The sequence below is a fragment of the Rhineura floridana genome, chromosome 11, assembly GCF_030035675.1.
Source record: "Rhineura floridana isolate rRhiFlo1 chromosome 11, rRhiFlo1.hap2, whole genome shotgun sequence".
NCBI lineage: Eukaryota > Metazoa > Chordata > Lepidosauria > Squamata > Rhineuridae > Rhineura > Rhineura floridana.
This window is the reverse complement of record NC_084490.1, coordinates 57,870,003-57,974,955: the sequence shown is the minus strand read 5'-3', so window position 1 is coordinate 57,974,955 and position 104,953 is coordinate 57,870,003. Positions and strand designations below refer to the sequence as shown.

Genomic DNA, 104,953 nt, shown 5'->3' with positions numbered 1-104,953 from the left:
GAAAAGGTTCAGAAGAGGGCAACCAGAATGATCAAGGGGATGCAGCGACTCCCTTACGAGGAAAGGTTGCAGCATTTGGGGCTTTTTAGTTTAGAGAAAAGGCGGGTCAGAGGAGACATCATAGAAGTGTATAAAATTATGCATGGCATTGAGAAAGTGGAGAGAGAAAAGTTCTTCCCCCTCTCTCATAATACTAGAACTCGTGGACATTCAAAGAAGCTGAATGTTGGAAGATTCAGGAAAGACAAAAGGAAGTACTTCTCTACTCAGCGCATAGTTAAACTATGGAATTTGCTCCCACAAGATGCAGTAATGGCCACCAGCTTGGATGGCTTTAAAAGAAGATTAGACAAATTCATGGAGGACAGGGCTATCAATGGCTACTAGCCGTGATGGCTGTGCTCTGCCACCCTAGTCAGAGGCAGCATGCTTCTGAAAACCAGTTGCCGGAAGCCACAGGAGGGGAGAGTGTTCTTGCACTCAGGTCCTGCTTGCGGGCTTCCCCCAGGCACCTGGTTGGCCACTGTGAGAACAGGATGCTGGACTAGATGGGCCACTGGCCTGATCCAGCAGGCTCTTCTTATGTTCTTATGTTCTTACATGCGAGTTCTCTGCCTTGCTCCCAACATGCTATCTTGTCCCTGACTGCCCGACTTCTTCTGCACTCCTTGTCTGCAACTCAGAAGCAAAAAAAGAAAAGCCACACCTACCCTGACAATGGGATTGTCTGGTCTACAGAGGGCTGGAAACAACTCCTTGTACTTTTCTTTTTCTGTTTTTGGTTTAACCGCATCTAGAGAAATGGGGGGGGGAAATACAGTGGTTAAAAATGTTCTTGTTATGACACTAGAAACATTTTGATACTAGCTAGTCTTGGTGTCATTTTACTTTGGAGAATTTTTTATTTTTAAAAAAAGGTATTCTGTAGCTAGAACACTGTCAAGCTGCGAGGGAGAGAGCCGGATAAAAATCTGATTAAAATATTCAGGAGGTGATCTGTGCATACAGCGATTTCCAAAATCCCACAGCTATTAAGGTACCGGGCAACCCTCTATAATCCACCCTTTCCTAACCCGGAGGCCTCCAGACGTTGTTTGCCTACAGCTTCCGTCACGCCAGACCATCAGTCATGCAGGCTGGAGCTGATGGCAGTTGTAGTTCAAAACCTCTGGAGAGCATCAGGTTAGGGAAGGCTGATCTAGTCTAATGCCCTGCTATAAGGAAAACCCACCAGACATCTATCCACCTGGTTTCCACAGAGAATCTTAACCTATATATTCTATACCAGGATGGGCAACTCACAACTACAGGTTAAATTTGGCCTCAGACAAATGTATCCAGCCCCCACAGACCCTATTAAATTGGAATCAAGTTGTGGTGGGGAAAGTATTTGTTTGTTGTTTCATGTGTAAGGAAAAAAATCGGTATTTTTTCATCTAAGTGTTATTGGATATGCTGTCTGGAAAGACAAAAGATGATTGACAAGTCTTTTGGGGAGCTCTTTCTCTGGGAGGCAGACTGATGCTGGGAATAGTTCTGACAAGTCAAACACTGGGGATGGCATGGTGTCCACTGAAATCCTGTTACTAATGGTGTGAAATCCTGGCAGCAATCCTGAGACCTTTGCAGGGCTATTTAAAGGAGGCTCACAGTGTGTAGAACCACGAAAAGAGAGACTGCAGCTGTGCTGTTCCAGAATCTGGCTTGTACCAACCCATACTGGCATCTGCTTTGAACCCAGGTTTGTACACCTACTCCAGAACTTTGAAACTTTAATGGTTGATTTCTAACCCAAACTTGTAAGTGCTGGGCCTCCTCCATTCCCATTTAGCAATTCTGTCCATGTGCTTGTGAGGGTCCACTTACCTTTGCTCGTAGAAGGCTTTGCAGGGGGCCTCATTGTCTGTATAAGACGCAGCAGGTTGCTGATGAGGGAATCCTGAAATACAGGGTTTGGGAGATTTTTTTTAAAAAAAGAAACAGTATTTCTTGATCTAGCAATCCTTTTTTCCCTACCAGCTCAACCACCAACACCACCCATTGCACCAGGTGCCTTCACAAGATTTCACAGTACTTACTGTAAATTCGGCACCATTCTTCACCAAGGCTGCCTTGAAAATATCAAAGGCTGTGTTTCTCTCTGCGAGGTTTATCACAAATTCCGCTGTGAACAATGGGAGGATTAAAAAAAAAGGATTAGGTTAAAAAGACTAACTCTGTTTTGGAGTAGGCAAGATCCTGGATTCTAAAATATCTGCATTTGGAGGAAGTCAAAGACTACCCTGTGAGATGCACTCCCCAACTAAGTATGGCTAGGCAGAACCACTGTGCTAGCTATGCAGGTCATAGGGTGCTGACATAGATGTAATGAAGAACAACAGATCAAAACACACCAGATTTTACTAGCAAGCCAGCCAAGCAGCATATTGTGGGTGGGAGCTCAGTATGCAGGGTTGGAGGGAGAATGATTTTAATAAGCTTAAAAGAACTTTTAAAAGATATTACATCAGTGATACCCAACTCCCTTATAAACACCCAACTCACACAATAACTGCAGGTTTTCTGGCTAACCACATGACAATTACAACCGCGTATTTTGAAAATGTTAAGTCTTCATCACTGCATATTGCAGTTGAGTTGTGAATGATCACTGGAACTTCACTGATTTGTTTTAAAAGCTATATAGCCAAAAGCAATACCACAATTTATTATTTTATTTATTTATTTAGTGTACTTGTATGCCGCTTTTCATAGCAACAATTTATTTATTTATTGTATTTATATACCACCCCATAGCCGAAGCTCTCTGGGCGGTTTACAGTAACTAAAAACATTAAAACAAATATACAAATTTAAAACACATCTTTTAAAAACAATTTAAGACACAATTTAAATATTTAAAAATTTAAAAACACATGCTAAAATGTCTGGGAGAAGAGGAAAGTCTTGACCTGGCGCCGAAAACAGTGTTGGCGTCAGGTGCACCTCATCAGGAAAATCATATTTGGGGGCCACCACTGAGAAGGCCCTCTTCCTTGTTTCCAGACTCCCAGCTTCCCTCACAGTAGGCACCCGGAGGAGGGCCTTGGATGTTGAGCGTAGTGTACAGGTGGGTTCGTATCGGGAGAGGCATTCCATCAGGTATTGCGGTCCCAAGCCGTGTAAGGCTTTATAGGTTAAAACCAGCACCTTGAATCAAGCCCAGAAACCATACAGGCAGCCAATGCAAGTGGGCCAGAATCGGTTTTATATGTTCGGACCGTCTGGTCCCTGTTACCAATCTGGCAGCTGCATTTTGCACAAGCTGCATTTTCCGAACCGTCTTCAAAGGCAGCCCCATGTAGAGCACATTGCAGTAATCTAACTTGGAGGTTACCAGAGCATGGACAGCTGAAGCGAGGTTATCCCTGTCCAGATAGGAGCGTAGCTGGGCCACCAACCAAAGTTGGTAGAAAGCACTCCGTGCCACTGAGGCTACCTGAGCCTCAAGTGACAGAGATGGTTCTAGGAGAACCCCCAAGCTATGAACCTGCTCCTTCAGGGGGAGTGCAACCCCATCCAGGACAGGTTGGACATCCACCATCTGGTCAGAAAAAACACCCACTAGCAGCATCTCAGTCTTGTCTGGATTGAGCCTCAGTTTATTAGCCCTCATCCAGTCCATTGTCGCAGCCAGGCACCGGTTCAGCACATTGACAGCCTCACCTGAAGAAGATGAAAAGGAGAAATAGAGTTATCTGTCATCAGCATACTGATGGCAACACACTCCAAAGCTCCGGATGACCGCACCCAACCATTTCATGTAGATGTTGAACAGCATGGGGGACAGAACTGACCCCTGCGGAACCCCATGCTGGAGAGTCCAGGGTGCCGAGCAATGTTCCCCAAGCACCACCTTCTGGAGCCGACCCGCCAAGTAGGAGTGGAACCACCGCCATGCAGTCCCTCCCACTCCCAACTCAGCCAGTCTTCCCAGAAGGATACCATGGTTGATGGTATCGAAAGCTGCTGAGAGATCAAGAAGAATCAACAATGTCACACTCCCCCTGTCTCTCTCCCAACAAAGGTCATCATACAGGGCGACCAAGGCTGTTTCTGTGCCAAAACCAGGCCTGAAACCCGACTGAAATGGATCCAGATAATCGGTCTCATCCAAGAGTGTCTGGAGCTGGCCTGCCACCACTCGTTCAAGGACCTTGCCCAGGAATGGAACATTTGCTACCGGCCTACAGTTATTAAGATTTTCTGGGTCCAGGGAGGGTCTCTTCAGGAGTGGTCTCACTACCGCCTCTTTCAGGCAGCCAGGGACCACCCTCTCTCGCAGAGAAGCATTAATCACTTCCCTGGCCCAGCCGGCTGTTCCATCCCTGCTAGCTTTTATTAGCCAAGAAACGCAAGGATCCAGCACAGAAGTGGTTGCATGAACCTGCCCAATAATACAATAGCATAAGAACAATTCAGAACATCATCATAATAAAAAATCTTCAACTATCAATAAATAGCACCATAAAAAAGGCTCAAATCACAAATCAATCTAAACATAACCTAGTCTCCAAAAGCTAGAGAAAACAAGTATGTTTTTATCACACAGTAGAGCCCCATCATTGATATGACTGTCCATGTCTCCAAGAGAAGAAATTTCAACCACTGGGACACCACTGTAGACAATTATTAAGCTTGTCACTGCTGTGAAAAAAATCTAGTTTCACACTGAAAAAAGAAATATATACCCCTTATTCACTTGGTTTCATACAATATAAGACATGGAAGCTTACATATTATACACAAGCAAGACAATACAATAGGCACAATAAAAGGTTTGTCAAAAATGGATGCCCTTACTATGATTTAGACTGAATTATAAGTTCCATATTGGATGTATAGCTCTTTCTCCATTTACAATGATCTGAGCATATTAATTTATGAATGCAAAGGATATGTGAACATTTTTCTTTTTCCATTTATTATTTCTATACTGTATTCTTTTAGCATATCTGTATAAAACAAAAACAAACATACTAAAATTAACCACTTTAGGGCAGTGGAAAGTTTTCCAGTGCAAGATTTCCCAGAAATTCACATCACTGGTAATCAAACTGGGGGGGGGGACCCTCTGTCTGCCGAAGTCATAGGAGAACTTCTTGCAAATGAGTTAGATAAGTTCAGTAGCCTGACTCTGCAAGGTCGTTCATATGTTCATATGTTCTCCAGATCTCCTCCAAAAACGGAAACGAAACACACCTGACTCTGCAACAAATTCACCCTAAAGAGTGGTCAGATCTTCAGTACTTTTGAAACCTAACGTCGCATCTGGGATATGCAGGCAGCCTCTCTACCACGCTAGGAGACCCCAGTCAAAGGCAATCTGCAAAGATCAGCAGGTGGGAACATCAGAAGTTCAGTAGCTTTACTAGAGGACATATCTGTACAGGAGAGATCAGGGATGGGGAATCTGTGGCCCTCCAGATGCTGCTGGACTCCAACTCCCAGGGTAGTAAAACGATGGGTGTTGGAGTCCAACAACATCTGGAGGACCACGGGTTCCCCATCTCTAGAATAGATGGAAGTCACGGAAGAGAGACGGGACCAGTAAGAGAGGCAGGAGAAGAGCTTCGCTAGCCTTCAGAGAACACGCCACAGCCCAACGATGTGGGCTATTCTTTCGCTTCTCTCCTTCGGCAGACAAAATGGAGACTCTCTACCCTCATCGCCCCCGCGCCAAGCCACCTACCCAGGTCTTTGTCGTTGATGCCCAGGTGGTTGTCGAGCTCGGTACAGACTTTGGAAACCAGGGAGAGGTACTCAAGCTTTGCGAGTTCCTCCGTAGGATCCGCCATGGCCCCTCAGCCGGGCTCTGCGCCTTTACACATCAAATAACAAAACACTTCCGGGCGCCCCTGTTCATCATAAGATCATAGAGAGAAGGGAAACAAACCAATAACGCTCACTTCCGGTTTCCTTTTCAACGCCGCTATTCACAGACTTGTGAAATGTAGACTGAAGCACTCGGAGGGGTTTCGGTTTCAATAGAACTTTCCCCCCCCCAGTAGCAGATATGGGGAGAGAGTGGCCCATAGGAATCAAGTGAAAGATCTTAAGATTTTAATGTAGCTGTGACTGGTCAGCAGGTGTGTTTCCCCCTTTTTAAAATAAAGTACAGGAAAGAGAGATGTTTCTGCTGCTCTTTCTTTGTGACAATTTGTATTTGTTTTGAGTTTTCAGCATCTAAAATTGCTATCCGTCTGCATGCAAGCCAGTGGAGACCAGGCTTCTGTTTGAAACTGAGCTCTAGATTGTGCAGAGGAAGGGGTCTGACGGAGGCTAAGTTCATATAAAGTTTGCCGCAAGCTGAGTGATGTTTTGACTGGAAAATCAAACCAGCTTTAACCTGCAATATTTACAATATCCTGCAGGTTTGCTGTACGCTATTCTCAGTCCCATCCCCATTCTGCACCATGGGAGCAATAATACTGGGCAACAATGCAGAGTTACTATAAGCTACTCTTTCAGTCTCGGCCCAACCTCCAATACGGGTATAAAACGACTGTCCTACTCTGCAGGGTTTTTGAAATTAATCCCTTGCCATACTAGTCGACTCTCTTCCTGGAAATGCCCTCCCACAGCCCTGATTGGCCAGCGTCGGAATGACACGTGACTGTGTACCGTACTGTGGAAAAGATGGCGGATCCACCGAGTGTCTCTCCGGAGACTTCCTGGCGAGGAAAAGTGAGTGAAACTGGGAGGATAGAGGCGAGACAAGGGACGGAATCAAGGGCCAAATTGTGTGGCAGGCCTGGGGAGGGATTCAAGCACCCTATTCAGCTCAGACCATGTGAAGTACTGAAGACAGGGTCTCTGACCATGTGAGGAATGCCATTCTCTCCTTACTGAGTAGATCTAGGAAGTCGTCTTCCAGGCAGGCCTGAGTCCCGGCACTTTTCAGTTTATCCTGTTAACTCCTAGGCCAGTGAACAGAGAGAGGTTGAAAGAAAGATGCGTACTGTAATCTACTCTGAGGCAGATTTGCCTGTAACGAAACCAGTTATATCCGGGTTTAGTTAAAGGTACCGTAATCGAACTTATAAACAATCACTCTAATTGCACTAAAGCTGCTAAGGCAGCATTCGGTGCCCCTGGGATTGGCAGTCTTTGTTGTTAAGATTTATACTTTTTTGACAGTCTAATTTAACAGATAAAGCTGCTGCTGCTTCTGTCATGGCGATGGAGTAAGGCACCTGTGTTGTACTAGCCAGATAATATTAGTATCCCTTCTCCGTTTTCTACTTCATTGCAAATGGCCTAGAACAAAAGAGAAATGAAGAAAGCTCACCATTCAACACTCCCACCCCATAAAGCCTGATCTGTAAGGCTCCTTTTTCAGAGTGTCTGGAACCCTGGAGCATCTAAAACAAGTGGGGAACCTTTGGACCTCAGATGCTGTTGGCCCCAGCCAGTATGGCCTATGGTCAGGGATGATATGTGTTGTAGTTCAGCAACATCTAGACAGCCAAAGGTTCTTCACACCTGATCTAAAACATCAGTGCTGCAAAAGAGACTGACCTTGATTTTTGTCAACTGTACTGCAGGCCTAAGAATATATGACACTGCCTTAGCCCGCGGAGCCACCCCCCCCGAACTGTTTACTCTGATTGGCAGCAGCTCTCCAAGTTCTCAAGCAGAGGCCTTTCCCAAGCCCTGCTATTGGAGATTCTGGGATCAATTCTCAAAGCCATCCCTCTGCCCCTAAAGTAGGGAGGAGTATTATTTGTCTTGTATCCAGAGGCTGAACTTTATAATAACTTTCAGTGCTGTGACATTCTGTTGCTTTCTTTCTTGTTCCTTTAGTGCAGTAAATTGTATGATGGCTGAAGTCAACCTTTTCAGGAGGCTGACCTCCTTGCATTGTCACTTGACTCTTTCTACAGAGAGATTGTTTTTTTAAAAAAAGATTATGACAGGAGCTAGTTTACTATTTTAATGGGGAACTAATGGATTGCCAATGCTGCTTTTACTGTTTTATTCCATGTGAAATATAGCATATTTGTTGAACATTCCTCATTGTGCACTCAGCACAGAGGTATCACTCTTAGAGATGCTTAGGAAAGCCTGTTCAGAACCAGCCACAAAACCACCAGCATGCATCTACAGAGAAAGTTGACTTATTCTCTCTCTCTCTCTCTCTCTCTCTCTCTCTTCTTGTGGCACAACAAATCAGGTTGACTCAACTTTTAATGACAACGGGCTAGATCCTGGTAAGTGTTTGGTAGCCCCTCTTTCTCACGACATTGCTTACTCACTAAACGACTTAGCTGTTCCCCTGCTTTTCTCCCTGACCCATGTGTTTTAGCAGGCACTATTCCTTCCATGGTGGATTCATGTTTTGGGTGTACATCTTTCAGCTGGCCTTTGAATCTATGAATTTTGGCTAGCCATAGTTTGTGGCTGCCACCAATTCTTCCACTCCTCTAACGTGCAGAGGATTTGAGAAGGACAAGACCCCTGATATCATCCCTTCAGAGCATTCAAGTTGAATCTGAAGTGCTGTGTGAATCCACGTGACCCTGCCTCTCATCCATATTCTTCGTGCGGGAGAGGGATAACATCTCATCTTTGAGGTGCCAACAAGAAGTCAAATGACAGAAATGATAATTGCAGTGCACAGGATTATGGGGACCTTATTTGTGGGCACTCTGTGCTATTCACCAGTGTGCAAAGAACATTTGCTATATATATGAGACTGATCCACTTCAAGCATTCTGCATTCATTTAATGTGGATTAGCTCCTGGTTGCACAACTGCAATCAGTAATTCTGATTAGAACCCCTGCTTTACATATAACTGTGCCATGAAGAGTGGGAGGGGACCCTTTTAATCACCCTAACTGCGAATACAAACAGGTGGTTAATGGGTATGAAGGAGTAACTAAATTATTTTACATAAGCACTCTGTCAGATATACTTTGATGGTGTTTATCTTCCAGCACTCTTTGTGGAAAGCAGGAGAAAAGGGAGCATTGTATCAAGAGCTAACAGCATCGGCTCTACCAGTGCCTCTTCAGTACCCAATACAGGTATGGCCTACTGGCTTCTCTTTCAGTCAAACTGGCACTTTTCTCCCAACTGTGAAGTGAACAGAGCACCCACTCTGTACCCTTGACATCGTTTAGGGGCAGCTGTGGGGACAGAGGACACTGTTTTAAGTATTTCTCTTGGAGAGAGTTCCATGAAAGGTGGGGGGGGATAAGAGAGATATTAAAGGATTACCAAATGCAAAGTCAGGCTCAACAACATGCCTGTAGCCAGAGCTTGGAAAAGTTACTTTTTTAAACTACAACTCCCATCAGCCCCAGCCAGCATGCCCACTGGATTGGACTGATTGGAATTGTAGTTCAAAAAAGTAACTTTTCCAAGCTCTGCTTGTAGCTGACTAGTAGTAACTCTTGGAAGCTACATTCCTAGTTTTACATGACTGAGGTGAAATTCTCAGCTAGTACCCAATTTCTGCAAGCTGGCAGCAGCAGGGGTCCTTCTGACTTTCCATCCCTCTATCCCTGTGGTCCATGAAAGTACAAAAATACCAAGGAAAATAGACTCATAAAAGGGGTGCAATTCCCTTTTATCTCAGAAATCTGTTCCTTGTGCTGTCAGCCCTCAAACGGTAGTTCTTCGATATACCATGCAGTCTTCTCTCAGTAACTTGAGCCTTATGAAATCTTGTGGTAACGAAGCTGCTGGGGGCCCCCACCAAGACTTCCTTTAGGCCCTTCCTGCTGTCTTAGCTGACAAGGGCTGTTCTGCCACAGATGATGAAGACTCCGACTACCAGCAGGAAACCTACAAAGAAACCTACAAAGACCGCCGCCGCCGTGCCCACACCCAGGCTGAACAGAAGCGGAGGGATGCTATCAAGGTGAGAATGGGGGATGACCTACAGGTCTGTGCTTGATACCCCTCTCTGTCCCTGCATCCAGTACACAGCAGGCTTGTCCTGCTCCTGCACTGGAGCGACAGGAAAAGGGAAGCAGGCACGGTGGCTGGAGTTTCACTGATTTGTTCGATCATTTTGCCATACGGGGGCAGCCTTGCTCTGCGAGTTTTAATGCCGCTTTTCCTCTCCCACAGAAAGGCTATGATGATTTGCAGTCGATTGTACCCACGTGCCAGCAGCAGGATTTCTCCATAGGCTCGGGGAAGTTAAGCAAGGCGATTGTGTTGCAGAAGAGTGAGTTGGGGGACTAATTTGTGTGTTTGGCTTTTGAGCTTCCCTCCATTCATATCTGTCTTATTTCCTACCCAGCTCCCAGTAGTCTTGAAGCTAGTTTCATTCTCTGCTCTCTCCCCCTCTCCGATTCTGAAACTGAACAGGGGTATCTAACTGGCATTAGTGTCTGAAGGAAGCTTAGCTCCTAGGGAGAGAGACAACAACTTCAATGCAACTTTCCTGAGTGACATGGCAGAATACCCAGCAAGTGGTGGTTGCTGCTGTCTTGATATGCCTATCTGTGGTTCTGTTCTAAACTGTTGCCATCTTTGCTCCCCAGCTATTGACTATATTCAGTTCTTGCACAAGGAAAAGAAGAAGCAGGAGGAGGAAGTCTCCACGCTCCGGAAAGATGTCATGGCCTTGAAAATCATGAAAATGTAAGACCCTCTGTGTGTACATATGCATATAGACAACATGCTTCAACAGCCGCCATTCCTACAACAGCCATTCATATGGGAGAATCTGGCCTCAACTGTGAATCCCATCTTGTCTTTTGAGGTTTAGTCTTCCCCCCCCACAACAATTGCTATAAAACATCCCAAGTTAGAATAAACTCCTCTCTTTCTCTCCCCAGACCCAGCCATTATGCTGTTTCTCCTTAACCCACCAGCCACATTTATGCGTTTCAGAAACTACGAACAGATTGTCAAAGCTCACCAGGACAATCCCAATGAAGGGAAGAACCAGGTCTCTGACCATGTAAAGTTCAACGTTTTCCAGGGTATCATGGATTCCTTGTTCCAGTCCTTCAATGCCTCCATCTCTGTGACAAGCTTTCAGGAGCTCTCAGCATGTGTCTTCAGCTGGATAGAGGAACACTGCAAGCCACAGGTAATTCCACAGTTTAAGAGTGTGTGGGTAGCAGTTACATGCAGTAAAGATGTGCCTGCTTTGCTCATGCTAGCCTTCCTGGTTTTAGTGGTGTCTTCTGTCAGAGGCAAATAGGTGGGAATTGAATTAAGGGGTCTTGAGGCAGATTTTCCTATCTTGCTGTTGTCAGATATTGCATAGTAACCTATGACATTCATCTCTTTGTACAGCTAGAACTGGCTGGACTGAACTGATACGATAGGAATAGTTTCCTTACATTCCACAGTATCTTAGTCACGCAAATATTTTCCTCCTAATTCTGAGTCAGCAGTGCAGTAGAGCAGTCAGCAAAGGATGAACTTCTTTTCCAGCAAAAGGGAAGGCCAAAATAATTTTTTTTAAAAAGCCTTGTGGAAAAGAATTGCCCTTTCAGCCTTATGGCTTTTCTTTCTGTCAAAGTGCACTGTTGCTCTGCTACTCCTACTTGGGAGCTGGTTGACCTTATGCCTTTAAACAATAAGCTTTCTCTCTCTGCCTTTCCATTCTCCCTTCTGATTCTAGCTAGGGGCCATGAGAGCTAGGATTCTGTCCTGAAGGACACACGGTGTTGCAACTGGGTGTTCAACAGGCCAATGCTCCATGAGCCCTTTGAGGCATCATTGGATCTAGAAAGGGGGGAGCCACTGGCCAGTCTACAGCATGCTCTGCTCTAAGGGTTCGTGCTCCCGTTCTGACTCAGGAGACCAAGGGTTTCTGATCTCATGGACCTCAGTAGCCCCAACTATGATAGATCCCAGCCCATCTGCCTCTCCCCTCCCAAGGTCTGACAATCCATTTAGACCCCATGTGCTTTCCACTGTGCATCTGAAAACTGAACAGCTGCAGCTCTAAGACTTGAGACAGTCAGAACGGCTCATAGTAGCCTGGCCCCCCATTGATCCTGTAGCAATGAGATGGCATAGTGTTGCAGAGGTGGTGCAGTTGTCTCCTGATGGACCTTCTGACCTTCCTCTTGTGTAGGTTAGCTCCTCTCAAAAGGCAGGTTATGCTCTGGGTAGTGTGTTATGAGGGAGGGATGGCCTTCCAGTCTTCTACTGCTCCCACATAAAACTGCTTGTGAAGAGTTTCACTCTTCTTCTTCCTCCTCCTCCCCCTTCAGACTATCCAGCTTCAGGTGCTTCATGATGCTTCAGGTTCCATGCCCCTTCCTTATGAACTTATCAATTCCATTCCTCTGAAAACATTTACCTGGAAGATTACATTCCTGATTCTGCCTACCCCAGCCAGGTGATTTGGGGCCCTCTTCAGCAAGAAAGCTGGCGGGCCAAATCATTATCTCCTCCTGTCTCTGTAGGCCAAGTTTGATAGGTGTGCAGGGCCACCTGCCTATCACCTGACATCAGGTGACTCATTTTTGCCTGCAAGGCTTGAAATGAAACCATGCAGGCAAAAGGATAGCCTATGCAAAGTGCTCTGTAAGCCTGGCAATCAGCAGATCTTTTGGAATGCTGTGCATGGGGCTTTGCAAGGCCTGGAAAAAAAAACCTTTCGGCTCAGCTGATCCTTACCAGCCTCACACATGGCATTGGCTGTGGGCTAGATGGGTGTGGCTTGGCTGAATGGCCTGATGTTCCCCATCCCTGCTGTCTACAAAGCAAACCACCTCCTCCCATGTTAATTGTTTTCTGCAGAACCCAGATGTCATTCTGGCCAACTTCTGCCATAAACCTTCCCGCCCTACAGAGAAATGGTGCATGGTCAATGTTCATTGTACCCTTAGGGTTTATCCGCATCATTCTATGAAGCCAGATGCTCTTGCTGTTTGTTTGTAACAGGTAACAGAGGGAAAAGTCACACAGGTGCACCATTTGTATATAGGTCCAGGAGTGCTTTATTTACCAATCCCCCCGAGATCACTGCCTACTCCATGCATGGTTGACAGGTTTGCATCCTCTTGGCGTAATTTTTCAGTAGATGCTGCTGTATGCAGGGTCTTCTCCTGTCCCGTCTTGGCCTGCAGACTAGGCTTGGGCATTCTTTGGTTGCTTGCTCTATTGCCCAATCATGGAAAGCTGAGACATGACATGTGTTGGTCAACAGGCAGGGGACCAAGCCCCTTAATAAATCTTTATGGGGGTGGGTTGCATTATATGAATGTGTGAGGGTCCCCATGGGAATCCCTCTTTCTTGTTGCCATATTTTTTCTCTCTTTATATTTGTTTTTGTCTCTGTTAGAACATTGAAATACCATGTGCAATTAGTTTTTCCATGCTAAAGTCCAAGTCCTGCAACGGAGTGTTTAAATTGTGTAACTTTTTAGAAGGGAGTTGAGATGTGCAAGACAGAATGTAATAACAGGTGTCCCCTCCCATCACTAGCAGTCCTGTCCATATTTGCTCAATGTGAACACCCTTTTCAGCTTTTTCATAGAAAACATCTTAGCAGTGTACAGCACAGATAAAATCACAAGGCACTGGCCAATCTCATAAATTTTACCCAATTGAAAAGGCCTTTTAACCCAGGCAAGTCTTCAAAAGACTTCTAAAAATAAACAGGCGAAGATTCTTGGTGGATTTCCATTGGGAGGACATTCCGCACTTCTTGGGACCAGCCCCAGTAAATGCTTAATTTCTTATAGATACCAACCAAACATTCACACAGAGACAGTTACCATTCCTCCAGAAGATCTCAGTGACAGAGTTGGGATACAAGTAGTATTCCAAGCTCAAGCAGTCCTTACTGTAAGGGGAAATCTTTGAGGTTTCCTTGTTAAGAAGAGCCTGGAATCTAAATATCCTTGGTTTAATCCCATCCAGGGTGTGTTTTCCTGCCTTTACAGTCTACAAGCCAATATTGTTACTTTGAAGCAGTCTATAATGAGCTCCTATGGGCTTTTTCCCCCTCACAGACCCTACAGGACATTGTGATTGGTGTCCTGCAACAACTGAAGAGCCAGCTTTACTGACCACGCTTGGGCAGCCTAGAAGAGGCATACTCTGGCTTGGCGCTATGTAGCCAAGAGGCTGTTCCTGCCAGTACATCCTCTTTAAGCTTTTTGGGGGGGGGGGTATTGATTGTGTTTACCTCTACAAACCTCCCCTTGGTCTGTGCTACCAAGCTCCTCATGTGTGCAGGGAAGCAAATAGCTGTCTGTCCATGAGGATCAATTGTTGCAGTATCCCTCTTTCAAGCCTTGGCCCTGACATGTTCCGCATGTTGACCTAGTTTGTCTGATAAAAATCCATTTACTGTGCACCATTCCTGGTGTTTTACAGTGAACCAGGTTCCTCTCCTAAGGGTACAGAAATACTGGACTTAAGCATCCTCCAGCCTTCCCTTGTCCTCAAATTAGTAGCCGAGCCTCTTAAATTCTGAGTATACTGCAACATTATGCATAAGGCTTGGTTTAAGTGTCATTAGCTAGGCTTGATCACTTTAAAACAGAGCTCTCTTTGTTTTCTTCAGACACCCAATTTACTCACCAAGATGTCTCTGCCTAGCATTTGATTTGGGCCTAAGGGCTGTGATCTGAACAAGTTATGCAATAAATTGGTGCATTTTGCATACACTGTGTATTCTGCTTACCTTGCAAAAGGGCAATAAGCCATGCCAACACTGAAGCCTTGCCCTCAAATTCCAGCTTTTGTCATTGCTTGACCTGCTCACAAGTACCGTTTGCCTTCCAACTGGGAGACTGGTGAGGCCTATAGAACATGGCAGGGGAGGTATTTTCAGCCTGTCAGATCCCCGCAGTTTCTAATAATGCAGCAAAAGTGAGCCTAAGCCAACCCTCCTGTGCAGCGTTTGCTTTTTGTTCTTTAGCTACAAAGAAGGTGGGTCCCCTGTCCTTTTATAGACACCACTTTCTAGATCTGCTGCTGGTTGGTGGATAAGGACTCTAGCTTAGACAGACCTCACTCGTGAAAATGAAAACTATTTTTTATATCATGACAAGCAATTCTAATAAATTTTGCTAAGTGTTTGAATGACTTGGGTGTATTTGTCTGGTTTGTTTTCAGCTGCTACATTTCAGAAATCAGCCTCTCCTACACTAACATATGCAGCCCCGAATACCACTGAATTCTAGCACATACGTCACTCCAGCATTTCTTCCTCCTCAATAAATCATAAAAAGGGTACATTAATCATCTGGACCAGCAGCAAAACTGTCCAGGTTTTAAATCTCAAGGTCCCTACTCTGTGGTATCTCACCCACATAAATCTGAGGCTTTGCCAATTTATTCCATTTTATTCTCTTTCCTTCCCATTCTGGGCCCAAATTACATAATCGGGGGGGGGGAACAGAGTTCCCCAACAGGACAAATAAGACATAGTGAGAAGGAAACAGTTTGCATTCTATTTCTCCAAGTCCTGGGGAAATCATCTGAACCCAGCCTTGCTGTCTTCAGAACAAGCCAATGAGACTCCTTGGTTTTCATATTGTGCACCCCCTGGCCTGGGTATACAGAAAAAGTATTAAAGCAGAACACAAAGGAGCAAGGTAGATTTAATGTGCACAATATACCACCTATACAGTATGCAAGCTAGTTACAAACAGAAAATGATACAGCCATCAGAGATAATTCAAGTATTTATTTTACTTTGTGTCCCCCACCCCACCCCTGGACAAGTGCTTATCAGCAATCCTGTGTAGTGAGACTAACATCTTTAAGAACAAAATGGCAATTAGCCTGATGTGCCAGGGGAGAGATGCTGGAACTAAGAAATAATAGTGCAGTAGGCAGGGTCTGCTTATCCCTTATTGAATGTGGAGTAGTTTCAAAAATATACAGCAATATGGAATATGTAGGACTAAAACGAGTGCTAAGTAGGTGACTGTTTCCTAAAACAGGAAAGGCCTTGGTTCAGACGGTGGGTAAAGTAACATTGAAATCTTCATCTGTCTCAATGCCAACTTCCTCCTGCACAAAGGACAACACATACCCCTTAAGATGCAGGGAAAGAAAATAGAATCATCCTACATCCCATCTCTGTGCAGTAGCTGGACTAATGCATTATGAAAGCTGAACAAGAAAAGCCTGTTTCACCCACTGTATGTGGCCATGTCATTCAATGCCAGATGAGGTGCGTTTGTACTCACAAAGAATTGCTTCTTGCTTTTGGGGTAGCCTTCCAGGATTGCATCGAGTAGCTCTGTTGCCTGATGAGAGAGTCAAAACACACATTTAGCTGCCTACAGCCAAGATAGAGTACCAAATAAATTACACAGTGTCGGTAGACAAAAACTACATGGAACAGAGGAAACAATGCCACAAAAACAGGGTAACCCTAGGAGCTAGGGTTGAGTTTACAAATTGTGGCTGGAAGGAACAATGGCAGTATCCTACACCCCATTTCTCAACCTCTTGAAAAGCACCCTCAGAATACTTAATGGTGCAGAACACAATGGCTTGACTTGTGCTTGGCTTATCACTCCTGGCTTGTTTGGAGTGATACAAACTGCAAGACTGGATTCAGAAGTAAAGCTATTCACTCCTGGTAGTGTGGCAGGAGCTGGGACAGGAGTGAAGTGGCTGTAGTTTTCTGAAGTGCATCAGTATTGTTGCTTGTTCATGATAAACCATGGTTTGGCTTGGCTCGATATGCAAACTTAGCTAATGAGAAATACAGAAGCTCTAAACCTCATATCCAGGTTGAAATAACTTTCCAGGATATTACTTTTCTCATAAAAGTAAACCTGTTGTTTTGCCCTACAGAAACAGTAGCTAAAACCTGAATTAAGATTTAGCTCAAAATACAAAAGGGATCCATTTGGACTGTGTCTGCCACAGGGCTCGTCTATAAGGCCTGCAAGCCACAAAAGGATTTACAAGGAAATAAAAGATATAGATAAGAAACTGTTCACATGTGGGGGCAAGATCCTTAGCCAGGAAAAGATGGGAGCAAAATGAACACAGCCCCCCCCTCAATAATTCCCACCACAGGTTAGCAAGGGTTCACCAGAGAGCGTAATCCCAGGCACAGAAAATACAATGAGCTAGAATCCTGAGGAGATTCAAGCTACAAATCAAATAGAATTGCTCTGTTAAACTTATAAAGGGGAAATTGAAAAAGGTTCTGAAGTGAGAAACATCTCATTACTTCTGGGGTTCTGCTATCTGGAAATAAATGGACTATGTTTCAAGGGGCATCTGGAAACCTGTCATGGCCAAGCCACTGCCAGTTATGTGGGGATCAACTGCTTCCTAAGTGGTTCAACACATAGTCACCAAGGAACCCAGACTGTTGTGCTTAAAACCCTCCAGAACTGCAACCAGATTAAATTTGTACACTGTAAACCACTGGTAGGGCCTTGGGATTTTTTGAGACTTGTGTAGCACCCATCACAACATTAGGCATTGCGTAAATAATCATGTTATGTTTAGAGTGTATTCTGTTAAGAACATAAGAACAGCCTGCTGGATCAGGCCAGTGGCCCATCTAGTCCAGCATCCTGTTCTCACAGTGGCCAACCAGGTGCCTGGGGGAAGCCCGCAAGCAGGACCCGAGTGCAAGAACACTCTCCCCTCCTGAGGCTTCCGGCAACTGGTTTTCAGAAGCATGCTGCCTCTGACTAGGGTGGCAGAGCACAGCCATCACGGCTAGTAGCCATTGATAGCCCTGTCCTCCATGAATTTGTCTAATCTTCTTCTAAAGCCACCCAAGCTGGTGGCCATTACTGCATCTTGTGGGAGCAAGTTCCATAGTTTAACTATGTGCTGAGTAAAGAAGTACTTCCTTTTGTCTGTCCTGAATCTTCCAACATTCAGCTTCTTTGAATGTCCACGAGTTCTAGTATTATGAGAGGGGGGAGAACTTTTCTCTATCCACTTTCTCAATGCCATGCATAATTTTATACACTTCTATCATGTCTCCTCTGACCCGCCTTTTCTCTAAACTAAAAAGCCCCAAATGCTGCAACCTTTCCTCGTAAGGGAGTCGCTCCATCCCCTTGATCATTCTGGTTGCCCTCTTCTGAACCTTTTCCAACTCTATAATATCCTTGTTGACTTTGTTGCTGGCATTTTCTATACACAGAATGTTACAGATCTAAACAATGGTATTAAAACAAATCACCCTTCTTTCCATTCTTATATGGATGATTTTTACCATTCTCTTCCGGCGACGCCATTCCCTGCAATACAGCTTCTTCTCATTGTACACCTGCAACAAGCAAAAGCAAGCAATTCTTGCACTCTCAGTCCCCCAAAGAATGGCCAGCAACGCAGCCAGCTACAATGTAGAGACCAAAACCACAGCCATGTATTAGACAGAGTATGCACAAGCTGTCTGTGTGTGAAAACACCTCAGAAATGGAAAGCAGTCATGCTTTTATACAGGGGACTGTTCACAAGGTAGGGACATCCATATTACAGAAATTGCTTTGGTGCCATTTTAAACAAGTCCCACAGCTAAAAGGCTCCCAAGAACGTATCAACAAACACAGGTTGCCTTGAATAAAATGCCAGACAACTCCAGACAAACCAGCATTTATCCTCACTTTGATGTAATCAATTATAATGAGAGTAACACAGACCTTGAATGCTCTTAGTACAGATTGAGTGTGGGGATTGTCCAGATCCCATGAAGAGTAATTTTTAAAAATGACTGTGTGTTTTGGAGCCTCAAGTCTCTACCATCCTTTGGTGCTTGAGGTTAGCTTTGGAACTTTCAGCAGCACTAGGGCCCTCACACAGAGTTGGTAGAGATTGAGAAGGCACTCAGAAGGGGTGAGCTATACGTGTCTAGACTATGTCAGTCTCTGCCACTGGACCTTCCCTTGGCAGCTTCATTACCTTTTCTTTCTCCTCAGGCGTCACATGATTGGCAGCAGATTTAATTCGCTCCAGTTTCTCTGTGTAATTGGCACAGTCTTTTTTTAACTCTTCAATCTCCTTAACCATCTCTGGGGTTGTCATAGAGCCCTTCAGTTCTTTCAGTTCTGGAATGGAATTGCTAGTTACAACATCTGAGATGGCACCCGTCGTCAGTGGGAAGGACTGTAGGCAGTCTGTGTAATACTGCTCAGATACAAACATTTCACAAAGGTTCCATACTGTTTCAAGTGTTCAATTGCGCATGCACTCACTCAGCACAAGGCTAGCTCAGCAGACTGACTGAACCTGCCTGAACACACCTGACTCCATATGACGACAGTTCTGTTGGAGGGTCTGTACTTTGCACGACAGTTCCGAAATCTCATTGTCCAGGCCTTTGAGCTCTGACTCACTCACACTACCAAAGCGATCCTGCATGACCAAAGATGTGAGGTTTAAAAGACCAATGGGATACAAGGTAAAATTGCTGCTACCATGTCACAAACTCTACTCCCCTGGCCAGCAACTACATTTCACCCATAGAAGTTGGGTGTGCTATACAATTGTGTTAGAAATATTGTTATGGATAATTTGCTCACGTCAGTAATTGAAGAAAACCTTCACTTCCCACAGAAACTGAAAGACATTTCCCTTACCTGGTCTGGAAAATAGATTTTTTGCTTCCCATACACCTTCTCTTTGATCTTCCCTTGTTGAGCCAACTGCTCTAGTGCCTTCACGACAGCCTAATGCAAAGAAAAACAAGAAAAGGAGCAGGTTGAGGCAAATTAATATTCCTGAGACCATTGTGAAGGGAAAAAGACATACTGAACATCTAAATATCTGTCAGGAACAAAAACTGAAAATCAAAACTTTGAGGGGCCCCCCAGATACTTGTACATTGAAGGAGACTCACTAACATGAACTCTAAAGTCTACTGTGCTATAGCCCTTGACAACTCATCTTGCTATCTACTAGTACCAGGGAAAAATCAGCTAGTTGTGAGAGTGGGGAGAACTGCAGAGTCCAATATCTGAGGCGGCACCATGTAAGCTCTGCTACAGCCTGTCTGCTATGATGCAACCTCACTGCATCATATGTCACAGGAAATTGCTGCTGTAAACAGACAGAGTTTAGCTGAATTCATGCAGCCCTTATTTTAGTTATTTTTAGTTACTAATAATGCTGTTCTGTGAAGTTTGTTGTAGTTTTATATTTAATTTTTACTAATGTTTATGTTTAAGACAATTCTTTCTTTTTCTGTTAATTATACTATTTTGAATGTTTCTTTTATATTTGACCTGTATCTGTAATGTTTTCTTTTAATATTTTATTATGTTTTGTTTGATATTTTAATCTAGATGGTAAACTGCTTTGAGATTTCCCAAAAAAATATAAAGCAGTATAGAAATGACTTTAAAAAATAATTTGTGTAGAGAAACAAATATATATCTGAGTTAGTCAGTTATGTTAGAGATGGTTCACACCACTGAGTGTCCAGCATTGTGAAGTGCACAATATTTACTGGGGTTTATTGAAATCAGGATTAGGTCGAACTAGGAATGTCCAATATAACTGGGGCATTTCAGAGGCATACAGAATGTGTTTAGCTTTTGAAAGGTGTACATGTCTATTTTCTCTCTCTCTCAGAATTCCTTGGGGTAACTGTGCCCTTTCTATTAATATGGGCTGATATGGACCCTACACCTTCATTACTGAGATCTTCTCTCACCGTCTTGCCCAGGCCATGCTCTCGTTGTAAGTTGCCAAAGGCATCCTGAGCACTGTGTGGCCGGTTTTGCTCCTGAAGGTAACGGAGCAGGATGGCAGCTGCACCTTCTCCAGCTCCTTTGGAAAGAAAAAGAAATTATGTGAATCATAAAGAGGAGGGGAAAATGGCATTTGAGGCAGTCCTAGCACGGGTGCAGAAACTAGGGCCTTCTACTGTAGATGATAGCAACTCTGGAAGAACTGCAGAAGGAAAGAATAAAGGGGATTCTCAATGTATGAGCACATACATATAAGAAGAAAAGTGGGTGCTGGGGAGCAAATATACAGAACTAGACTTGAAGCAGAGGCCCAAGGCTTACATTCTTGGCTAGCCTTTTGCTCACTTTAAGGCCTGTCTAGTGCCACATTATCTCCACGCAGCCTCAATGACCTTCTACAACACAGCAAGGGCTATTGGATCTGACGCCTGCAACGGGCAAGAACAGAAAAGTTGCACACGCCGCTTTCAATGTAAGCCCCCCGCCCCCCGCTCTGGACAAGCCACTGGCAAAGATTCCCTCAAAGAGGAAGCCTCAAGGTTTTCATCTCCCTTTATTAGCATTGTCCTCTGCACTGTAAACAAACAGCGATGAGGGGCGTACGTTGCTTAGCAACGGAAAAGTAGGGAGGGAGAGGGAAGGCCCGGCCTGTGCCCTAACGACGGCATTCCGCGCTGTCCTTTCCCTCGATTCTCCCTGCCTTACCCGCAGCTCCCTCCCGGGTTTTTCCTCCTCCGCTCATCCTAACCACAGCGGAGAACGCTACCGGAAAAACCCGGAAGCGGAAACTTGCTGCTAAAGCGACGCGTGGGGAGAAGAGAGTATTTCAAAACATAGAGTTATGCTAATAGATTAGCCAACCATTGTCCAGCTTCCGGGTATATATTTGGTGTGTGCGCGTCCCCGGAAGAGAGAACAGTCCGCAAAAAACAATTGGAGAAATTCAGAATTTTAGTGTAGATGTGACTGGGAAGCAGCGCCATCTCCCCTCCCCTGTCACTCTTTATGTGGTCATTGCACTACTACTCCAATGATTTCCCCGCCCCCTTTTCCAACCCCTTTCTAGTCCTCCTGGAATAGCCCCTTAGACCTTGGGGTCCTGAAGATATTCACTCATTGAGTGGCAACTGTGAAAAAGGTGAGTTTCATATTGAGGACCATTAGGAAAGGGGTTGAAAATAAAACTGCCAATATCATAATGTCTCCCTCTATAAGTATATGGTGGCATCGCCCTTCGAATACTGTGTAAAGTTCCAGTTGCTGCGCCTTAAACAGGATATTCCAAAGCAGGAAAATGTTCGGACTAGAGCAACCAAAATGATCAGGGGTTTGGAGCCAGTCCCGTAGGAGGAAAAGTTACATTTGGTTTAGTTCAGACGAGGTGGGGAACCTGTGGCCGTCCAGATGTTGCTGGACTACAACTCCCATCATCCTTGACCGTTAGCCATGCTGCCAAAAGCTGATGGCAGTTGAGTCCCGCAACCTCTGGAGACCATAGGCTTCTCATTCTTGGTTTAGACTAGAAATAAGAAGGCTCAGGAAAAAAACAGAAAATTTCGGGGGCGGGGGGGGAACAGAAAAACATGGTTTTTTTCAGAATTTTTCCGATTTTTTCCCAGGCCTTCACAACTCTAGTTTAGAACCACCGTTTGAGCAGCTCATTCATTCCGGAGGGTGCAGTGGATAAACACACCCATAGCTGCCAAATGACATATTTCCTGGAACGGTGGTTGATCCAGATCTCTTCCAGCCTTTCCATCTTCAACTACACCCACCCAAACCATCGTAATCTAATATGACAACGAAGAACATAAGGAAGGACAAATGCAAAATTGGAACAAACTTTGTTTATAATATAAAAAAAGGTTGCGTGTGTGTGTGTGTGTGTATACACACACACACAGACGGGGCTTTGTCCCTGCGTGCTTCATGCGCCAACCGCCCCGCCCCCCGGGACTCCGAAACACACACGCCTGGACTCTTAAACAGGTTGCCCCCGCCAAATGAGTTGGCAAGTGTCCTCTTCCTCCCCCCATGGGTCACCATGCTTCCTCTTCTCCTCCCCCTTAGACCTTCTCCTGTGAGAAGGAGGGAGGTGGCCAGCTGGGGCGAGCAACACAGGAACAGTGGGAAGTGTCGGGGCACTGCCTTAGTAAGCGTCCTGCTCTCCCACAGCTTCCCTCCTCCTTGCCTCCCATCACTGAGGCTGTCAGTGAGGAGGTGGGCAGCAACAGCAGAGCAGGGCGGCTGATGAGGAGCTATCCCAGGATGTCCAGACTGCTCCTCTGTGGCTTGCCTGGACTGCTCTCCCACCTTGCTTGCTCGGTCGCCCATCAGCCAGCCATGTTCGCTTGCTCGGTGGAATGTGTGCCATCCGCACTTGCTCAGATGGCTGCCTGCCCACTATCTTTTCTGGCCTCACCTGTCCGCCATTCTCACTTGCCTCGTGCCCTTGCCACATTGGTCTCATGCCCAGTGCCTCCCCCCCACAAATGCTGCTGTCACTCTGCATGATGGCTTACAAAAATATTATATGCATAGATATAGATATATATGTGTGTGTGGGTTGAAATGGAAATGGACTGTCTTTAAGTCAATCCCGACTTATGGCAACCCTATGAATAGGGTTTTCATGGTAAGCGGTATTCAGAGGGGGTTTATCATTGCCTTCCTCTGAGGCTGAGAGGCAGTGACTGGCCCAAGGTCACCCAGTGAGCTTCACGACTGTGTGGGGATTTGAACCCTGATCTCCCAGGTCATAGTTCAACACTCTAACCACTACACCACACTGGCTCTTTGTGTGTGTGTTGTGCCTTCAATTACAACTTATGGTGACCCTATGAATCAGCGACCTCCAATAGAATTTGTTCTAAACCACCCAGTTCAGATCTTGGTAAGTTCAGGTCTGTGGCTTCCTTTATGAAATCATTCCATCTCTTTTTGGCATTTCTCTTTTTCTACTCTCTTCTGTTTTTCCCAGCATTATTGTCTTTTCTAGTGAATCATGTCTTCTTATTATGTGTCCAAAGTATGATAACCTCAGTTTCATCATTTTAGCTTCTAGTGATAGTTCTGTTTTAATTTATTCTAACACCCAATTATTTGTCTTTTAAAAATTTAATCAAAAGAACACAACAATAAACCACTTAGAACAATATCAACAACAAACAAACAATAGTCCCTCCTTCATTGCTGCTGCAGGATAGTTGGACTCTTTCAGTTATCATAATTAATCTTCTAAGCTAATACATAAAATTAAATATTTTACAGAGCACCCAGACTTGTGGAGCTCCTGGGTTCAATAGATCTGGGGCTACCTCCACTATCACCTCCAGCAATAGCTGCCGGCCTTGGCCATTTGGGGCTGGCAAGAGCACAGCCGCTTGCAGTCACTCCATGCCCCCCAAAACTGCTCATGTGTCCTCAGTGCTACTTTCAGGTGGAAGGCAGAAAGCTGAGCTGGGCAGCCACTGTCTATGGGGGCTTCCACAGAGAAAGGAAGAGCCATATTTGCTCTTTGGCAGGGCTGGGATTTCATAGCCCTGTTAACTTGGGAGGTCTGTCTCAGGCATGCACATTACTGCTAAGAGGTGGGCCCTCCTCAGACCCCAGGTAATGCTGCAGATAATGGTTTTATTGTGAAAAGTGGGTCACATCAACTCACTCTGTGCTTCCAGGGTGTGGATATTACTTTCTTGTTTCTTGTGCACAGATCAGAGGAACAATGGCCTGCTGTAGAGAAAAGGAAACGCTGGCTCAGATGCCTTTTGTGATACTAACCCCCCCCCCATATAATGGATACAAGAAAACACAGAAGTTGAAGCAAGCCAGAGTCAGGATGTGGAGGAAAGACGTGCCCCCATCATCCAGCTCCTTGGCCCCAATCTTTTGCCCCAGAGGACCTCAATGCGCCCTGCAGCCTGGTAAGTAGAGGGTGAAGGGCAACAAGGAAGAGACAGGAAATGCCATCTGAATAACCCTGGCACCATAGGGACAAATGACATGATTTGTCTTCCTGATACCAGACTTGAATGGGATTATTACACTGAGAATCATTTGTAAGCCACTTTGAAAGCCTCTTGGTGCTATAAAGTAGGATGTAAGTATTCCAAAGAAATAAAGGTAAGACACTGTCCTTCAGGTTGGGGAGTCTTGATGCACACACCAGCAGGGAACTGATGCTGGTGGCCACCAGCTTTCTTTCATCCTCACTATTGCTGCCCATGTAACATCCCAGGTCCTGGCGGGAGGAAAAGCACCTCAGAATCAGGCGGCTGGTCTGGGCCAAAGAGGCAGACTGCCACCGCCATGTATTCCACTAACAGAGAGAGACCCCTTGCTTGTCATAGAATCATACAATAGCAGAGTTGGAAGGAAGGGCCCTACAAGGCCATCGAGTCCAACCCCTGTTCAACACAGGAATCCAATGTAAAGCATACCCAACAGATGGCTGCCCAGCTGTCTCTTGAATGCCTCCAGTGTTGAGAAGAGCCCACTACCCCCCTAGGTAATTGGTTCCACTCTCATACTGCTCTCTTAGGATGTTTTTCCTGATGTTCAGCCGAAATCTGGCTTCTTATAACTTGAACCTCAGCTGTTCTAAAAGAATCATGTCCTCACAGGTGATCTAGCCCCAAATCTAAGGTCTGCATCGGAGTCTCTCCTTTGGTTGCTGCACCAGGGAGGCCTTTGTAATGCTGGCTCCTTATGTTAGATGATGATATTCAGTGTGTCCTGCTTGCCAGAGGGAAAGGGCCTGATGGTGATTCTTCTGTCAGATTGTGGCTCCTCCCTGCAAGACTATCCTTAGATAAAACAAATGCTGGCAACACACTTCCATTCATGAGCAGAGAAAAGGTCCTGGCGGTCAGAGCCTCGTAGTGGTGGCCCCTAAGCATCAGGTTAAACAGTTCTAGGCCCTGATGGTGAAGACAATTTTCATCCAAGCGGACCCATGGATGCACGACAGGAGAGGATGTGCCAAAAAGGGGAAAGAGAGAACAGATTTTTCGCAGTTGACAAAATGCTTAAAGTGTCTGAAGAAACAGCCATATAAATACAAGTCAAAACTCAAGGCTAACCATTTGCCTCTTTGCCATCCTCAGACTTTCTTGCACACTGACAGAAAAGCCACATGCAGGATGGTAGATTTGCTCTCCATTTTAAACTCTGGCTTCAGAAAGCTGGAGAAATGGAGGAGAAAGGGTAAGATTCTGCCCCCTTGGAATCTTACCCCATTGTGCCCTCTGGGCTACTTGTCAAGCTCAAGAGCAGACCCTCTGTCCCTTTTTCCTGTTTTGTATGCTCCAGTGGATTTCCTGTCAGTCTACTTTCTAGGCACTGACTGCCCCTTTCTTATACAATTGTGTTCCCTCAGTGCTAATTGTAGATTACTGTGAATAAATATCCCAACACCATGCACCATCTCAGCGGCGTCACTAGCAGGAGTGCGGGGGGGTGCGGCCCTCCGGCGCGCACCCTCCCAGGTGCATGGATGGGGGTGGCTGGTGTTGCGCGCACGTGCGCACACGCACACACCACATGCGCCAGGCTGGTGGTGGAAGGCCCGTCCCAGCTTCACCACCAGCGAGCGGGCGCCTGCTGTCGGTCTCGCCCGCCCGCCTCTGAGGAGTTGGCTGCGCCGACCTGGAGCGCTTCTTGGCTCCTTTGCCAGCCAACGGCGCGGAGCGGGGCGGCTCTGGGTGTCACCCCCCTCAGGGTGTCACCCGGGTGCGGTCCGCACCCTCCACACCCTGGTAGTGACGCCCCTGCACCATCTGCTGAAAAAGCAGTATACCTCAGTTTGAAGATGGCTTCAGTTGCAAGGATCTTCTTCAGCTCTGCAAAACTGGCCCAATTTCCCATGATGTTCTAAGACAGACCAAAGAGCAGAAGAGAAAAGTCAGTTCCCCATGGACATCGGGAGGACTGCTCCAGTCCCAAACTCTAGGCTCAGGGTTTGATTTCAGCTGGAACTGGCAATTCCATTCCAAATGCCTGCACAGTCCTCCTTTCAGCCAGACCCACAGGCCCAGAGAACATTCCCCAAATCCCATCCCCAGGCCTCCCACCCCGACTCCCAGCTGTATTCCTCAGGCAGCATCTCACCACAATCCCCTGAGCAGCAAGTTATTTTGAATGTGCCATGGATTCATTGCCCCCGAGGGAAGCCTGGGTGCAGGTCTCCAAGATGCATTACAACAAGAATTTGTCTCATGCAAGTTTCCAGAAATGGCTGTAGTCATGCTGTGAATTAAGGGAAAGGCTGCTCTGTGTCTGACACTGCAGAAGTGAGAGAACTATGAGAGTTACGAGGCTCTCTGGGATCCTGGGGGCAAACACCACAAGTGGACATTGCCGTGGGCTGGGGAGGGGAGCTCATATGCTGATGGGTGTAACACTTGCTCTTCTATTTTCCCAAATACTAACCTCAGGTGATGGGGAAACTTCATCAGTCTGCTGTGAAACTGCAATGGGAGAAGCAAGGATGGACATAGAGACAGTCTCTTAGTATTTGCCACAAGTATTATAACATTCTTCTTCTTGAACTTCCTGCCTCTACTCTTTTCTGAGCCCTAATACAGGAGTAGGGAACTTCAAGTCCAGGGTCCAAACACAGCCCTCCAGGCCTCCCTTTTTGGCCCTTGGGACTATCCCCAGGCCATACCTCCTTTTCCTAGGGCAACTTATCATTGGCGCTCCTCTTCACTTTCCTTTTGCTTCCTCTGCTTTTGCCTGGCTGGTATAGCACAGTGGGGAGGAGTGCCTGGCTGGGAGTCCAGAGTCTGTGAGTTCAAATCCTCGCTCGTGTCTCCTGGGGGTAAAGGGCCAGCTAAACATCACCCCCACAGTGGGTAGCTTAGGTGTTACGTGCCCTGCCACCTGTGCAGCCATGGGCAAGCTGCATAGTCCCAAGGACCCCAGTTGCCCCTCAGCTGGCAGTTGCGGATAAGGAAGGGTCTGGCTTGTGCAGCTGTGGCAAGCTGAGCAGGCCCTAGCCAGCTGGGGAGGACTAGCCTCAGAGGGAGGCAATGGTCCACCCCCTCTGAATACCGCTTGCAATGAAATCCCTATTCATAGGGTCGCCATAAGTTAAGATTGACTTGAAGGCAGTTCATCCATCCATTTTGCCTGGCTGGTGTGTTGTAATGACCATTGGCTACTAACAATAAAACTTGACTGACTGGCCTGGGTGGAATGTGTATTTCAACTGTGATAATACTTGCTTGCTGGGACAGGCGGATGGATGGACGGACATGTGTGTGTGTGTGTGAGTGAGTGAGTGAGTGATTTTTGCATGCCTGGAATGTAACCAATGGCGGCTGGTGGCTGTATGTCAGTGGGGCAGCAGAATCTGCTCTGGGTATTAGTCCAAACTTTCAAGGAGCTATCCAAGGTGCTTCAGAACCTTGGACAACTCCTTGAAAGTTTGGACTAAAAACCTGGAGCAGATTCCACTGTCCCACTGACATGGAGCCACCAGCCACCTTGGAATGTAACCTAGTGTAGAAAGGCAAGAGTCACATTCATTGCTGTCCTGCCCAGAGCACGAGTCACAAGACGGAGGCGAAGCTGGAATTAATTCTTGCTTTATTAGAGTAACAGTTACATCAGAAGCAGTGCGCTTCATAGACCTGTCTATGCTAACTCCCTACTAACTCTGCCTGAGCTACCTAAGCATGCTCTGCAATGTGTGGAGTAAGTTGACTCAGCACTCCAATCAGGGGGGTGCCACCTTAAATAGGAAAGGTCTTCGCTCGTAATCTGACTCCTCTGAAGTATCACCTTCTGACTGTTTCGCTTCTCGTGCCATCTCTTGCGGGGCGAGGGGGGATGATCCTCCAGCTGTACATCTGACAGCACAGGCGCGCTAGGTGCCAACTTGACCTCAGAGGGGTGTTGGCGTGTGCGTGTATAGATCATACAAGGATGGAATCCAAGAGTCGCATAGAACAGGAATAAGCCAGGCCAGGCAAGTTTCTTGTAAGAGTCTTTACTAGGCAAAGACATTAGACACAGTTCTCTTCACAGACAGCTTTTCCCCCACACTGAGCTTTTCCAAGCATCCCACCTTATCAGGCTTCCCAGCCAGCTACTGACCTTGGCAAACCTGGCGCTCTGTTCTCACAGCTTAACCCTTCTGCTTCAGGTTTCACTCTCTTTGCTAAAAACCCTGTCTGTGAGTCTCACAGCCTGCTTCACTGACCAACAGCCCCCACCTGAGACTCACAGATTACAAAACTTCATTGTTCATTATTACATTTCTACAATATTAACTTTTCATTACAATACATATCAGTACATGGTTTGTTTTCTTACAGTTTCTATTTACATTTTTCAATTCAGTTCTTGTTTCTTTATTTCTTTATTCACACAGGTTTTACAGAGTCATTTTTGTTCACTTTTATTTGATAATACATTTATATTTCATTCCTCAACACAAAACTTCCACATGAGATCCATTGTTTCTTTATCTATTGGTCCTTCTTTTTCCCATTCTACTGGATATTCATCTGTCTCATCATTCTGTTGTGTTACATTAAATGTGAATCTCTGAGGTGGTTGACCTTTCGTTTTTCTTTCTGATCTCCTAACATTATCTATTTCCATTTCTTCCTCACTTTCAATTTTACTTGGACCTGCACCTGTGTCTGCACTTGTACTTGGCACTTCTGTATCTTGCATTGCCATATCTTCACTTCTCAGCCTTTTTACAGTACGTTTGCCACCGTGTATTAGATCAGTCAATGCAGTTCTTAATGGAATTTGCTGCCCAAAAGGAACATCTGCTGCTTCCTGCTTGCTTGCACTATCTAGGATAACTGTTTGACTGTCTCTCCAAGGTTTATCTATCACCTTTATGCTTCTGCTTAACACTACTTGTTGTTTCTCAGGCAACCAAACTCTATAATATGAATTCTGAAATCCCAAAATGCGTCCTGCCTGAGCTCTTGAGCCTAATTTACCATGCCTTTTCTGTTTTGCAATATGTACCCAGCATTTTGCCCCAAAACGTTCTATGTGTTTCACCCTGGGCTTTCTTCCAGTCAGTTTCTCATAGGGAGACATGCCTATTGTTCTGTGCATGAGACGGTTCTGAATATAAACAGTGTACAGAATACATTCACCCCAATAAGTGTTATTCATATCTGCATCTGCTAGCATGGCTCTCATTGAATCCTGCAATGACCGGTTCCTCCTCTCTGCAGTTCCGTTGGAGGATGGGCTGAAGGGAGCAGTGAGACTCTGTATTATTCCCTTCTTTTCCAAATATGTTTTAAATGAATTACTGGTAAATTCCCCACCTTGATCTGATTTGATATTTTTGATAACAACCCCATATTGTGTCTCTGTCCTCTGTATAAATGCCTTTAATTTCTCTTCTGCTTCACTTTTCTTTTTCAATAAGAATACATGTGTAAATCTGGAGAAATCATCCACAATCACTAAATAAAACCTTGCTCCACCTTTTGAGCACTGGAAAGGTCCAGCCAAATCCACATGTATGAGCTGATAGGGTTCAGTGGTCGTGCTTTCACAGCTCTTATTTACCGGAGTCACAGTCATTTTTGTTTTATAGCATACTTCACACTCATCCACATGCTCACAATGTGTTAATTTCAAATCTTGACTATGCTTTGGGGTGTTTTGTACCTTTTCGAAATGTGCGTGTGCTAATTTTCTGTGCCATTCATGTAAACAATTATCATGTTTATCTTTATTAACTCTTATCCAAGCACACGTGGGTTTATCAAGATTGCACTCAACCATAAACATTTGGTTCTGTAATTTCCCTTGCATGCATATTTCACCATCCTTTCTCACAAAACATCTATCCCCTTCAAATGTAACTTTACAACCTATTTGAGCCAATTTTCTTACTGATAGAATGTTATATTTTAAACCAGAAACCAATAACACATCTGTTAATATAGTTCCCAAATTACTCAACCTGAGCGTGCCTTTTGCAATCGCTTCCTGAGTCGATCCGTCAGCCAGATAAATCTTCTCCTGCGCCGGCTTTGAAGTGTAAAATAAACTAGAGTCTGTGGTTAGGCAATTAGACGCTCCACTGTCGAGAAGCCACTTAGAGTTAATGAGTTTATTGTCCTCCTTAGTAACAAAGTTCACGCTTGTTCTCTGACTTCCAAAGTCCCTGTTATTTTTCTTCTTTAAACAATGTCTCTGTATATGTCCACTGGACCCACAAAAGTAACATATTTTATTCTCTTGCCTGCTTCTCTGATTTTGTTGTTGTTGTACAGCCACAGTCTCTTTTAACTCTGTTTTCTTATTCTCTTGTCTTCTATTCCACTCTTGTTGAAGTTTCTGTTCTACAAAGTCCAAATTCAGATGTCCGTCGGGTAAAGTTTCCAGACTAGAGACCATGACATCCCATTTTTGATCAAATGAAGATAACAGTATATAGACCATCTGAATGTCACTATGATGCACTCCTCTATCTTGCAGCTCAGCATTTAATCTACGAAATTCAGCCAGATGCTCTGTCATAGTCACTTCATCTGTAAAACGCATCTGATAAAGTTTCCGTGCTAAACACAGCCTGCTCCCCGCAGTTTGCTGCACATGAGCGGCTCTTAGCTTCTCCCACATCTGATTAGCTGTCGGCTCATTACTCACCAGCAACAGTTGAGAATCAGACAGCCCCAGAGTAATAAAAGCCTTCGCTTTCTCGTCTTTCTTCAACCACGCTGCTGAAGGAGCTGCCGGAGGGGGGTTTTCTACAACATCATTCAAATCTTCTTTAATCAGAACTGCTCTCATTCTCCATTTCCAGCTGGAGTAGTTTACAGCATTCAGCCTCTCCATCGGCATCCCGGATGACAGGTTTACAGCCATGTTGTCCACTCTTACTTGCCTCTTACTTGCACTTTGTTTCTCTCTGCACCAACGTCACGTCAACGGCTCTCGAACCCGCTACCTTGTATGATAAGCTGGGCCCATAACCCCTGTTGGCGTGTGCGTGTATAGATCATACAAGGATGGAATCCAAGAGTCGCATAGAACAGGAATAAGCCAGGCCAGGCAAGTTTCTTGTAAGAGTCTTTACTAGGCAAAGACATTAGACACAGTTCTCTTCACAGACAGCTTTTCCCCCACACTGAGCTTTTCCAAGCATCCCACCTTATCAGGCTTCCCAGCCAGCTACTGACCTTGGCAAACCTGGCGCTCTGTTCTCACAGCTTAACCCTTCTGCTTCAGGTTTCACTCTCTTTGCTAAAAACCCTGTCTGTGAGTCTCACAGCCTGCTTCACTGACCAACAAGGGGTGGGGTGCAGGTTAGCGGGGAAGCATTTGAAGTGCCAGGCGGGGAATGCCGGGGGTGAGTTGGCACTTGCGCGAGGTCACTTTCCAACGACTCTGTTGGTGCGCTTGTAGATGGAGCGGGATCCACGTCAACAGGAGGGCTGTCCGTGGGAACTTGTGGGCTGTTGGCATCTCCTCCTCCCTCAACACCCTCAAAAGTCTCATCCTCCTCCAACCCCTCTTTCTAGTCTACCTGGGGGAGCTGGGGCTCAACAATTGCTCTACTGAACTCTCTCTCTGGTCCCAACCACTGGCCTGCAACCCCTGGGATGTTGTGCACAAGGCAATGCAGCCCTCTGGCTCAAAAGCGTCCTCCACCCCTGTCCTATCAGCCACCTCCATGGCCTGTTTCCTCCAGAAATGCCTTCTCTTCTTTCTCAGTCAATATGATCCTCATTGGACCCCACACAGTTGTGGAGGATGGGTAATTGCCATTAGCTACATACTGTTCTCAGTAAGCCTCTAAATAATACCAATTTGGGGGGGGGATCATAAGCACAAGAGAGAAGTGCTGGGCTCTCCTCTCCTCCCCTGAGACATCTGGTCGGCCATTGTGAGTTTCAGGATGTTGAACTAGATAAACCTTTGGTGTGACTCAGCAGCCTGGCTCTTCTGATTTTCTTACAGCTGTGGGTTATGTGAGCACTAGTTGCCAACCATCCTGTACCCCAAGCTGCCCAGAAAAGGGCACCTGCTCACCAGCAGCCTCAGTTCCTCTAAGGGGGGCACTTTATTGTTCCTTATCCTTATGAACCCCTGTAGTCGCTTGAACTTAGAATGGATTTGGGGAGAAGATAAGACAGAGGCCAGTAACCAGAAATACCAGAAATGTTGCTACTGGGGGGGGGGAGGAGTCTGGAGAAGACAGGGAATCACTGTAGAACAGTCAGAAGATAAATGTGGGTGGACTAATATATTTCAAGCAATATGTTTAATTGCAGACATGACCCTGCAATATAATGTACTACCTGCTGTTAATTGACTTGTAGGTCATCATAACAGCTGGGAAAGGAGCAGGAAAGAGACAGCCAAAATGATAAAGGGCTTGGAGAGAAAGTGGACACGGGGAGTTTGTTTCACCTAATACCAGAGCTTTGGGTCATCCAGTATCATTGATGGGGAAGATTCAGCACAGATGTGGGCACGGAAAGTTCTTCATATAACATTTAGGGAATTCACAGGCACAAGATGTGATGAGGACTACTAGCTTGGAGGGCTGGAAAGAGGATTACACAAATTAATGGAGGCAAGGAGAAGAATATCTATGTCTGTTACCAATGATAGCTATGTAGATCTTCTAGGTTCAGCCTACCACTCAATTCCACCTGCTGGAGGGCAAGCAACAGGAGTGGGCTATTGCTTATAGGCTTCCTGAAGACATCTGGTGGGCCATGGGACTAGACAGGTCTTTCCTCTGATCCAGCAAAAGAACTCTTTTTATATATATATTTATGCAGATGCAGACACAGACACCAACCAGTTCTCCACAGGGACATTTAACGGGTGTATCACTTATGAGTGCATGCATGTATGCAAAGCCCCTTTCATTGCTATGACAAACTGCATGGATTCCAACATTTCACCCCAAAGGAAAGGGAAGAATGTAAAGTCATCCTCCACACAATCTTTTTAGGGTAACCCTTCCCTCCATGGAGAGGGAGGAGGCCCCTGAAAATGTCCTGGAAGCATCAAGGTGCAAATGAATATGAGTAGAAGAATGCTGGGCAGCTGAGGAGTGTGATGGAGTCTTGCTCAGAGCCAAAGTGATTGACAGGCAGATGGAGAGGGTCTGGTGAGATTGACAGTTGGAGAGATGAAGAAAGGAGGAGAGGGAATGAGATGGGAGGGAGAATGGAAACCCAGAGAAAGAGTTTGGAGGAGTAAAGGTCTTCAGGAGGGGAGTCAGGTACTTAAGTTAGGATAGAACACTTATTTTAGTATTCCATGTGAAAGAACAACTAGTTCTGGATATTTTGCATAATTAAATATATGTTTCACTGTTTGAACTAGTTGTGCCCTGGTCTGGGTATATTGTAAAGGTGGTATCTCTCATGCCATGCAACTTGTGGAGATAACCCCCCAAAAGATGATAGTCCTATTGGTCTCTGCAGCTCGGTAGATGGTGGAGGCAGGCATCATGTGGACCATGAAGGGAAATCTGGACTCATTAGAGCAGCAGAGTGACTGGCTTAGTGACCTCCAAGGGACATAGGGGACCCTGGGTCCTCACCCCACAATATAAATAGAAACAAAAGAAATTCTGCTTCAATTTTAACATTATGAAGCTTGTCTCTGGAAAAACCCAGAGCTTTAAAAACTCTTAAAAAAAACACCTTACTCTACCTACGTAAATGCCCACCTAAGCTAACCTAATCGCTATCTAAAACAAATATACAAAATATGAAATATGAATAAACAAACTATAAACAAAAATTTAAAAATCTAAACAAAATATAACAAAATAAAAAATAAATCTTCCTTTCCTGTCCTCATGTACAGACACTCTGTCGCTTATTCTCCTGACTCCTGCACTGGGCACATCTAGTTGGTGACTTTAAAGCCAGCAGCAAGAGATGTAACAAAGGAGGGAGTGTCACTGTTACCTTGACAACCCACTTACCTTAATGCTGGGCATTGATCTTCAGTTGATGTTTCTTCCGAACTTTGAGACAACTGCTGTTCTGTCTGCTAGCTTGCTGAAACATCTCCAGGTTCATATCTCAATTTCTCTCTTAAATCAGACTATTCTTCATTAAGTAGTATTTCTAAAGGAGACCATCCCAGCTCCCTTTTAAGTACAGCAGGAAACTCATAACTCCCAAGTTTAGGGATGCTAACAGACAGTATGGAGACCCAGTGTGGTGTAGTGGTTAGAGTGTTGGACTACGACCTGGGAGACCAGGGTTCGAATCCCCACACAGCCATGAAGCTCACTGGGTGATCTTGGGCCAGTCACTGCCTCTCAGCCTCAGAGGAAGGCAACGGTAAACCCCCTCTGAATATCGCTTACTATGAAAACCCTATTCATAGGGTCGCCATAAGTCGGGATCGACTGGAATGCAGTCCATTTCCATTTTAATAGACAGTATTAGATATCTGCTTTGTGTGCAGAAGGTCCTAGGTTCAAAGCTTGGCATCTCCAAGTAGGGATAGGAATCCTTCCTGTCTGAAACACTGGACAGCCATTGCCAGTCAGTGTAGGTAATGCTGAGCTAGATGGACCACTGCTTTAACTCAGTATCTTCTAGATATATTCCTATTTTGTCAAGCAACCTTCTCCATAAGACATGAGGATTCATTCCTTTCTTTGCTATAGACAAAGTCCTTTTTTATGGCAATGCAAATACAAAAATTCTTAGTATAAAAGGAAAGAAATTTCCTAGCTGTGTCAGGAATCTCCAGGTCCCTCAGCCTCACTCTCAAACCCCTTTTAATGCAACCCTGTAATAACGCCCAGATTACTCAGGATCTAACATTGCTAGAGCATTTGTTTAGGTGTATCACCCCTTGAATGAAAGGTTTCCACTCAAAAGTATACAAAAAAAGGCTTTGAAATTAATAAAAATAAATTTGACACAGATTTCTAGGATGAATAATGAGAGAAATATAATTTTCTAAGTTAGATTCTCTGTAGAAACAGGAGTAACACAGAAAAGAAGCAAAGTAAGAAGAACACCAACAAAGATACAAAAATGTAATTCTTCATCTTTGGGGACAGCACGTGTTGCCACCACTCACCATATGCTCAGAGGCACATGTTCCTAAATTCTTCCAAGCTACATAGGAAGTGGATTGGACTGTGAAAGACCAACCCAAATTGTGTTTGCATTTACAAATTTGTAGAGCAATATAATATCTCAGAGAGGAGGTCCAGTCTCCTGTTCCCCTGGTGCATTCACTATAGCTTACAGTTGTGCCAGATGTCCCTGAGGCTTCCCCTGGCCATTTTTCTATGGATACGTTTCAGCTTGCAAAGCCTGAGGATGTAGACAGGATTCTGGGAGAATTGAGGGCCACTACTTGTTCCCTTGACCCTTGCCCATCCTGGTTAATCAAATCTACCAGAGTGGGAGTGGTTGACTGGTTGGCATATTTAATTAACACCTCCCTAAGGGCAGGTTCTATGCCAATGTTGTTGAAGGAGACTGTGATAAGACCTTTGTTAAAAAAGCCTTCGTTAGACCCTGCGGATCTTAACAACTTCCGCCCAGTCTCTAATCTCCCCTTTTTGGGCAAGGTGATTGAGAGGGTAGTGGCTGATCAGCTCCAAGTTTTCCTGGATGAATCGGACTATCTAGACCCTTTTCAATTGGGCTTCAGGCCTGGTAATGGGCAGAGACTGCCTTGGTCGCCCTGCTTGATGACCTACGCCGGGCATCTGACAGGGGGAGTGCATTCCTGTTGGTGCTGCTGGACCTCTCAGTGCCCTTCGATATGATCAACCATGGTATCCTTTTGGGCTGTCTAGCTGGGATGAGATTGGGATGCACTGTTTTACGGTGGCTCCAGTCCTACCTGATGGACAGGACCCAGAAAGTGTTGCTGGGAGACTACTGCTCGTCCTCCTGGCCATTGGCCTACGGGGTACCGCAGGGTTCAATTCTGTCTCCCATGCTCTTTAACATTTATATGAACTGCTGGGAGAGATCATCCAGAGATTTGGAATACAATGTCATCAATATGCTGATGACACTCAGCTCTCTCTCTACCACCTGATTGCAGGGAGGGAGTGCTCATCTTAACCCAGTGCCTGGAGGCTGTGAAGGGCTGGATGTGGGCTAACAAACTGAAACTTAATCCAGACAAGATGGAAGTGTTGCTGGTCAAGGGGAAAACTGTGCCAGGGATAGGGTTGCAACCTATTCTGGATGGGGTTGCACTCACCTTGAAGGAGCAGGTTCGCAGTTTGGGAGTCCTCCTGGATCCTACCCTGCTGCTTGAATATCAGGTGGCTGCAGTAGCCAGGAGTGCTTTTGGCCAACTCAAACTGGTCTACCAGCTGCATCCATTCCTGGAAGCAGTTGACTTGGCCAGTGATACATGCAGTGGTGACATCGAGGCTTACTATAACACACACTATGTGGGGCTGCCTTTGAAAACGGTTAGGAAATTACAGTTGATTCAAAATGCAGCAGCCAGAATGTTAACTGGAGCACGGCGCAGGGAGCATATCACCCCTGTGCTTTATCAACTCCACTGGCTCCCAATTTGTTTCCGGGCCCAATTCAAAGTGCTGGTTCTGACCTTTAAAACCTCTGCGTGGCTCTCCTCTGTGTGCTTGAAGTGAAAGATGTTAGACTGACTGGCACGCAAGTCTTTTCAGCTGTGGCCCCCAAGCTTTGGAATACCCTACCCCAAGAAGCCCACTTTGCTCCCTCCCTGATGGTTTTCTGGAGATTTCTGAAAACGATCTTGTTCCAAAGAGCCTTTGGGAGGGACTGAAGGTAGAGCATGACACTGATTTTATGCCATCTATGTTAATTTTTATCTCAGTAGTCCCTTCAGTACCACTCCCTATATATGCATATATATGTATATATATTATGTTATGTATTTTAATTGCGTTTTATGTATTTTAATTTTTTTAAATGTTTTTGTGGTTTTTATTGTGTTCAATTTTATTATGTACAGGGTCGATTTTATTGTAAGCTTCCCTGAGTGCCCTATTATAGGGTAGAAGGGCGGGATAGAAATATTTTAAATAAATAAATACATACATACACAACATAAATAAAATAGCTGCCCAATTTCCCTGCTTTTTAAAGTTTGATAGAAGTATCTGTTGGCTATAGGTACGTTCTTAAACTGAAAGGGTTTTTTTTTTGCCCGTTAGTGAATTTCTCTGCTTTTTAATCTGGGAGGTAAGAAATGGGATCCTGTGTACGTTTGCTGAGAATGGATTATTTGCATGCTTGAGTTCAGTGGGATTTATTCCCTTTGCAATTATGCTTAGGATAGGTGAAACTGATCACAGGGGATGGGGAGGGGAGGAAGGGCAGGTGTAGGGGAGGAGGAGGGAGGGGAGGAAGGGCAGAGGGGAGGAGGGGGAGGGGAGCAGGCAGTAGGGGTAGGGGAGAAGGATTTGATCATTTGCTGGCATTTCTCGTTCCATATATGGTTATACATGCTTAGAATCTATAGTATTATATATGTGGGTTTATGCTTAGGATAGGTAAAACTGACCGAGGGAGAAGGGAAAGAGGAAGCCTGAGAGAATACTAAAGAGTTAAGCCCCAGCTGATAGCCATCAGCCTCAAGTAACACATCACTGGCTGGCAGCAGTAGCTGGGAGGAACCAGCCACACATATAAAGTCAGAGCACCCTAGCGAGGGAGCCTGCTCCACAAGCTAGAGGGAGCCCCAGCTGACGAGGAGTCAAGGCCCCAGCTGACAAAGTGTCAAGGCGAGTTAAGCAGCAGAGCGAGTTCGGCAGCAGGACGAGGAGGCCAGGGCCCCCCACTCTGCCCGTCTGTTCCCTGACCTCAACTAAACTGCAGTCTCCAACCCATTGACGTAATAAACCTTAAACAAAACTATGCAGGTAAGAAGCCAGCAGGGGTGTGGGGGCTTTCCAGTGTTTTGCACCGCCTGCAGCATGTACGACTATCTGCCTGTTGGACAGAAGTCGTGGGTGTGCTCTCGGTGCAATGAGCTCCTGGCTCTCCGGGAACGACTTCATTTCCTTGAGGCCAAGGTGGTGGACCTGGAAAAGCTGAGAGAGGGGGAGGAGGCCTTCAGGGACTTTATAGCTGTGTCCCACTCCAACGATAGCTCTCCTGCTATCATGGACAACGATGGTCTCGGGGAAGGAGAGCATCCAGCTGAGGAAGAGGGAAACGATCCCTTAGAAGGGACCCATTCCTTGGGGGATGAGCAGCTATCCTCTCGTGCCGAGGATATCTCTCCAGGGGGTGGAGGGATCCTTGTAGTGGGTGATTCGATCATTAAGAACATAGACAGTGGGGTGTGTGATGGGCGTGTAGACCGCAAGGTGGTTTGCCTGCCTGGTGCGAAGGTTGCGGATATCGCCCGTCGTTTAGATAGTTTGGTAGACAGTGCTGGGAAGGAGTCAGTGGTCGTGGTGCACGTTGGCACCAACGACATGGGGAAATGCAGCCGTGAGGTCCTGGAAGCAAAATTTAGGTTGCTAGGTAGGATGCTGAAAGCCAGGACCTCCAAGGTGGCTTTCTCTGAAATGCTACCGGTTCCACGCGCAGGACCAGCCAGACAGGCCCAGCTTCGCAGTCTCAATGCATGGATGAGACGATGGTGTCGGGTGGAAGGGTTTGGATTTGTTAGGCACTGGGGAACATTTTGGGACAAGCCGGGCCTGTACAAAAGGGACGGGCTCCACTTGAACCAGAATGGAACCAGACTGCTGGCACTTAAAATTAAAAAGGTGGCAGAGCAGCTTTTAAACTGACTGAGGGGGGAAACCCGACAGGAGCTGAGAAAGGTCCGGTTCGGAATAAACCTCCCCCCTGGGATAAAAACGAAAGAAATGATGAAATTTTAAAAGGGGTAGGCCTAGAAGTAGGCATTGTGAGAGCAGGGGCACAGGATATAAATTCAGAAGAGCAAAATTACCACAGGCCTAACCACAAGTGCCAAAGACACTTGAAGAGAGACACTGCTTACAAGTGCCTGTACGCTTATGCTAGGAGCCTCCGAACCAAGATGGGAGAACTGGAGTGCTTGGTCTTAGAGGAGAGCATTGATATAGTGAGCATAACGGAGACCTGGTGGAATGGAGAAAACCAGTGGGATACGGTTATCCCTGGATATAAACTATATCGGAAGGACAGGGAAGGACGTATTGGTGGCGGAGTCGCTCTATACGTGAAAGAAGGCATTGAATCCAGCAAGCTCGAAACCCCAAAAGAGGCAGACTCCTCCACAGAATCGTTGTGGGTGGTGATACCATGCCCCAGGAGGGACTTAATACTGGGAACGATCTATCGTCCCCCTGATCAAAATGCTCAGGGAGACCTGGAGATGAGATATGAAATTGAGGAAGCATCCAAACTAGGAAATGTGGTAGTAATGGGTGACTTCAACTACCCGGACATAGACTGGCTGCATATGTGTTCCAGTCATGACAAAGAAGCAAAGTTTCTAGATATTCTAAATGACTATGCCCTAGACCAGTTGGTCATGGAACCGACCAGAGGGACGGCAACCCTGGACTTAATCCTCAGTGGGGACCGGGACCTGGTGCGAGATGTAAGTGTTGTTGAACTGATTGGGAGCAGTGACCACAGTGCTATTAAATTAAACATACATGTAACTGGACAATTGCCAAGAAAATCCAACACGGTCACATTTAACTTCAAAAGAGGAAACTTCACAAAAATGAGGGGATTGGTAAAAAGAAAGCTGAAAAACAAAGTCCATAGGGTCACATCACTCGAAAATGCTTGGAAGTTGTTTAAAAACACTATATTAGAAGCTCAACTGGAGTGCATACCGCAGATCAGAAAAGGTACCGCCAGGACCAAGAAGATGCCAGCATGGTTAACGAGCAAAGTCAAGGAAGCTCTCAGAGGCAAAAAGTCTTCCTTCAAAAAATGGTTGTCCAAGTGAAGAAAATAAAAAAGAACACAAACTCTGGCAAAAGAAATGCAAGAAGGGTTGCTAAAAAAGAATTTGAGGAGCACATTGCTAAGAACATAAAAACCAACAACAAAAAATTCTATAAATACATTCAAAGCAGGAGACCATCTAGGGAGACAATTGGACCCTTGGATGATAAGGGAGTCAAAGGTGTACTAAAGAACGATAAGGAGATTGCAGAGAAGCTAAATGAATTCTTTGCATCTGTCTTCACAGTGGAAGATATAGGGCAGATCCCTGAACCTGAACTAACATTTGCAGGAAGGGATTCTGAGGAACTGAGACAAATAGTGATAACGAGAGAGGAAGTTCTAAGCTTAATGGACAATATAAAAACTGACAAATCACCAGGCCCGGATGGCATCCACCTGAGAGTTCTCAAAGAACTCAAATGTGAAATTGCTGATCTGCTAACTAAAATATGTAACTTGTCCCTCAGGTCCTCCTCCGTGCCTGAGGACTGGAAAGTGGCAAATGTAACGCCAATCTTCAAAAAGGGATCCAGAGAGGATCCCGGAAATTACAGGCCAGTTAGCTTAACTTCTGTCCCTGGAAAACTGGTAGAAAGTATTATTAAAGCTAGATTAACTTGCTGAAGCAGAGCCAGCATGGCTTCTGCAAAGGAAAGTCCTGTCTCAGTAACCTATTAGAATTCTTTGAGAGTGTCAACAAGCATATAGATAGAGGAGATCCAGTGGACATAGTGTACTTAAGACTTTCAAAAAGCGTTTTACAAGGTACCTCACCAAAGGCTTCTGAGGAAGCTTAGCAGTCATGGAATAAGAGGAGAGGTCCTCTTGTGGATAAGAAATTGGTTAAGAAGCAGAAAGAGAGTAGGAATAAACGGACAGTTCTCCCAATGGAGGGCTGTAGAAAGTGGAGTCCCTCAAGGATCGGTATTGGGACCTGTACTTTTCAACTTGTTCATTAATGACCTAGAATTAGGAGTGAGCAGTGAAGTGGCCAAGTTTGCTGATGACACTAAATTGTTCAGGGTTGTTAAAACAAAAAGGGATTGCGAAGAGCTCCAAAAAGACCTCTCCAAACTGAGTGAATGGGCAGAAAAATGGCAAATGCAATTCAATATAAACAAGTGTAAAATTATGCATATTGGAGCAAAAAATCTGAATTTCACATATACGCTCATGGGGTCTGAACTGGCGGTGACCGACCAGGAGAGAGACCTCGGGGTTGCAGTGGACAGCACGATGAAAATGTCGACCCAGTGTGCGGCAGCTGTGAAAAAGGTAAATTCCATGCTAGCGATAATTAGGAAAGGTATTGAAAATAAAACAGCCGATATAATGCCGTTGTATAAATCTATGGTGCGGCCGCATTTGGAATACTGTGTACAGTTCTGGTCGCCTCATCTCAAAAAGGCTATTATAGAGTTGGAAAAGGTTCAGAAGAGGGCAACCAGAATGATCAAGGGGATGGAGCGACTCCCTTACGAGGAAAGGTTGCAGCATTTGGGGCTTTTTAGTTTAGAGAAAAGGCGGGTCAGAGGAGACATGATAGAAGTGTATAAAATTATGCATGGCATTGAGAAAGTGGATAGAGAAAAGTTCTTCTCCCTCTCTCATAATACTAGAACTCGTGGACATTCAAAGAAGCTGAATGTTGGAAGATTCAGGACAGACAAAAGGAAGTACTTCTTTACTCAGCGCATAGTTAAACTATGGAATTTGCTCCCACAAGATGCAGTAATGGCCACCAGCTTGGATGGCTTTAAAAGATTAGACAAATTCATGGAGGACAGGGCTATCAATGGCTACTAGCCGTGATGGCTGTGCTCTGCCACCCTAGTCAGAGGCAGCATGCTTCTGAAAACCAGTTGCCGGAAGCCTCAGGAGGGGAGAGTGTTCTTGCACTCGGGTCCTGCTTGCGGGCTTCCCCCAGGCACCTGGTTGGCCACTGTGAGAACAGGATGCTGGACTAGATGGGCCACTGGCCTGATCCAGCAGGCTCTTCTTATGTTCTTATGGAAAGAGGGCTGGAGGGAGTAGGAGAGGAGGAAGAATGAAGAGGGGAGGGGAGGATGAAGGGAGGGGAGTGGAAGGAGGGAATTGGAAGAGGAGGGAAGGGGCAAAAGGGAGGTGATGGGAGGGAGGAAAGGGTGTGTTTGATCATTTGCATGCTTATTGAATTCAGTGGGATTTACTCCCCTGCAATCATGCTTAAATTAGGTAAAACTGACCATGGAGGAGGAGGAGGGGAAAATAGTAGCGGTGCAAGCATGGAAATAAAATAGTAGTGGTGCAAGCATGGAAACTAAGCTAAGCAAGCTATTCTATTATGGCAATGTTCATACATTTGTCTAAACATACAAGTTCTTAAAACACCTAGCTGGGGGCAGGGGTGCATGCACAAACACTGGCCCCAATGCCCCCAGGCTCCTCTATGGACTTTTACACATTTAGCTTGAAGGTCTGCAAAGGGTTTCTAAGCACATTGAACCAAGGTTCCCAATCACCAGAAGATTCCAAGCATAAGCAGCCCTCTGCAGACTGTTGTGCACTTAAAGAGGAGTCCACCCTGGGCATTTGGGGCAGGGTTAACACACATATCTGAACCCCTTGAAGACCTTGCATGCCTTGAGCAAACTAATGCGGATCAATAACAAAATTCTTAAAAGAATTATCTTGGCATTATAAGTGCAGCAATGAGGAAACAAAGAAACTGGGCTTGTCTCAAATTCTTTATTTTGTACCACTTAGGGCAGAAACAAACATTCAACCAAAACAAAAAAGTATCATCCCACTACTGATACAGTGGAGAAGGTGTGGTGGTTTTATTGCACTAAACTCTTGTTCTAATCCACATATCACAAAATCTAATGAAGTAAAGTTAAGTTTTCCACCTCAAAAGTTATCAGCATCTTATTTAAAAAACTTCTGCAAAATGACAAATTACTTTATAAACTTCCACAATGTTGGCTGATTTGTAAACACTAAAAAGGCAGTTAAATACCATGATATTGCCGCACAAATGCTACCAAACCAAGCAGTTTCAAATTTACAAAGCACCACCCTCTTGAATCTCTTCTGCAAGAATGTGCTAATAGGCATACAGCATCTACATCACATTACTGCTTGGCCAAGAAAATAATAGGCAGCACAGCACACAGAGGTTTTCAAATGTGAAGTCAGAAAATTATGTAAACATCTAAACTACTGAGCCTGGAAGAGGATGCAATTTTGAGTTAGAATGAAAGGAACCGAGAACAAGGCTAGCTGGGCATGCAGTATTCAAGATGGAGTTCAGCAGATTCACAAGTTGTGAAAAGATGATGGAAACTATTTAAAAAAAGCTTTAAAAGTAAAAGCACAGCATTTTTTCAAGTCTTTCTTCAGTCCACAGAGGGTTATCAGGATGGCTTTGCACCAAGAATTACTTCTAAAGTACAGTCTTCCAACCATTTTGCATATAAACCTAAAAAGTTTGGATATGGTATTCTGTCAGGAAAGATATGGAGCACCAGGATCATCAACTTGATAGCTGTAGCACATAACTCCACACAGTGTGTCCTGTCCTGTGAAGGGTCTTTGCAGGTCTGAGATGCTGGTTAAGATCATCACACCACAGTTGATATCTTATGCTGGTTTTACTCAAACAAGGAGAAACAGATGTCAGTAGTACTGTGAACAGGCCTGTGTCAAGACATTAGTAATACCCAGATGCCATTTGTAAATGGTTTATTCTTGTGGAAGAACACCATCTAACCAGCAATGCAGGAAGTGCAACTACAAGAATAGCTATCCCCAAATTTGCCATTGAGCCTTTCTGAATTTGGTCATGCATTAGTCAAAACACTGCCATACTAAGATTACAGAGATCCTCAAAATGATGATTCTCTTGCTTTGTATTCCCAGAGGCTTTTCCTAATGGAATATTTCTTAAGCAATGAACCCCTTTTACTGCCCTACTTGGAAAACTGCCCGTATCTTGGGAGAAAGGCCCTAGGACTCTGCCTTTGGTACCAGCTTTCATCTGTGATTCTAGGTTACAAGCTTTTTATAGTAGGTGTACTGTTTTCTTCAACAAAAGAGGGGCCATCTGAGAACACTGAACATCTATGGAATCATAAGTGACAAATAACCAGTAGCTGGACAGGTCAGACTGCCAGGTGGTAGTTAGGAATCCCAAAGGACCATCCATTATACTTTGGAGACCCAGTGCTGTTTACTGAGGAAGCTTATTCATGGCTCCCACATAGGTGTGGGCTTTGGTGACTGTTAAGAGGGGAACCAGGGGCCAATTCTTTTATGTTGCTTCTGCCTGAACCTTTATGGGACTGGAGGGCATTTTTCCAGTGCTCTATGCTTCTTGCAAATAATTAATCGGGGGGGTGTCCAACCCCCCCCCAAATATTATTGCCATTATCATGTGCAAATGAAGAGCCAGATTAGAGCTCCAGACTTTGAAAACATATGAATTTGGGGTCATCCCGTGCAAGTGCTTACTGAGGACAGAGGTAGCTTCCAATACCTCATAGATGTCAGGGTCCAAAACATAACAGAGATACGCTTGATTGTATATGAGGATTTCAATCTTAAATCAGCAGCTGGGTTTAAGTCACTTTCATTGCTCAAGAGATTTTAGAACTTATTCATTATCTGGCTTTTAAATATAAGACAATTCCTGCTGCCTGACTTCTGTTGCATTAAAACTGTTGCATTAAAAAAGAGCGGACATCTGCCTTCAAGGCCTATTTAACAAGGTCAACCACAGCAGCAGAACATTTTGGCTTTGAACAAGAGTGTAACACACAGCAAGCTATAAAGGTACAGGGCATGGCAACTAATCTTTTCCGATTCTGCCCCAGGAGGATTTAGTTCTAAAATTCACACTGTCTTCCAAATTTGCTGTATCAGGCTATACAAAAGAATGGGATACTATCCTACTTCTGCACAAAGCTCTCCATCCCTGCTCAATGAGACAGAACAGCCACAGCAGGGAAGGGAAGACAATTGTTTATTGGCCACGGGAACTGGATGGATCCATCTGATTCAGCTCTGACTGATCCAACAGCTCGAAGTCATCTCCTTCAGCATCTGTGTCGAGCTCTGAGCTGGAGGTCCGGAGGAAGGCCTTGGTATTTTGTTGCCGTCTGTTGCCAGGCATAGAGCCTGACTGGGAGGCTCCTGACAAAGCCAGCTGGATCATCCCCCTGGTCACAAAGCCAGCTAAGTCATCTGGGAGGTTGTGCATCAATGGCAACTCACCCAGGATATTCGAGGTCACTTCCTCCTGGTCATGAGAAAGTTGCAGATCTTCCTGGCCTTGTGTACGGGAGGCAAGGCTTGGGATGCCTAGACTTGTATCATCCTCATCGTCTATGCCCGTCACCTCAGGGTTGATGGAAGGGAAATCTGGAAGATCTCGGGCAAATGATTCCTCAGGGTCACTGTGACCATCAAAGTCTAAGGAGAGAAAATTAGTATGGCAGTTAAAGCCATGACATGGTTTCGCCTGCCGCCAAGCAATCTAACTGCACTTTGTAAATTATTTCTTTTAAACTATATTGTCCACAAGAATCCATGACCTGGGGAGTCAAATTTACAACCAAGAAACCTACCTCCAAATACTTGACTGAGGTGACTCCTCTGCACAAGAGAAAAAAACTTATCAAGCTTCTGTACTGCAGCAGATCCTAGAATTGAATTTTAGGGGCTAAGAACTATCTCTGCCTAGGTTCTGGCAATGTTAACTGGCAAATTGATCTCACAGGCAGAAGCCTTTATCACTCCTACCACAAGAATGCCCTCAAGGTGCTGAGGACTGAAAACCCCCAGTTCAAAAAGTAAAGGTCTAAGCTCTGTCACTCAGCTGATAGCAGTAACCAACTTCCCCACACACTAATCCTTGTCTACTTCATTTAATGTAAGCTGCAAACCTTTTAGAGGACCATGACAATATTTCCATGTTGTACAGCACCTAGCTGGTTTCATTTTATCAAAGTATTTATATCTTGCCCTTTTATCTCAACAATGGACTTCCAAGATGGCTAACAACAGTTCAATTAAAATGTTATTTGGTAGCAACTATATTCTGTCCCCTTATTTGATCATCCCAATAATTTATTAATTACTTAATTATTATTTGATTTATATCCTGCCCTTCCTCCCAGCAGGAGCCCAGGGCGGCAACTGCTGCCCTCACCTTCAGATAATTGCTGCCCTCACCTTCAGATCCCTCTGTCATGGGGGTTTGTCCTCGTGATAGATTAAATGTTCCATTCTCAGTATAGGATACTTCTGCATCAGAGTGCTCCGAATCAGAGATGGCCAACTCTTTTGCAACTACTGCATCATCCAACTTGGAAAAAAGCAAATGACGAGGAACACTCTTAACAAAGTTATTTTGGCTTACTGGACAGCACAGACACACACACACAGTAGTCATTTTATTGGGGGGGGGAGAAACACTGCAAGAAAAATAATGTTTTTTCATACTTGGAAGAGGTATCCCAATCAATATATCAAAAGTTTAACAAGTGGGCAAAAGCTACCATGGTTAATATATGTCTGATAAATGCAGACAACTGGAACATTGTTAGTCTGATTTGCTTAAATCCTAAATCAAATTGTTGTTATGTGCCTCCAAGTCGACTGCAACCCATGGCGACCCTATGAATCAGTGACCTCCAAGAGCATCTGTCATGAACCACCCTGTTCAGATCTTGTAAGTTCAGGTCTGTGGCTTCCTTTATGGAATCAATCCATCTCTTGTTTGGTCTTCCTCTTTTTCTACTCCCTTCTGTTTTTCCCAGCATTATTATCTTTTCTAATGAATCATGTCTTCTCATGATGTGTCCAAAGTATGATAACCTCAGTTTCATCATTTTAGCTTCTAGTGATAGTTCTGGTTTAATTTGTTCTAACACCCAATTATTGGTCTTTTTCGCAGTCCATGGTATGCGCAAAGTTCTCCTCCAACACATTTCAAATAAGTTGATTTTTCTCTTATCCACTTTTTTCACTGTCCAACTTTCACATCCATACATAGAGATCGGAAATACCATGGTCTGAATGATCCTGACTTTAGTGTTCAGTGATACATCTTTGCATTTGAAGACCTTCTCTAGTTATCTCACAGCTGCCCTCCCCAGTCCTAGCCTTCTTCTGATTTCTTGACCATTGTCTCCATTTTGGTTAATGGCTGTGCCGAGGTATTGATAATCCTTGACAAATTCAATGTCCTCATTGTCAACTTTAAAGTTACATAAATCTTCTGTTGTCATTACTTTAGTCTTTTTGATGTTCAGCTGTAGTCCTGCTTTTGTGCTTTCCTCTTTAACTTTCATCAGTATTCGTTTCAAATCATTACTGGTTTCTGCTAGTAGTATGGTATCGTCTGCATATCTTAAATTATTGATATTTCTCCCTCCAATTTTCACACCTCCTTCATCTTGGTCCAATCCTGCTTTCTGTATATGTTCTGCATATAGATTAAACAAATAGGGTGATAAAATACACCCCTATCTCACACCCTTTCCAATTGGGAACCAATTGGTTTCTCCATATTCTGTCCTTACAGTAGCCTCTTGTCCAGAGTATAGGTTGCGCATCAGGACAATCAGTTGCGGTGGTACCCCCATTTCTTTTAAAGCATTCCATAGTTTTTCATGATCTACACAGTCAAAGGCTTTGCTGTAATCTCTAAAGCACAGGGTGCTTATCGAAGGCACTTAAAAAGGGGGGGTGTACTTCAGCCATATGTATGAACATAAAGGTTTTGAACAAAAGTTCAATTATGTTCACACATCTAAATGTTATCTTCAGCGGACTTCAAGCTATAATGAAAAAGGCAAGGCAGAGGTCATTGCATGACAGCTTATTCAGCCTTCTGGTAAACCATTTGAGATAACATCTTAGGTACAATGTGGGTATAGAGTAAAACATTGTAAGCAGCCGGGTTTTGTATGCCAACCAAGGATAATACTTAATGCATGTGATCAAGTAGACTCTAGTCCATGAAAGCTTAAATAAATAAATAAGGTTGCAATCCAATATACAATTACCTGGGAGTAAGTCCCATTTAACCCAATGGAGCTTACCTCTGAGTAGACATGTATTGGCTTGCAGCCTAAGACACTTATTTAAGGTGGTGCACGACTCTGCTGTTTTTGCTCCCAAACCCTACTCTATTATACTATTGATGCTTTTAAATATGCATATTGTATTTTTTGTTGAACAATAATACGAATTAAAAATTAATGTAACATGAATACATACTTTCCCTAACCTGTTTGGGCCCCGGCACATTTGGAAATCTGAAAAACTGTGGTGAGTGCCACTATAAACTGTCATTGTGTGTGTGTGGGGGGGGGGCTAGTTACAAAATAGCTGCCAAGTTGACCTCTCATGTCATAAAGCACAAATGACTTCTCAAGAAACTGAGTGCAAAACACAGGTTGTGTTTCACCCTCAAATACCACCCATGTATTTGCCCCTACAAAGAATAAAATCATCCATTTCATAAAAGGAAAACTGGTGATGCTCAGACAAGCCATCCTTCCACAAAAGCCACAAAAAAGAGGCAAAACCCACTCACCCCAAAAAAGCCAGACACACAGAAGCAGACCAGCAAAACTCTCCCATCTACCACAAAAGCCACAAACAGTAACAGAAGACCCCAAAACCAGGAAAACACCTCCCCTAAAAGGCAAAAACTACATCCCAACCTCAACAGACAGAACACATATACATACACACACACATATGAAAAATAAAAAAAATCTAGGGATCACAAGCACACACAAAAATAAGCAGGCAATACCCACCCCAGGCAAAACACCCTCCCAAATTGCCCAAGTTCACCAAGCAGCCGCAGTTCCCTCCCTCACACTTAAAAAAAAGGTTTTCCAGGCACCTTGAAACCCAGGCACTGCCCTGCAGTTGCTCATTTCATTTGCTGAGAGGAATGCCTCTGGGCCCATGTGGGGTCCAGTAGGATTCTGGGGAAAGGAAGGGAAGAGGGTAGGGCGGCTAAAGGCTTTCACTACCATTTTACAGCCATTCCAGCGTTGTCCAATGTTAAAGTAAAAATGTTCTGAAGAATTACAAACTGAGTCTGCTTCTGAAATTTGAGATGCAGTTGTAATGAAGGAAATCCAATGGCATTAAAAAATAATATTCAAATTAAGCACAGAGCCAGCAGCCATGAGTAGAAACTCACAGGTTGCCCTCCCCCCAATCCCAGTAGCACTCCTTTCTTTAGCAAGATCCATGCAATATTTACCTTGGGACAGAAAGCAGCAAGCTCTTCTTCACTATCACTCCCATCAGCACTAGTAGGATGTCGGCTCAGCATCTGGTGTCGCACTGCAGTGAAATCAGAGCAGAGAATAGCAGTTATAGATTGGAAGAAAACAATTCAGCACCTCCACAAAGAAGCGAAGAAGAAGAAACAGGTTTGGCCCAAAACAAGATTACTGAGAGATAAGACATTGAGATTAGAGACCAGGGCAGGAATGGACACACCAAGAGCTAAAATGCTAATTGACCGCTGTACCCTAATTAGGATTGCAATAATCCTGATCCCATGTTAAAAACAGTTTTGACAATCAATTGCTCATTGATTGCAAGATATGATCATTTCTCAAAAAATGTGGTCAGGAATAGGAAGAATATTCTAAGGCAACCACTGACTCATTCAGTGCTTTTATCCAATCTGCCAAGTTCCTTATATCACCAGCAAAAAGGGTAGCAGGCAAGACCTGCATGGGGATTAGTGCCAGCCCTGCACCAGACTTACACTGTTTCTCCTTATGCTTGGACATCATGTAGCCACGAACACTGAAATCCAATCGCTGCAGAGCTGGCTCCAGTTTGGTGTACAGGTGGTGACCCAGGTGGTGGTACACAGCAAGTGGCCACAACAGGATGGAAAGCACTAGAAAAAGAGGATGATTAGAGGGCTGATGTTCAATTAACACTCTCAGGAGGCATTTGGGGCTAGAAAAGGATATCTCCATTCTATTTCATTGTATTATATTGTTGCATTTCAGATGTTTACAGTTTTATTGTTTGCTTTGCATTTTCTTCATTTTTTATATACCACTGTTATACTGTTTTGTTTTAAGCAGTATATAAATATATGAAATAAATAAAATATTTAGGCTGGCACAATAAGTACACACAGTTTACAATGCAACCAAAGCAAGCTGGAACAGGTCAGAACAACTGTGTTTGCAAGTGCTCTGTACTTTCAAGTGAAGGGCATTCTGTTGCCCAGTCCCTGCCCTCTTGGCACACAGATACTCACTTGTTAGATAGGCAAGGCAGACACCTGGAATGTACTGGCCCAACACAGCCAAAAATGTGAGGACGCCACAAGCTAGAAGGCAGAACTGGAAAACAAAACCCAAAGTCAGTTTCTACTGAATTAAGGAAAGCGAGCAAGCTGGCTCCTATGGCTCAAGACTATACACACACACTTTGGCTGCTGCTAGCAAGCTGATTGCTTGGGAACCAAGACCAAATCAGAGGAATTCTGCTTGAGAAGCTTTGCATAAGCATTGGGGGCAGAGAGGAAGGGGACTTGTGAGCTTCAGCTGTCTTTGGACCAAATCCTTGTGTGCATTTGAAAGAATCAGGGCAAAATTTCTAGTTTAGAATGTAGGTGGAAGCAAGACCAATCTGTTAAAAATTCTATGAAATAGGATGGCTGTAGTATTGTCTGTCTTGGTATCCCATTTCTCTTCCCCTTTGCACCCACCTCTCAATCCTCCTGTTCCCTTCACCCCAACACTGAAAGTGCACATGTGCGTTCACTTGGTGTATAGTTACAGATTTATTATGCTTGTTCATAAATAAAAGAGTAATTAAAACAGCTGCTATTCTCAGGTCTTCCCTCTGGGTAAGTCCTCCCCCTTCCCTCCTGCCCATTACCAGATGGCTGCTACCAGTGAGGGCTGCTTTTCACCTTGCCCGGATTTTGCCTTTTGAAGCCCAACAGGTTCCTCAAGAAGCTGTCTCCTGTGACCCATCCTTCTGCCAAATAGTGACATAGTTCAGGTACACTCAGCAGTCGGGGGTGGACGTAGCCCCAGCTGGAGGGACAACAAAAATGATATCTTATCTTGCTAATAAATATCAATAAATGGATCCTATTGCCGTTTTAAAATCGCCATCTTCCTATTCCACCTCACTGAAGCTAGTTAAGTGTGTGTTTTATAGATGAGAAACAGACTGAAGCAGTGGTTAGAAGTTGGGCTTAAACTCAGATCTCCCTGCACTGTATTCTGCAGGATCGCTTCCGCAAGGACAGTACGGGCAGGCAGGTGTCTTGCAGCCTACAATTGGATTTCAAACTTATACTTGCTTAATTTGAATGGATGTTCCAATAAAAATGTAAATGTACTGCCTTCAAGTCGATTCCGACTTATGGCAACCCTATGAATAGGATTTTCATGAGGCTGAGAGGCAGTGACTGGCCCAAGGTCACCCAGTGAGCTTCATGGCTATGTGGGGATTCGAACCCTGCTCTCCCAGGTCGTAATCCAGCACCTTAACCACTACACCACACTGGAGAGCCTATTATAAACCAAGGGCACTTTTGCACAAAAATCCCACAGAAGTAAATGAGATTTTTCTCAATTCACTTCAATAGGATATGAGCAAAAGAATTTATCAATGCAGGTAGCCTGCTGTAGTGCAGACAAATCACTCTTACGTATTCACCATTAGGTTGTTTAAAGAGTGTTCATGGGTACTTAATCTCCATGACCTTGACTGAGCACTCAAATAGAATAAAGAACAGTAAACAGGGTGGATATTCCCAGCCTTACAACACATTCTTCCAGGAAAACTGGGGATTCTAAGAACCATGTGTATGTAGAATTCAAGGCCTCAGATTTATATGGCTTGCATCCTAAACCCAATGATAGTTTATAGTGAAATCCTATACATGTCTACTCAGAACCCAGTGAATCTTACTTACAGTGGGGCTTGCTCAAAGTAAGTGGGTACAGGATTGCAACCTTACTGTGGATTAGTAGACTTTCTCCCAAGCAAGCACAGGTTTGCAGCCTTAGTTGCAAACTAAGAAGGGGCAGCTGAGCAACAGTATGAGCAAGGGATCTTTCCTTCAATCCAACCATTGAAGGGCATTCACTGCCAATAAGATTTGAATTAACAAAAGGCATTACAGCTAAGTCACACGAGCACAGATAACATGAAACATGCTATGAAGGAAAAGGGATTTAATTGTTCATACCTTTCATTGTCTAATTCATCAGGTCTTGCTACTAGAACATTAAAGACAGGTAAGGATTAACTGTGAGGAAAATGCCTGGGCAAACACTTTGCTGCATAATTAAAACATGCAGATAACTGACACAAGAACAGGAAGCTGCCTTCTACAGAATCAGACCATTGGTCTATCTAGCCCAGTACTGTCTATGCTGACTGGCAGAGGCTCTCCAGGTTTCAGGCAGGAGTCTTTTCCAACCCTACCTGGAGATGCCAGGGATTGACTCTAAGACCTTCTGCTTGCAAAGCAGATGTTCCACCTGTGGGCTATGGCTCGTCCAGAACATAAGCATTTTTACTACTGACAGCCAGTGACTGAGAATCTGAGCTTGTGTTTTATCTCATCTTGTCCCCCACATTAATTCAATTACAAGCTCATCTTATTTAATTTTTGCTTATGTAACTGTGCAACTGTATAACTGTAGAAATGGTTTTATTTGACTTAAGTTTACTGAGTGTAATCTTTTGTATTTTATATCTTATATTGCTTCAGTGACTGGTTTGTGAAATGGTTTATACACCTGCAAACAGATTTTAAAATGTATTTACAAGAGGTACAGTGCCTTGCAAAAGTAATCGGACCCCTGACCAATGCTCTCATATTACTGAATTACAAATGGTACATTGTAATTTCATTCTGTATATTTATTTTTAAACATTGAAACTCAAAATCAATTATTGTAAGGTGACATTGGTTTTACATTGGGAAGTGTTTGTAAGAAACAAAAAACTGAAACATGTTGCTTGTATAAGTATTCAACCCCCCAACATTAATATTCTGTAGAGCCATCTTTCACTGCAATAACAGCTTCAAGTCTTTTGGGGTAGGTAAATACCAGCTTTGCACACAGTGTTGGAGGAATTTTGGCCCATTCTTCTTGGCAGATTCACTCCAGGTCATTCAGGTTGGTTGGACGTCGCTTATGGACCGCAATTTTCAAAGAGCGCCACAGATTCTCAATGGGATTGAGATCAGGACTTTGACTGGGCCACTGTAGGACATTCACCTTTTTGTTCTTGAGCCACTCCAGTGTTGCTTTGGCCTTGCACTTGGGATCATTGTTCCGCTAAAAAGTGAATTTCTTCCCAAGCTTCAGTTTTTAGTGGACTGAAGCAGTTTCTCTTGCAATATTTCCCTGTATTTTGCTCCATCCATTCTTTCTTCCATTTTAACAAGATGCCCAGTCCCTGCTGATGAGAAGCATCCTCACAGCATGATGCTGTCACCACCATACTTCACTGTAGGAATGGTGTGTCTCGAGGCATGGGCAGTGTTAGGTTTGCACCACACATAGTGCTTTGTGTTTGGGGCCAAAAAGCTCTATCTTGGTCTTATCTGACAACAAAATCTTTTTCCACATCGCAGCTGGGACGCTCTCATGCTTTCTGGCAAACTCTAGACATGCTTTCAGATGGTACTTTTTGAGTAACAGCTTCTTTCTTGCCACCCTCCCGTACAGGCCAGTGTTAGGCAGAACTCTTGATATGGTTGAGTGGTGCACCATTACTCCACTCCCAATGACTGAACTTTGTAGCTCCTTCAAAGTGACTGTTGGCCTCTGTGGCTTCTCTCACAAGTCTCCTGAATACTGATGCAAACAACGTGTTTCAGTTTTTTATGTTTCTTACAAACATTTCCCAGCATAAAACCAATGTCGCCTTACAATAATTGATTTTGAGTTTCAGCGTTTCAAAATAAAATACCATACAGAATGAAATTACAATGTACCATTTGTAATTCAGCAATATGAGCGCATTGGTTAGGGGTCTGATTACTTTTGCAAGACACTGTATACGTTCCCCTTTAACAGAGCTTCCAGTAATTTTGTACCGTAATTCCAACACATTGAGCATCACTACATCAGCCCGATGGGGGGCCTAGTAGCTCCCTCTTTGCATGCAATGCTAAGCCAAACCATGGCTTGGTGCAAACATTCAAGTTTCCACAGGAGATTGCAGCCACTTTGCTCCATCTTCAGTCCTGCTGCTTCTATGAGCCAAGCCATGGGTTGGCTTAGCATATCATTTGAGCCCCAGTTTGTGGTTTGTCTCACTCTAGACAAACAAAAGTTGTAACTAAGGTTTGTTCTATGACTTACAGCTTGGAGGAGACAAACCACGAGCCTGGGTTTGGACAACATGTTAAGCCAAACCATGGTATAGCTCATATCAGTGCACCATGACTGGTGGAGGTGCAAGGTGGCCACTAACTCTTCTCCAGGGGCTCACATGCTCACACTAAGCCATAGTTTGGCTTAATGTTACATGCAACCTGAGCCAATATTAGTGAAAATACTCTTTTAGTTCTAATCCAGGACTATGGTTCTTTAAATGCAAGCACGCTGTCAACTGGGATTAAGTTTTCTAAAAATTGAAATAATCTAGAGCTCCAGCATATTAGAGAGAAACCCCATCAGATTCCAACAGTTGATGACACTCTGTATGACAAACCATCTTTCTTGCAGGCATTTTAAAGTTACTGCTGTAGTTTCCTGCATCCTCCATGGGTACATCTTTCTGTATCATTACCTACTACTATAGTCCAAAAACAAAAAAATGTTTTTTTTACCATGGCTCTCTCTCTAAGAAATTGTACTATGGTCTACATGCAGTGAGGTCACATAAACAAAACTAAAATTAATAATTTAAAATATATACCAAGATACCTGTTAGTTCAATGCTCAATTTAATGGATGTACTAAAACCTAGGCCACTGTCTCTTCATCCTTTAAAAGATTCTCCTTCGCAACATTTCTGTTGTTAATAGTGACAAACAAGGGCATTTTCTGGAGCCAGAAAAAACAGAGAGCTTTGGAATATCTAAGATCTGGATAAGCACACTCAGAAACCAAAAATCCTATACAACAGAATGTTATACCTCCAAGGGGTGAAAACACTGCCATCCAGACTACAAGTCCATGTTTTCCACATTACCAGTTCCCTTATAGTGGCACTGTTGACCTCTCTCCCACCATGTGAATAGCTGAGGTACCTTTCCAGTCCTATCTACTCCTAAACACTTATTTCAATTAGTGAAAAGCCCAGATTATAAGATTCCTGTCTATCTTTAACTACTATACTGTTTTGATTAAGGAAACCTACAATTTCTTGGTCTGGATTCAATAACGAAGAGGGCGGTGGGAGGAAACCACAGATGAAATTCAGGGACAGAGGAGAAAAAGAACTTACCTTTTATTTCTGGCCAGATTTTATTCTTCCACTGATCTAAACACACTATTAGTATCAGGGTGAAAGCAACCAAGAATATCAGATGAAGAGACGTCAGAGCAAAAAACCTGAGGGAAAATAAACCTAGTTACTACATCATTGGGGGGGGGGTGTTACCTGAAAAGGAAGACAGCTCTGTTTTAGGCCATGGAGCAGCAGAAGCCCAGATACATTATGACTACCTGATGACCAGGACAGGGAGTCTTGAAAGCAACGTAAGGAATGCAAGGTATCCCAAGGACTCTTTTAACTCCCCACACCTTTTGTATGCTAGGTTCTCCTGTCTAAATCTTGTTTTAAAAGCTTCTGACACTGTGACAAGGGACTTCCTAGTTACTGCTAGCAGCCTTTTAAAAGGTTTCTCTTAGTAGTTAAAGGTGTGATTTTACTACCTAGCAAGTCTGTGGCTGTTGAGAGCACTGAAACCTTGTGTGCTATGTTCTCTATAGTCAATGGATCACAGATGCTCGCAGCTCACGAATGCTTTGAGTTTTCTTTCCAAGAGTTAGCATCCAAACAGAATTTTAAAAGATAATATCAGAGGCCGTTGAATCCAGCACCCTATTCCCACAGTGGCCAACCAGATGCCTACGGGAAGCCCAAAAGTAGGATGTGAGCAAAACAAAACTCTCTCCACTCATGTTATTCAGCAACTGGTATTCAGAGTCATATTCACTGCCAATATTTAGAAGTATTCTTCCATTAGAGTTAAATAATGGGGGAGAGAAGGGTTTTTTTTGTCTCCATAGCACCTCACATGTAGCAGTTTATGTTGTGTGACTACCAAGATCTCCCTCCCCCATATATCATCCTGTCTCTGGAAGAAGTAAAGCTATACACTTTTCCAACCAGTCAGGTAACTGGCACTTGTGGCAACTACCACTTATTTTTGACCGTAATACTGAAGCCCAAAGCATCTCATTTCATCTCAAGCTGCTATGGACAGGAACCAGTTTACAATGGATTGTACCGTCTGAACGGACAGCATTTAAAAAGACAAAGATCAAGGGGAGAAAAAAAATTAGCATCAAGAGTCAGGAACTTGCAGAAAAGTGGAGCTTTTTAAAATTGTACGAGGGCTTTTACATTCTGGCCCTCGGGACATTATAGATTCATCTGTAGCCCGCTGTGATGAATTTGCCAGGCATTTTCAATAAGATCGCTTGCATTCGTCGGGACTTAGACTCCAATATTATAGCAGTTGGTCCTAATGAAGCATCCAGAGCACGGTCTTGTCCCCATTTATTGGATGAGTTCCAGTCGGTGCAGCTCGAGGATGTTGACAAGATCCTTGGACTGGTGCGGGCGACCACGTCTGTTCTGGATCCTTGCCCCTCTTGGCTGGTGAAAGCTAGCAGGTCCGGAACCGCCGACTGGGCCAAGGAGGTAATAAATGCCTCTTTAAGAGAGGGAGTGGTCCCTGACTGCCTAAAAGAGGCGGTGGTGAGACCACTCCTGAAGAAACCCTCCTTGGACCCAGATAACCTGAACAACTATAGACCTGTGGCGAATGTTCCGTTCCTGGGCAAGGTCCTGGAACGGGTGGTTGCCGGCCAGCTCCAGGGGCTCTTGGATGACACTGATTATCTTGATCCATTTCAATCCGGTTTTAGGCCCGGTTTTGGCACCGAAACAGCCTTGGTTGCCCTGTATGATGACCTCTGTCGGGAGAGGGACAGTGTGACTCTGTTGATTCTCCTTGATCTCTCAGCTGCTTTTGATACCATCGACCATGGTATCCTTCTGGGGAGACTCACGGAGTTGGGAGTCGGGGGTACTGCTTGGCAGTGGCTCCGCTCCTACTTGGTGGGTCATCACCAGAAGGTAGTGCTTGGGGAAAACTGCTCGACACCCTGGACTCTCCGTTGTAGAGTCCTGCAGGGATCGGTACTGTCCCCCATGCTTTTCAACATCTACATGCAGCCGCTGGGTACGGTCATCAGGAGTTTTGGGGTGCGTTGTCATCAGTATGCTGATGACACGCAGCTCTATTTCTCCTTTTCATCCTCTTCAGGTGAGGCTGTTAACGTACTAAACCGTTGCCTGACCGCGATAATGGACTGGATGGGGGCTAATAAACTGAAGCTCAATCCAGACAAGACCGAGACGCTGCTGGTGAGTGCCTTCACTGCCCAGATGGAGGATGTTCATCCTGTTCTTGATGGGGTTACACTCCCCTTGAAGGAACAGGTTCGTAGCTTGGGAGTTCTTTTTGATCCTTCCTTGTCTCTCGAGGCCCAGGTGGCCTCGGTGGCACGGAACGCTTTCTACCATCTTCGATTGGTAGCCCAGCTACGTCCCTATCTGGACAGTGATGACCTCGCCTCAGTTGTTCACGCTCTGGTAACTTCTAGGTTGGACTACTGCAATGCGCTCTACGTTGGGCTGCCCTTGAAGATAGTTCGGAAACTACAGTTAGTCCAGAATGCAGCGGCCAGACTATTGACGCGGACCAGACGGTCCGCTCATATAACACCTGTTCTGGCCCGTCTGCACTGGCTTCCTATTTGTTTCCGGGCTAAATTCAAAGTGCTGGTTTTGACCTATAAAGCCCTACACGGCATGGGACCGCAATACCTGGTGGAACGCCTCTCCCAATATGAAACTACCCGTACACTACGCTCGACATCTAAGGCCCTCCTCCGAGTGTCATCACATCGAGAAGCTCGGAGGGCGGTGACTAGATCCAGGGCCTTTTTGGTGGTGGCCCCCGAATTGTGGAATAGTCTCCCTGATGAGATACGCCTGGCGCCGACGCTGCTATCTTTTCGGCGCCAGGTGAAAACCTTTTTATACTCCCAGGCATTTTAAAAAAATTTAAATATTCTATTTTTAAAAAAATGTTTTATAGTGTATTTTAAAACAGTATTTCATTACTGGTATATTCTGATGTTGTTTGGTTTTTGTTCTTTGTTTGTTTTGCTTTTTGATTTTCTTATATTTGTTCTATTCATATATTTTCTTGTTTATCCTCTATGTACACCGCCCAGAGAGCCTTTTTGGCTTAGGGCGGTATATAAATTAAATTAAATAAAAACATATAAAAATAAATGTTAAGGTTGCCTATGGACCACTCTTTTCCCACTCTTCTTTTTTAAAAAATATTTTGCCACCATGTTATTGCAATGTATCTCTTAAGAGTTATCATAAACAAATGGGTATTTAACCTCTATCAAGTGCTTACACATTATCCAAATAAGTGGTTACTTTCCTCTAGAGATATGAAGGCCTGGAAAAAAATGGAAAAATATAGGGAGGAAAATGCCCCCCTTTTTTCAATTTAAAAAGCAAACTAACTAAAAAAGGCTTTAGAGAAAACACACACACACATATTTTTTCCTGGGCCTTTGCATCTTTACTTTCCACTCAATTATAGCCAAAAATAAGATCTGCAGTGCTACAAGGATGATATAACCACAGTCTACCAGAACTGTAAGGTGTGAATGATAAAGAAGCTACACAGCTTTCTATGGTGAAAATTCTTTCTACCATAAATGTTAACATGTAAATAACCTTGCTTCCATTCACACAAAGAATAAACACACCTTTTCAAACTGAAATATTCAATAGCCAATATAAGAGCCTTGTCATTATGTTTCAACATCAATATGAATGAGTTTGGATGTTACAGTGTTAATAACTCTGACAAGCTAAGCCTGAGCACTGCTGAATGGCTGCAGTCTGTGAAATTTAGCAAGAGAGATACTCAGTCCATGTCAAGAAGCCTGTTAAGTCATTGAGAGGCAGAACCACTCAACAATGACCCACAAAATGACATGTCAGTTCAGAGGATCTTTGTTTTTTCCAGAAGATTTGAAGACTTGCTTGTTCCCTCAGTGAATAAGAGCCATGTGCTTTCTCCTCAATGGTTAGTCAAACATAATCAGTATTGTTAAGGAGGAGTTGCATCTACCACAAACCCAAGACAGATGGTAATTTTCATTCATTTAAATGAGAGCCACCCCTTGAGAGAAACTGGTCTACCAAGCCATTTGTAGCACTGATCATATAAAACATTCTGAGCCATATAATACAAGGCCTTTCAACGAGACCCAATTGCACATCAGTACTTAGCAAAAAGATTTCATACACAGACTCCCATTGGAAACAACACCAGTCTTTCTTTTGTAGGCAACCCATGGAATGAACACACTTCAGGATTATTTTCCACACAAATTACTTGGTTGAGAAATACAACTAAAAAGATTTTTAAAGCAATATTGCTGCTGCAAAATCCTACTGAATGGAAAAGCTTCCCAGTGCTTCACCCAGCATTAATAGTCATGGATGACCAAACAACTTTTCCCAAGAGACCAGGGTTCCCCAGCCTCCACCACATGGCACTTCCATTGGGGTGGACAATGTTTAGTTTCCTACCTTCACCCGCTCTTCTGTCCATTACAAACGAACACTCTGTTTCCAACAGTTCACTGACAGAAGCTTGATGCTCCAATAACCAGCCTATCACAAGACTGCAAGATTTCCTAAAGTGGAATTCATGACTCCTTAGAAAGGGGAACAAGAAGCTAGCAAACTGGCCCTCCAGAACCATCTGTCCAGAAGCACACGCAGGAAAAGCATAGAGGCAGATTTTGGCTGTTAAAGTACAAAGCTTTGCTGAGTAGGACAATGAGAATCAGTCCCAAAGAAACTGAAGGGGATTCCATAAAGGGCACCTGAACCTCCAGGAAGTCACTTGCCAAAAAGGATTTGGAATTCCACAGCTAAGCTTTAGCTTTACCTATCAATGCTGGGTGAAGCACTAGGAAAGCTTAAAATCAGAACTTCTCCATCCAGCATTCAAGCAGCAGCATCAACCCCATCAGTGTCCTATATTTCTACTGCAACTGTGCGGTTTGCCAGCACACCCACCGCTAGCCCTTATTATTCATTAAAGTGATCAACTAAACTCTGTAAATTCAATGTGCTCCAACTTGCCTAACAGACCATATTATAAAACATAACTAGGTAATGACTTTTTATGGACCCCTCTTCTCTTAGTAAGAGCACATATAAACTTTCCTGCTAACGAAACCCAAGCAAAAAAACGGAGATGGCAGTTCAAATCTAACTTGCAGGCACAAAAGAGCTATATTGTCACAAATACTTTACATTCACCTCAGAGCGATGCTGCTTTAACGTTAAAACCGTAGACGCAAACTAACTAGGAGTTTTCTACACAACGAGGAAAGTTTTCCTCTATCAATTAGTTTTGGGGGTTTTTTTATATACAAAGCTAAAAACAGGTATGGAAACAGGAGAGACTAGCACACGTTGCTAGTGTGTGGGTCCCGAATCAGAGGGGCTGGAACTGGTCTAGCAGGTGATGGAAGCGAAAGATTTCCTTCGAACAAGGCAAAAGAGGTGCCTGGCATATCCCCCCCCAACAATATTTACTCCCCCATTATTTATTACGTCAAATACGAAGACCGTACCAGAAAGAAAGCACCGATAAATCCCCATTTTCAGTCCAGAGAGCCGCCGGCCCGCCCGTCTTCAACCCCCATCTTGTTTTCCCCCTTCCTCAACCCCACAGAGACCCCCTTTGTGTTCCCTTCTCCAGATAACCCCCGTTGCCAAAGTGGTGGCGCACCCGAAGGCCGCGTGAGCTCCAGCCCAGCCGAGTGCGCTCCTCGCCGGCCTCTCCCAGACGACCGTGGCCTGCAGGGCACTCAGCGCCGGTTCGTAAGGGCCGAGGCGGCTCCGCAGGAAGACGCTCAGCGCGCGCACTCGCCGCTCCCGCTCCGAGGACGGGGCCTGGGTATCGCTGAGGGAGCCTCCGCCGACACCGTCGCGGCTCCTGCTGCATCCTGCTACCGCCTCCATTCTTCTCCTGCCGCCCAGCGTCACCGGCAGACCGGTAGAAGGGAGGAGAGGATCATCATTCTCCGCCACCAACGGGCACCGCAGTAGCAGCGGCACTACTACTACCTCACGCACACTTCCATGGCCGCTCCCACGCCGGCAAAGGCAACGGAAGTAACAGCATCGGAAGCGCCATCTTGCTGTACGGAGAACTTGCCCAAAACACAAGGGCGCCCACCGGCCAAAGAGTTCCGGTTTTTGTTCGGCGCGTGCGCGTTGCCAAAGAATAAACCGATTATAGGCCGCGAAAAGGTGGCGGCGGGAAGAGGCAAAGAAGTAGCGGGGCTAGTAACGGCGCTTTTTTTCTTTTAGGAGGAGAAGGGGCTACTGCAGGAAGACAGAATCGTCGCTAGCTTGAGGGGAGCAGCATTCAGAGCCACTATGCCGCGAGAGATCATCACTCTGCAGCTGGGACAATGCGGCAATCAAAGTAAGGCAAGAAGAGAGGTCTATAAACGGGAGTGTGCGCGCGCGCCCACAAAATTGCAGCTTCTGAAGAGGCGGGGCCTGCTCTTGGCCTTACTCGGGGGGGCGTGTCTGGGACGGTGCGGAGAGTAGATTCTCAATGGGGAGAAAGTGGAGATAAGAAGGGGCTCGCTAGCTGGGCAAGAGAAAAGGGCAGAGGCTTATTTTCAGGTTCTGACTTGAATGGGCTGATAGTGTTTGTGGAATTGGGACAAAGCTGGCAGTATGAAGTGTAGGTGGGATCTGTGGAAATCCAGGGGACCTGTTTGAGGGCCTTTCATATACCAGAGATGATACTGTAACCAGCCTTACATTTAAGCACTAGCCAGGTAGCTGTGGGAGACCAGAAATTGCATACAGCCAAATGAGAAGGTTGGTGGAAGAGGAATCGAAGATTCCAGTTCTCCTCTGTACCCAGCATTGAAACTTGGGGACTGCTAGAGGAGGGAAATCCTGCCCTTTGCATCCAGTGTAGACAGGGCTGGTGCCAGAGGGTGGCCATGTTGGGCCCTGACTGAAGGCCCCTGCAGCCCAGAGGGGCCCCTGAAGGGTCTCTTCTTAGGATGGTAGTGTTGATGTGTGAGCGTTGTTGCGTGAAACAACATCAACAGGTAGTGCTCCTGTTCTGTTACCTGTGGCAGCAAAGACTCCTGACCCTGTTGCAGATTTCAAAGAGGGATCGCCCAGGCACCCCCTTATACAGAATACATGGGTTTCAGTAAGCCCACATGCATGCCCCACCTACCTCTTCCGTTGCTGTGAATGCTGTGTGTACATGCCTGCCGTCAACCAAGATGGTGGTGGAGGCTTCCCTAAGGGGCTAACGCCCCAGCTACCATCTTTGTTAATGACAGGAATGCACATGCAGCGCACATGGCATTTATGTGAGGCATCGGGAGAGGTAGGCGGGGTGGGCGCCGTGGACCTAGGACAGGCTGGTGCCAGCCCTGAGTGTAGAAATGCAACTCTCTGTTCCTCTTCTGCCATCCCCCCCAGAAACTAGGGTAGCTGAAAAACAAATGGAGACTGGTAACTTTCATGGGCTTATTTTCAAACTTGTACTATGTAACACCAACATTTAACTAGGAATGAAACACACCATTCCTCCTTGGTAATATGATAATATCTTTACCTTTGTCTATACATGGAGATGAGGCAGATATTCACTTTTTCGTTTGTTACTGTTGCAGTTGGCTTTGAATTCTGGAAGCAGCTCTGTGCTGAACATGGCATTAGCCCTGAGGGCATTGTGGAGGAGTTTGCCACTGAAGGCACTGACCGCAAAGATGTCTTTTTCTACCAGGTACAAGAGGCTTGTTTTCCCCCTGCCTTATGGGGGTTCTGTGGGTGGCCTCCCTCTGATTCTGGAAAAAACTGAAAGTGCGCTGCTGTGAGTAGGCCACAGGAATTGGATATAGGAGCAAGAGAGAGGGGAAAGGATGATTGCCACAGCAAACAGGAAGAATGATTTGTTTCTGAATGAATAAAGTGATTGAGAGGAGGGAGAGGAACCTGTGAAGATCTCCCCTTTGATAACACTTAATCCTCAAAGCATCCTCTCTATCATATGCCCTATCGATTCTATTTTTGTTGTTCCACCTCTTCTTCAGTGTGTTTTCTGATTCCAACCCTGCACTTCAGAACAGCAGTCTTATCCTTGACTAAAACTTAATCCCTTTCACCAGTGTAGTCAGAATTTCTCCTTTGTTCATAGAGGAACAGTAGTTGTCTTTGAAACTATTCCCCTGAGTATACTGTGCCTATCTTTCACCCATTTTCCCATGGTAATACCTATGTGGCCTGAATTTGTCTCTCATATGCTATGTCTTAGTATCTCACTGCCTATGGTTTACAAACAGTGAACACAGTCTCTTGCTTACTCAAGTCTTGTCTGTCAATACATATGCCATACTGCAGGGCTGGGTGACCTGTTGCCCTTCAGATCCATCAGCCCTAGCCAGCATAGCCAGTGATAAGGAACCGTGGGAGCTCTAGTCCAGCAACATCTGGAGGGCTGCAGATTCCCTATCTGTGCTATTCTGGTTAACCTTGTTTCCTTTATATATACTCCTCAGTTCTTGATGGAAAGTCAACAGCACAATGGAAAGCATATACAAACATGTCTAAAGATTGCTGCCTCCCCAAATATTGTATCTATATGCATTACTTACCTCTTAACCAGTTCTGTATAATACAGAGCCCCACAGCACAGGCTGTGCTTTGTATACAAACAGTGCTGTCATCCTTAGCTGCCTTATAAACCTTGTAGCTGAATATACATTATGCGTTTGTCAACCTTGTTCCCCAATATACACCCCTCCCAGCATCTGTTGTTCATTGCCAATAAATAAACATTTATCTACCCCTGCTTTCACCTCCCCAGCATTGACCATGAATAAATACTGCTTATTTCCAAAAGATTTTCCCAAGAGCAGTCTGTATGTCCCATGATTATGCAGATACTTGCCCCAATGCCTGGCTGCCCACAGTCCTGCTTTCCTCTCCACATCTTGCATCTGTCAGCCTTCTGTGCCATTCTTCCCAACCCAAATTAAATCTTTTAAGGAAAGCAGGTGCCTGTGCTGTTGTCTGCTTTAGTGTTGACCTCAGCCTGCAAAAAAGGAGTTGAAAAACTGAAGCAAAAGCTGGCTGCATGAAGCCTAAATTGTAAGAGCACAATGTGTGAAACCATATATCATCTTTATGTGACAGGAGCCTTAACTTGTAATATCGACGGGGGTAGTTGGAGTATGCCTTGAAAGTGCTTCTTCTAGACCTAGCGTTTTCAACCTAGAAAGTCCATGTTGTTTAAAAACAAATACACCAAGTTAACTGTTGCTATGGTAAGCTAGTTCTTTTCTAGTATGGTCCAGCCCTCCAGATTTTCACAGGGACACTCAAGAGTGGCACCATGCCCCACTCTAAAGCTGATAAGCCTTTTCATGGCCTTCCCAACTCCTCCCATTATAGCTGTTCCGGGGGCCTTTGCTGCTGTTGTCATTGGAATAGGACAGTAGGGACGTGAACTCTGCTGAGAGGCAGAGTCTGTTCTTTACCTCATCCCTCTCGTCCCGTCCCCCCCAGCCCTTTTCACAAGCCAGCCTCTGGCCATGCCCCCACCCGCTGTTTGAACTTGAAGCTTGCTGTTGCAGAATTGTCAACTCTGAAATGGTGTTCGTTTTATTATGACTATATTGATGGTGCTCAAACCACTAGCTACCTTTATAACCTAAATTGTTTTTTAAAATTGCAAAGCAAAAACCAAAAATCCCACACCACCCTGAGGTGCCGGGGGATTTAATGAGACTTGGGGAGAGCTAGAGAAAACTAGTGAGGAGCATCCATGTGTGACAAACATCCTTAAAGGTACAGGTTTGCAGTGAGAACATTAGGGGAAGGGACAGAAGGTGTTCAAGGAAGTGTTGTCCTTTCTGCTCAGGATGTTTGTCTTCCCTGTTAACAGGCAGATGATGAACACTATATCCCGCGAGCTGTTCTCCTAGACCTGGAGCCACGAGTGATCCATTCCATTCTGAACTCTCCATATGCCAACCTGTACAACCCAGAAAATATATACCTATCTGAGCATGGTGGTGGGGCTGGGAACAACTGGGCTAGTGGCTTTTCACAGGTAAGAGGGCCAAGAAAGTGGGAGCCAACTTGGCTTGGTTCCTTACAGCTGGACTTGGATACCACCTTCAAAATATAACATGTCTGATAGTTGTTGTTGCCTTGAATGAAGGATATACTGTTAACGATAGTGTCATCATTTTACAATTTCCTATAGACTTAAAAAGGTCTAATATAAAATAAGTCTTTGGTATGTTTTGCCATTCTCTTTTCAGGGAGAAAAGATCCATGAAGATATATTTGACATCATAGACAGAGAAGCTGATGGCAGTGACAGCTTGGAGGTAAGAGAAGCAATAAGAAGCAAGCTGGCACAGAGGCTGAAGGGGATGTGCTGGCTTCAGGACTATCCAAAACTCCACTGCCAGGGCTGCCATTTTGCTGGCCCAGGGAGGTCTTGCTAGTCTTGGGCTATCTGTTAGAAGCAACTGTATCTTTCCTGATGGACTTCAGTCTGTGTGTTCTAGATCTTTTAGCAGGGATATACTGCTCTTGTAGATCTTTAAGGCTTTATCCTGAATGCTCATTCCAAAACAGCCCAGTAGAGTTTTTTTGTTTTGTTTTTGCTGTTCAGAAAAAAACACTTCTCAACCAAAAGCAGACAAAAATTAGTCATCCTTTCATCTGCATCACAAAATTATTTTTGTTTGCTTAAAAGAAAGAAAAATCCTGCCTTCCAAAGAGCACAGAGTGGCATACATGGTCATTACTCTCTCCCCTCCCCCAATTTTTTTAATTCTCACAACACCCTTGTGACACAGGCTAGGCTGAGAGGGAGTGACTGGTCCAAGATCACTCAGAAAGGTTTGTGGCTGAGTAGAAGTTTGAATCCTGATCCCCCTTGACTATGAGCCAAAATAGATAAGAAGCAGAGATTTGTGATGTCATGTCCCACATGCTTTTTTTTTTTTAGCTCAAAGCAGCTACTGGGATAGGTGCCAGTTAAAAACATAAGAAGAGCCTGCTGGATCAGGCCAGTGGCCCATCTAGTCCAGCATCCTGTTCTTGCAGTGGCCAACCAGTAGCCTGTGGGAAGCCTGCAAGCAGGAGCTTGGCACAAGAGCAAAACTGGAGTGGCTTTAGGAAAGAAGGTTTTAACATTTCTCCCCCCTTTTTTCCTTATCTAAATTAACCTCCCCCTCCCTCCACCTCCAACTAATATTTGCCCTTGTGGGGAAGACATAAAGACACAATGTAGGTTTCTGTATGTTTTCCCCCATTGAACAAGTAGCGGTTTTGGGGTAGGGGATGTTTTTTGAATGAGGGAAGCAGCGTAAGATAAAACATTTAAAACCTTCTCCATCACAACTGCTCCCCTGATCAGATCCCCACCCGCACAGCTGCTTTGAACTACCAAAAAAAAAAAAAAATCTTGCAGGAGATCAGGTCTCCCAGCATCTAGTTCAGCCCTAGCCGAGCCCTCTAAACACTACACCAACCTTGTATTTAACTATTTGCCTGGTTGCTATAGGTGATAAGGAATTCCATCTAGGTGAGTGAGCAGCCTAGCCATCTGTCAGGTATGCTTTGACTTGCATTCCTTCATTGAGCAGGGGGTTGGACTCGATGGCCTACGGCTCCTTCCAGCTCTACTATTATATAAATCACTCCATCCTTCCTCTGCCAACCTGCTTGGTTTCCTTGGAGGAAGTGAAGCTTCTTCCTCCCCAGTCAGTATGGAAACATAGTAGACTGGAGGGAGGGATTACTCTGGTGTGGAGGAAGACAAGTCCTTTCACAGCCAGGACAAATGCAGCAGTCTGATAGAAAAGGGATAGAGTGGCCTGTCTTTCATTTGCCAGCCCACTGTGTTTCCATTCTGGCTGCAGAAAAAAACCTTCTTCTGCAGCCAGCATAGAAATCAAGCAGGCTGGCTGATGAGGGACAGAGCAGTCAGTCCTCCTTCTGCCAGCTTGCTTGGTAGAAGGTACAGCTGTCATGCTAATAAAAATCAGATGTGTAAATTTCCTGGTCTTGTATACAAAGCTGCAGTGGCTTTCACAAACAGCTGAGTGTCATGCTTATAGGGAAGACACACTTTAAAACATTCTTAGTAACTCCGCTAGATCCCTTTTATTTTGATCCACTGGGTTACTCTTCCTATTCTGTTGGCAGCTGCAACAAGGATTGGTTTATCCTGGCAGTTAGCCTGGTAGACCTCAGTGGCAGCAGTCCTTTCTGCTGCTCCCTGCTGAGGCGTGCAGGATTTAGCTGTGCAACTGCTGCTAGGTACAAAGTCTGGCCTTGGGGATTTGAGGCTGAGCGAGCCTGTCTTTCTTTCTCTCCCTCTCTCTCTCCTGGCTCCTTGCATGTGACTGACATTAGTCAAATGAGCTACACACTTCTTTGCTTCAGAATTAAGAACAGCAGCTTATTCAGTGTACCATCAGTGGTCTGGTTAGCTTCTGGATGGGACTGTCTGTTTGGAAACCCCTTGTATGCTGCTTTGAATTCCTTAGATAAATAGTGAGATATAAGCGATTACCAAATGCCAAGCTTGAATAATCAGGTGTCTTGAAACAGGGCTGTCCAAAAATACGGTAGTGTTTTCTTCATATAGGAGATTCTGTGAGTACACAGAAATATTAGTTTATACAGGCGGGCCCCGCTTATACGGCAGGTTCTGTTCCAGACTGCCGCCGTAAAGCGGAAATCGCCGTAAAGCGGAACCCATTGATGATAATGGGGCACGTTGCGCAAAAATGACGTCAAAATGGGGCGCGACAGGAAAAAAACGCCGTAAAAGCGGAACAACCGCCTTAATGCGGGGACTTTCCCTAATTGAAAGCCGCCGCATTAGTGAAGCGCTGTAAAGCGAAGCGCTGTAAAGCGGGGCCCTACTGTAGATTAAAAGCAGATGACTTTAAAAAGCTGAGTATAGATCTATTCTATGTATATTACTGGAATTAAGGAACTGTTTATTGTGCCCATTATTATTAATTAATAATAATTAATAATAATAATGTGGGGGAGAATTGACCTGCTTGAGTCCCTAGCAACTTTATAATACTCTGGAACATGGTGTGTTATGAGATTAAAAACTTTTCTTCCTATAGTTATAGGGGAAGTTTCAGGAAGAGAGTTTTTTTAAAAAATTGTACCTTTTTCCTCCCCCCACCACCCAATTTCATAGAGCACTGCAAGGCTCCCTGGGTGGAGCCCTGATCAGAAACATTGCTATTAGGGGCAGGGGAATACACTGCCACTTTTTTAGGGCTGCCCACGTCTAACAATACTAATTTGGAAGTTCTAAGGCTGAGTTCTGGATTTAAAAAAGGTCCTCCCCTTCCCTTGATTTCCCAGTGTGATTAAAGATTTATGCACCTTGCTGTGTTTCAGGCAACACTGAGGGACATTTGGGTAGGGAGGAGGGATGTGGCAATCCTTTGGGGGCATTTGCACTGCAGGTGGTGTTAATTTTCTTAGTCTCCTTTCTTGAAGACTCAAGATGACATAAAGAATACAAAGCATACAAAATGTAAACCAAAAAGCTAAAGCAGCATTTTATCTATGCAATATTAAAACCATTCAGCCCTATTTAAAAAATTGCAAAATCAATGTCAACACAATGGACAGATCTATCATAATTAATAAAAACAGGCCATCGCATACTAACAAATGCATGGGAATAGAGGAATGTTTTTTACAATAAAATAAAGGTAGAAACAGCAAACAGGCAGCTTCCAACTAAAAGACATAGGAAACCTTCCATAGAGCTTGCTGGTTCAAAATTGCATTTTTTCCATTGCCCCAAATCAGGACTGAAAAAGTTACACAAGGATAATACGCAAAGCAGTTTGGCAGCAACACTGCTTGGACTCTCCATAAAAAGTAAATGACCAGAGAATGGCAGTTCAAAGAAATGGGCTAGTGCAGCCGTCCCCAGCCTGCTGGAGTAAAGATTGTGGCTTGGGTGTTTTTTAGCTATGCCTTTGGCTTAGTGGTTGTAATGTGCATTGAATGGGCCTCCCACAGGAGGATGGCTGCAATATGCATGCACATACTTTGTCATACATTATTCTTCCCTCCAGGGTTTTGTGCTGTGCCATTCTATCGCAGGTGGGACTGGCTCTGGTTTGGGCTCTTACCTCCTGGAGAGATTGAATGACAGGTGAGTGATGGTACTAAATATACATACATGCACCCATAAGCATGCCACTTGGGGAGTGGTAGGTGATGAATCCAGTCAGGCTACTTTGGAGAGTCAGGGGACTGGCAGATGAGTAAGACACCCAGCTGAGTCAGACTAAGGTCTGCCCCACCCAGACACCAGCTTGGGCAAGCCTTGCAGTTGGTGGAGTTGTGACTTGAAACAGGAAATAGACTGAAACCAGTCTGTCACATCAGGCAAGGAATGTTCTTTAGTTTTTGCTAAAGCAGATTGAGTTTATTTTGCATGGACATGCAGCGATTTGCAAATAATATCCTCACAAAATTTCCAGAAATTGTGAGGAAAGGGAAGAAACCTTTGGTGACAATCTGAATATGTGAAGCTTTTACTTGAGTGCTAATACCAAGCATGGTTATTATTCTTTGGGCTTGAAAATAACACACTAAATAAATACTCCTTGAGTGTGATTGTTTTTCATTATGAAGCTGCTTGAGAGCTGCACTTCCTCTGTTTTTGCCAAAAAAAAGTTGGGTTATGTTTTCCCCACACAGTTGTAGTACTTCTAAAAACTGAAGGGATGGAAAAAAACCTGGTGAAAAACTGAAAGGGTGACAGCCCACCCCCCTAGTGAAAGTTGAAGTGTTCTGCTACCTCTGTTAGGTTGATTCCTCTCACCCATCATAGTATGTTGTTCCCTGTCTGAATAGAAGGAGCTTTCACAGTAATGAACCTTCGCAGTAAGTCAGTCCAGTTTTCCATTCTACTTGTTTCATAACTCAGTGATATGAGAAATGTCTCCTTTCCTGAAGTGAGGATGAGGAGGGAGAATTTCATGTCCTACTGAGCAGGGTACGCTCCCCTGTTAAGCAGGTGTGTGGAGGTTTATTTCTCCCCTCCCCACAGTTTCTTTCAGAAGGCACCTGATCTTCACTGGCTCCCCACACACTTTAAATATATAAAGTGGGCATGCACACAAACATGCACAGAGTCTGTCTCCTGTGCCAAATGCCATAACCCTTGGAACCATGTGATGCTCTTATCTGCAGCATCAGATTATGCCTCAGACCAGTGGCACATCCAATCTCTTAAAATGGTTACTGGGCAGTCTTGGGCATCCTGGCACCATAAGCACAGAAATTAGTATCTGAAAAGGGCACAGAAGTATGAGGCATTCCTCAGTACTGAAACACTGAGCAGGTGACTAGCTTCCTCCCTAACAGGTACCCCAAGAAGCTGGTGCAGACATACTCGGTCTTCCCCAACCAGGACGAGATGAGCGATGTGGTGGTACAGCCGTACAACTCTCTCCTGACACTCAAGCGGCTGACACAAAATGCTGACTGTGTGGTAAGAGAGGCTGATTAGGGAATACCAATCCTTCCCTCCATTCCCTATAATAGATTTGAGGGGGATATTGCTGTATGCTGAAATACGTAGGGAGATGGACAATGGAACTATTTCTTTAGAGACTTTTTTTAGATTTCTTTGGTCATATAGCAACATGATTAGAACTGGTGTATTGTAGGTTGTTTCTCAAGGTCCCCTGTCTACCTCCACATTGAAGATGCAGCCAAGAGTAGTTGAAGAAATGGGAAGGTGGGGGCAGAGTCAGACGATGGCACACCCATTAGCTGGACTGAGGGATGCTCTGCCGCCCCACACATGATCATACTTCACTTCTTAACATTTTAATAGGTGGTCCTAGACAACACAGCTCTGAATCGGATTGCCACTGACAGACTGCATATCCAGAACCCCACCTTTTCCCAAATTAACCAACTGGTGAGTAAGCAGGGATGTTGTGAAGAGATTGTGCTGCCCCCAAGCATCTGAAGAAAGAAAGGTTGGGGTTCAGGTGATGACAGAGATGCAGAGTGGGGCGTTTGAAGCCTGCTGTTGACCATGCCTTTCGGCTTATATGCTTTTTTAAAAATATTGAAATTGTACACCATTAAAGAAAAAACATTTATGAAAAGCAGTAAATAATGTTTTAAAATGAAAAAGTGTGGAATGATCTTGACCCAGATGTCATTTCCCCCTGCCCTCTATTCACTTGCTAGAAATATGCAAATACCTTTCTTTAAATGTCAAAGTTGAGCCTTTCTAGTTTGCTAGCTATTGATTTTTCCCACTTTCTGTGCAGCTTTGAGTATAACTTGGGTGTTTTTATTGGCTTGTGTTAGGCTGTGTGTACTTAAGTTAAGAGTGCTAATTATCTATGGCACTTTTCGGTTTGCTTTACCGTTGCCATCCATACAACAAACCTGTAAGGTAGACCATTAACAGCCCTCTTCTAGACATAGGGGCTGAATGGGAAAATGACATACCTGGAGTCATGCAGAGAGCTCTGTAAGTGGTCAGAGAACTGACCCTCGTTCTCACTTGTCCAAACCCTGCACTATCCATTATGGTTCACAGAAAGTGCTACTGACTACCCATTGTTTGCATTTTATTTTCTACACTTGAAGTATTTGGAATAAATGCTTAGCTCCTGAGCATCCTCCTCTGACTAAGCTTGGAGGCTTTGTGGGCCACGTCTTCCAGGATTCTAAGAGGAAGTGAGAGATGAGATACTGGAAAATAGATATGTGCTATTTTCCTGGAACCCCTGTAAACATTACTCTTCTTTGGTGTCTCCTACAGGATGTGGGTCTCACTATAACTTTTTGTCTTGTTTCCTTGCTAGGTCTCTACCATCATGTCTGCCAGCACCACCACTTTGCGCTACCCAGGCTACATGAATAATGACTTGATTGGACTGATTGCCTCTCTCATTCCCACTCCCAGACTGCACTTCCTGATCACAGGCTATACACCTCTCACCACAGACCAGTCTGTAAGTGCTTTTCCGCCTCTGATCCTAAGTCAGGGTCTGGGAAGTCTTGTGGTCCATTACTGGCTCTCAACCTTTGCACCCTTGTTATATATACTCAACTGGTCTGAGAACAGACAGACTTTAGGTCTTCTGGCATCTGGTTTAGTGGTCAGCCGTGGCACCTCAAAGGAAATACACAGTCAGAATTTGTCTTGTCTGTGTTTGTAATGATAGTGTTAGAGGCCCACGGGTGTGCAGCAACAAAAGCAAGGGTAATTCCTAAAGCAGACCACTTCAATGTTCCCAGCCTGCTAAACACAGTTGTCTTATCCCCTTTTCATCCTTCTCCCACAAGCAACAGGAAAAGATGCGGAAGGGCAGATCACAAAGGCTGACAATTCAGAAGAGGGTATCAAATGCATGGCGTTTGTAACTTTAGTGTGTGAGAGCTCTCTTGTAGATTGACTGCTTAATTTTTTTCTTTATCCTGACTTATGAATATGGGATTTGCCCTAGCAAAGCTAGGCAGTCTGTATTTCTGTGTTTCTCCCAGTCACTGTACTTATTATTTAGAGAAACCAGAATGGCCCAAGAAGGTAACGTTGCTTTTCCAAATCTCACAAAAGAGATATTGTGCAAGGGGTGTATGTTTCATTAAGCTACAATATTTTCCTTCTGAATCACTGGGAACCAGGGGCTGCTCTTGGCTATAATGCATCAGAACAGCTTCCTGGAGAGGCTTTCCTGAAATGGAGAATCCTTCCAAGCTCTGGGAGCAATTCTTTATCTTTGTGCGAAGCATGAAAGTTTAATTTCCTTTAACAATTAGATGTCCATGCTTCCCTGTCCTCATTTCCCACAGGTGGCCAGTGTGCGCAAAACTACAGTCCTTGATGTGATGCGACGACTACTGCAGCCCAAGAACGTCATGGTGTCCATGGGGCGTGACCGACAGACGAACCATTGCTATATTGCCATCCTTAACATCATCCAGGGAGAGGTGGATCCCACCCAGGTCAGTGACTGAAGAAAGATCAGCCAAATGGCATTGACATATCATAGAATCATAGAATAGTAGAGTTGGAAGGGGCCTATAAGGCCATCAAGTCCAACCCCCTGCGCAATGCAGGAATCCAAATCAAAGCATTCCTAACAGATGGCTGTCCAGCTCCCTCTTGAAGGCCTCCAGTGTTGGAGAGCCCACTACCTCTCTAGGTAATTGGTTCCATTGTTGTATGGCTGTAACAGTTAGGGCGTTTTTCCTGATGTCCAGTCAAAATCTGGCTTCCTGCAACTTGAACCCATTATTCCGTGTCCTGCACTCTGGGACGATCGACAAGAGATCCTGGCCCTCCTCTATGTGACAACCTTTCATGTACTTGAAGAATGCTATCATATCTCCCCTCAGTCTTCTCTTCTCCAGGCTAAACATGCCCAGTTCTTTCAGTCTCTCCTCATAGGGCTTGGTTTCCAGTCCCCTGATCATCCTTGTTGCCCTCCTCTGAACCTGTTCCATTTTGTCTGCATCCTTCTTGAAGTGTGGAGACCAGAACTGGACACAGTACTCAAGATGAGGCCTAACCAGTGCTGGATAGAGGGGAACTAATATTTCACGCAATTTGGAAACTATACTTCTGTTAATGCAGCCTAATATAGCATTTGCCTTTTTTGCAGCCACATCACACTGTTGACTCATGGGACACACCAGCAAGACTTTCACATACCAGTGAACTGGTGTAGGTGGGATCTGCGGGGTCGTACACATATATACACACATACATATATAACTATCTAATATTTTCATAAGCCGTCACGCATGGGGTGGGACAGCAGGCAAGTGAGGTGAGGGAAGCAAGGATGGCAAGCAGGGCTGGGCAAGAGGGCAAATGGGTGTGCAGGGGGCGAACAGGCGGCGGAGGTGAGTGAGCGGGTGGCAGCAACAACGCAGGAGGCAGGTAAGTGGTTGAGAAGGGGCGGTGGCAGCAGCAGCCTGGGCCGGTGGGAGGCCAGTAAGCTCCCTAAATGTGGTGGTAGCGAGTGCCTGGGGGGCTGTTTTGGGAGAGGTGTGTGTGTGTGTTTAGGAGTCTGGGGGGAGGCTTTGAGAGTCTGTGTGTGTTTGGGAGTCCCTGGCTAGCGAGCGGGGGGGGCAGAGCTCTCCTGTGTGTGGTGTGGGTCATTGCTCATGATAGCAGTATCAAAGCAATCTAATAACTGTGTCGCCACACTTCAGTAGGCACATTGTGGTGCCTGTGAATGCTGCAAATGCCTACCACAACTCAAAATACAGTGTCCTCCTTGTCTTTGTGTGAACCTCTCTTCCTAGCCATCTTGTTTAAGAAGGCCCTCAGTTTTAATAGCTGTATTCGCACACACACAAACACAAATAATCTGCCTTCCTTCAGGTCCATAAGAGTCTGCAACGGATCCGGGAGAGGAAATTGGCCAACTTCATTCCTTGGGGCCCAGCCAGCATCCAAGTCGCACTTTCTAGGAAGTCTCCATACTTGCCGTCAGCACACCGTGTCAGTGGTCTGATGATGGCTAATCACACCAACATCTCCTCGGTGAGTTTGGGTGCAAACGTAGAACAATCTTTCTTTTTTATACTGAAGGGATTGTTGACTTCAAAAGTAAGAAATACCATTCTGGCATGTCGCTTATTTCCATCTACTCCCTCTGCTAGTGTTCCAAGTGATTGCAGTCCAGGAATTGGTTATAAACTGGATTCAGTTGCCCTTAAGGCTTTTGCTGCTGATATAATTAAGAAATGCAAGGGCTGAAAGATGAAGACTGTCTGAAAGTAATCTATAATGTTTTTTCCCCTCTTGTTTCTGTAGAGGCCTTTAGTAGAGGTTGGGTGAATGGCAATGGTTTGTTGAGGGAAGAGCGTTGCCATCACTGATTCCGTATGGGGTAAGGGAGAAAGCTATGGCAAGGGAGGGTGGATAATCTGGGGAAGAGTGTTCAGACAGCTACACATGCTGTTCCCCTGTCAGGTCCCTGCCTCCGCTGGAGTTCCAACTTTGCCTATTAGCAGCCCATTAGTTCTACAAGTGTTGCTTTTTTAACACCAAGTCAACAAATGGTAAAACATGAGCTATTCTGGGCTTGATCCTGCTTGGGCATGCTGACCTAGCATGTATCACAGCTATCTTGTTAAGGAAGGAGGGGAGGGATTACTTTCCCAGTTGTGCCCATCGGTTTTCAGGGTGTAGTGCCAGCCTTGGCAGGAGGGGACTTGGTGTTGATTATTCTGTCTCCTTTCCCTTGTCCAGCATATCAAACCTCTCCACCCGGCACGAGAGTTTTAAAGCAGGATTGGGGTTTTGTTTGGTGCCACCGCATTACCCTACAGTTGCCCTGCCTGAGCTGGGCTTGTCTCAGTTGATGTCTGGTCTGGTCTAAAATACCGTGTAGGGTGCAGGCTTGATGTGGTGCTTTGCTTGAGAAATGCTTGAATACTAGTTGCTGGAAACTGCAGGAGGGGATATTACTGTTGTGCTCAGGTCCTGCTTGCTGGCTTCCTACAGGCATCTGGTTGGCCACTTTGAGATCAGGATCTCTGGAATGGGGAAATGGTCTGAGAAATAGACACGATTACTCCCAAGCACCCTGTTCCTTAATCATCACTCATGTAGTTCCTTGATTTTCTAAGAAACTGGCAATGAAATGGTTGGGTTGACAGCTGGATTGACAACTTACAGGAAGGTTTAAGATGTATCCAACAAAAACACAGGTTGGAACTCATATTAGAGCCTACTCAGTGGTGGTGGCGGCAGTGAAGAAATCCTTCCTCACTACCATTGCACATGTAAAATGTTGGCCAGCAGAGCTCTTTGAAGCACTGAGAGGCCTAGGTACATTATTTCAATTCGGACCAACCTTGATGCAAAATCGGAGATCAAAATTGCTGTGACACCATCTGATCATGTTGCTTTGGATACAGTTTAGCTACTTCTCCCTGAAGATGTGGACAGGCTACTTACAAGTTGAGACATACCACACATATACTTGACCCTTCCTGGCTAATAGAGTAAAAGGAAAGGATAATTTCTGCACTGCTGGAAGAGGCGGTGATGAGATTTCATGCAAACTTGAATCTTTGTAAAAACAATTTGCCCTTTATGAAATCTACCCTATTTGGGCACAGTGTTCAAACAGTGGGATCTCAACTTCAGATGTTCCTGTACAAAATCAAATACCTGTATCCACTCCATTCTAGCTTCCAGTCTGGTTTTGGAACTGAAACTGCCTTGATTGCCTATCTGTGCAATGGATGGGTGAAATGAGTTTTTGGTACTATCAGTCATGGTTTCCTTCAGGGCTACCTGAAAGGACACTGCACTGCACTAGTTATACTCTGGTAGGTTGGCCCCAGAAGGTGGTGCTGGACAACAGCTGTTCTAGCCTGTGACCTTCAGACTGTGGAGTATCTCAAGGTTCTGTCTTGTTTCCTATGCTTTTCAGCATCTACATGAAACTGCTGGGTGAGGTTCCCTGGAGGTTGGGCTGGTGATCTAAGTATACAGGTGGCATCTGGGTCTACCTCTCATTTTGAACATCACATATCATGGAGGCAGTGGAGAGGACAAATGTACATCAGTATTGACTATTTAGGAGTGGATGCAGGACAATAGAGAAATTTGAATCCAAATAAGATAGGTGCAGTTGACTAGGAGTTCTGGTGATCCAGAAGAAGTTATATAGCCTGCTGTCTGGAAGATCAGGTGCACACTAGTGTGACATTTTCCTTGGATATTCAAGTGGCAGTGACAGTAGCAGTACTGAGCTTTGGCCTTTTACCAGCTTTGGCTGTCTTGTCAGCTGTGACCTTTTTGGAAGAAGACAGACCTGTCCTCTTTTATCCACACTAATTACTTCCGGACCAGTTACTGCAATGCCCTTTATGTGGGGCTGCTTTTTAAAGCCAGTACAGAAACTTCAGTCTAAAATGTGGCACACAGGTTGCTATCTGGGACTCAAAAACTGGAAGATTTTACTCTGATCTTACATCATTGCATTGGTTGCTATGAATTCACAGGCTCAACTTCAAAGTTCTGGCCTTTAAAATGTAGCCCTTAAAGCTGTAATTGGCATGAAACCAGGGGTTGTATCCAGTGTTAATCATAGATGACCAGTTGAAATACTGGACATGACTTGCTTGGGTAGATTAATGAATGGACATTTAAATGAATAGACTAACTTGGGTATACTGATTTCAATGGGTCTACTCTTGAGCTGGATACAACCTCAGGGGCTATCTGTTCCCACATGAGCCTGCCTATCAGTTAAGATTGGCATCTGAGTCTGTTCTCGATTCCGTCCTTACATGAGATTAGATAGGACAGCCCTTTTTCAGCGGTGGTGCCACAATTAAAAAAAATACCACAGGAAGATCTGTCAGCACCTTTTTACTTTTCTAAATGGTTTTATTCTGTCTTTTGTCCCAATGGCTTAGTCATCAGGAACAGAGCAATAGAAAATACAGTAAAACACTTAAGAATAGAGCTTAAAAATGGGAGTTGGCTGAGATAATTTTTGCTTTTAGACATTTGTTACAGACTTTGTTTTGAGTACTTCTGGATTTTTATCCTGTCAAACTTGCTGTTTTCATTCTGCCACTGTCTTTTTGATTTTAACATTTTTGTTTTGTGTTTTTGTCCTTGGAAGCCACTTTGTAGTGTTTACAACAGAAAAATCAGGGGAAAGAATAGTGGTTTGTATACCATCCGCTAACCAAATCTTTCAGAACAGAAGCCTTGTTCTCCAGGCTGTGCACTTTTGGGCACCGAGACCAGCCAGCTTTTGAGTGTAGTCACTTTGGCTGGACAAGCCCTGTCTCCATTTCTATGATCTTTTGCAAAGAATTCCAGTTGCTCATCCCAGGAAGTTTCTATCTCGCTGGATAACTGTTGACTGGACAAAGACTACTCCAGTCCTCTGCAGCATTTTTGTCATGGTGAAAGGTGCCACCCATAGCTCACCCATGTCACTCTGCTCCCTTTTGTTTGTTCCCCTTCCCCATTTTTTTCTGAGCTGTTTTCCTCTTTTTGCCTAGCTCTTCGAACGTACCTGCCATCAATATGACAAACTACGTAAACGTGAAGCCTTCCTGGAGCAGTTCCGCAAGGAAGACATATTCAAGGAGAACTTTGATGAGCTTGATGACTCCCGCAAGATTGTCCAGGAGCTAATAGATGAATACCATGCTGCCACTCGGCCTGACTACATCTCTTGGGGCACGCAAGAGCAGTGAGTGGCTTTGTAAGCTGCCTATCTACAGCCTGGCATCTCTTCCTCCTGGAATGATGGAGATTCTACAAAGTACACTGGCCCCTTTCTGTGACCCATGGCGGGGGGGGGGGGGGGAGGCAACTCACAGGTGCCTGAACAAGGGAAGGAATTCTTTGTGCTATTTTAGCCCTAATACTAGGATCCTCCATCACTTGTTGAGCTGCAACCTAATGCCCCCATTATTGGGCCTGAATGCCTCCTGTCCCCTTAAGGAACCTGGCTCTGTATCTAGCATTTCTCTTTAGAGCAGGTCTGGTTAGCGGCACTATGATACCCTATTTTCCTGCTTGTTCCTTTTAAAGTTCTTAATATACTTGTTCCTCTACTAAGCTATTTTCTTGTTGTACGTGTATTTAGTTAAATATATTCCGTTGCAGATGGAATAAGCACTATTGTGGTTAATGAAGAGAGATGCCTGTAACCTTTTTAAAGTGAACTCAAAACCTGTTTCTGTGTAAAATATTAAGGCATTCTTTATTGTTCTCAGTTGCTATGGGCAGTAATTGTGCTGCAGGTACACACTGGGATCTTGTGAGGAGATACTAGACTAATAAGCAGGGCTGAGCCTCTACCATGGGATTCAGCTTTTTTTCAGTGGAGACGTTCACACTGATAAAGGGAAGAGTACATGGCACCTGAGAGACAGGACCATGGGAGGCCAGTAACAGATGACAACAGAAATTATCCTTGTTTCTAAAGCGGCTGGACTAAAAAACATTTGGCAGTGGTTTTCACCCCTTTTTCATTTGGTTAGTAACGGAATGGATTTTGTGTGATGGAATGGAATGGATTTTGTGTGATGGATTGATTGTGTGATTGATTTTGGTTTGTGGAAAGAAAGACTGTATAGAGAATGAAGAAAATGCCCTATGGCAAAAGGATGGATTTAAATATTAAGAGCAGGTGGAAGGGATTAAGGAGTGCCTACTTTTGGTGGGAAGGAATCTCTTTTCCTGGTATATACTTTAGTGTTTCATAGAGAAGCAGGGGTTGCCAATCTTTTTGGGCCCCTGAGAAGCAGCTGCATATGCACTACAAGCACACATTTATACTCTCTCCCCTCCAGTTAAGCATGAAAAAAAAATCTACCTTTTCTCAAGCCTAATTTTTTGGCGTGTGTGGAAGTACTGATCTTCTTGGAGATTATGAGTGAGAACAGAATAACTTGCTTTTTGCAAGTCTTTATTTCAGCAGGGAGCTGAGATGCTGGCTGGTGGGGAAGGCCATTTCAGACATGTGTGCCTGTGCGTGCCACATTAACAACCCATGGTTTAATTTCTAGGTAGGATAAGGTTCAGGCTTGCAAGGAGAGCAATACCACTATCCCATAAGCCTTTCCTAATTCTGTGCGGGAGGGTCAGGCTCCATGCACTTGCTTAGCAGGTAAGTGAGCCATTCTACATGTACTTGGAATATAATAAAGCTGTTTCTTACTGGCTACAAGGCCTTGACACAATTTGTGGACCTCAAAGAAAACAATTATTTACCAAAGTGGTTGTAATGTGGGTTCTGTCACCACAGTCCAGCACTGGAAGCCCTGGGCTTCATTTCCCTTACATTCTTGTGAAATCCTTGAGTTTGGTTTTAATGTGGAGGGATTAGAAACTTCATCTGCACAGATTCATGGCTGAGCAAGCCTCTGTTCAAACAAATAACCCGTCCTCACTGCCACTCGCCAGCCAGAGACTGGAAAAATATCAGCTCCTCTGTTAGAGTCAGCTCAAAAAGGCAAGAGCTCAAGTGGTACAACATGGATATCGGCAAAGACTCTTCAGTAACAGCTGTTTGATGCATGCTGCTACTCTACAGTATTTATTATATCGATTTGTACCCTGCCCTTGAAATATAATTCTTAGCAGTAATCACTGTTGTATCAGCTGGGCTCAAAACAGCTTGGCCAAAGGCCTGTGTAGTGATAATGGAGAAGGAAGAAGATAAAGAGAGAAGAAACTCTGGAGAAAAGCTAATAATCCCTCATGAGACATACTTCACCAAACTCAAAACTAAGTAGCCACTAGTTTGGTTTCTCTACATTTATTTGTTTAAAAAACGGTTTTACAAAGGACAGCCACAGGCATAAGACGCTTCTGGGGCCCTCCCACCTCTTCTGCTGCTCTCTGACATTTCTTTACGTGTGAGTGAGTGAAAATACTGCAAGGTCTATATAGACCAGATGATATGAGGTGTAGGCACACTGTAAAGCTGCCTGCAGCTTTACTGGCAGGAAAAGAGAGGGTGCCAACTACTTGTTGCAAGAGACCAAACCAAGGACAGGACATCTGTTGACATAAATAATTTTTTACACAAGTGGGAGGGGGTAGGGAATCCCTCTACACAGGAGAGGACATAATTTCCAGCTCCTTAGGAGCGTAAAGTATCACTGGTATCTTTACTACAAGTGTCTGACTGGGAAGGCACTATCCCTGGCCTTCAAGGCTTCTGTCGGGGAAAAGGAGCCAGTCACCATGGGCAGGATCCCATCACTGACAGGTTAAGTGCAGTCCTCCTTTGTTGCAGTATGGTAGCCATGGGAGTCTCCTGCTGCAGTGCCTTGCTGAATATGCTCATCTGTAAGTGCTGCCCAATCTTTCACCTGAAAAGAAAAAGCATTATCAGACTTCAGCCCATCGCCGCTACCCAGTTTATTGCTCCTCTGCTTGCAGATTAAGTCTCTGCCTCAGGCCACCTTAAGTACTGCCACTCTCTTGCCCAGGACCAAGAACAACATGGGAGTGGGAGAACAGGGCAGTCTATATTCCTCAGCCAAGGTGGCAAACCATTCCGCTTTAAAAAAGACTGCTTTTGTTGAAGAGACATATTTTTAGCCATTAAGGACTACCAAGAAGGTAAAATGTAGGAAGCTGCCTTATGCTGAGTCAGACCACTAGTCCATCTCGCTCTGCACTGTCTACACTGACTGACAGCGGCTCTCCAAGGTTTTAGGCAGGAGTCATTCCCAGCCCTACCTGGAGGTGCTGATGATGGAGCTCGGGACCTTCTGCATGCAAGATTTATGCTCTACCACTGAACTACAGCCCTTCCCCTAAGCATAGTGGGTCCAGCTTGGTGAATCTGTGTAAATAAATACAGGGTGAGGTGTTGTTCTTTTTAAGTGGCTTGGGCAGGACTGTCTGTTCGATAGCTGGAGTTTCAATTCCATCCCTCCCTAGGCCTAGCAGTCTAAGTTATGTAGAATAGCTTGGTTTGCATTATTTTTCCAGGCTACAAACATTTTAAAAAATCTTAAACAAGTGCTAAGTATCGAGAACATACAGTCAGAGACATGCCTTGTTGCAATTGCCTCAAATGTGAAGGCCTGAATGCTTCCTTCCAATTGAAGACCCTGCACTTGTGAGGCAACTGCAACTTTCTGTAGAACCTACAAAGTGCTTGTCAACAATGCCACAAGAGTGTCTCCTCTCATGAGAAGCCCAACGGGTTGGTAAAACCATGCTGCTATTTTTAATAAACCAACTTAGCCTGGGGCATGAGTTTGCAAGCTTTGGAGTTTCACTGAATTCTGCCTGTGACATTTCTGAGATGTATTAGTAACTATTTAAAGAGATCGTGCATAAGCCAAGTTTTAAGCTACAAGAATCACAGAAAGCTGGACTGGCAGCAGTCAGCCAGTATTGGGGGAAGGGGGAGAAGAGCAAAGGTTTCCTGTCCAACAGCAGAGTTTTCTGTTGCTATGACTCTCTTGTTTATGCAACAGATTTTCATCTTTTTGAACAAAAACAATTTTCAGATTGTACAGAAGGGAAAACAAATAATTGAACATGAGAAAGAGAGGAGTGGAGTGAAAAATGCACATTTCAAGGTATATTTATTCAGATGAGTCTGATTTCTACTTGAAAGCCCCCCAACCCCAGACTACCTTTATGTGGCTTGTCCTCAGTTCCTCTAGATGTTGGTGAACTACAACTCCCATCTGCCCCAGCGTACATGGCCGTGGCCAGGGACGATGAGACATGTTCAGCAACATCTGGAGGGCCAGAAGTTCCCAACACCTGCCATGCAATCTCCACATCTCAAAGTCATACCTGGAAGTATAGAAGTGCAGGTGGGATAACTTACCTGATGAACGTCTACATCAGAGAGGGCAGACCCAAAGGCCAACCACTTGCCCACCACGTTGAGGTAAGCAGCCACCTGTAACTGCTTCCATTTGTACATGACAACCTCCAGCAGAGAGACTGCCTCCTCCTGGAAATGGTGCTTCCACTCCATCTGCTGCTTGGCCAGAGACGAGCCAACCCACAGTCCAGCAGACAATGCTCCAACGAGAAATGCCCTGGTGGTCAAGAAGAACTTGGAATTAGAGGACAGTAAGAACAGGGAACAAAGGCAGGTGGACAGTAGCCCAACAGGGAAAAGATGGTCCACGTAAAGGAAGGGCATGTGGGTAGAGAAGTTGCCATTTAGGTTCTTGAAGTGCAATGCAACCAAAGACTGGAGTATCTCAGACAGGCATATAACTGCAGAGGACTAGCTCGTAGGTGTGTAGGGAAAGGGCAGAGAAGTGTGTGTTACTTGCAGAACAACAACACTCCTCATTCTTGCAGGCTTGTCCTTTTATACAGCATGACCTTTACCTGTTCAAAGAGCACTGCAAACTCCTGGCTTTTGCAGGGGACGCACTCCATGTTCAAACACCCGTAATGCCTGAACCAGAGTCTCCCAGGCGGCTTCCAGTGTGGCTCTTCCTCAGCTGAGCTAGGACAGGCAAGCAGAGATAGTGCATTGGTGCTGAGACATGCAAAAACACCTAGCCTGATCAAATGTTTGACCGCCTGCCGTGGCTATTAGCCAGATGAAAGAGATTAACTTTTCTGCCACTTTTCCATGGTATAGATCAACATCCCTCTCCCCTACTAACCCTGAACAAAGTCATATACATCCTGTACGTATCCCAGAATTGTGTTGTGGATAATTATGCGAATTCTGCATAGCTCTGCCTCTGCTAAGGATCTCCACCCCTATAACCACACACACATTTCTCCTCCAGCAGCTAACATTTCTCAAGGCACTGGAGCCCCCTCCCCCCAATTTTTCAAGATCTTCACTGTAGCCACAGAGACTAAGACCTTGCTTTCTTTTGGGTCAGGATTCTCAGCATGCTGCCGAGTAGTTTGATCTCCTCTATCCAGCTGTGACTAAGTCAAGGTAAACGGTACGTGGGGGACATTTACCTTTCAAATCTGCTGAGGACATCTGCCACCAGTACATCCTCTGGAAGGGAGCGCACATGCTGCCAGCTCTCCTCATAGAGGACAAATGAGTTGGGGCTACATGACAGGCCCAGGCGCAACATCAGTTCCAGGGCCACCTGGGACGAGGAGACAAAGGGGGTGACAGGAGGCCTGGCCATGTCCAGCAGGAGGGCACTCAGTGCTGCAAAGGGGACACACACAGACAGGGTCAAGCATGCTGAGGAATGGATAGGTGGAGGAGTAGGGGTGGGGGGCCCAGCTGGTATGTTGTGGAGGAAGAAGGGGAAAAAAAGTTGCCTCATCTCTTCCCAATCACACTATCCAATGGAAGAAGTCAGTGTTACGATGCAAGGTGAACCCCTGACTGCTTGGCCCACCTGATGAAGAGGCAACACCTTCCATCACTTACTCTCCAAGAAGGGAAGGAACCAGTACCACCAATATCCATGAAATCAGCTGCAATCCCCTTTTTGCAACCTGCAAGTCCCCCAGAGAGAAACTGTGCCCCACAACTGGAGTCATCCCATCCCCTCCCCAGTTAAGTCCTTGGTTTCTGCTCACCTCCTGGACTGTGGTGTGGGAGGTGATGGCCACATGGCAGGTGACGGTGCTGGAGCAATGCACGCCACAAACCGTTTCCTGACATCCCATCAGCCCTGCAATCTCCTCCAAGGAAGGCACACTCTCTTGCCCCTTGGTGTTGCTCAGGGCCTCTGTGATGAAGCGTCCAAACCGAGCCATCTCCGAGCCTGGGAACCGGTTCTCTGTCCTGCTGGGACCAGCGAAGGACTGGCATTAGATAACCCAAGGCCTGTGGCAAAGAACTCCTAATGGATTCCTAGTAAAGAATCTACATATTGCATCAAACTAATCTTCACATTCAGCTTCCTGTCTACCAGCGCTGGCCGAGACAGGTCACAAGGAGGGCACGATGGACACATTCTTCCTCTATTTTAAACCCAGCATCTAGCTATGGGAAGACTCTTGCCTCCAAACACGAACAAGAAAAGGGATTCCTTTCCTGAGGCTGCTGTGAATAAGAGCTGTTGCAGATGGAGAAAGGGAGGGTTTTGTGGACACACACGCATATCTAATCTCAGAGTGGCAGGGAAGCTTTTGCCAACTGATCGTGCGTCTCTCAGTCTTGCAGCAAACAAAACATGATACACATACACCATACATGCACACACTTTCCCCCCTTGCCCCAGGCTCACCGCTGGAGGTGCAGCTGCAGGTAGCACAGCACAGGCAGGGAAGGCATGAATGTGCAGCTCATGCAAATGAGCAGCTGCCAGTAGCGCAGGTCTGCAGGCGCCCCCGGTTCAGGTGGCTCTGTAGTCTGCTTCACCAGTTGGCAGTAGATCTCATCCACCAGGGGTGGGAGGTCATGGCATGTCTGCAACACCCCCTGCATGAGGATGGCTGGCTCTCGCACCCCCTCCAGCTGTTGCAGTGAATGGAACAGCTTGACAGCTTCATCGCGAAGCCCTGCATACCCTTGGCCGCCAGGAGCTACAGAACACCGGGGGGGGGGGGGAGGCAGGCAGGAGAAAAGAGAAATAAGCCATTAGCTAAGGTTCCATGTACCTAGATCCACCCTGCTGCTCATTACACATTCAACTCCCACTGCTTGGGACTGTATAGCCAATGGCACATAGCACTAATGGACTAAAGCCAACAAGTTTAAGGAGGATACTGACTATATCAAGGAAGCAGTCACTCACCTGCATAAGGGAAAGGCAGCAGAGGTGCATAGATTGGACCAGCCGTGTAGCACAGGATAGGATTATTGTGATAAATTTGATCCAGGATTTCTGGGCTGTTATGATTCTCCTGGGATGGGGAAAGTAGGGAGGAAGAGGGAAGGAAAGAAAGGGTCTGAGAAGTATTCCCATTCAAACCCCTGGGAAGAACCTCGAGATCACCTTCTCCAGAGTAGAGGAAGGCATCAGGTGTGTGTGCTGCATGCAGGATTCCTAGACTTCTGCTCCAATCTATTGCTGTGGCGTCCAAGATGGCGCTTTCTGAGAGTAGCCGCTCTAGGAAGTCTGTGTGCAATGCCAGGGTCTGCTGCCATCATAGAGGCACTTCCCTTGCCACTGCGAAAGGTGGCTAACCACGTGCATGTGGGATTCAGGCACCCAACTTCCAACTGGATTTTATATTGCAAACCTTCAGGGTTGGCCTGCACAATTTAAAACTTTTGCACAGCATCTAGTGCAATGTCAGCAATAAGCTAAGGTTCAACAGAAGGAAGAGGCCTAACTCTCCCCCCTGCCCCAAAATTATCATTGCCATTAATTCACATACACCTCTCTTCTCTGACAGAAACCAGTCCATTGCCCCAAGGCTTAGATCATCAAATCATAAAAATATTTTAAAATAATCCATAAAACCCATAAAACTTTAGGCACTCTTCACTACAATTAAGAATTAAAACCTATAAAAATCAGAATCAAAACCAGCAATACAATCCTAAAAGATCAAGACCACCCCTGCCCCAATAATAAATACTGTATGTCATTCTCTTCATTTTTTATTTTTTTAAAAGGAAGTGAACCACTGGGTGTACATGCACTCGTTATACATTTCTGCCAAGCACTCTCAGCTCCAACGGCTTCCCAACTCCTTTACCACCAGTTGGGGTGCTTGGCCCTTTCATAGCCCCACCAGTATGTCCTTGTGCCCATCCACCCACTGCCTTCCTGCATCCCTCACCTCAATGTCACACATGAGGAGCTGTGTGGGGGTCTGGACAGGGGCCTTGCTGATGATGACCTTCTGCAGAGCACAAACCCAGTGCACGGCTTCGTTTAAGTGCTCTGTGTAGAGACGGTAGCAGTGCTTTCTACCAAAAACAGTCACTGCCCAGTATCCTACAGAAGAGGGAGAAAGGGGTACCAACATGTGCTTAACAGAAGATATATATCTCTGTATGTGTATGTATATGTATATACACACACACACGTATATACACACACACACATATTTAGGATGAAGCAGGAAGAGTACAGACCTTAAGATTTTTCCTCCAACCCCACCTCATGTTTGCACACCATAGACTTATTAATTCTATTCATTAATTACATTTATTGCCCACGTTTCCTCCAAGGAGCTCCAAGTGGTGTTCATAGTTCTCACCTCCCCATTTTATCTTCATGCCAACCCTGCGAGGTAGGTTAGGCTGAGACACAGAGACTGGCCCAAGGTCAGCCCAGTGGGCTTCATGGCTGCGTGGGGATTCAAACCCTGGTCTCATATGGAGAGCAACACCCTAACCATTACACCACTCTGGCTCTCATGTATTTGTAGCAGATAACGCCCTGGCAGGAACACAGAGATGAAAGGAGGCAGGAAGAGGCCTCTGTGACGCTCCTTCCCTGGCTCTCCCTGTCAGGTTCCTACCTGCTCGTGGTTACTGCCTGTCTCTAGGCACCACCAGGGACTCCACCAGTCCGGACCGCTCTCTCTTATGATTTCTCTCCCCGCTCTAGCACAGATCTCAACAGATCCCCCTGCTAGGCAACCACCAGTAACGTCCCAATACTAGTATTCCCAGAGACTCTGAATACTGGTATTGTTATTCTCTTCACCGCTGCCACCATTTGTTACAGTTCCCCTTCAGCCTTGGTCATTACCTTACCCTCCCTTCTGGTCTGTGAAACCCCAGCCAAGGATCAGGCCTTTGGTAAACCAAATTAAGTATTTATTACAGATAACAAAGCTAACAAGATTAACAAGATTTCTTCTTAAGGCACATAAGCATATGGTTTTACTCAATACTAATCCGAACTCCACCTCCCTCCTTCTTCACTCTCTCCTGGCAAACAACTCTCTCAAACCCCACCAAGCAATCCACTCTTTCTCTTCTCCCCCCCCCATTCGACTCTCACTCTTCCTTTTATACATTCAGCCATTTTAAACACTCAGCCAATCATCTCGCATTCTACTGCCCATTCACTCCCCCTCCTCTTTCACTCCACTTACCATGTATCTTCTAAAACAACAACACTTACCATATATACATTAATATAGGAACATCACAGCCTCCTTCCCCATTACAGCCACACACAGGTCATAGAGATGTTAAAATGAGTGGGGAGCCTTTTTCAGGCCAAGGGCCACATTTCCTTTTTTGACAGCCTTCTAGGGACTGCATACCAGTGGTGGTTGGGCAGATGCCAAAGTGGGCGGAGCAACACACGTGCCTCTTACCTTTGTACAGTAGGCTACATTGCAGCCACATGCACACGAAAAAAGTCAGAGGTTTCCACACACACACACATCCATTCAGGCAACTTAGAGGCATTACCACAGTTCAAGGCCACATTCCAGCAAGGCTAAAGCACTCAAAGGCGGCTTGGAGCAGGGCAGGCAAAGGGTGTGTTCTGAAGAGAGTCCCAAGGGCCAGATAAAAAGACCATATTTGACCCTTGGGCCTGAGGCTGTTCTGCTGTGCTCCCGCTCTACAACCAGGCACGAACCCACCCTCTTTACCTGTCTCCTTGTAGGTCTGCTTGTCGGGCCACAGCACAGAGCAGAGACTGGTGAGGACAAGGGACCCAAGGCGGCGGGCGCTCACCTCGCACCCACTATAGTAGTCAAGGGAATCCTCCGTTAACACAAACCAGTACTTGCGGGGACGTAGCCAAGGGGTCTTTATACCTCCCCGGACCTCTCGTTGTAGCCAGCCTGGAAGATTTGACAGAAAGATGGCAAGGTTGAACTTCTGCTCAGATTGAATCCTGCCCCAGCACCCTTTGGGTCTCTTTCTGCATCCATGAAGACTAGAAATCTGAACTTTAATGTGTTAAATGTTGCATTATGAACTACACTCCAGATTGGGCACAGAAGCTGTGGTGTGGTTACAAGGTTAAGCAGCCTTCGCCAACGTGGTGCCTTCCCATCAGCCCCAGCCAGCACAGCCAATGGTCAGGGCTGCTGGGAGTTGTAGTCTAACAATATCTCGGGGGCACCAGTTTGGGGAAGGCTGAGCTAAAGCAAAGGAGCTGACCAGCTGGTTTAGTATGTTATGCAACCACTGAAGATAAACACTTTATGGTTTCTCTTTGATTCAGTGCAAGTTGTGACCAGGGTGACACATTTTTCATTCTTCCAACATACATGTTGCCACGCCTCCAAACTACTGGGACCACCCCCACCTTAAAAAGATTGGGCACCATCAGGTGGTCCTACCGCCCTTTCCCTAAGGTAGGAATTGGGGAGAAAAAAGGATTCTTGGTTCTACCTTGTGGGTCACACTGCATAAGATCCCACCTTTCACAATAGCATCAGGTTCTTCTTGCACTCTCCCACACTTCTTCTCTGTAATAAGACTGTGCGTTTCTTCAGACACTGGCAAAGACCTGAGGGCAACAGAACACATAAAGTAGGGATAGGGAACCTTGTCCAGGCTGAGGGCCGCATTCCATTCTGGGCAACCTTCTGTGGGCCACAGGGAAAAGTGGGTGGAGCAACAAATATGTTTACCTTTGTACTGCAGGCTACTTTCTGGGACCTGCTTTCCTCTATCCTCCAGCCAGGCAACTAAGAGGAATTTGTCAGAGTTCAAGGAAAGATTTTAGCCAGGCAAAAACACTCATGGAGAATACATGGCAGGACATGTGAGCGATGTGGCCTGGGGAGACAGGGTGTGGCTGTGAGGGAGTCTGCTGGGGCCAGAGTCCTGAGGGCCAAACAGAGAGGCTTGGAGGGCCGTATTTGGCTCCTGGACCCAAGGTTCTCCACTCTGATGTAAAGAGATGGAGGTGTCAATCTGAGCTGGATAACAAGGCGGGGGGGGGAGAGAACAACTGATAGCATAAGTGGGGAAGAGGCCTACCTTGTTTCTCTCCCCAGCAAGATTCTAGACCTTGAATCACCTTCAGTTTTGGCCCATCACCCCATTTTCTCAACACCCTCTACCCCAAGCTACTACACAGGGTTCACTTTTATTTATTTTTTAAAGTACACTTTTTTCCTGCCCTTCTCTCACCCCATGCACACCACTTTCTTCCTTAACTTTCTGCGTTATCCACACTCAAGCCTTCCTCTCCTCCAAAAGGGAAAGGCAACAGTAGTTGGGCTCCTAGTGTGATCCATCCCTAGAGCGTTAGCCTTCAGCTGGTGGATTGGGACCCACCACTGGATTGCAGCCAGACCTAAAGTGGGTCACAACAGCACCACTGGCATACAACAACATGGTAAGAAATTAAGAAGTTGGCCCCAAATTGCATGGTTCAGCTAAAGGTGGGCCCAGGGTCTATTTGCTCTGGAGTTCCCCAGTTTCTCTTCCCAAAGAAGCCTGGCCTCTGGACATTCCTGTTCTAGCACCCATCCCCCATGCTTCTTGGACACAGCCCCACACCCACTTCCCTCCATGGTTGTGGGAAAGTGGGCTGCGAGATCTTGCACTGTTAACCTCAGGCTAAAAATAAGCTGTTTATACAGCAAGGCTGCCAAGAATTTGGTAAATGAAGGAGCACAGGAGAGGAGAGGATGCTGGCTGGATTGTCTGAGAGAACAGTGTGTGTGCTTCTATACGAGAACGACGGTGGGGGGGAGAAAAAAAAGGATTAAGTAACGAGAGAATTAGAGGTGGGCCTGCCCCCTCCTCCCCATTCCATGACCCTTTATATAGCACACCTCAAGCAGTCCAGTCCCACCCATTTTGGCTTCCAGAGAACCCCAAACGGAGATAGAAAACAGGCAACCCGCAGCAAACCACGGCTCCCAGCTACTCCAAGACAAGGGTGGGTAACCTGCAGTCCTTAGCTTCACATCAAAAGCCCTCTGCAAAGCAAGGCAGCTCAGGCTTCTGGCAGAAGCAATCTGCCCCTTCCCCAGCAGACTGCTAGGTGAGGAATAAGGGGAAGAGAGAGGAAAGGGGTGAGAGGGAGAGGAAAACGGAAGGTCCCATCTACTTTTGGTCCAGCTCCATCCACCGTTGGCTTCTGCACCGTCCACTGCCAGAACGCAGCACCCCCCTGATAGATTTCTCCTGAGGGAATGTGACCCTAGACAGGAAAAAGGTCCACCACACCTGTTCTAAGAGGGGAAGTGCAGGAAGCTCAACCCACCTAGAAGACACACCCTCTGACCTAGAAGCTCATCTCAGATGCACGGGGGCTGGGTACAGTGGTGAGAGAAATCACCTCTGCACTTGCTCAGGTGCACTCTGCCACGTTTATACTTCATTTGTCCTAGTAATGAGAAAAGGTTCTGGGGCTCAAGCACAAATTTAGCGGCACTCTCCTTCTGCCCTTTGTTCTAATCCCTCTCAGTTCTCACCTAGCTGCTCTAACCCCACCTAGGCCTCACTCACCCTTTCCCTTTCTCCCTTACTCACATGCTTATCCCAGCCACGTTCAAACGTTTGCTCACTAGAAGGAAAAAACCAGAGTCCTCAGCCACCCACACAAACTCGCCTCTATTTCCCTCCGCCTTTTCCCAGGCCCCATCTTGCAACAAATAAGAAGCTGGAGTCACTTCCTCCAGGCCCCGTAGCAAAGCCTGGCCCCAGCTGGGAACCATTAGCTTGGAAGCAGGGTGGGAGGTGTGTGTGGCACCAGACAGAATTCTTCTGCTCTCAGCTACTTTCTAGCCGGGAAAGAACCAATACCTTCAGAAAAGGAAGAAAGCAAATGCGCTCGGAAGGCATTAATTTGGTCTAGGGTTGAGTCCAAGGAGCTATACCCCAAATCAGGGCTTAACTCTAGAAATACAGGACACTGTATTCACCCAAGTCAGAACATTGGTCCATCTAACTCAGTATTGTTACTGTGACTGACCATGGCTCTCCAGGATTTCAGACAGGAATCTCCTTCAGCCCTGCTTGAAGACACCAACGATTAAACCTAGGACCTTCTGTAGGCAAAGCAGGTGCTCTTTCACTGAGCTACAGCCCTTCCTGCTCTACAACATGTGAAGCAGTCATGAAGAGTGCATCTGAACATGTGCCAAGTGTCTCCCCCACACTTACTTTCAGGCAAGAGACCAAGTTTTTAAGGCAAAACTAGGCCCTGGCACTTCTTTAAAACTGAAGACCTATTTGGGCAACTGGATCTCTCCCTCCCATCCCACAATGTCTAAAATTTAAGCAAGTAGGAACCCCTAATCGTTTATTAATTTGAGACAGGACTAAGCCTCAAGACTAGTTTTTAACATGCAACAATTTATAAAGCACACGTCATGCGATTTCCCCTTAGCACTTAGCTACTGCCGTCAGCCACTGCACATCTTGAATCCAAAGGCAGGAATTCCAAATGAGATGGCACGTCACTGAGGCAGGTTTCGGCCACAGAGATTTTTTAAACTGTATTTCCTAGTATCTTCCAAGCCTTTTGCTTAAGGCCTGAAAGTGGGGCCTGACGCCAGCATCAAAGGAGAAGGGAAGAACATGGCAACAAACAGGAGGGGTTTGCAATTTCTGGGACTATGGTGGGGGATCGTCTGCAAAGGTCAGTCAACTTAGTTGCAGGATCTCACAGGTTTCCATGGCTGTGCTTACGGGAGCCAGAATTCTGAGTGTGCACGACATGATCACTTTCCCTGCCACCCCCCAACATAGTTCCCCAGTGGAGTGCCAGCTCCGTTACACCTCCAACCCCACAATCCTTCATTGCTCACCTTTCAGAACCGCTGCTAGCACGACTTGGCTGAGTGAGGTTCACCTGCAAGGGAGGACCCTGAAGAGCAAGGGTTGCGGGGGGGGGCAAGAGAGAGAGAGAGAGAAGGAAACACCATCAGGACTCACAAAGCCACACATCAAAGTGTGAGAGCCAAATATGCGGGTAATTAGGATAGAAGACATGGCGGAAGGGTTTTGAGATTGGGGATGTCAAAACCTGCAATGAAACCCCTCCGTCCCACAATATCATTGTTTATATATTCAAAAGAGAGAGTCTGGTTTGAAGAGAGGCTGGGAGAACACAGAACAACATTGGTACACGCAGGCTGCCTCCCCATCCAATTTCCCCAACCGCACAAGGAAATGAATTATTAATCTGCAACTTTCCCAGGCTGCCTAGTCTGGTCTACAGCCCCTCCCAGGCCACAGTCTGGCTAGCCACCCCTTCCCCCACCCCGTGTGCACGCGCACACACACACACACACACACATACACTCTCTCACTCTGCAAGCTGCAGCAGCTGAAAGGGTTCCTGTATCCTCAGCCGACCCTGGTGTCGGGCTCCAGACTGTGCAGAATTGCACAAGCACATTGCTGAGTAAGATACAGGCAAACAAAGTCCTATTGTAGCCAAGGCTTCCTTCCTCTGCAAGGAGGAAGGGCACGTCAGGAGAACAGAAAGGTCCTCGCAGATGGCAAGGGAAACCCTGGCCTCATGCACCTTATTCAAAGGGACTCAACAGCCTGTGCAAAGACTGCAAGGAGATCTGCTGTGGCTAAGAGGAACTGGTGGAGAGTGCAGGACACCCAACGCAATCCAGTTTCTAGACATAGGCCCTACAGTGTTCCCCCAGAGCAAAGCCCAAGTTGGACGTGTCCCTAAGGAAAGGAGGAAGGAGAGAGAGACTAAATATAAAGGCAATCTGTGTGAGGGAGAGCAAGGAGCTGCTGCAACAGGTACTGAGTTACGGACAGGGCACCAACTGTCCTCTGGCATTAGGACACCTGTTATAACTCAGCTCAAGCTGGCATGGGCTGTCACAATCCTACAGGGGCAGGCAGATTGGCAGGAAACATCAAGAGGGCATGAAGGATTATTCCAGAGAAGAAGCACAGTTAGAAGTGGCCGGGGGTGGGTGGGAGGAGAATCTCAAGCAAGGTTTCCTACCCTTAAATACCTGCAAAGAGTGGAATCCAGTTTCTACTAGTTCAATTAATTACCACTTTCCATATTACAAATGCGGCTGGATTTTAGGACCAAAAGCATTCATTTAAGAGCTGAGGCACGTAAAATTCATGGACTGACCAAATGCACGGCCTTTGGAGCTCAACGTGCTTTGCTTTACTTCCATGCTACACAAGAACTACGCACATGCCATCTCACACGCTGCCTTGGCTTACAACTTAGCCTCTCTGCACCCATACCTTCCTCTGGTCTTTCACCCCCTGCTCTCTTCCTCTGCAGTTTGAGAGATCACTGAAGCTCAGAAAAGCATGAAGGAAGCAACAACTGAGTGCATAGACCCCTGGTGCTTTCAGCCGGATTAGAGAAAATTGCATAGGCTAGTAGTGATGGTCAGCATACAGAGAGGGGGTGGGGAGAATCAAAGGTTTGACCGAGAATGTAGAGAAGGATACAAGATGAGGGTTAGACAGACATCAGGGCAAATGTCTTTATCATCATAAGGTGAAACAAACAAGAGAAAGAAGAAAAGAACCCTGATTTATGACTCAACTGGCCTTTACAACAGGATAGCTCTTTTTGGAAAATGGAAATGGACTGCCTTCAAGTCGATTCCGACTTATGGCGACCCTATGAATAGGGTTTTCATGGTAAGCAATATTCAGAGGAGGTTTACCATTGCCTTCCTCTGAGGCTGAGAGGCAGTGACTGGCTCAAGGTCACCCAGTGAGCTTCATGGCTGCGTGGGGATTCGAACCCTGGTCTCCCAGGTTGTAGTCCAACACCTTAACCACGCTGACTCTGTTTAAAATGAATTAATTGTCTAGAATTTACAGGTGGAACAGAACAAGGGTTATGTTCTAATGTTTGAAAATGTAAAACTTTGCTGGGTTTACTTTTGGTTAAGCAACATGCACGATTTTAAACAGCTCAAGATAGGCTTTACCAAGAGGGTGGCTGTCAAAATGAAGATCTTAGCATTTACAAGCATATATCTTATTAAGGATTCCACACAGATCCCATCTTCAGTGTTGCCCAACCCACCGAGGAGGAAGATTACGGCTGAAAGACTCAGAGCAAGAGTGAATACGTGGAGGTTAACTTGTAAGCAAATACAATGTGCAGAATTGTAGAATGTAGTTAAGCTAAGGTCTTAACTTACAATTTGCATGGTTTTTGGTATATGAGCCATAACTATTTTCTTAAGCCAAAGTTGCCGTTTTTTAATTCTGAGAGTCCCTTATTGAAAAGGAAATTCACTGACTTATGTGAGCACATTTTTGATGGAGGGGGCAGAAATTAACTCCACCGCAGGTAGCACTACACACTATGAAGGTTCTCTCTCTCCCCTTTCACATACACATGCACCATTTCCTCAGTCTTATGCAGCAGCCGTAGCACCCCTCTTTTCATCACACACCAACAGGAAACAATTCCCTTCTCCTACATATTGGCTTCTACTGCTGCAGCCTGTTTGACAGCCATTTTACTTTTGGGAAAACAGGCTCTAGTAAAACAAAGTTTCAGGCAGACATGTACTGTATAACTTGCCCCCGGTTCACTTCACATTAATTAAACTAGCAAGTCTGGACCCTTAGAGCTTTAGGAATGGCCAATGAATTTTCACCAAGCCAGTGAAAAGGGGAACCATGCACCAAAAGTACCAAAAGGAGAAGTGTGTGTGTTTGTTTTAAGGGGGGACAGGAGAATACGGTGGCAAGCATGAGTGTCACATCCCAGTACAAGCACTTTGCCAAATTATATACCACTGGGAGAAAAACTGTTTTGATTTTATGGATATAATATATAAGGCTGTTTCAACATCTTAATATCACAGTATACACTGGCACTATTTCTCAGTACATATTTGTTGGTACTATATTTGTCTGCCAGAGGGCAGACACTGGGCACACAAGATCTGGGGAGGTAGAGGGGCCAGCAGCAGAAGTTCTGCCTGGAAGCCATCCCACCACATCTCCCAACACCATTAGACTAGAGCAGCCTTTCCCAACCAGTGTGCCTCCAGATGTTGTTGGACCACAACTCCCATCAGCCTCAGCCAGCATTGCCAATGGTCAGGAAGATGCGAATTGTGGTCCAACAACATCCGGAGGCACACTGGTTGGGAAAGGCTGCACTAGAGTATGCCTGTTCTTCTCCTGGCTACTCACTGGAGTATCCTTATGGCTATCTCCACTTCCTGTACAGGTTATCAACCCTGCTGTGGCAGTGGAAAAGAGGGAAGCACCCAGCAGCACATCATTATAAACCAAACTGCTGGGATCCCCTAGTTCTCAACTATCCTCATGCGGCATAGTGGTGGAAAATGCCAGCTTCAGTGAGAGCCAGGATTTCACTAGAGCACCACTGTCTGGGGCCATCCTCATCCTTTGCATTGTTGAGTAAAGGCTGTAGCTCAGTGGTGGAGTGTCTTCCTTGCATGCAGAAGGTCCAAGGTTCAATCCCCAGCAGGTCCAGGTAGGGCTGAGAGAGACCCGTCTGAAATCCTAGAGAGCTGCTGCCAGCTAGTGCAGACAATACTGAGCTAGATGGACCAATGGTTCGATTCATTACAAGCCAGCTTCCTATGTTCCTGTGTCATACAAGTTACACCTGCTGAAATTCCCTCTTCTGCACAACTATTAAAAGTGCAGGAGGCTCTGTCCTCTTTTTGCATCTGCCTATCCTAGATTGTATATACGCAGGGTTAGTAAAGTAACACCACAATCCCATTCCAGAGACCACAAGTTCCAGGTAATTTTTTGAGGGGTGTCTAAACTGAGGGTAAACCCTGAGCCTACAACGTTTCATTATGGCCTGTCACCACAAAGGCTACATACAGGCGCGCTTCCAGGAGATCTCTGCTTGACCCTCAGCTGCACAATGAGCCCATCAGAAGTTGAGATTGCTCTACTGGAATCCTCCTCAGATGGCAGGATCAGGCCCCACAGGAAGAAACTACAGGTTTAGAGGCTTTGCAGGAGAAGGCCCTAATTTGCTTCTGGTCAGAACCCCACAAAATCACTCCACCAAGGTCACAACTGCCCCTTCCTGTTCAGACAAGCATCCCTTCCCTCTTCTCCACCAGGAGTGAATGAGGCCATACTATAATGACTAGGCTCAGGCAGGCTTCTAAATGTTTTATTACTGCTTGTAACAATCAGCTCAAAATCAAAAGGCAAAGAAGCTCTCTCTTTTGGTCTGCAAGCCTTTGTAGTCACTGAACATACACCTTTAGCTTGAACATTACTAGTCTGAACTGTGTGGGGCAGGGGATCAAGCAGAGGGTGGCTACTTCTCTCCCTTTCTTTGGTAGGGCTCTAGCTCAGCCTAACAGTGTAATATTTTAGAAGTAAAGACCAATTGTTTTGAAATGGTAATGCTTCTTTGTAAGACTTCATTTTCAATTAGACGTTTTACAGGTTGAACTCTGCGTGTTCAGAAGCAAGCGCTACTGTGTCCAAGGAAGCTTTCTCCCAGATAGGTATGTACAGAATTGCAAATTTTGTCTCCAACTACAAGCTTTGTTCTTCAGCATATTGCTCTATGTCACGCAGAGTTGGAAGTAAGGAAGTATTTTATAACTTGCATACAAGCAGCTTTCCCACCTCCCTTTGAACTTTACTCATTGAAAAATACAACTGTTTGGGCTTATGGAACTCATTAAAATTGTTGACAATCCATACAAATTAGCAACTTGCCATATTATGGATTTTCTCATGGGCATTGCTGGTGAAAGCATGATTGTATCTTATCATTTCTCATACAACCTACTGGAGGAGGAAACTGATCACTCATCCCCATTCTGGGGGCCTGAAATGAAGGAACTTGCATGACCAAAACAGAAAACTTGCTTTACTCTTTCAGAAAGCTTTGGACTAAATCACATGACAAAGGCCCTGGACTTGAAGATAAGCCAATGAAAGGGGAAATGTGTAGTTAAAAGCTCAAGTGCTGTCCCTTTTGGAGCCTTGCTATTCCATGAGTTGGGGTGAGGAAGCTGTGGCATTGCAGATGATGCTGGCTACAGCTTCCATCCTTCCTGACCATGATTGCGCTGGCTGCGGCTGATGGGAGCAACATCTGGAGGGCCCTGCTTTAAGTGAAGCTATGGCAGGATGATTCCCATCATCTGTTAAGAGTGCAACTACCAGAGCTGTGAGAGACACGAACTGTAATTTCAAGCACAAGCTTTAGGTATAACCACTGGCTGGATTCAGGCTCTCTCCCTACGTATTAAAGAGCACACCTTTTGGGTTCTGTTACTACCACCACTTGCTCCATCATTAAGCTTTCCCTCTCTACAACTACCCACAGGGTTCCCTGTATGGATATGAACCTGGACAGTTTCTGGGAACCACTGGATGGCATCCTCTGAATCCCATTTTCTGAGGGGCTGGGGGGGCAGGATACAAGGTCTCAGGTGTGGCGCAAAAGCACACCCAGCTAACACCTATCAGATGACTGGCTTCAGGATCTGGTCTCTCCAGCTAGGCAAGCTAACTATAGTGGTAAGCTCATGCCCACCACAGCATCCCATTGAAAAAACAAATTCTGGTAGCATCATACAATAGTTAAAGGCCATCATTAAGTAGTTGGAGCATCTTCTCTATGAGAAAAGGCTAAAGTGTTTTTTTTGGGGGGGGTCACATAGCTGGGGCAACAAATGAGGAGAGTCATGACAGAAGTTTATAAAGTTATGCATGGTATAGAGAGAAAAATGCTAAAAGGATTACCCTGTAAATTGGTTGACAGTAGACTCGGGACAGACAAAGGAAGTAACTCTTCACACAGCACATTAATTCAGGGGTAAGGAATGCCTGGCCCTCCATATCCTGGAACACAATTCCCATCACACCGAACATTGGCAGCGCTGGCTGGGGTCAATGGGAGCAGCGTCCAACAACAGCTGGAGGGCCTCAATTTCCCCATCCCTAACATAATTAATTTATTGAATTTACAGCCACAAAATGCAATGGCCATAAACTTAAAATGGCTTAAAATGGGATTAGACCGACACTCCATACATTTGTCTATCCATGAGTATTAGCCATGGTGATTAAACAGAAGTTCCAGGTAAAAAGGTAATTTTCCTCTGAACACTAGTTGTGGAGAGAGAAACAGCAAGGGAGGGCTGTTGCCTTCAAGCTCTGCTGTGGGATCTCCAGAATCGAGTTCCCAGAGGGTGGGGAGACCTGTTGATGGGCTCCAACTCCCATCAGCCCCAGCCAGTATGGTTAACGGTCACTGAAGATGGAAGTTGTAGTTCAACATCATCTGGCGGTGCCACAGCTTCCCCAATGTTGTTTTAGTTCAACATATATGCTTGAAATTTTACTGCTAAATAGGATTGGGGAGGGAGAGGTAATATGCTCAGGGCAGCATGCAAATATTCTACACCTTGCCACACACAACCCCTTCTCCCTTTTTTTACCTCCACCCAAAGCATCTGTCACCCCAAATCCTTCCCCGTCTTGGGAGAACAAGGCCTACAAATACAGCCAGAGACAGGGGTGTGTTGGTAAATCAAACCTACAATTCACTGGACAGTCTAGCTTCAAGATCCCTTTTTCCTCCTCCAACCTCAGGCTAGCCCTTCCTCTCCCGCGAAGTTCTAATAGCACATTGGTGGAAAGCTGGAGAACCCCAAACCAGTTCCTTCCAGACGGCAGGTGATGCATCGCCTCCCAACGTGTCACATCCCGTTCTTCCTGATAGGACCTGCCTTTCTGACCGCAGAAGCATGAAAGAAAACCTTGGAGCAGAAAGGTGCACACACATATGTACTCCTAATTTCCCAGTAATACATTTCAAATTTCATTTCATAATTTCCCAACGGATATAGTTTTGGCTTAAGCTAAACTTTCTGAAGTGCCTTGTTCTGAGGCTTGGCCAGCCAGACCTTATGCCAGTTCTGTCCAAGAGGGCAGGTTGGCCTTTTCTCTGTACCAAGAACTGAGGCCATTAAAAAGATGAGCCAAAATACTAGGCCAGAGAAAGGAAAGATTTGCTTGGGGAACAGGCTTTTTCTGCCCTAGCGCCGGCATTGCTATGTCTGTAAAAATCAACTGGCATCAGCCTACAACTATGGCTTCAGTTGATGTCTGGGCATTTGTCCTTTGCCCGTGACTGAGCTGGTTTGGTTCCTGTTCTGTGAAGGAGCTGGCTAGCGAGAGCGGGGGCGGGAGTTGGGAGTGCTGAGGGAGGAACTAGTGATATCCCTTCTGCTTCCCAGGGAACAGAATGGCAGAGAGAAATGCAGGGTGGATGTTGAATGACTTCTTTCTGAACTTTGGTAGCACTTTGATGGGTCCTGCAAGCCAAGCCTGGGTCCATGCGGGCCAACAGGCAACCTGGCTCTCCCTCACTCCAAAGGTGGCTAGGCTTCAGCTTTCTATGACTTTCCTTTGCCCACAATTAAAAGGAAATGGACTGGGAGTGAAAGGTGTCCAGGCAGTCAAGACAACGGCTCATCCTGCATAATTCATGGCCACAGCATTATATAAGGATTATGAATATGAGGAAAAAACCCTGCCCCCCTCACCTTACCAGCAAATTACTCTGGTGGCTGGATTAATTCTACCTATCTGGGGAAGATGGATCCCACAGAAATAGGGAGGGTGATGAGGCAGGCAGTATTGTCTTAGGGATGATTCCTCAATTGGTTATAGAATGGAGAGAATCAAACCGACTGGGAGAGGGGTGTCAGAATGGGACCATGCTGCGGGACATACCGGCCCCAAATAGCATAGCAGCATATCCTAAGCTTAGAAGAGCCTAAGGAAATCTGAGCACAAGAAACTGATTTATACCGAGTCAGTCCTTGGCTCCATCTTTATTGGCTCCTTTGCAAATAAAGAATGTAGGGTCGGGACTGCATTTTAGTCAAAGCTCTGAGCAGGTTTCAAGTACATTCCTGCACACTACTGTACTGAGTAAATCGAGTAAAATGCATGTCGCCGTCGCCCCCCCCCCACACACATATGGAGAACTTCCAGAGGCTAACCTCTTCTTAAACGTTAACCTGTGCGAATTCTGTCCCAGGCGCTAAAGAAAACCTCGTCCTCCTAGACCCCTTGGTAATGCGGGGGGGGGGACGGGACGGGACGGGACGGCGAGTTAAGGCACGCACAGTTCTCTAGGGCCATAAAAGCCCAGGATAAGTGAAAAAAGGAAGATCTGCCGGCAAGCTCTGCAGAAGTTACAGCCCCCGAGAGGAATACAGCACAACTCCAGGAACTACTGTTCCTGCCCGCGCAGAACCCACCTCGTCGCGTTTGCTGCGCAGTTCGAAGGACTCCTCGGCTTCCTCTTCGTCTGCCACCCCTTTGCCTGCCTCGCCATAGTCGCGTCGGAGCAAAGTGAATCCTTGCCTGCAGCACAGCAACCACCACAAGCCGCCGGGGAACGGCATCCGGAGTCTCGATCCACGCAGGCAAGGAAGGGAAGGATGGAGCGCCCAGGGCGCACTTGGAGAAGCAAAAGGGAACCGTCCCGGAGCCCGGCGCTAGCCGTCTACTCGGCTCGCTAAGCCGTGATCTCGGCCCGCCTCACTTCTCCCCGCCCCAGTGCAGAAGCGGGGGGGGGGGAGGAGCGCGTCCAGGCGCGGCCCTGCCGGTTGCCCAAGGAGGAGCCACCCTTTCCGGGGGGCCGGCGGCTTATTGCATCACGTAGCCGGTTTGGCGAGGGAGAGGGCCAGCGGCGTTGTGCGTTCTTCGTCCTTTAACCGGAGGCAGGGCAGGCTGTAGTTTGGTGCCAAAACTCAAGTGCCGGGGAGGACAGTGACTGCACTGCTCAAAAAGCGTCGCTGGGATGGGACGGGGTTGTGTTTCTTTCAAACTTTGGCCGGAGAAGGGAAAGCGAGGGCGAGTTCGCGCATACAATCCAAAGGATTCGGAGTCTCTGACATGGCGCTGGAGAACGTTTTAGATAACATGAGGCTTCAGCGCGAGAAACAAAAAGCATAGATATCCGAAGCAAATGCAGAGATTTTTGTTCCTCACTTTAACCACCTCCCCCCCTATAAATGCGCATTAGGAATTTGGATAGAGGGATTTAGAGGGTAGGACTTCCAGGCGAGCCTGAAGTTAAGGCTTCACAGGCCACAGCACCCAAATATGTGAAAAATAATAAAGAGGAGAGTTGTCCTGAAAGTGTACAGAGTCCCTTTACCTCTGCTCCCAGGCAGAGAATATGTGATATGTAGGTCAGCCAAAAACCTGGCATCTTTTAATTTGAAAAACAAGCACTTCTTGAGATCCATTACTTTTCATTACAGAAATTAAGCAGGACCGTAATAGGTACAATCAGGTTCTTCACAATGATGCCAGAGAATCTGTGAATGGACTATGGAAGTCAAGTCTATCAACAACTATTAATTAGCCATAATGAGTGCATGGATCCTCCATGTTCAGAGGCAGTATGCCATTAAATACTAGGCAACAGTAGGGAAGGGTGTCTGTTGACTTCGTGTCCTGCTTGAGTTTCCCCGGAGGTGTTTGGTTAGCTGCTGTGGGAAACAGGATGTGGACAAGATGGTTTTTCTGGTCTGATCCCGCAGGGCTGTTCTTACGTTCTTAACTCTTCATGCTCCTCAGATCTTTGATGTGTCAAGTGAACTGTAGCATTTGCAGGTGTCAGATGGTAAAGCCACTCAGGCTTGTCTCATTCCTGATTTTGTATTTGAAAGGAGATAACACTACAGAAGTAGTACTGTGCTGAAAATTTCTCTCACTTTTTTTTTAACCATTCAATTAATGAGAAAAGAAATTCCATTTGAAAATTGTCAAAGGAAAGAGAGAATATCTCTCATGGGTTGGGTGCAGGTTTTTTGTTGCGCTTACTGCGCTTATGAGGTGGCAGGGTGTGTGTTTGGAAGTGCCCTTTCCTTCATCCTACCAATCATCTTGCCAGTGTTCTGCGCTATGCAGCCTTCCCTGGTGCCCACCTTTCAATTAAAGGCCAAGGGAAGACTTCATGAGGTAATGCCTTCTCATGGGCCTTCATATCAGGAAGTGTAGGCAGCCAAGAAGGCTTAAATTGTTTTTTGTGTTTTAAAATCTGTATTTTTGTTTTTGTTTTTAATTGCTGTAAACCGCCCAGAGAGCTTCGGCTGTGGGGCGGTATATAAATGTAATAAATAAATAAATAATACTCATGGGCTGGAGAAATGTTTACTGGAAATAAAAACTATCCTTGACCACCTGATTTCAAAACCCATCCCCATTACCATTCTAAAGAGCCTTGAAAATGATGATTATATTAAAAATAAAAATGGAAGCCTCTTTCATGAATAAAAGTTTCATGAAATTGGAAGTTTTCAGCACAGCACTGGGCAAAACCTTTGTCTTTCTCCTGCCATGTACAAGCATTTTCACAACTGAGATTTAAAAAAGGTGTTTGAGGGTCCCTCTTGCTCTGTACCAAGCATTACTAATGTGGAATAGAAAGTGGAACAGTGTGGAATTTTAAAACAAATGTGCATTCTTCTTAGCAGTTCATGACACAAAATTTGGAATCTCCCTGGATATTTTAGATCAGTCTTTTTGGATCTGGCAGGCCTGGCAACCAAGAGGTCTTCTGTATCTTTAAAAGTTGTGCAGGGGGAAGGGAGAATTCCACCTTGTGGTTTTTCCCATCACAGTGTTGCAAGCACACCTGCACTTGGCTGACTTTCTCTTCTCCTAAAGATACAGGATCAGTCTCAGGCCCTGAGCCTGGCAACCCTAATCGCAGGTTCCACTGAGAGACTTATAGAACAATCCTGCATTATATAGTTCATTGCTATATCCCTATTGCTGGTTGGAGCCCTGAGAGGAGCTTACACCAGCCCTATGACAATAGTTTACTGTTAATACTGCAGGTGAAGCTGAGGTTGGTTGGATTCCCAGTCAAAAATTCCCCATACCTCTCAGGTTACCACAAAGGTCAGTCTGCTTAAATTGCCTCTTTAAACCTCCTCTCAGGCCAAACCAATCCATATGCAGAAGCCTCATGCTCCCTAGACTTGCATGCAGACTGGGTGCACTTTTAAATGTTGAAAACCTTTACATTCTCTCTCTCCCCCCCTCCCCCCCCCTGCTCACTCCTCCAACCAGCTCAGCCACTGGATCAGGTAACACATGCACACCAGGGATACACTGCAACATTTTGTTGTGGACCCTCATTTGGGTCCCCTAATATCAACTTAGTTGAAGTTGATTTCTCATCTAAGATCATTGGTGAGATTAATAGAAGGAAGATGGATTTTTGTATATCCATAATCAAAACCTCCAATTTATCTGATTACAATTACTCCAACAGGTCACAGCCTTCTCTGCCATTAAGGTTGATGAGAAGATCTACTGAGAAATAATATTTCTTTCCCCCTTCCCCATCACTACTCCTTTGTTTGATGCTCCCTGATACTTTTGAATTCTGAAAAAATAGTCTCTTTTCCATCACTGCCACTTCTGGCTGGAAACAGTGTTTTTTACATTTAGTACACACATTATGTAAATAATGACATTTTCAAAATTTTAGTTATTACAATTTTTGAATGAATTTAATAGTCATTCAAAAGTAAATGGTAAAAACTAGTGTTTTTACATGCTCTAGAGTTGTTGATAAAAATGTGAGCAGTAATGGTGAGCATTAGAGCCAGTGTGGCATAGAGTGTTGGACT

At 45.4% G+C, this 104,953-nt stretch overlaps 6 protein-coding genes across 16 annotated transcripts in view; 2 read left to right on the top strand and 4 right to left on the bottom strand.

Annotated features, from left to right (window-relative positions):
• The window catches only part of DHX8 (DEAH-box helicase 8), a 40,077-nt gene extending 33,650 nt beyond the window's left edge, over positions 1-6,427 (bottom strand). Inside the window, exons 1-4 of the mRNA XM_061591188.1 lie at positions 5,732-6,427; positions 2,079-2,164; positions 1,867-1,939; positions 711-793 (exon numbers count right to left, since the gene is read on the bottom strand). Coding sequence (XP_061447172.1) covers positions 711-793; positions 1,867-1,939; positions 2,079-2,164; positions 5,732-5,837 — 348 coding nt within the window. The 5' untranslated portion in view covers positions 5,838-6,427. The remainder of the gene's footprint in view (positions 1-710; positions 794-1,866; positions 1,940-2,078; positions 2,165-5,731) is intronic.
• MLX (MAX dimerization protein MLX) lies at positions 6,216-15,062 on the top strand. The gene is made up of 8 exons (XM_061591189.1): positions 6,216-6,726; positions 8,216-8,252; positions 8,981-9,070; positions 9,803-9,909; positions 10,122-10,221; positions 10,541-10,640; positions 10,893-11,094; positions 13,982-15,062. The coding sequence occupies exons 1-8, from the start codon at positions 6,679-6,681 to the stop codon at positions 14,036-14,038; spliced, it is 741 nt and encodes a 246-aa protein (XP_061447173.1). The 5' UTR covers positions 6,216-6,678; the 3' UTR covers positions 14,039-15,062.
• A 258-nt stretch (positions 15,063-15,320) lies between these two features.
• Positions 15,321-21,472, bottom strand: PSMC3IP (PSMC3 interacting protein). Of its 4 annotated transcripts, none has more exons than XM_061590361.1 (8): positions 21,365-21,472; positions 20,623-20,738; positions 19,547-19,636; positions 19,211-19,322; positions 18,870-19,015; positions 18,151-18,237; positions 16,175-16,234; positions 15,321-15,529 (listed from the first exon to the last, which is right to left on the bottom strand). In XM_061590361.1, exons 1-8 carry the CDS (start codon positions 21,399-21,401, stop codon positions 15,509-15,511), a joined length of 669 nt encoding a protein of 222 aa, XP_061446345.1. In that variant the 5' UTR covers positions 21,402-21,472; the 3' UTR covers positions 15,321-15,508. The 4 variants fall into 4 exon arrangements, with proteins under 4 accessions (XP_061446345.1, XP_061446346.1, XP_061446343.1 ...); XM_061590362.1 differs by having other exon boundaries at positions 15,324-15,529; positions 18,184-18,237; XM_061590359.1 differs by lacking the exon at positions 15,321-15,529 and adding an exon at positions 15,563-15,995.
• A 21,808-nt stretch (positions 21,473-43,280) lies between these two features.
• On the bottom strand, positions 43,281-62,395 carry RETREG3 (reticulophagy regulator family member 3). Of its 5 annotated transcripts, none has more exons than XM_061590240.1 (10): positions 61,679-62,394; positions 56,047-56,153; positions 52,823-52,853; positions 51,530-51,656; positions 50,870-50,954; positions 50,360-50,497; positions 49,844-49,926; positions 46,786-46,918; positions 45,826-46,023; positions 43,281-44,250 (listed from the first exon to the last, which is right to left on the bottom strand). In XM_061590240.1, exons 1-10 carry the CDS (start codon positions 61,909-61,911, stop codon positions 44,087-44,089), a joined length of 1,299 nt encoding a protein of 432 aa, XP_061446224.1. In that variant the 5' UTR covers positions 61,912-62,394; the 3' UTR covers positions 43,281-44,086. The 5 variants fall into 5 exon arrangements, with proteins under 5 accessions (XP_061446224.1, XP_061446225.1, XP_061446223.1 ...); XM_061590241.1 differs by having other exon boundaries at positions 44,111-44,198; XM_061590239.1 differs by lacking the exon at positions 43,281-44,250 and having other exon boundaries at positions 45,558-46,023; positions 52,823-52,850; positions 61,679-62,395.
• TUBG1 (tubulin gamma 1) lies at positions 61,822-80,708 on the top strand. Of its 2 annotated transcripts, none has more exons than XM_061590243.1 (11): positions 61,822-62,380; positions 63,606-63,718; positions 65,879-66,046; positions 66,261-66,329; positions 70,077-70,156; positions 71,377-71,503; positions 71,852-71,938; positions 72,843-72,992; positions 73,834-73,986; positions 75,374-75,535; positions 79,030-80,708. In XM_061590243.1, the coding sequence occupies exons 1-11, from the start codon at positions 62,332-62,334 to the stop codon at positions 79,225-79,227; spliced, it is 1,356 nt and encodes a 451-aa protein (XP_061446227.1). In that variant the 5' UTR covers positions 61,822-62,331; the 3' UTR covers positions 79,228-80,708. The 2 variants fall into 2 exon arrangements, with proteins under 2 accessions (XP_061446227.1, XP_061446228.1); XM_061590244.1 differs by lacking the exon at positions 61,822-62,380 and adding an exon at positions 62,625-62,647.
• Positions 80,709-81,283: 575 nt separating this feature from the next.
• On the bottom strand, positions 81,284-102,260 carry PLEKHH3 (pleckstrin homology, MyTH4 and FERM domain containing H3). 3 transcript variants are annotated; one of them, XM_061590234.1, is made up of 12 exons: positions 101,558-102,257; positions 93,107-93,165; positions 89,756-89,844; positions 88,976-89,170; positions 87,197-87,354; positions 86,203-86,311; positions 85,693-85,990; positions 85,040-85,247; positions 84,458-84,594; positions 83,861-83,981; positions 83,343-83,559; positions 81,284-81,858 (listed from the first exon to the last, which is right to left on the bottom strand). In XM_061590234.1, the coding sequence occupies exons 1-11, from the start codon at positions 101,702-101,704 to the stop codon at positions 83,359-83,361; spliced, it is 1,722 nt and encodes a 573-aa protein (XP_061446218.1). In that variant the 5' UTR covers positions 101,705-102,257; the 3' UTR covers positions 81,284-81,858; positions 83,343-83,358. The 3 variants fall into 3 exon arrangements, with proteins under 3 accessions (XP_061446218.1, XP_061446219.1, XP_061446220.1); XM_061590235.1 differs by lacking the exon at positions 93,107-93,165 and having other exon boundaries at positions 101,558-102,258; XM_061590236.1 differs by lacking the exons at positions 81,284-81,858; positions 83,343-83,559; positions 83,861-83,981 and having other exon boundaries at positions 84,572-84,659; positions 101,558-102,260.
• Between the last annotated feature and the right edge of the window lie 2,693 nt (positions 102,261-104,953).

What these genes read in the sequence shown, in the direction of transcription:
- MLX (XM_061591189.1), top strand. Translation starts at nt 6,679, where the DNA reads ATGGCGGATCCACCGAGTGTCTCTCCGGAGACTTCCTGGCGAGGAAAA. An exon ending in CTCTTCAGTACCCAATACAG is followed by an intron (nt 9,071 to 9,802) that starts GTATGGCCTACT and finishes GTTCTGCCACAG; the next exon opens with ATGATGAAGACTCCGACTAC. An exon ending in GCCTTGAAAATCATGAAAAT is followed by an intron (nt 10,641 to 10,892) that starts GTAAGACCCTCT and finishes TATGCGTTTCAG; the next exon opens with AAACTACGAACAGATTGTCA.
- PSMC3IP (XM_061590359.1), bottom strand. Translation starts at nt 21,401, where the DNA reads ATGAGCGGAGGAGGAAAAACCCGGGAGGGAGCTGCGG. An exon ending in AAATCTATTTTCCAGACCAG is followed by an intron (nt 19,323 to 19,546) that starts GTAAGGGAAATG and finishes TTGGTCATGCAG; the next exon opens with GATCGCTTTGGTAGTGTGAG. An exon ending in CTGTCGTCATATGGAGTCAG is followed by an intron (nt 19,016 to 19,210) that starts GTGTGTTCAGGC and finishes ATTCCATTCCAG; the next exon opens with AACTGAAAGAACTGAAGGGC.
- RETREG3 (XM_061590238.1), bottom strand. Translation starts at nt 61,911, where the DNA reads ATGGAGGCGGTAGCAGGATGCAGCAGGAGCCGCGACGGTGTCGGCGGA. An exon ending in GATGAATTAGACAATGAAAG is followed by an intron (nt 51,657 to 52,822) that starts GTATGAACAATT and finishes TTGTCCCTCCAG; the next exon opens with CTGGGGCTACGTCCACCCCC. An exon ending in CAAGCATAAGGAGAAACAGT is followed by an intron (nt 49,927 to 50,359) that starts GTAAGTCTGGTG and finishes ATTTCACTGCAG; the next exon opens with TGCGACACCAGATGCTGAGC.
- TUBG1 (XM_061590243.1), top strand. Translation starts at nt 62,332, where the DNA reads ATGCCGCGAGAGATCATCACTCTGCAGCTGGGACAATGCGGCAATCAA. An exon ending in GGGACAATGCGGCAATCAAA is followed by an intron (nt 62,381 to 63,605) that starts GTAAGGCAAGAA and finishes TTACTGTTGCAG; the next exon opens with TTGGCTTTGAATTCTGGAAG. An exon ending in GGGCTAGTGGCTTTTCACAG is followed by an intron (nt 66,047 to 66,260) that starts GTAAGAGGGCCA and finishes TTCTCTTTTCAG; the next exon opens with GGAGAAAAGATCCATGAAGA.
- PLEKHH3 (XM_061590234.1), bottom strand. Translation starts at nt 101,704, where the DNA reads ATGCCGTTCCCCGGCGGCTTGTGGTGGTTGCTGTGCTGCAGGCAAGGA. An exon ending in ACCTGATGCTATTGTGAAAG is followed by an intron (nt 89,171 to 89,755) that starts GTGGGATCTTAT and finishes CAAATCTTCCAG; the next exon opens with GCTGGCTACAACGAGAGGTC. An exon ending in GTCCTCAGCAGATTTGAAAG is followed by an intron (nt 83,982 to 84,457) that starts GTAAATGTCCCC and finishes TGCCTGTCCTAG; the next exon opens with CTCAGCTGAGGAAGAGCCAC.